The sequence below is a fragment of the Sus scrofa genome, chromosome 15, assembly GCF_054392235.1.
Source record: "Sus scrofa isolate SSC_HxYL_T2T_F1_AM1 chromosome 15, Sscrofa_HxYL_maternal_Yorkshire_Landrace_v2.0, whole genome shotgun sequence".
Classification (NCBI taxonomy): domain Eukaryota; kingdom Metazoa; phylum Chordata; class Mammalia; order Artiodactyla; family Suidae; genus Sus; species Sus scrofa.
In genome coordinates this window covers 145,633,562-145,777,740 of record NC_139397.1, presented here as the reverse complement: position 1 = coordinate 145,777,740, position 144,179 = coordinate 145,633,562, and the positions used below count along the sequence as shown (strand labels likewise).

At 41.7% G+C, this 144,179-nt stretch overlaps 1 protein-coding gene and 1 pseudogene across 21 annotated transcripts; one reads left to right on the top strand and one right to left on the bottom strand.

Annotated features, from left to right (window-relative positions):
* Window positions 1-45,757: 45,757 nt before the first annotated feature.
* LOC146396184 (uncharacterized) lies at window positions 45,758-70,743 on the top strand (annotated as a pseudogene). Its single transcript, XR_014830221.1, has 6 exons — window positions 45,758-45,897; window positions 50,445-50,516; window positions 51,641-51,736; window positions 54,777-54,917; window positions 55,664-55,739; window positions 68,388-70,743. The product of XR_014830221.1 is annotated as an uncharacterized LOC146396184 (transcript).
* Window positions 59,936-140,251, bottom strand: SP100 (SP100 nuclear body protein). Of its 20 annotated transcripts, none has more exons than XM_021075662.2 (22): window positions 140,150-140,251; window positions 119,886-120,048; window positions 118,204-118,372; window positions 115,008-115,091; window positions 113,628-113,690; window positions 109,778-109,927; window positions 109,292-109,375; window positions 106,621-106,746; window positions 105,876-105,959; window positions 102,786-102,839; window positions 102,095-102,178; window positions 99,061-99,114; window positions 85,167-85,232; window positions 80,524-80,571; window positions 79,085-79,189; window positions 77,236-77,378; window positions 74,957-74,996; window positions 66,802-66,913; window positions 65,181-65,301; window positions 64,831-64,902; window positions 64,151-64,309; window positions 59,936-60,237 (listed from the first exon to the last, which is right to left on the bottom strand). In XM_021075662.2, exons 1-22 carry the CDS (start codon window positions 140,179-140,181, stop codon window positions 60,115-60,117), a joined length of 2,136 nt encoding a protein of 711 aa, XP_020931321.1. In that variant the 5' UTR covers window positions 140,182-140,251; the 3' UTR covers window positions 59,936-60,114. The 20 variants fall into 20 exon arrangements, 17 of the variants coding, with proteins under 17 accessions (XP_020931321.1, XP_020931322.1, XP_020931324.1 ...); XM_021075663.2 differs by having other exon boundaries at window positions 102,140-102,178; XM_021075665.2 differs by lacking the exon at window positions 109,778-109,927.
* Between the last annotated feature and the right edge of the window lie 3,928 nt (window positions 140,252-144,179).

Below are 144,179 nucleotides of genomic sequence, written 5' to 3'. Positions count from 1 at the left end.
AATGTCCTTGGTAATATGTTAGGGATTGCACTGAATCTGTAGATTGCCTTCGGTAGTATATTCATTTTGATAATATTGACTCTTCCAAACCAAGAGCATGGTATGTCTTTCCATCTGTGTCATCTTTGATTTCTTTCATCAGCATCTTAGCGTTTTCAGAGTATAGGTCTTTTGTCTCTTTAGGTAGGTTTACTCCTAGGTATTTTATTCTTTTGGATGCGATGGTAAACGGAATTGCTTCCCAAATTTCTCTTTCTGATCTTTCACTGTTAGTATATAGAAATGCCATCGATTTCTGTGTGTAAGTTTTGTATCCTGTGACTTTGCCAAATTCACAGATGAGCTCTAAGAGTTTTCTGGTAGAGTCTTTAGGATTATCTAGGTATAGTATCATGGCATCTGCAAATAGTGATAGTTTTACTTCTTCCTTTCCAGTTTGGATTCCTTTTATCTCTTTTACTTCTCTGATTGTTGTGGCTAGGACTTCCAAAACTATGTTGAATAGTAGTGGGGAGAGTGGACATCATTGTCTTGTTCCTGATCTCAGCGGGAATTCTTTCAGCTTTTCACCATTGAGAATGATGTTAGCTGTGGGTTTGTCACATATGGCGTTTATTATGTTGAGGTAGGTTCCCTCTAGGCCCAGTTTCTGGAGGATTTTTATCAGAAATGGGTATTGGATTTTGTCAAAGGCTTTTTCCACTTCTATGGAGAGGGTCATATGGTTTTTATTCTTCAGTTCGTGAATGTGGTGTATCACACTGATTGATGTGCAGATATTGAGGAATCTTGCATCCCTGGGATAAATCCCACTTGATCATGATGTACAATCCTTTTAATGTATTGTTGGATGTGGTTTGCTAGTATTTTGTTGAGGATTTTTGCATCAATGTTCATCAGTGAAATTGGCCTGTAGTTTTCTTTTTTCGTTGTATCTTTGTCTGGTATTAGAGTGATGGTGGCCTCAAAGAATGAGTTTGGAAATGTCCCTTCCTCTGCACTCTTTTGGAATATTTTCAGGAAGATATGTGTTAGCTCTTCTCTAAATGTTTGGTAGAATTCACCTGTGAAGCCATCTGGTCCTGGGCTTTTGTTTGTTGGAAGTTTTTTAATCATAGTTTCAATTTCAGTACTCATGATTGGTCCATTCATCTTTTCTATTTCATTTGATTTAGTCTTGGAAGATTGTATTTTTCTAAGAATCTGTCCATTTCTTCAAGGTTTTCCGTTTTATTGGTGTATGGTTGCATATAGTAGTCTCTTATGATCCTTGTTACTTCTCCTTTTTCATTTCTAATTTTATTGATTTGAGTCCTCTCTCTTTTTTGCTTGATAAGTCTCGCTAGGAGTTTATCAATTTTGTTGATCTTTTCAAAGAACCAGCTTTTCGTTTCAGTGATCTTTTCTATGGTTTTCTTTGTTTCTATTTCATTGATTTCTGCTCTGATCTGTATGATTTCTTTCCTTCTACTAATTTTAGGTCTTGTCTGTTCTTCTCTCTCTAACTTCTTTAGATGTAAAGTTAGGTTGTTCATTTGAGCTTTTTCTTGCTTCCTGAGGTGGGCTTGTATTGCTATAAACTTTCCTCTTAGAACAGCTCTTGCTGCATCCCATAGGTTTTGGAGTGTTGTATCTTCGTTGTCATTTGCTTCTAGGTATTTTTAAATTTCCTCTTTGATTTCTTCAGTGATCCATTGGTTATTTAGTAGCATGTTGTTGAGTCTCCACGTGTTTGTGATTTTTGCAGTTTTTTTCTTGTTGTTGATTTCCATTTGTATAGCATTGTGGTCGGAAAAGATGCTTGATATGATTTTAGCTTTCTTAAAGTTACCAAGGTTTAATTTGTAGCCCAGGATGTGATCAAACTTAGAGAATGTTCCATGTGCACTTGAGGAGAAGGTGCATTCTATTGCTTTTGGATGGAATGTCCTATAAATATCTATTAAGTCCATCTGGTCTAATGCTTCATTTAGGGCCTGTGTTTCCTTATTGATTTTCTCTGTGGATGACCTGTCCATTGCTGTAAGTGGGGTGTTAAAGTCCCTCACTGTTATCATGTTATTGTCGATTTCTCCTTTTAAGGTTGTTAGCAGTTGCCTTATATATTGTGGTGAACCTATGTTAGGTGCATATATATTTCAAATTGTTACATCTTCTTCTTGGAGTGATCCTTTGATCATTTGGTAGTGACCTTCCTTGTCCCTTAAAATATTCTTCATTTTAAGATCTATTTTGTCTGATATGAGTATTGCTACTCCATCTTTCTTTTGATTCCCATTTGCATGGAATATTTTCTTCCATCCTCTCACTTCCAATTTGGATGTGTTCCTAAAAGTGAAGTGGGTCTCTTGAAGACAGCATATATATGGGTCTTGTTTTCATATCCATTCAGGCAATCTATGTCTTTTGGTTGTGGCATTTATTCCATTACCATTTAAGGTAATTATTGATATGTATGTTCTTATTGCCATTTTATTAATTGTTTTGGATTTGTTTTTGTTGCTCTTTTTTCTTCCCATCTTCTCTTGTTCTCTCCTCTTGTGGTTTGGTGACTATCTTTAGTGTTGTATTTGAGTTGATTTTTCTTATTTGTCTGTGTATCAATTTTAAATTTGGGATTTGCAGTTATTCTGAAGTTTTGACATAAGAATCTGTATATATACAAGATTGTTTTATGTTGTTTGTCTCCTAATTGCAAGTGCATCTCCAGTGTCCTGCATTTGTACCCTCCTCTTCTCATGATTTCTGATTTTGGTGGCATAATTGTGTGTGGATGATTTCGTATCTTTACTGTATATATACCTTTACTGGGGAGCCTTGTCATTTGTGGGATTGTTGTTTCCTGTTGTGGCCTTTTCTTTTCTGCCTAGAGGAGTTCCTTTAGTATTTGTTGTAAAGCTGGTTTAGCGTTGCTGAATTCTCCTAGCTTTTGCTTATCTGTGAAGCTTTTGAGTTCTCCTTCAAATCTGAATGAGAGCCTTGCTGGGTAAAGTCATCTTGGTTGGAGGCTTTTTCCTTTCATCACGTTAAGTATATCATGCCACTCCCTTCTGGCCTGCAGAGCTTCTGCTGAAAAATCTGCCAGTTACCTTATCGGGGTTCCCTTGTATGTTATTTGTTTCTTTTCCGAGCTGCTTTCAAGATTTTCTCTGTCTTCAATTTTGGTCAGTTTGATTAATATGTGTCTTGGGGTATTCCTCCTTGGGTTTATTTTGTATGGTACTCGTTGCCCTTCCTGGATTTGAGTGAGGGGTTCTTTCCCATGCTAGGGAAGTTTTCAGCTATTATCTCTTCAAATATGTTTTCTGTCCCCTTCTCTCTCTCTTCTCCTTCTGGCACCCCTGTGATATGGATGTTGGTGTGTTTAACATTGTCCCAGAGTTCTCTGAGACTCTCTTCATTGGTTTTCAATCTTTTTTCTCTTTTCTGTTCTGCATCCATGATTTCCACTAGTCTGTCCTCCACCTCGCTTATTCATTCTTCTGCCTCCTGTATTCTGCTGTTGGCTGCTTCTAATGAATTTTTTACTTCAGTCATTGTATTTTGCATCTCTTCCTGCTTACGTTTTATAGCTTGCATCTCTTTGCTCAGTGTTTGCTCTAAGTTATCCATCTTTGCCTCCAGTTTATTTCCAATGTCTTGCATCATCTTCAGCATCCACAGTCTAAAGACTTTTTCCTGGAGGCTGAGAATCTCCTGATCCCTTAGCTGTTTTTCTGGGGTTTTTTCTTTCTCCCTCATCTGAGTTATAGTTCTCCATCTTTTCATTTTTATAGGGTTTCGGCATGGTGACCTTTTTACAGGTACTAGAGTTGTAGCCTCTCTTACTTTGGGCATCTACCCCCCTTGTGGCTGAGGTTGGTATGGGGGCTTACTGAAGGCTTCCTGATGAGAGGGACTGCTGCCTCCCCACACATAGGTGGAGCTGATTCCTATCCCTCTGGTGGGTGGGGTTATGTCTCTGGGTGAGATTAGAGGTGGCTGTGTGCCTGGGGTGTCTTTAGGCAGCCTGCTTACTGATGGGTGGGGCTGTGATCCCACCTGGATTGTTGTTTGGCCTGGGGCTTCTCAGTGCTGATGGGTGGGGCCAGATTTTCTCCAAATGGTCACCTCTAGAGAAAGGCATGCTGCTGAATATTCCCAAGAGCTTTGCTTCCAATGTCCTCCCCCTGTAGGGGAAAATGTCTTGACATAAAGGTAGAAAGGGGACACCCCAGCCATGACAGCTAAGCAAAATCTGGCCAACTGCTCCTAAGACGGCGAATTACCCCTAACCACCCCCCCCCCCAGACACATCTGCTTCTGTAAACTTGCTCCCACATCTATTACTTTGCCAGTTATCACTCTGGTCTTCCAAGTACGGACCCAGAAGAGCTAGCCCATAAAAGCCTTGTGAAACCCCTCTTTGGAGCTCAGACTCCAGAGAGTGTTCTCCTCTGGGCCCACTGGCATAATAAACCCGAGTTCTCCAAACCTCTGAGTGCTCACTTGGTTTCTCGCTGGGTAAAAGAGCTGCTGGAGCTGGTACACTGTGGCCACAGAACTTCTGGAGCTGGTACACTGTGGTCACAGAACTGCTAGAGCTGGTACACTGTGGCCATAGGGCTGCCACCAGAGCTGATACACTCTGGCCTTGGGCTGCTGACAGCTGCTGCAACACCCCCACAACAAGCCACATTCACCCCTGTTTTCCCAGGAGGTCCTCCGAGAACTGCAGTCTGGTCTGACCCAGATTCCTATGGAGACTTTGCTTTGCCCTGGGACCCAGTGCAGGTTAAGGTCTATGTGCGCCTTTTAAGAATGGGGTCTCCATTTCCCTGAGTCCTGTGGAGCTCCTTCACACAAGCCCCACTCGCCTTCAATGCCAGATGCTCTGGGGGCTCTTTCTCCCAGTGCCAGATCCCCACACTTGGGAGTTTGATGTGGGGCTCAGAACTCTCACTCCTGTAGGTGAGTCTCTGTGAACCAGTTACTTTCCAGTCTGTGGGGCTTCCCACCAGGGAGGTATGGGGTTGCTTATATCATGTAATCACCCCTCCTACCTCTTGATGTGGCCTCCTCTTTGTCTTCTGGAGTAGGATATCTTTTTGAAAGTTTCTGGTCCATTTGGTGGAAGATTGCTCAGCATTTGGTTGTAAATTTTGTTGTTTTTTAGGAGAGAAGTTGAGCTCTGGTTCTTCTATTCCACCATCTTAATCCAATCTCTCTCTCTCTCTCTCTCTTTTTTTTTTTTTAGATTCCACATGTAAGTGTCATTTCCATCGACAGAGAAATGGATAAAGAAGATGTGGTACATACATACAATGGAATATTATTCAGCCATAAAAAGAATGAAACAATGCCATTTGCAGCAACATGGATGAACTTAGAGATTATCATACTGAGTGAAGTTATTCAGGCAAATATCACATGGGCACTCACTCATTTGGCTAAGTACCTTCAGGTGAGTTTGGGGAACAGTCACTGTCTTTATTCTTCCCTGAGAGAAAACTAGGAAAATGTTAGAATGTAGTTTCAGTGGAATGACCTCTTCAGATGCTCACATCCCAAGAGCTTCTTAACTGATGTATGTTCCAGTGGTTACTCTGGATGTCTTGGATATATCCCACTCTTTTTCTCTCATATTATCTACTATCTATCCACCTATCTATCTATCTATCTGTCTATCTATCTATCTATCTATCGTCTCTACCTATCATCTATGTTTATGTCCAGTCTATACATATTTAGCTTTTTTGTTTCTTTGTTTTTGCTTTGCCTGTGACATGCAGAAGTTCCTGAGCCAGGGATCACACACATGCCACAGCAGTGACAATGACCAGATCTTAACTCACTGAGGCACCAAGGAACTCCCATATTTAACTGATAAATTATACAAATAAATAAGTTTAGTGTAGAACATTGGGTGGGTGGGGCATATGATTTTGTTCCCCAGGGGACGTTTGGCCATGTCTGGAGTAATTTTGGTTGTCACATCTGGGAGATGGTACTGGCATCTAGTGGGTAGAGGCTGTGATGCTGCCAAACATCTACAAGACACAGGATGGCCCTCACAATAAAGAATTGTCTGGCCCTAAATGTCAATAGTGCTGCAGTTGAGATACCCTTTGTAGAATAACAGGAAATTTGAAGAAACAAATGTAGAAATAATTACTGCTGGGAATTTCTGCAATTAACATTTGGCCAAATTCTTCCAGATTTTTACATTTTGGAAATAATCACAGGCATATGAAGAAAGAAATGTGATTCCCACATACATACTGTTTTGTAACTTTTTTTCACTTAATAATACTACTCTGTGATTTTATATCTGTCACAGCATTTTTCTCAATAGGAGTTCCCATTGTGGCTCAGTGGGTTAGGAACCCAACTATTACCCATGAAGATGCACATTCGATCCCTGGCCTTGCTCAGTGAGTTGTGAATCTGGCATTGCCATCAGCTGTGCTGTAGATTGTAGATGTGGCTCGGATCCCGTGTGGCTGTGACTATGGTGTAGACCAGCAGCTGCAGCTCCAATTCAACCCTTATCTGGGGAACTTCCATATGCTGCAGGTGTAGCCCTAAAAAGACCAAAAAAAAAAAAAAAAAAAAGCTTTTTAAAAACAAAAGTATTACATTCATGTCCTTAAAAATAAGAATTGCAAAAATGAGTGTTATTAAAAAAGCTCTCCCATTGTGGTTCTGTACAATTTGAGTTCTTTGAACGCCACAAATTGGCTTGTGCAATAATACTGTTGTCTACTCTGCTTTCATCGCTTAAGGATATATCTGAGGACCATTTCCATCCCCACAATATGGATCCACCCCATTCTCTATGCAGCTGCACACCTATTACCCTATTGCTGGGCAAGATCTTTTCCATAGCCCCTCTCAGCAGACTCCTGGGGGCAAGCCTCAAATAATTGGAGTTGGCGAATCAAAGGCTATGCACTGACATATTTGGTAATTTTTGCAAAATTTCTCTCCAAAGAGTTTGCCTCACTTACAGCTCCCATTGTCTCTCTCCCAATAGCCTCACCAAAAAAATATTTAAATTCTGCTAATCTCACTTCTGAAACATGGTATCTACTTGTTTCATTTGAATTTCTTTAATTATCAGTAACGTCTATTTATAAAAATTGCTTTATAGTTGTTTCCCTTTTTTTCCTATTAACTGTTCATGTGCTTTACCCATTTTTTTTTCAGTTGGGTTCTTTTATGTCGTTGACTATGACGACATCTTTGCACTTAAGGAAAGTAGTCATACATCTATAAATGGTTTTTCTTGGTTTGTCTATTCCCTGGTAGAAGTTTATGTTTTTATTTTTTTAGACAAAAATGTAAAAAACTTTTCAATTTATGGTTTCTGGCTATATTATGCTACAAAGTCTTTCTCAATGCCAAGGACATAACTAAATTCACCAGTATTTTCTCTTTTTGTGGTATAATTTTTTACATTACATTAAAAAGTAATCTTAAATTTAGAGGTAAGGACCAAAGGTAGCTAGTCTCCTTGAGAACTTTATGGAATCATCTGTCTCACACACTACTCTGAAATGCAGCCTCATCGTATTTTCTAGTCTATATGCATTTGGGGACCATTTCGGGGCTTTCCGTTTTTTTTTTCCTTCTGTTTTTTTGCCACTCCCATGGCATGTGGAAGTTCCCAGTCCTGAGACTGAATCGGAGCTCCAGCTGTGAGCTCCGCCACAGCTGTGGAAATGCCGAATCCTTAACCCACCATGCCTGGCTGGGGAATCGAGCTCATGCCTCAGCAGTGACAACCCTGGACCCTTAACATGCTGCACCACAGTGGGAACTCCTAGATTTTCTGTTCTGTTTCATGGATCAGTCTATTTCCACACAGATACCAATTTTTAAATATTACTGATACTTTGAAGTTCCCATTGTGGCTCAGTGGTTAATGAATCTGACTAGCATCCATGAGGATGCATGTTTGATCCTGGCCACACTCAGTGGGTTAAGGATCTGGCATTGCTGTGAGCTGTGGTGTAGGTCGAAGACACAGCTCGGATCCTGCATTGCTGTGGCTGTGGTGTAGGCTAGCAGCTATAGCTCCGATTTAGACCCCTAGCCTGGGAACCTCCCTATGCCTCAGGTGCAGCCCTAAAAATGAAAAAAAATACTGATACCTTATGTTTTTACATAGAATGTCTTACACTCTCATTACTCTTTTCTGCATAATTTACATATTTATTTAAAACATTTATATAATAACTAAATATATTAACTAAAGCAAAGTGTAGTGAACACCCCGTTTAAAAAAATTAACCATTGCCAGTACAACTGAAGTTCCCTGGACCACATCTCCCTTCCTGTCTTCTAGTGGTAACAGCTATTCTGAATGCAGTGTTTAGCATTCCACAAGTTTTAAAATACTTTGAACTTCTCTTTATCCCTAAAATTACACAGAGTATTGTTTTTCATGTTATAAATGTGCTTATTTTTTAGAAAACATGCACATTCCTAAACAAACCAACCAATTATGGTGGTTAATTTTATGCATCAACTTGGCTGGGCCATGATGTCCAGATATTTGGTAAAACAAAATTCTGGATGTTTCTGTGAGGGTGTTTTGGGACAAGATTAAATTTTAAATCAGTGGATTTTGAGTGAAGCAGACTGACAACTATAGCATGGGTGGGCCGTATCCCATCAGTTGAAGGCCCGAATAACAGAAAAGAGACAGATGTTTAAGCACGAAGGAATTCTGCCATCAGGTGGCCTTTGAACTTGAACTACCACTTGGGCTCTTCCCTGGGTCTCCAGCCTGCTAGCCCACTCTGCAAATTTTGGACTTGCCAATTCCACAATGGCATGAGGAATTTCTTAAAGTAAATCTTTCTCTCTCTATGTATGTATATAAATATACACATTCTATTGGTTCTATTTCTCTGATGAACCCTGACTTAACACATCAGGCCTCTGGCCTCAGCAACACCTAGACCTGATGGAAAGTTTAAGTTATAGTGTCCTTGGGAATTCCCTGGTGGCCTAGAGGTTAAGGATTCAGTGTTGTCACTGCTGTGGCTCGGGTTCCATCCCTGGCCTGGGGACTTCTGCATGTCCTGAGTGCAGCCAAAAAAATTATATTGCCTTCCACATATACTATTTAAGGAAGGGAGAAGTAGAAGCATATCTTGGCTAAGCTTCCGAGAGTAACCACGGTGGGGGAGGATTTTCCTGTTGAGCTTTGGAGCTGAGCTGACTCAATCCATAGTGGCCTCTCTAGAAGGAACATTACTGCAGAGGCGAGGCAAAATATCTTCTCTCTGCAGCTGTCTAATCAGAGGGGCTGTGTTCGTCTCCTATTGCTGCTGTAACAAATCATCACACATTCGATGGCTTCAAACAACACCCATTTTCTCTCACATTTCTATTGGTCAGAAGTCTCAGCTGGGGCGGGGACTTAACCCCATTATGGCTCAGGGGTTAAGAACTTGACTAGTATCCATAAAGATTCTGGTTCCATCCCTGGCCTTGCTCAGTGGATGAAGGATCCTCTGTTGCCACAAGCTGCACTTTAGGTGGCAGCCGTAGCTCTGATTTGACCTCTAGCTTGGGAACTTCCATATACTGCAAGTGTGGCCCTAAAAAGTGAAAAAAAAAAGTCTCAATTGGCTCAACAGGGTCTTCCTCTTAGGGTCTCTTAAGACTGAAGTCAGGGTACTGGCCAGCTGCCTTCTCATTGGGAGGCTCTGGGAAGAATCCGCTCCCAAGTTTATTCAGGGCGTGGGCAGAACGCAGTTCTTTGTGGTTGGGAGACTAATGTCCCCATGTCCTCATCAGCCCTTAGCTGGAGGTGGTTCTCAGCTTCCTTGACTTGTGGGGCTGTTCCTCCATCTTCCAAGCCAAAAAGGGTGAGTTGAGTCTTTTTCACCTTCCAAATACCTCTGACTCCCGCTTCTGCTTTCACAGCCTCATGTGACTATATTGGGTCCATCTGGACAACCCAGGATAATCTCCCTACTTTAAAGTCAGTTGAAAGTTCCCATTGTGGTGAAATGTGGTCAGTGGCATCTCCAGAACACTGGAGTGCAGATTCAGTCCTGGCCGGGCACAGTGGGTTAAGGATCCGGTGTTGCTGCGGCTGCAGTGTAGGATTGCAGCTGTGACTTAGATCTGATCCTTGGCCTGGGGGACGACATATGCCTCGGGGTGGGCAAAAAAGAAAAAAAAATCAGTTGATTAATAGCCTTATGACATCTACAGATTCCTTTTGCATAGAAGGTAAAATAATTGTGGTTGTGACACCAGAGCATGAGGGTCACAAGGGCCAAAATTCTGCCCATGAGCGCGATCAGACCAGAGGACAGGCCTGGTCCCAAGCTATGTTTACCTCACTTCCTGGGAGATGGAAAACTGCTTTTGGCCTTCAGTGGGAAGTTTTCCCAACTCAGAGGGCTGGGGGCTGTAGCCTCTTGTCTTTCCTCTGCCTGTAGCAATTGCTGCAAGAAGCAGGGCCTGGGACTGGCTCCCTGTGGTGGCATCAGAGAACTCACTGCCCTCTGGACCCCCTACAGGTGCCATTATCCTTTCCCCTGTGTTGTGAGCCCCAGGATCAGGCTAACACCTGGCTCAAATTTGCAAAGTATGTGAGACACTTAATACATTTGGCATAAGGAGTTTCTATCTGGCATTCTTTTTTTTTTTTTTTTTTTTTACAGTAGGATAACTTTTTACCCAAAATGTCAGAGACAGAGTCGTATTTCAGAAAGTTCACTGCTGTGTAAGCTGGCGAAAGGCATGGTTCGAAGCTTCTAAAGGGTAAATGGTAGCGGAGGAGAACAGCAATGATGACGGGGAGAGATCCAGCCTGAGGGAGAGGCCGGAGAACTAAATAAGGGCAAGGTGGTGTTTAGGGGGGAGAAGCCTGCAGTTTAGCAGAAGAAAGTTCCAAGGCAGCGAGAAAGAAAGGCTGAGGTTGAAGGGAGGGAGGGAGGAGCTGGGACAGAGTGAAGCATCCTCGGAAAAGGAGAGCCAGAGAAAGAGAGAACTCCAAGAAAAAACTGGGGAGAAAGTGGAAACGAGAAATGTAAGAGGGGGAGATAGAAGAGGTTCTGGAGTGAAAAGAACGTTTACTTCACATGAAGATGACACAGAACTTGAAACTTTTCAAGTTAAAAACATCCAGCAAATTCCATCGCTTTCCTGTTAGAGCAAAGCCCTAAAGCGACCTCCCAGGCCCTCGCCATCTGTCTATCTGCTTCCTTTCTGAGGCTGTCTCACCGCATCAGTGTCCACCACTGGGCCTTTGCACAGAAACTCCGCATGATCACATGGCTTGTTTGCTCTCTCTCCTCTGGGCTCTGCTCAGGTGTTACCTTAATGGGGAGGCTGGCTAGGTCTGTTTTGTGAAACAGCCACAGCTCCTTGACCTCCTCTTCCTTCCTCGTTCCCTTACTTCCCTTTATTTCTCTCTACTTAGCTCCACTTGACTTGCTGATTGTTTTTATTTATTTTCTGCCTCTTCCCACTTGAATGTAAGTTTTGCGATTTTTTTTTTTCCTTTTGGAGCTGCACCTGCTGCATAAGGTAATTCTCAGGCTAGAAGCTGATTCGGAACTACAGCTCCCACCCTATGCCACAGCCACAGCCCCATCAGGTCCAAGCCACGTCTTCAAACTACACCACAGCTCACAGCAACTCTGGATCCTTAATCCACTGAGCGAGGCCAGGGATTGAACCTGTATCCTCATGGATACTAGGCAGGTCCATAACCCACTGAGCCACAGCAGTAACTCCTAATTTCTGTGATTTTTCAAGTGTTTTGTTTTTGTTTGCTGCTGCATTTCAGTGACTAGAAATGTGCTTGTGGAAAACTGCCTTATTCCATAAGGTGTTATTCACTTAATTTAAGACATTAGAGACTGAAGCTCAACTTCTCTCCTAAAAAACAACAAAATTTACAACCAAATGCTGAGCAATCTTCCACCAAATGGACCAGAAACTTTCAAAAAGATATCCTACTCCAGAAGACAAAGAGGAGGCCACATCAAGAGGTAGGAGGGGTGATTACATGATATAAGCAACCCCATACCTCCCTGGTGGGAAGCCCCACAGACTGGAAAGTAACTGGTTCACAGAGACTCACCTACAGGAGTGAGAGTTCTGAGCCCCACATCAAACTCCCAAGTGTGGGGATCTGGCACTGGGAGAAAGAGCCCCCAGAGCATCTGGCATTGAAGGCGAGTGGGGCTTGTGTGCAGGAGCTCCACAGGACTCAGGGAAATGGAGACCCCATTCTTGTCTTTTTTTTTTTTGTCTTTTTGTCTTTTTTTTTGTTGTTGTTGTTGCTATTTCTTGGGCCGCTCCCGCGGCATATGGAGGTTCCCAGGCTAGGGGTCGAATCGGAGCTGCAGCCACCGGCCTACGCCAGAGCCACAGCAACTCGGGATCCGAGCCGCGTCTGCAACCCACACCACAGCTCACGGCAACGCCGGATCGTTAACCCACTGAGCAAGGGCAGGGACCGAACCCACAACCTCATGGTTCCTAGTCGGATTCGTTAACCACTGCGCCACGACGGGAACTCCGAGACCCCATTCTTAAAAGGCTCACACAGACCTTAACGTGCACTGGGCCCCAGGGCAAAGTCTCCATAGGAATCTGGGTCAGACCAGACTGCAGTTCTTGGAGGACCTCCTGGGAAAACAGGGGTGAATGTGGCTTGTTGTTGGGGGAGGACATTGAAAGCAAAGCTCTTGGGAATATTCAGCAGCATGTCTTTCTCTAGAGGTGACCATTTTGGGAAAATCCGGCCCCACCCATCAGCACTGAGAAGCCCCAGGCCAGGCCAAACAACAATCCAGGTGGGATCACAGCCCCACCACTCAGTAAACAGGCTGCCTAAAGACACCCCAGGCACACAGCCACCTCTAATCTCACCCAGAGACACAGCCCCACCCACCAGAGGGATAGGAATCAGCTCCACCTATGTGTGGGGAGGCAGCAGTCCCTCCCATCAGGAAGCCTTCAGCAAGCCCCCATACCAACCTCAGCCACAAGGGGGGTAGATGCCCAAAGTAAGAGAGGCTACAACTCTAGTACCTGTAAAAAGGTCACCATGCCGAAACCCTATAAAAATGAAAAGATGGAGAACTATAACTCAGAGGAGGGAGAAAGAAAAACCCCCAGAAAAACAGCTAAGGGATCAGGAGATTCTCAGCCTCCAGGAAAAAGTCTTTAGACTGTGGATGCTGAAGATGATGCAAGACATTGGAAATAAACTGGAGGCAAAGATGGATAACTTAGAGCAAACACTGAGCAAAGAGATGCAAGCTATAAAACGTAAGCAGGAAGAGATGTAAAATACAATGACTGAAGTAAAAAATTCATTAGAAGCAGCCAACAGCAGAATACAGGAGGCAGAAGAACGAATAAGCGAGGTGGAGGACAGACTATTGGAAATCATGGATGCAGAACAGAAAAGAGAAAAAAGATTGAAAACCAATGAAGAGAGTCTCAGAGAACTCTGGGACAATGTTAAACACACCAACATCCATATCACAGGGGTGCCAGAAGGAGAAGAGAGAGAGAGAAGGGGACAGAAAACATACTCGAACAGATAATAGCTGAAAACTTCCCTAGCATGGGAAAGGAACCCCTCACTCAAATCCAGGAAGGGCAATGAGTACCATACAAAATAAACCCAAGGAGGAATACCCCAAGACACATATTAATCAAACTGACCAAAATTGAAGACAAAGAGAAAATCTTGAAAGCAGCTCGGGAAAAGAAACAAATAACATACAAGGGAACCCCGATAAGGTAACTGGCAGATTTTTCAGCAGAAACTCCGCAGGCCAGAAGGGAGTGGCATGATATACTTAGCGTGATGAAAGGAAAAAACCTCCAACCAAGATGACTTTACCCAGCAAGGCTCTCATTCAGATTTGAAGGAGAAATCAAAAGCTTTACAGATAAGCAAAAGCTAAGAGAATTCAGCAACACTAAACCAGCTTTACAACAAATACAAAAGGAACTCCTCTAGGCAGAAAAGAAAAGGCCACAACCGGAAACAACAATCCCACAAATGACAAGGCTCCCCAGTAAAGGTACATATACAGTAAAGATACGAAATCATCCACATACAATTATGCCACTGAAATCCTCTTTCCTTGTATTTAGATTAGCTTCTGTTTCAGCAGTGCTTTGTAGACTGTAGAGCTCGTGGGCAATTTGGGGGGGGGTGGTTAGAATCTTAGGCATGTAAAATTTTTGGGTTTTAAGATTTCAATTTCCAATAGCTTTTGCTATTAGATACAAATACAACTGATTTTTATATAACAACTTTGAGACCTACAATATTTTTTGTCTTTTTGCCTTTTCTAGGGCCACTCCTGTAGCATATGGAGGGTCCCAGGCTTGGGTTCTAATTGGAGCTGTAGCCGCTGGCCTAAGCCCGAGCCACAGTAATGCCAGATCCAAGCTGCATCTGTGACTTACACCACAGCTCATGGCAGTGCTGGATCCTTAACCCACTGAGCAAGGCCAGGGATTGAACCGGCAACCTCATGGTTCCTAGTCGGATTCATTAACCACTGAGCCACGACAGGAAGTCCGAGACTTACAATTTTGATAAATTGACTTATTAGTTCTATTGGGACTCTTTGTAGCTTCCATAAGGTTTTCTATGTACGCAACAGTGTCTGACAAATAACTCAGTTTTTTTTTCTTCCTTCTTAATCATGATTTTTTAAATTTATTTTTTATTTTTATTTTTTTGATTGAACTGACTAGAGTTTCTACCATGATTTTGAATAAAAATAGTGAGAGCAGACATTTCTGTTTTGTTCCTATCTTGGATGAAAAGAATTCAATGTTTCACCATTAAGTGTGACTATAGACCAAGATTTTTAAAAATATTGGCCTTTTATCACATTTCTATTCCGAGTTATTCTGAGAGTTTTTATGATAAAAGGATATTGGGTTTTGTTAAAGATATCCTCTGCATCTATTGAACAGATCATAAGATACTACTTCATTTTTACTTTGTTACTGCGGCGAGTTACAATGATTTCTGTTATTGATGGTCTCCTTTGCTATGCAAAAGATTGTAAATTTAATTAGGTCCATTTGTTTAATTTTGCTTTTGTTTCCTTTGCCTGAGGAGACAGATTAAAAAACAATGTTGCTACAATTTATGTCCAAGAGTGTTCTGTCTATATTTTCTTCTAGAAGTTTTATAGTTTCTGGTCTTTTATTTAGGTCTTTAATTCATTTTGAGGGTTTTTGTTTTGTTTTATTTTGTCTTTTTAGGGCTGCACCCACCGCCTATGGAGGTTCCCAGGCTAGGGGTCAAATCTGAGCTGTAGCTGCTGGCCGATGCCACAGCCACAGCAAGATGAAATCCGAGGTACATCTGCGAACTACACCACAACTCCCAGCAATGCCAGATCCTTAACCCGCTGAGCAAGGCCAGAGATTGAACCTGCATCCTCATGGATGCTAGTCAGATTCATTTCTGCTGAGCTGCGACAGGAACTCCTTGAGTTTTTTTTTTAACAGCATGTGAGAAAATGTTCTGATTTTATTCTTTTACATGCAGCTGTCCAGTTTTCCCAGCACCACTTATTGAAGGGCTTCTTTTCCTCATTGCATATTCTTGCCTCCTTTGTTGTGGACATAAGTGTGTGGGTTTATTTCTGGGTCAGTTATTATTTTTTTCAAGGGTATTCTCTTATTTTTCGTTTGAAATAAACTCTTCTCTCATCCCAAAAAAATAAAATAAAAAAATAAAATTTATCATCTTAATGATTAAAAAAAGGACATTAAAGTTTGATGCTCATGATTGTTACAATAATGACCAGCTAATACTTGCATGGCACCTAATGGTTAAGACAGGTGCTGCTAGAAGGCATTAACTTGGTATTTGCCCAGGGCACCTAGGAGCACCTAAATCCTGCTCCTGACCTTTGCACCCTCATCCTTCATGACAGCCCCTAGTGGGTCCATGCTCAGCGAACAATGGGAGGGGAAACCGAACCCCACTTCACAGTTGGCTGGACTCTAACCCCAGTCCCCTATGCAGAACCTGAGAGGCAGGGCTGGACCACACATAGAAATCCTTATTCACCACTTGTCAGGCTTCCAGATCAAGCATAAGATGACAAAGTACAGTTCCCTGCCTCTTCCCTTCTCTCCCACCCCACACCAAGGGCCCCGACCACCACCCAGTGTCCCGAATGGAGAACTGCGTGTAACCACTCTTTGGCTGCGTTGAAGGAAGAGGCAGTAGAGGGTTAGGTTGCTTGGTCTAGTCTGAGGGAGCAAGACACGAGGGTATTGATGAGGATTTTTTGAAAATTATAGAAATCCAATCCAAAACTTAGGTAAATTTTAAGTACCTTATGCCCACCGGAGGGGTCCCACAGTGGGAAGTCAGCTGTGGCTGACTCAGGAACTTGGATTATGTCATCGTGTTTTCTCTCTCAGGCTCTTTTTCTTTGTCTTGGCTTGGTCTCCAGTTCTCCTTGGGCACGAAATTCATTCTCTCCTGCTCTAGGATTTAAAAGTGACACTTGGTGATTCAAAAGGAGGAGAGAGGGCTTCTGCAGGAAAGTCTTGGATTGGCTGTCTCGCTCAGGTCAAGTACCCACTCCTGCGGGAAACCGTGTGACCCCATGATTGACAGCTCCACAGGGCTGTGAGAAAAGGAAGCAGACTGCCCCAAGAAACACCAGAGGGGGACGGAAAAGCCTAGAGGGCAGGCAAATCTGGGACTGTTATGTTGGCCATATTAGCTGCCTTATATCCTTTCTCTGTCTCTCCCTCCCTCTCCCCCTTTCTCTCTGCCTCTCTCTCTCTCTGCTTCTCTGTCTCTGTCTCTCTGTCTCTGTCTCTCTGTCTCTGTCTTTCTCTCACAAACATGCATAGCCCCTGAGTGCTCAACTGAAGCATGTCTCTGACAAAAAAGAGGAAAGAACCAGAGACATTATGGGTCAGTCTCAGTTTTACCTAACTCATTTGTTCACCAAATATTTATTGAGTATCACCGTTTCCCAGGCACTGCTCTGGGCTCTGGGGGTACAGCCAAGAATGCAGCAGGGAGCGCCCATCCTGGGCAGGAGGTGGGGCGGTAGCTGGGCAAACATGTAACAATTGCTCAGGGACTCAAGATGCCACTGGGAAGGGGTCGAGGCTGGTTTCAACCTACCAAGACATTACAATAGGAGTTCAAATAGGAAAAAAGGAAAAGCTCAGACACAGAACTAGAAATGGCCTGGGCTTCAGGAAGCTCAGCAGAGACCTTCAGTGAGGAGCTGCATGGAGGTCTGACTTGGAGGAGAACTGGAAGAAGGCAGAAGAAGAGGATTTTAACACATTCAAGAGTCTTCTGCTTAAGGAAAGGACAGCTCAGGTGGAAAAAAAGAAATAATGAGACACAGTATTGCGTACATGACACTGTGTTATATAGTAGGTTCTTGTTGGTTATCGATTATATATATATGTCAATCCCAACCCCTAATTTATCCCTCAGCCTCACATTTCCCCCTTTGATAACCATAAATTTGGTTTCAATATCTGGGAAAATAATCGGAAAGGGATGTATGTACATGTATAACTGATTTACTCTGCTGTACACCTGAAACTAACACAATTTCTAAGTCGAGCATACTCCAATAAAACTTATTCTAAGAAAATAAAAGGAAAAAAAGAGAGAAACAATGAGACAGCAGAGGGGGAAGGAGACGCACAGAGAAAGACAGATCAGAAGAAAGTGGTGGACTTGGGGTGAAGGCCAGAATAAAAGAACTAGGGGAGAGAAACAGAGATAGGAAAATATGGGGCAAGAGGAATATTTGAAACATTTGAAAGGAAATCGCTGTGAATAGTATTTAAGTCAAATTTTCAGATGTTTCATGTCCATTGACTCCAACCATCAGAGGCAGGTGGGGGCTCATAGCTGGCTTGCGATGTGCCCTTGCCCAAGGCTTTCCAGCATCCCACGGCTTCCTCCCCACCTGCCTGGCTGGTCCTTTCACTGCCTGAGGGATCTCTGGGGCACTATGGGAGCTGGCTGGGCTGCAAGCAGCAGGACTCGGAAATTTCCAGCAGTTATGCCCCTCCAGGGGCAACCCCAACCAGTAGGGGGAAGGAGTGAGCACATGGGTGCTGCCACCTCCTGGTTTCATGGGCTGATTCAGAAGCAAGTGCCATGGCTTCTCAGAGTTCCCAGGGGAACAGAGCCCCTGATGTCCACATTTTCAAGCCCTTCCTTCTGTCTCTCCCACTGCCGTCTCAGCACCTCCCTCACATGCGTGTCCTTGTCCATTTCTCAAATAAACGACCTGTGCACAGGTCCTCACCTTGGTCTTGTGTAGGGGACATAAAACCTTACCTTTACTCATCTTAAGTTTTCAGCAGGGGCTCTAATAAAAAAGATTAATAGGAGAAAAACAGCTTATTAACTCGCATAGCGCATATCATGTGAGAGAAAACTTGAAGAAGTAACTTAAAGTGGAGGCTTACAATCCTGGCTTATTAGCATCTTCTACAAAGAACAAAGACCTGCAGAGAAATGACAGGACAGGGGAGAGCAGTTTCCGGCCTCTAAGGGTGGCAAACTGTGAAAAGATAAATGCATGGGAGGCAGCTGATAGTGTAAGTTTTGTCTGCGGATTCCTCTGGTGCTGATAAGAGTCTGTCTCCAGCACAAGGAGAATTTATATCCTGTCTTTAGGCAGAAAGGGGGAGGGTAGAGAGAGCTTTTCCTGGGTTCGCTGCTCCTTGATTGCCTTCAGCTCAAACTAATTTTTTGTCAAAGGGGCCTATATGGGGGCACATAGTCTGATTTCCTTCATCTGCCTTCAGGGAAACCTGAACTAGAATGGGACCATGGACCCCTGTACTTCCCACAAAACCTGTTATGATAAGAGCAGGTCTTCGAATGAATCTGGGGTGGTCCCAGAAGTACAGGGAATGGGCTTTGTGGACTGGTTTGATGACTTTGGCTTTTGCTCTGAGCAAGGTAGCAGCCATTGGAGGATTTTAAGCAAAGATGTGACAGCATCTGCATCGCCCTTTAAAGGATCATTCTAGCTCTAGGAGATGTTAAGAAGGCAACGGATGTTCATTTAAGCTCAGGTGAGCGATCAGGCAGGTCAGATGGTCTCAGAAGCTATGAGGCTGGATGAGATCTCTGAGGAACAGTTAGAGAAGGAATAAGTCCAAAAATGGACCCCTGGGGGCATGTCCTAATTTCAAGGCCAGGGAGATGCAGAGGACCCAGCCAGGGAATGGGCAAAAGCAAGTCCTGGAGCAAGTCCAGGAGAGAGTCAAGTCCCAGAAGCCAATAGCAAGTATAAGAAGGAGGGAGTGGCTGGTTTTGTCAAGTGCTGCCAGCAGTTTCAGTTAGATTAAGGATGAAAGTTGACTGTTGGATTCAGCCGCATGAATCCAACTCATGACTTGAGAAGAGCACTGTTGGGTGGTGGGTGGTAAGAGCCTGGCTACATGGGTTCAAGAGAGAAGGGAGAAGAGGAGTTGGAGAAATTGAAGAGAGACCTCTCTCTGGAGCATTTTGCTGTAAAGGCAAAGAGAAAATTGGGGCAGTAGCTGGAGGGGATAACAGGACAGGAAGAGGTGTTTTGAGGATGGGGAGAAGGACTAGTGTGTTTCTATGCTGCTGGCAAAGACCCAGTAGTAGAGTGGAAAACCAATGACATTGTAGGTGGTGGGTAGAATTACGGAAGAGATGCCCTTGAGTAGGTAAGAAGGAATGGCATCCATTGTCCTGGTGGGAGGTGTGGCCTCAGCTGGGGCATGAGTGAAGCATCCACCGTAACTTTGTGGGCAAGATAATTACTGTTGTGGTTTCTCCACACTTGACTGGGTGGAAAAAGAATTTTCCAGATTTAAACCAAGGTGTAGAACAAACAAGTTTATTGAGGCAAGAGACACTGTTAACACAGTAGGCTGACTGCCCAATAATCAGGGAGAGCTGACTCTGGGCACGTGGTTGTGTCTGTTTTTATAGCCCAAAGACAAAGGAGTGCGAGGAGTGGTCTTGCCATACACCTGTTGACTTGCTGGTTGGTTGGGGAAGGATGGGGTCTTTGGATTCACTTGCTGGCTGGTTGGGGGCATATGCTGCCCCTAGGGGCGGGGTAAATAGTGGGTTATGTACCTTTTCTGGTGGGGGACAGGAAGTGGTAAGCCAAGTTGCTGAGGTGGGGAGGTCCTTAGGAACATTGTAACAATTAGAGTGAGACAGGTGGGGGATAAGGGTCTGGCAATTCTTATCTTGGCCAGAGGCTTGTTGGGTTTTGTTTCCTTGGAGAAGCCTTGAACTCCCACAATTACATATGACACTCCCATGGTAGACACCACTACAGCTTGCCAAGAAAGGGAACCAAAGTTGTATCAGAACCATTCATTCCACGGATGGCTCCACTGTTTGATTTTGCACAGGAAAATTTCTGTTGCAGGTCAAGTGTTCCCTCCTAACAGAAGCCTCCTCAACTCCCACCGTCTCTCACATCGCTCCACTTTATCTTCCTCACAGCCTTATTCACCATCTGAAAACAGCCTGTTCATCAATCAGTTCTTTGATTTCCGCCTCCTAGAACATATGCTCTGCAAGGGTTCTGACCTTGACTGTTTTGCTCATTGCTGTATTCTAAAAAATAGTGGCTGGCCACTGGTATCCTGGTAAACCAACTCTCTGAAGAAAAAAATACCCAGAAAACCCCAAAGACCAAAAGCCCGATTTTTAGCATGTGCCAATTAGTATGGCATAAATATTCCCACCATGGCTGATTTCAAGCTACCAACATGACATCCCTGAACATGGAGTTGGGAAGAGATGCACACATTGGCTTTCACAAGCTGGTACAAGCCAGCTGTGTTGTACTTGGCACAGAGGTGGTGCTCAATTAATACTAGCCGAGTGAAAGAATGAATAACTTACCATTAGCTTGAGCCATTATTCCATTAAAGGTAGGTCTCTGGATATTCTTGGAAGCTTTATATTTTTCCTGTTGCCTTTTAATCCTCCTTCTTTGCTCCTTTCTCTTTCTCCTGGACATTCTGTATGTCCCCTGCACTGCCTTGTTGAAAACCTTCCATGATGCTGCATGTACCAAACTTTTACTGAAGGTTTGAGCAGCAGAGAGGAGTTCTGTCAGGTCCTGATCCCGGGAGGTTCTTCCTGTTTGTCCCTCTGCGCAGGTCTCCAGCCTGCAGGGTTAAGCCAGCATTTCTTTCTTCTTCATCCCTAATCTCTTTAAACAGTAAATGTTTTCCTCCACTTCACCTCTCATCAGGCCCACCAAACTCAGCTTGGAGACCATGCTTCCATAGCCAACACCTCATTAATTAACCTCATTAAAGCTCAGGATGTATCTGGAAGGACATCTCTCTACTCAGCATCTTCCAACATGAGTATCACAATGCGCCAAGAAAAGCCCTGTGATTTTTTTTTTTTTTTTTAATGCCAGGCAAGGCTAAATTTGTCAGCAAGGTTGCCGCTCTGATTTCCACCTCCGCACTCCTCCCCAACAACCTAGCACATCTTAGAAGGCAAAAACGGCTTCAGTGAAGTTATTTTTTCTTCACTGTCAAAAAGTCTGTTCTTGAAAGAATGTGTGTGTATATATGACTGGGTCTCTTTGCTGTATAGCAGAAGTTGACAGAACATTGTAAATCAACTACAGTAAAAAAAAATCTTTAAAAAGTATGCTCTTACAAGAAGAAAGAGTGGAAATGGATAGGAAAAAGACAATTGCAAAAGCAGTCCCTGGGGATCACACTGAAGTGACTCTCCAGTTTTCACAGCAAGTGTCTGATGGTGTCCCTGGTCCCCATGGCTATCTCAGATTTTACCTGGAAGGTTCTCTTAGCTCAAGACTTCAGAAAGACAACCAAAGAATTGGTGGAAATGGACAGCCCTAGGGTGAACTCCTGATTCCTCTACTGAGCTCTGGAAATGTCCCTTATCTGATCCCACCTGGATTTTTCTTTGGTCCTGTTTCAGTTCGGTTCTCCCCCATGTGTCTTAGGCAGATATTGTCCTGCCCTGTTCTGCCCTATGGAGCTGCTTCCTTGTAGTGGAGACTCTGTTACTCAATGGCAGGGGCATTTCAGTCTCTGTACCTGCAGTGCACTAAATGAAGTTAAACTCTTTTACAGCTGATAGAGAGTGTTTGCTCCAGTGCTCTCTGAAAAAAGACCTGTTGCCATTTATTCACAGATTCAGAAATGATTTTTATTAACGTTTTCACTTTATTTTTTAATTTTTATTAAAGTATAGTTGACTTACAATGTGCCAATTTCTGCTTTCTTGTATTATCTTCCATCATGGTCTATCCCAGGAGACTATGTATCATTCCCATGCTATAGAGTAGGACCTGGTTGCTTGCCCATTCTAAATGTAATGGTTTGCATCTAATAACCCTGAACTCTCAGTCTATCCCACTCCCTTCCCCCTCCCAACCACAAGTCCATTGTCTACGTCTGTGAGTCCATTTCTGTTGTGTAGGTAGACTCATTTGTGTTACATTTTAGATTTCATAAGTGATATCATATCATATGGTATTTGTCTTTCTCTTTCTGACTTACTTCACTTGGGATGAGAATCTCTAGTTGCATCTATGTTGCTGCAAATGGCATTGTTTTGTTCTTTTTTATGGCTGAGTAGTACTCCATTGTATGTGTATGCCCAGAAATGATTTTTTTTCCCCGAATTTCCATGGTTCTCTGCCTGCCTTTAGTATTCTCTGCCAGTTGCCCTTGCATTTTCCTGTTTTTTTTTTTTTCATTGTTAGTCTGAGTGTCAGTGGGAAGGGGTTTATCAGTGTGTTCCTCTCTAGTGAGAGGTGTTCATTACACAATAATATAAAAGCTGTTAAACTTCCTATGTAACTCTCTTAAACTTCTTCCCCAATTTTAGGAGAATTTTTGTTTTATCATTTTTGCATGAGCTATTAAAACCACTTGACAACTTTATGAACTGATTAAACACTCTTCAACTTTTCTAAAAAAGTGAAAATGGAAATATGACAAAAATAATTATTACCTATTGAATACATACCACAGGCCAGGCATTCTGCTCTTTTCACGTTTGAAAATTTAATTCTCAGAACAACTCCAGAATTATTATTACAATGTAAAGGAACAAACATAGAAAGTAGTGGGCTCATGGAGTTCCTGTTGTGGCTCAGGGGTTAACGAATCTGACTAGGAACCATGAGGTTGCAGGTTCGATCCCTGGCTTCACTCAGTGGGTTAAGGATCCAGTGTTGCCATGAGTTGTGTCAGATCCTGCATTGCTGTGGCTGTGGTGTAGGCCAGCGGCTATAGCTCCGATTAGACCCCTAGTCTGGGAACCTCCATATGCCTTGGGCATGGCCTTAGAAAAGACAAAAAGACAAAAAAAAAAAAAAAAAAAAAGAGAGAGAGAGAGAGAGAGTAGTGGGCCCTATGTCACTGAAAGTAAATTACAGATCTAGAAGTCAAACCTAGGTCTGGCTGACTTCAAAGTTCTTGCTTTTAAACCTTTCCACTAAATTTTGATATCTATCTCAAGGGCCATTGAAGCCAGATTATTTTCTGAGCTGGAGCAACAATAACAACAGCCATGACCACCTTAGTGGTAGTAAAATTTAATCAAGGGCCAGCATTGGCCAGTGGAGATTGCTTCTTCTTCTTCTTTTTGCTTTTTAGGGTCACACCCATGAGGCATGTTGAGGTTCCCAGGCGAGGGGTTGAATCGGAGCTACAGCTGCTGGCCTACACCATAGTCACGCAGGACCTGAGCTGGGTCTGTGACTTACACCACAGCTCATGGCAATGCTGGATCCTTAACCCACTGAGCGAGGCCGGAGATAAAACCTGCAACCTCATGGTTATTAGTTGGATTCATTTCCACACTGTGCCACAACGGGAACGAGATTGCTTCTCTAAAAATTATTTACCTGGATGGCTAGCATCATGGAAGGTATTTATTTGTTTGCTTCTGTATTGTATCTATATATTTATACCCATTAAAAAACCCTGAAGTATAGTTAATGTACAATGTTGTGTTAGTTTCAGGTGTACAGCAAAGTGATTCAGTTACACACGTATATATAGTTCTTTTTCAGATTCTTTTTCATCACTGGTTATTAAAAGATATTGAATATAGGTCCTTGTGTTATACAGTAGGTCCTTATTGTTTGTCTGTTTTATATACAGTAGTGTGTATGTGTTAATTCCAACCTCCTGATGTATCTCTGCCCCCTGTCCCCGCTATCTCCTTTGGTAGCCGTAAATAAGTTTGCTTTCTATGTCTGCGAGATGGAAGGTAATTATCATCCTCCATTAAACTAACTAATAAATAACTAATGTCATGAAATGTACTTGGGATCGATGACGATGTGATTTTTTTTTAACTGGTAAAATGTCTCGATTTATTTATTTTTCTCAATGAATTTTATTATATTTATAGTTGTACCACCATCATCACGACCTAATTTGAGAACATTTCCATCCCACATTTTCTAGTCCAACCCCTCCCTCCCTCCTCCCATCTGCTTTGGTAACCATAAGGTTTTCAGAGTCTGTGAGTGTTTCTGTTCTGCAAATAAGGACATTTGTGTCTTTTATTTAGTCTGGCTTTATTTCTTGACTCCATAACCAAAGTGTCAGATCTTGGATTTTCTTAGATGTTTTCATTCCTCTGGAAGGTAAAAGGAGCTATCTTTCCTGGTTATACTCTGTAATGAAAGGCCGCTTTTCTAAAATGGGACTGTCTGCCAGAAGTACCTTCTTCTTTGGGAACTTGGTGGAAATGCAGATTCTTTGGTCCCGCTTCAGCCACCTGGGTCAGAACCACTGAGAGTGGGCCCAGCAATCTGTGTCTTTTTTGGCCGTGGCATATGGAGTTCCTGGGCCAGGGATCAGATCTGAGCTGCAGTTGTGATCTACGCTGTAGCTGCGACAATGCCGGATACTTTTTTTTTTTTTTTTTTGCTATTTCTTGGGCCCTTCCCGCGGCATATGGAGGTTCCCAGGCTAGGGGTCGAATTGGAGCCGTAGCCACCGGCCTACACCAGAGCTATAGCAACGCGGGATCCGAGCCGCGTCTGCGAACTACACCACAGCTCACTGCAACGCCGGATCGTTAACCCACTGAGCAAGGGCAGGGACCGAACCTGCAACCTCATGGTTCCTAGTTGGATTCGTTAACCACTGCGCCATGACGGGAACTCCAATGCTGGATACTTTAACCCACGATGCTGAGCCAAGGATTGAACCTCCATCCTGGTGCTGCAGAGACGCCGCTGATCTCCTTGTACCCCAGCGGGAACTACAAGCTGTGTTTTAAGAAGCCCTGCAGGTGACTCTGATGCTCCCTCAAGTTTGAGGACACTGTTCATCTTGCCCCACTTGCTATCCTGGGCGGCTTGGACCACTCCCAAAGCTTTGATGGCTTCAAATAGCTGCAGCCCAGATGTGCTTTCCGAGCTCTTGGCTCAATATCTACGTGTCCAAATGACGTCTCTACTCAGGATCTTAATGAACGTTTTGCTTCAACTTAAGTGGCAATTTCTCATTGGACTGTGTTGTTTGGCCTGTCATCTCTATCACTGCAGTTGATTAAAATTCCTTGTTCCGGGGAGTTCCCATCGTGGCTCAGTGGAAACAAATCTGGCTAGCATTTATGAGGTTGCGGGTTCGATCCCTGGTCTCACTCAGTGGGTTAAGGATCCATTGTTGCTGTGAGCTGTGGTGTAGGTTGCAGACACAGCTCAGATCTGGTGTTGCTGTGGCTGTGGTGTAGGTCAGAAGCTACAGCTCTGATTTGACCCCTAGCCTGGGAACCTCCACATGCCATGGGTACAGCCTTTAAAAATAAAAAAAGCAAAAAAAAAAAAAAAAAAATTCCATGTTCCAACTGTGCCTCCTCTGCCGTGTCAGAGCTTGGTGAGGGCAGGGATTGAGTCATATTTACATATTCTATTTCATACATTATCAAGAAAAGTGGAGCGATTACTTAGGTAATGATGGTTCACTTAGGATCATGACTAATATTTCTTGAGTGAAGGAATGTAAACTCTTCTACTCTCTATGCTGTGGTTATGGGCTGAACTGATATGTTGGGCTAGTGTCCTTATGAGAAGAGGAAGAAACACCAATAATCCCTCTTACTTTCCACATTTGTGCAGAGGGAGGACCAGGCGAAGACACAGTGAGAGGGTGGCCTTCTACAAGCCAGAAGGATGCTCTCACCATTTTGTTCTGGCAGCCCTACCAGAGGATGGGTTGATAAATTACAGCCCCTGTGCCAAATCCAGCCTACTGTCTGTTTTTAGAAATGAAGTTTTATTAGAACATAGTCATGCCACTGGTTTTGTGTTATCCATGGCTACTTTTGTGTTATAGCGGCAGAACTGAGTAGTTACTACACCGATTCGCATAGTTTGAAATCTTGACTCTCTGGCCCCTTGTAGATGACTTTTCCCCACCCTGATGTGTCTCCAGAAAGGCCAGCTCCAGGCGCTGTTCTGTGCTATGCTGAGCCCTCTAGGATGCCAGGCTGATGGTGGGGACTTCAGTGGCTCCACAGCTAGGCATAAACACACCCAAGCAGAAAACAGTGTTCTGGGGGAAAAACAACCCATGGGCTCAGAATTTATAAATAAGCCTTGGCATTTTTTTGAACAAAGGAGGAGGAAAATGCTTACAGCCAGAGGCCAGGAGTCATCATGCCCTAGTCCCCTAACACGTCATATTTGTATATTCTATTTCATACATTATCAAGAAAAGTGGAGCAATTACCTGGGTAATCTCTTAGTGCAGTGCTGGCGATGCAACTTCGATTAACTTTTTTTTTTTTTTTTGGCAAATAATTGTCTTTTTTTTTTTTCTTTTTTGGGCCGCACCTGCAGCATATGGAAGTTCCCAGGTTAGGGGTTGAATCAGAGCTGCAGCTGCCAGCCTATGCCACAGCCGTGGGAACAGGGGATCTGAGCTGCATCTGCAACCTATGTCACAGCTTGCAGCAAGGCCAGGTCCTTAACCTACGGAGCGAAGCCAGGGATTGAACCTGCATCCTCATGGATACTAGTTGGGTTCTTAACCTGCTGAGCTGCAATGAGAACTCCAGACTTTTTATGGCCAATAAAATGTATTTTATAACTCAAAGAGGTAGAAATTAACTTGCAGAAAACTGTCAATAACATAAATAATTCTTAACCAAGAGCTCTGTAAACAATTCTTACTCATAGTAAATACAAATGACTTTTGCCTGGGAGAGATGCAATTGATTACTATGTGCTAGAAAAGATGATGCCAGAGAGTTTATTTCCCAGAAGGGTATTAACTGGTTTTGCCTTCATTAGCAAATCCATTTCAGCATTTCTTTGGCTTCGACATAAATCTCAGTTCTTCGAAATCTCTTTTGAATTAATTTTAACATTTTCTGGTTCCCTTATTAATGAATGGATTGAATACAATTGTTGACACATGTTCATTTTATATTTGTATGAGAATTTTAAATTCTTTTGACAATTGTAACATGAATATCACCTATTGGCCCTTCCATGGGTTATTTTGGGGTCAGCTGGGAAGGAAGAGCCTCATGGCACACAGGTACAGAAGATGAGACCTCGGGACCTAGCAAAGGATGGGGCAGTGGGACGCTGTGGCCCACAACTAACACTCTTCAAAAAGGTCCTATGGAAAGAGTAACAATAATAAATATCTGAAAGAGGTCATAGTCTTTGTCCAGCAAAACACAGAGGATTTATAGAGTGTTCGTAATATTTGTCCTGGGGAGAAATATACCAAGGATTTTTTTGTTACTTGGGATTTTAACTTTCAGGATTTGTGACATGAAGTTCTTTTGCTTATGGAGGCTGATTTCCTGTTCACAAGGCCAGGAAACTCTTAACTGCAGGCATGATGCACCTGCTGCTGATGCTTGCTGGCTCCTGGCAGATGCTCTATGTAGATACGATTTTCTGGGACGGGAGCCGTGACATCATCTTAGTTATGGTTGCTGGTTTGAGAAGACCCACTCTGTTTTCTGGGTGGGGCTCCTCAGGAACGCACAGAGAGTTTGGTTGTGCCAACTGCACATTGCACAGAGCGTTCCCATTAGTTAAGGAGGCCCCTCCTTATGTCCCCTTTGGTGTGAGGCCTCTTCTCCACCACACATCTCCTCCAGAGCAATGGTCATATGCTGTGCATTAGCTCGTGCTAGATAACACAAGGCTGCAAGGATGAAGAACCCCCAACACTCCCCCCGCAAGGTGGTATCCAGTTACAATAATCCATTTCATGTCTCCTCTTAAAAGACAACCATCAGCTGTGGTTCGGTTTACCTTAATCCCCAGATTTTTCTTCTTTGTTCAAGCCACCACTGAGACTCCACTTGCAGGAAGCATTCACGGAGTAGAAAATCTGCAGGGTAAGCCAGTGGAAGTCAACAGGTTCTGAGGTGGCCTCAGATGCAGGTGGAGGTGGTCAAAGGAGTTCCATCTCATTCCTCTTCGTCTTCACACCCCCAGCCCCCCCAGTTCACCCCATGAGTCAACCAAGGGGAGCTTGGTTCAGAGCATTCCCAGCCTAAAGGGAAATCCAGAAGGCAGAGATGCCCGGTTCTTAAGGTCTCTTAGGCCCAAAGAAGGTCTCAGGGACCTAGGAAGATAGCTCAGAAAGCGAGTGGAAAAGAATCAAAGACACAGGGCATCCTCATAATTTGAACTAAAACTTCTTCGTCTAGGTCATAAATACACTTACAGGCACATCAACTGCTTCAAACAGGAAAACTATCTCATGCACTAATTCCTTACATTTATTTCACTCGCTCTTACCTAGAAGGGAAGAATGCCACCTCTAATCTTGATTTTGAGCTATGTGGTTAGATGGTTAAGAAATGAGTTCTTCGCTTCCAGAACAGACAGTAAGATGAATTAGGAGAGGAAAAGGTATTTCTGAAGAGGAATGTGCAATAGCAACATTCAGCCACCAGAGGGCACTGTAGACCCTCTGGAGGTTCTGGAAAGAGCGACACGGTGTATTGAGAAAAGACGGTAAAATGCAAATTTAAGTAAAGTTTCATTTGCTAAAATTAGAGTGAAAAATGGAAATGTCTCGGGTAGTAGAGGCTTTCCTTTCATTCTGTTCTGTGTGCTCCTGCTGAAAACTGACGTCGGCTAAGGCTGCAGCAGGTTTCTGGAGGACCCCCGGACCTCAGGTCGCTGATTGGGGGGGGGGGCTTGTGGGGGAGGGACTTAGGGAATAGACGGCTGGCGAGGGCAGCAGGGGTGGAGGGAGGCATTTGAAAGGGCTCCAGGCAGCGGTTGTTTACCAACTGAGCTGAAAGCCTATTTGATTCTGTGTATTGCTTTAGTGGAACGTGTTGGCTGACTTCTGCCCTAGAAGGGGGAAGGGTGCTCTGGGAAAGCGAGTGGGTGGCTCCCCGGGGGCTGAAATTGTGCCAGCAGCTGACTTCCAGTAATGGAGCTTGTGCAAGAAGTAGACAGAGCGAGTCCAGGGCTGGCGGCGGAGCGCCCGTTTCCCTGCCAGTGTTTGCTGGGAGATAACCTGCTCCTGCCTGACATTTGATTATCCAAGCCCTGCTTTGGTGGCTTATCCTGTGTATGACCCGGGAACTGACTAGATCAGATCAGGGTTTCTTTTTTGGGGGAAAAGAACGAGGTGCAAGGGACAGGACTTCCTCCTCGTCTTGAATTTCTTCACTTTTTGTTTTCTATTGAACCATTCAACTGGCCATACCTAGTTCACCCCTGGGTGCACTGGAATTTAGGGAGAAGAGCAGCGGACCCCTGGCAAGCTTGTTTTAAGCTGACACCCAGTGCATTCTGCCCCTGCTTGTTTGTAGGTAGTTGAAACCAGCAGAATAAAAGGCTCAGACGTGACTCTGAGAAGTTTCTGATATTTGCCATGACCATCTGTAAGATCTCACTCTTCACCAGGCTGAGAATTTAAACCCCTTCTTCCATTTATTTTTCTGTCCCCAAATATGCTCAGCTCTAGTGTCCTGGGTCTCCAGACAGCGCCATGTTACAACTTAGTTGGAATAATTAACACAAAGCTCCAGATTCAAATAATATGAGCCCCTTCCAATGAATATTTTTAAAATGGTGGTAAAATGTATACAACAATATTTATCATTTTAACCATTTGTAAGAGGATAATTTAGTGATAAGAAATACTTTCACAATGTTGCAAAACCATTGTTGTTGTCTATTTCCAAAACTTTTGGTCATCCCCAACCTCTGAAACAGTAACTCTCAGTTCCCTGCACCTCCACCACCAGCTCCCATAACTTATATGCTACTTTTTGTTTCTATGAATTTACCTATTCTCTGTTTCTCATATATTTAGAATTATATATTTGTCCTATGTTTGGATTGTTTCACTTAGCATAATGCTTTCACAGTCCATCAGTGTGGCAACATATATGAACATTTTTATACTTTTTAATGGCTGAATAATGTTCCATTGTATGTATTCACATTTTGTTTATCCATTCATATGTTGTTGGGCATTTGGGTTGTTTCCACTTTTTGGCTCTTGTGATAATGCTGCTTATAAATACTGGTATAGACAATAGCAATGTTTCCAATTCTTTGATTCCCTTCTTCTTCTTTCTTTTTGGATGCACCCACAGCATGCAGAGTCCCTGGGCCAAGGATCGAACCTGTGCCACAGCAGTGACAATGCCAGATCTTTAATCTGCTGAGCCACCAGGGAACTCTAGATTCCCTGCTTTCTTTTAGATATATACCTAAGAGTGGAATTGCTAGGTATGGTAGTTGTATGTAGTAATATTTGTAACATATGGTAGTTGAATATTGTAGTATTTGTAATGTATGGTAGTTGTATGTTGTAACATTTGTAACATATGGTAGTTGTATGTTGTAACATTTGTAACATATGGTAGTTGTATGTTGTAACATTTTGAGGAGCTGCCCAGCTGTTTTCCACCAGGCACTCTACCAGCAATGCATGAGGGTTCCAATTTCTCCACCTCTTCATGAATCCTTGTTATTTTCTGTGTGTGTTTAAATTATTATTTTTATTATAGTAATTCTAGTAAAAAATATAGTGATATCTCATTGTGGTTTTGATTTACATTTCCATAATAACTTACGATGTTGAGCATCTTTGCATGTGCTTATTGGTCATTTGTGTATCTTTGGAGAAATGTCTACTCATGCCTTTGCCTGTTTTTTAAAAAAACTGAACTATGGCTGATTTACAATATTGTGTTAGTATCAGGTGTACAGCAAAGTGATTCAGTTATACATATAGCATGTAACATATATAACATATGTATAGTTATACATAGCTCTGCATATCCCTTAGTTTTTGTGGGGATTTGAGGAGGCCCCACAGTAATGAAACTAACAGCACTAATGGCCTGAACCTAGCCAGAACCCAGATTGGGTCTTGAACCCACAGTTTTTAAATTATACTCACTCACCTGGTGTCTGGACTTACTGAGATTGTTTCTTTATGTCTCTGCGCAGAAAGAATTCAGCGAGAGACAAAGTGATAGGCAAGAAATTGATTTATTAAGATGGGACGCTTGTGAGAGATGCAAGCAGGCAAGCAAGGAGGCTCTGCCCCCAGTATTAGGTGGGCTACAGTTTTATCATCAAAGGGGAGTGGAGGTCAGAAAAAACCACTTCTTCTTCCTCTTTCTCAGAGTAGTAGCTCCTCCTTGGTATCTGGTAAGAGAGTATATGACCCTATAAGGTCAAACTAGGACTGGCATGGTGCTTATTCAAATCAGCAGAAGGGGAGTTCCCATTGCGGCAAAGTGGAACAAATCTGACTAGGAACCATGAGGCTGGCCTCCCTCAGTAAGTTAAGGATCTGGGGTTGCAGTGAGCTGTGGTGTAGTTTGCAGACACGGCTTGGATCCCACGTTGCTCTAGCTATGGTGAAGCCCAAAGCTATAGCTCCAGTTGGACGCCTAGCCTGGGAACCTCCATATGCTGGGGGTGCGGCCCTAAAAAACAGCAAAAAAAGAAAGAAAGAAAAAAAAAAAGCAGCAGAAGGGTGGTCCTTAAACTCCTGCCCTCAGTCTGAACCTGAATGCAGGCCTCATCCCATCCCCCACCCAATGACCTGAGGCATATTTCATGCCTCCACCAGTCCAGCAAGCCTGCCTGGTTCTGATGGCCCTCTTGAGCTGTTGTTAACTTACAGTGGTCTCCCAAAGTTCCCTAGGTGTCCCTCTCTATGGTCCTTTCTTGGGACTTCTACAACCAACCGCCTGTGAAACAGTCCTACTCCATCCCTATCAGTAACACACCCTTTACATGCTTGATTTCAGATCTGCTTAAGGGAGAAATGTGAAGTCAAGTACTTAGAGATCATAACATCAGCTTTATTACTAATCAAAGCTGGATTGGTTCACTCGTGATGGAACATGATGGAATATGAGAAAAAGGATGTGTATGTGTGTATATATAAAAAAAACTGGGTCAGGTTGCTGTACATCAGAAATTGACAGTACACTGTAAATTAACTATATTCCAAAAATTAAAAACAAATAAATAATTTTAAGTTAAACACAATGAATTGGATTTGGCTTAGCTATATGATGACAGCAGGTATCCTAATCCTGGGTACCATGATTAAGGAACCAGGGAGCCAGGCAGGACCTGCTCTTGCAATGCCTATACCTGGACCATCAGTCCAGAGCCCTCCTCTCTGCTCTCAGGCTGGCTCCAGAAAGATAGGCAGGAAGAAACCATGCCTCAGAGCCTGGGCTCCTTCTCCAGAAACATCTAAGAATCTACCTGTCATGGAGAGGAGGAGAGTGCATAGTGGAATTAGGAGTGCCACACCGATGGATGTCCCCTCTCCTGGGAAGGAGACATCTGGAGCTGGGAATGAATGTTCCCACCCAAGGTTACCTGGTTTCTGCTCTTTGCTTCTAATCCCCATCCACAGGAAGAAGACCAGTCTATTTTTTCAACTGCAGTGATCAGTGCTGCTGCTGCTACCTCTTGCCCTTGAATTCCTCAGGTCCAGGGCGCCTACACCTCTGGGTGACAAATCCCTGGTCTTAGCTTAAACTCGCTCCTCAATACAAAAGCCTGAACCCAAGCTGTTCTTAGTGAAACTTACAACTTGGTGAAACTTACAACTTGGTGAAATTTACCTCAGTGGTTCAGAAAGGACCCACATGTCTGCTCACCATGCTTTTCCCCAGCCTCAGAATTTCCCCTTCTTCTGAGTGTTCCAGGGCTTGAATAATCTAAGCTGTCTGGGGGAGAAGAAATGTCACATGTCAGTCTTTTCCCTACAGCCTCAAAAAGGCCCCTATTACTGTGTACTTCTCTCAAGCTGTTCCAGAAGTATCTCCAAAGTTCAACCTACTTCTTAGGTTAGATCTCCTCTTGTCTTTTATAAGTGGGTCAAGTGCTATTTCTGGGATCAGAGCATCTTTTTTCCCCTCCGCTCTTCAAGTCTCGACCACCACACAAAAACCTAGTTTTTAAACTGATCTTTTAAAATTTCTTCCAATGCCTTTTTTCTTCATGCATTGAATTCTAAGGATTTTTAAAGTTAGGATACTTTATGCTATAAGTTAGCAAATGCCTTGACTCAAATTGGCCTAAAAAATGAGAATATATATGTGTGTGTGTGTGTGTGTGTGTGTGTGTGTGTGTGTGTATATTTGAATATACATGTTTATTTATTTATTTTTTATACCCACACCTGAGGCATAAGGAAGTTCCTGGGCTAGAGGGTTGAATCAGAGCTGCAGCTGAGGCTTATGCCACAGCCATAGCAACATAGGAGCTGAAATGCATCTGTTACCTACTCTGCAGCTTGTAACAATGCTGGATCCTTAACGCACTGAGTGAGGTCAGGGATCAAATCCATATCCTCAGAGAGACTGCGTCAGGTTCCCAACCCACTGAGCCACAAGGACAACTCTAAATTTGAATATACATTTAATATGTCAACATTTTTATTGAAGTATAGTTTGTTTACAATACTATATTAATTTCAGGTATACAACATAAAGATTCAATATTTTTATAAATAAGTTATTGCAAAATATTGGCTATATTGCAAGTGGTATACAGTATATTCTTGTTTATTTTGTACCACTCAATCCCCTCCTCTTACCCCTCCCCCTTTCTTATCAACACTGGTAACCACTAGTTTGTCCTCTGTATCTGTGAGTCTATTTCTATTTTGTTCTATTCATTAATTTGTTTTACTTTTTAGATTCCACAAGTAAGTGATAACATATGGTATTTATCTTTCTCTGATTGACTTATTTCACTTAGCATGATACGCTTCAGGTCAATCCATATTGTTGCAAATGTCAGAATTCCATTCTTTTTTATGGCTGAGTAGTATTCCATATAATGCTCATAAGAACATGGGGGTGCATATATCTTTTCGATTTAGTGTTTTTGTTTGCTTTGTATGTATACCCAGGAGTGGAATTCCTGGGTCATGTGGTAGTTCTATTTTCAGTTTTTTGAGGAATCTCCATACTGTTTTCCATGTGACTGTACCAATTTACATTTCCACCAACAGTGCACAAGGGTTTCCTTTTCTCCATATCCTTGCCAACATTTGCTATTTGTGGTCTTTTTGATGATGGCCATTCTGACATTTATGAGGTGTTGTCTCATCTTAGCTTTGATTTACATTTCTCTGGTAATTAGTGATAGTGAGCATCTTTTCATGTGCCTGTTGGCCATTTATATATTTTCTGTGGAAAATATTTACTTGGGTCTTCTGGCCATTTTTATGTCAATCAGGTTGTATGCTTTTATTGTATTGAGTTTTATGAGTTGTTTATATATATATATATATTGGATATCAATTCCTTATCAATCATATCAATTTTCAAATATTTTCCCCTATTCAGTAGGTTATCTTTTCACTTTGTTAATGGTTTCCTTTGTTATGCAAAATCTTATAAGTTTGATTATGTCCCATTTGTTTATTTTCCTTTGTTTCCTTTGCCTTAGGAGCAGATTAAAAAAAAAAATTGCTGTGACTTATGTCAACTAGTGTTCTGCCAATGTTTTTTTCTAAGAGTTTTATGGTTTACGATTTCACATAACATCTTTAATCCATTTTTAGGCTTTTTTGTATATGGTGTTAGAAAATGCTCTAATTTCATTCTGTCACATGTAGCTGTCTGGTTTTCACAGCACCAGTTATTGAAGAGACTGTCTTTTTTTAAAAAAAATTTCTTTTATTTATTTATTTTTTTTTGTGCCACACCTGAGGCATGCAGAACTTCCTGAGCCAGAGATCAAATCTGTGCCATTTTAGTAACCAGAGCCACAGCAATTACAACACTGAATCCTTAACCTACTAGGCCACAGGAGAACTCAAAGAGACTGTCTTTTCTCCATTGTATATTCTTGCCTCCTTTGTCATAAGTTAATTGACCATATGTGCACGAGTTTATTTCTGGGCTCTCTATTTTATTTCAGTGATCTATGGGCATGTTTTTGTGCCAGTACCAATGTTGTTCTGATTACTGTAGCTTTGTGGAATAGTCTGAAATCAGGGAGTGTGATATCTCATCTTTCTCAAGATTGCTTTTGCTATTCATCAGGATCTTTTGTGGCTACATATACATTTTAGAATAACTTGTTCAAGTTCTGTGAAAATTGTCATTGATATTTTGATGGGGATTACATTAAATCCATAGATCGCTTTGGGTAATATGGACATTTTAACAATATTCATTCCTCCAATCCATGAACACAGGCCATCTTTTCATTTCTTTAAATCACTTTCAGTTTCCATTATCAGTGTTTTACAGTTTTCAGGGCATGGGTCTACCTCTTTTGTTAAGTTTATTACTAGGTATAAAATTTTTAAAAATTTTATTAATTTTTGATTGGATTTTACATGGGATTGTTTTCTTGCTTTCTCTTTCTGATCATTAATTATTAGTCTATAGAAAAGTAATAGATTTCTAAATAGTGATCTTTTTTTCTGAAGGTTTACTGAATTCATTTATCAGTTTTAATAGTTTTTTGGTGGAGACTTCAGGTTTTCTATATAAAGTATCATGTATCTACAAATGGTGACTGTTTAACTTCTTCCCTTCCAATTTAGATGCATTTTATTTCTTTATGTTGCTTAATTAATGTGGCTAGGTATTTTAATACTGTGTTAAGTAGAAATTGTGAAAGTGGGCATCCTTGTCCTGTTTCTTTCCACTGTTGAGTATCATGTTAGCTGTGGATTTGTCATAAATGTCCTTTATTATTATGTTGAGATATGTTCCCTCTATAGAAACTTTGATGAGAGTTTTTTTTTTTTTTTATCATGAATGGATGTTGAATTTCATTAAGTGCTTTTCCTGTGTTTATTGAGATAATCATGTGATCTCTTCCCCTTTGTTAATATGGTTTATCACATTTATTGCTTTATAAATTTCAAACCATCCTTACACTTGATGATGGTATATGACCATTTTTATATATGGTTGAATTTGGCTTGTTAATTTTTTCTTGAGGATTTTTGCATCTATATTCAAAAATATTGGCCTGTAATTTTCTGTTTTGTAATGTCTTCGTCTGGTTTTGGTATCAGGGTAATGATGGCCTTGTGTAATGAACTCAGGAATGTTCCCTCCTTTTTGGTTTTTGGAATAGTTTGAGAAGGATAGTTATTAGCTCTTCTTTATGTTTGGTAGAATTCTCTTGTGAAACTGTGTGGTTGTGGACTTTTGTTTGCTGGGAGTTTTTTGTTTGTTTTTTTACTTACAAATTCAGTTTCACTACTAGCAATTAGTCTGTTCTAATTGTCTGTTTCTTCCTGATTCAGTCTTGGCAAGCTGGGGGTTTCTAGAAACTTGTCCCTTTCTTCTTAGTCATCAGTTTGTTGGCATGCAACTGTTCATAGTAACGTCTTATGATTTTTTTGTATCTCTGTGACATCAGTTATTATTTCTCCTCTTTCATATCTTATTTTGTTTATTTGGGTCTTCTCTCTTTTTTTCTTGATATGCCTGGCCAAAGTCTTATCAGTTTTGTTTATCTTTTCAGAAAACAAGCTGTGGTTTCATCAATTTTTTCTATTTTTTTTGGCCATGCTTGCAGTAGGAAGAAATTCCTTGGGCCAGGGATTGAAACTGCGTCACAACAGGGACAATGCTGAATCCTTAACCTGCTGTGCCACCAAGGAGCTCCTCTATTTTCTGTTCTCTATTTTATTTTTTTCCTCTCTGATCTTTATTATTTCCTTCCTTCTGTTGACTTTGCGCTTTGTTCTTTTTAAAATCCCTTTAGATGGTAGGTTAGTTTGTTTATTTGATATTTTTCTTATTTCTTGAGGTAAGCCTGTGTTGCTATAAACTTCCCTTTTAGAACTACTTTTGCTGCATCTTATAGTTTTGGGAAGTTGCTTTTTTATTTTCATTTATCTCAAAATATTTTCTGATCTCTTTGATTTTTCATTGATTCATTGGTTTTTTGGTTGTTTAATCTCCACATGTTTGTATTTTTCCAGTTTTCTTTTTGTAATTGACTTCTATTTTCATACTGTTGTGGTCAGAAAAAATGCTTGATATAATTTCATTCCTCTTGAAATTGTTGATTTTTTTTTTTTTTTTTGGCTTAGCATGTGATCTATCCTGGAAAATTTTCCATATGCACTTGAAAAGTATGTGTATTTGCAGTTTTCAGCTGGAATGTCCAAAAGCATCCAAACATTGTTTAAGTCCAACTGGTCTAATGTGTAATTTAAGACTACTGTTTCCTTATTGATTTTCTGTCTGTATGATCTGCCCATTGATGTAAGTGGGGTGTTGAAGTCCCCTACTATTGTATTATTGTCAATTTCTCCCTTTATGTCTGTTAATATTTTCTTTATGTATTTAGGTGCTCCTATATTAGGTTCATATATGTTGACAAGTGTCATATCCTCTTCTTATATTGATACTTTTATCATTATGTAATGCCCTTCTTTGTATTTTGTTATAGCCTTGGTTTTAATGTCTATTTTGTCTAATATGAGTATTGCTACTCCAGTTTTATTGTGATTTCTATTTGCAAGAAATGTCTTTTTCCATCCTCTCACTTTGTCTGCGTTTATCTTTAGTTCTGAAAGGAGTATCATGTAAGCAGTATATAGAGGGGTCTTGATTTTTTAATCCATTCAGTCTTCTGATAGGAGCATTTAGTTCATTGACATTTAAAGATTGATAGGTATGTACTTATGGCCATTTTTTTTTGACCTGTTTTCTGGTTGTTTTTGTAGCCGTTCTTCCTCTTTTAGTGTCTTCTCTTGTGGTTTGATGTTTTCCGTAGTGAGATGTTTCTTTCTCTTTAGTTTTTGTACAGTTTAAAATGTTTGATTACTGTGGGTTTCATCTATGTTGATGTGTAACTATATCTACTTGTCTCAAATTGGTCATCATTTAAGTTTAAACACGTTCTAAAAGATCTAATTTCTTTACTCCCCTCCCCCACATTTTGTGTTTATTTTGTCATATTTTGCATTTTCATGTTTAGCCATTCACTGTTTATTATAGTTATAGTTCATTTGACAATTTTTTGATTTTTTATCTTCGTATTAGTTTAAGTGGTTGATCCACAACCTTTACTAGTGGGATTTTTTCTTTCATGTTTGTAGTTTTGTTTTGTTTTTTTTCCCACTAAGAGCAAACTGTTTAATGTTTTTGTTAGAGGAGGGTTAGTATTAATGCACTCTTTAGTTTTTGCTTGTCTAAGTTCTTTATCTCTCTTTCAATTCTGAATGATTACCCTGCTGGGTAGAGTTTCCTAGGTTGTGGGTTTTTCAGACCTTTTAGCACCTTAAATATATCATGTAATTCCCTTCTGACCTGCAAAGTTTCTGCAGAGAAATTAGCTGATAGCTTTATCAAACTTCCCTTGTATATGATTCTTTGTTTTTCTCTTGCTGCAATTAGGCTTATTTCTTTATCTTTTGCTGTTTTAATTATGATATGTCTTTTTATGGGTCTTTTTGGGTTCATCTTATTTTGGACCCTCTGTGTTTCCTGTACCTGGATAACTATTCCCTTTTTCAGGTTTGGGGAATTTTCAGCCATAATTTCAACAAATACTTTTCAACTGCCTTTTCTCTCTCTTCCTGTTTTGAGACACCTATAATAAGAATGTTGGTATGTGTGATGTTGTCGGGGGGGGGGGGTCCCTTAAACTTTTCTCATTAAAAAAAATTTTTTTCTCTTTTCTGTTCTGATTGAATGATTTCCATCATTCTATGTTCCAGATCACATATGCATTCTTTTTTTTTTATTTTTTAGTCTGCTATTAATTCCCTCTAGTGTGTTTTTCATTTGTTTCTGTATTCTTCAGTTCTGACCATTTTTTAAAAATTTTCTAGTACCCCATTGAAATTCATACTGTGTTCCTCTATTCTTTTCCCTAGTTCACTTAGCACTTTTATTACTAATGCTTTGAATTCATTATCTGGTAAATTATTCATTTCTGTTTCACTAATTTTTTTCAGGGGTTTTGTCTTGTTCTTTCACTTGAAATTTTTTTGTGTGTTTTCTCATTTTTGCTTAACTTTCTCTGTTTCTATTAAATTAGGCAAAACAATTGGGTATCCAAGTCTTGAATGGGTGTCCTTTTTGGGAACATCCCTATACAGTCTGTGTGTTCCCAGAGGGAAAATGGATCTGACATGAGCACAGGTCACATCTTCTCCCAGGATGTGCTGGCAGCTATCACCTTGGTGGGAGGTGGGGCTGGAGAGGGAAATATTAGAGCCAGAGCCAGGTGTGATCCAGGGCTTCCTCTCTTCTCAGGGGCCAACACCATCCTATTGGTGGCAGGGGAAGGTCCCACATTGCTGGTACAGAAAGTCCTAAGTGTTGGGTCTGATATGGCTCCATTCATTCTAAGTGTGTTCTCTCCTCCTCCAAGCACTGGCATCCTCACCCCAGAGAGGAGCAGTGCTAGAGCAAAAGAAGCTGGACTGGGCACTTGGAATGAGTCAGAGAGTGGGTTGTGGTAGTCCTGGCACCAGTCAGAGTTATCTGCTGCCTTTGTAGGCACCAGCAATACCTCCTGCATCTGGATCAGAGTTACTGCAGGGTCCAAGCAAGCTTTGTCCCTCACAACTGTTTACTGCTCTTTGCTGTGGCAGCCGTTGTCCCAGTGTGGAGCTGTACCACAGAGCAACTGAGGCCAGAGAAAGCACTTTGTTTAGACTGGGGCCTCTGCTGGAGTGGTCATGGTAAACCAGCCAGAGTCCTGGGCAGCTTCAGTCTGCTTCCTTTGCATTGTTTCAGGAGTATGCAAACCTGTGCACTCTTCATGAGCAGAGTCCAGGTTTCTTACAGACCCAGTGTCTGTCTTGCTGGTTTTCAAACCAGCTAACTCATCCTCCTGGTGTTGGACCCCAGGCCTGGACACCCTATTGCGGATTGAATTACTTCCTCCCCAGCAAGCATCTCTGGGCCTAGGAATTCTCCTCTTCTTCTGTGTCCTCTCCCAAGGGTGCAGGTCCCAACCTGGTCACTTCTTTTCCCTTCCTACCCATTTCTCTGTGCATCTTTCACACAACCTTGGTTGTGTAAGAGTCTTTCTGTCCATCTCCAGTTTGTTTTCAGTGAGAATAGATCCACATATAGATACATTTTTGATGTGTTCATGGGGGAGATAAGGTCTGCATCCTCTTACTCTGCCATCTTAATCTCCCTCAAAAATGAGAGGTATATTTTCTTTCATAATGAAAACTTTAGCAGTAGTAGGAGTTCCCTGGTGCTGCAGTGGGTTAAGGATCTGGTGCTGGCATTGCTGTGGCTCTGGTTATGGCTGTAGTACAGGTTTGATCCCTGACCCCGGAACTTCTGCACACCATGGGCATGGCCAAATATATATATTTAAATGAAGTCTAGCACTAAGACACATATTTCAAGGTTGGTTGATTTGTGGCCCAACGAAGTTATCAGGCACCTTAATAGTTTGCATTTTTCTGCTCTGCTGCTTCAGCACTAACATCAGCCTAAGTGTGGTGATTCATCTTGACCTAAGTTTGTTGGTAACCTCATCAGACCAGTAGCAACTGTGTGACATGCTGCGTTGTTTAGAGCTATAAGGTGAAAAAGACTGTCTGGTTTTATACAAAAGTACCAGGTAAACTTCTGGCAGCTTGCTGTTTAAATCTGGCCTAGTCCTGACCATTCTTGAGCCAATAGCTGAAGATGTATAGGGATGGATTACCAAAACTGTCTTGGATGGATCATCTGGGGCAGAGGAGTTTGGGAGAGCCAACCAGAATGCCCTTTTCTCTGAGCTGAGTACTCCCAATGTAGGTCTTTTGGTCACCTTGGCACTTAGGTTTGTATTAATTCTACTGAGATTTCCTCTACCTTGACAAAGAATCTGTTTTATTCCCCAATAGCTTAGGAATCTTAATTCCTTTTATCTTTCTACTAATAAACCCATTGCCAGGTCTGAAACAACAGTCAGTTTTATGCAACTCACCATCATACTCAGACCCCTTCCATTGGGGGAATGTGGTTCCATCATAAGAGGAGGGGCCATGGGGGTTGAGACAAGTTCATCTTCATCGTCTGAACTTTTATAGAGTGCCAAAGGTACAGATGAATAGAAGTTGAGACAGTTAACATTGAGTGTCTACCAATTACAAGCTTAAAGAGCCAGAAGACCAAAGGAAAGCTGTGTTTCTCCATGTGAGGTCTACAGACGGCTGCATCAGAGCCACCGTCCCACTTAGACCTCTAATATCCTGGTTTTATTTCATATCCTCACTCTCATTTTCTTTTTGTTCCAATTTATACTTGACTTTTACTGATGCATTTTAAGTATTTAATAAAGTCACTTTAAGTCTTTTGTTGAATGCTGATGGAGTATGAATATAGAAAATAATTGTCTAGGAAATTAATGTAGTTGGATGTTAGCTGTGTTCATCTTGTCCCTTAAGATCTAGATGAACTTGGAGTTCCCTAGTGGCCTAGCAGTTAAACATCTGATGTTGTCACTGCTGTGGCTTGGGTTACTGCTGTGGCATGAATTTGATCCCTGACCTGGGAATTTCCATATGTGATAGTTGTGACCAAAAAAAGAAATCTAAATCATCTTGATTCCTATCCTCTTGACCCATCCCATGCGAAGCCTTCTTGATTTCTTCTTAAGTACTTTGCCTAGAAATCTGCTTAACCAGATCATTGAGTTGCTTAGGTGTATTTTCAATTTTTCCATGTTACTGCATGTGAGAGTTTTATGAAAAGTTTCCACTACTGCATAACAAGGGTCTCCTGTCCTCCAGCTTTGACTCATGGTTTTCTCACTTTCTTGTAAGCCCCACTGATAGTTCCTTGGGACCTTTAGCCTTTTGTCCACTGCTTGTTCCCAAGCCAGTGCCATATGAGTTATGTTTTTATTACAAAAGCATCTCCCTGTAAAATCTATTCTGGTTGAACTCTTGTGAAACAAACTACCCCAAAATGCAGTGATTTAAAACAGGCAAAAAATCATTTCCCTTACTCTTTCATCTGCAGGTTCAGCAGCGCTCAGTAGGCTGTCCTTTGCTCTATGTGGCATCACTGGCGTGGCTGGTCTGGGGCTGGAGGATCATCATCCAATATGGCTCCAAATCTACCTCCAATATGGTACATGCCATGCCTGGCTGGCTGGGGCTGGCCGGCATCTCAAGGCCGGTGCTTGGAAATCAGCACAGCATCAATACTGCTATATTCCATTTAGTCAAGCAGTTACAGACCGCAGATTCAAGGAAAGGGGGGATAGATCTCCCCCGTCTCTGTGGGAGGAACATCAAAGAATTTTGGGGCATGTTTGAAGTGCCACACTACCTTGAAAAGACTGCCTTTTTTAAACTTTATTTATTAATTTAGCTCCTGTCTCTGACCCCAGTGTCTTGGAGGTTTCTTTATGTCCTCCACTTTATAATTCAGAACATTGTACTTTATAAATCTGCATTTACAATTCAGAGTTCCCTTCAGTCTTGTATCCAAATGCTTAGGGTCTAACTTACCCAGTCAAGGTCACTAACATGCCTGACTAACCTTGGGCCTGAGATGCAGGGGGTTCCTGTTTTTCTCTTTCCCTTCCCACATCAATCTCTGCAAGAAGAAGAGGCAGATATGGAGGGTTACTTCCTTCCAATGTAAATTATATCATTGTACCAAGAAGCAACTTTGGTTGATTTTGGTCAGTGGACTTTTCTGCCCTCTTTCCTTTGCATAAATACAGACCCTTGTCTTCCATGGCCCCTTGGAGCTGGCCCCATTCCTCCTCCCTGGGCTGCTCCATCCCTGGTCCTCCAGGCATAAGTGCTTCTCCTTAATCTGCTGCCACCATAATCCCTTGCAAGTGGAGAAGCTTCTTGGAGATTGAGAAAGGAGACCCAAAATATTTGTGGTTTCATTTTCAATGGTCTCAAATATGGGCACTTCTCTTTGTCCCTCTCTAGGTGGTGAGTCAGTTCACTTTCCGTTCTGAGTTCTGGAAGCCCCATGGGAATCCCCAGTCATGGTCTAGTGGAGCTCAGATGTTCTACCCAGGGGGGGTCCCACCTGCTAAGGGGTAACGAACCCAGCTAGTATCCATGAAGATGTGGGTTCAATCCCTGGCCTCGCTCAGTGGCTTAAGGATCCAGCATTGCTGTGAACTATGGTGTAGTTTGCAGATGCAGCTTGGATCTGGTGTTGCTGTGGCTGTGGTGTAGGATAGGAGCTGAGGCTCTGATTCAAACCCTAGTCTAGGAACTTTCATATGCTGTGGGTACAGCCCTGAAAAGACAAAGAAAAGGAAAGGAAAGGAAAGAAAAGAAAAATTAGTGGAGATCCTGTTGTGGCTCAGTGGTTAAAGAATCTGACTAGCATCCATGAGGATGAAGGTTTGATCCTTGGCCTTGCTCAGCGAGTTAAGGATCCGGCATTGCCGTGAGCTGTGGTGTAGGTCATAGATGTGGCTTGGATCCTGCATTGCTGTGGCTATGGTGTAGGCCGGCAGCTACAACTCTGATTCGACCCCTAGCCTAGGAACCTACACATGCCTCAGGTGCAGCCCTAAAAAGAAAAAAAAAGAAAAAAAAAAAAGAAAAGAAAGAAAAGAAGACATCAGAACAGTGGTTGCTTCAGGGAAAGGAATGATGACTAATTGCAGGGGGCAAGAGGGAGCTTTTCTCGGTTGATGATGGCAATATTCTGTATCTTGATAAAATTTGGGTTATATGAGTATGTGCATTTGTCAAAACATGAGGAATGACACACCCGTGATTTATGCATTTAATAGTATTCATATGTATCTTAAAAATGACCGCACATATATACTGAACTCTAGTTAATGATATGCACGCTAAAGTGCTTAGTAAAGCGTACTGACTGTGACTTACCTTGGAATGCATAAAAAAGATCCTGAGATGAATGGACAGATGGCCAGAGGGATGGATTGATGGATAGATATGTGATAAAGCAATTATAGTTGAATATTAATTGTAAAACCTGAATCATATTCACCGTATAGTATTTTAAATCTATTTTTTTCTGACTATTTTAACACTTTCAAAATAAAATATTGGAAAACATAATAGGAAGTGTAGATCCAATTTGCAGAGACATTCATGATTGTCTGGGTCACCCCCTCAAGGAAAAGTCAGAAGAATGGGATTTCCTGTGCTCCCCACTAAATCTCAGCAGAGGCAGGAAGAAATTCTAGGGTTGGTCATTTTCAGATGCTCTCAGGTAAAGTTGGGAGTCGGGGAGGCACAGAGGTGGGACATGTGCCTGGCTGGGAACACCAATCCCTTAGCCCAGGACACTCATTCAGGTCTCAGAAACCAGAGCAGCACCCAAGTTTTGTTGACAGTTTTTATTATTGAGCTATCTCATACATATAGTTCCATTCACCAATGTAGTGTTGAATTCACTACATACGTACATATGAATATATTTGGTAAACCACCGTTCAGATGGAGAATACTTCCACACCCTAGAAGGCTCCCTTTTGCCCTGTTGGAGTCAAAACCATCCCCTACCTTAGATGAAGGAAGTTACTTTGTATTCTTAGTTTTCTGAGAGTTAAAAAAAAAAAGAACACATGTTGAATTTTATCAAGTATCTTTTTCAGGACCTATTGACATTATTATATGGTTTTCTCCTTTATTTTGTTAATGTGGTGACATATAGTCCTTGATTTTTAAGTGTTAAAGAATTTTTGCATTCCTAGGATAAGCCCTACTCCCTCATTGTGTCTTATTCTTATTTATTACTGAATTTGATTTAGTAACTTTGTAGGAGTTTTTCTATCTGTGCCCATTGAGAGAGACACTGACCTGTACTTTATCATTTTGATAATGTCTTTGTCAAGTTTCTATATCAGGACTCTGCTATCCTCCTATAGGAAGTTGGGGTGTATTTCTTTTTTATTTGTTCACTGAGTTTGTGTAAGATTGGTAATATCCTTCCTTAAATGTATGTTTTGAAGTATTCACAAGCAAAGTTATCTGAGCCTAGATTTTTGTTTGCTTGGTTTTCTTTTCTTTTTCTTTTCTTCCTTCCTTCCTTCCTTCCTTCCTTCCTTCCTTCCTTCCTTCCTTCCTTCCTTCCTTCCTTCCTTTCTTTCTCTCTCTCTCTCTCTCTCTCTCTCTCTCTTTCTTTCTTTATCTTTCTTTCTTTCTTTCTTTATCTTTCTTCCTTTACTTCTTCCTTCCTTCCCTCCCTCCTGCCTGGGGGTAGGAAGACATCTTGAAAGCTTGATATTTATTTTTTCATTGTATTTTTTGTCCCCCTTAGGATGTTTTCAGTCCAGGACAAGGAGGAGTTTTTGCATGAGATCATTTCGAATCACCAAACAAAGTAAGCTGGAGATGGCAAATGCAATAACAAAGCCATTTCCTTTCCTTGAGAGCCTCAAAGACAGGTCCTTCATTGCCGAAAAACTCCATAATGTAAGTGAAGTTAATTAAATCTCCCCATGGTAATCCAGCCCCGCATTAACTTATGCTTGACCGCCTGAATTCAAAATTTAGTGTATTACTAACTGGCTGAGAGTTCTTTTATGCTTTTTATGCAAAGACCCTTTTAAGTTAATCATCCTATAAGGTCAAAGGTGACAGGGAAAGCATGCATCATTTCTCTCCTAATTGAAGCCCTTCTCTTCTGTGGTGCTTTTTTGGAGTCGGGGTGGAGGGTAATGGCGACATGGCTGGGTTGAAAGTGATGTGCTTTATAAAATGTTCAGAAATTTATATAGTATAACAAAATAAAACAAAATTAAAGTAATTAAGAGAATTGGGGCCGTATTCCATTATAGTATTCACTTATGTCAAATGAAATCCCCAGGGAATCTGTGCTCTTATAAATCAAATTTCTGCCTTGTTATTGTCTCCTCCAAAGTGTTTAACATTTGTTAGATGGTTCTGGGGCCTTGGAACTCAAGTATGTTTGATCTGCGGACCCTCTTGAAGAAATAGAGGGAGAAGCCCTCGCCCCACTGTGTGACCGTGCAGTTCCCTTTGTGTTCTTTACAGCAAGGCGGGACCATCTCCCTGCTTCCTGCAGCACCTTAAGACCTCTGACACCTGGGGGTGGGCAGTGGTTGCTGTACAGTCCACAGAATTTCTATAATATCCTTTTTCTTTGTATGTGTCTTTTTAGGGCTGTACCCACAGCATATGGAAGTCCCCAGGCTAGGGGTTGAATTGGAGCTACAGCTGCCGGCCTACACCACAGCCACAGCAACACCAGATCCGAGCCATGTCTGCTACCTATACCACAGTTCACGGGAATGCCAGACACTTAACCCAATGAGCAAGGCCAGAGATTGAACCCCCATCATGGGTACTAGTCAGGTTTGTAACCTGCTGAGCCACAACAGGAACTGCTATAAGAACTGCTCTTGAAACAGCCTAGGCAGGATGAAAATTCAAAAAGTCAAGAGGAAGGGTTCACTGGTTATTTTAAGCTGTTGATCAAGTATTTAAGAAGTTCTAAAATATTACAGGAAAAACAGTAGTCTATCTACATTGAGCAAGCAGAATGAGTATTCTATGCAGCTTCTTCCTAGATGGCTAACTTTGAAACGGTCATGTTCCATGGCATTTTTTAAAAAGGATTCTAAAGAAGCCTGAGGAAATTGCGTTCCTGTAAAGAGAGTGAGATATCATATTCTCTGCAGCCTTGAGAAGACATTTGATAACTCACTTCTACAAGCCCTGTTCAGCATGGTCCATCTTAAGGCTTGTCCAGACTTAATTCAGGTTCATAGAAGCTTTGAAAATAGTAACAAATCCTCTCTCTTCCCTTTGGGGTTCAGGTATTTCAGTTCATTCATTCACTACTCACTCACTTGACAACTATTTACGAGATGCTTGTATGTCCCAAGCCCCATGCTAGACAGTGCAAGTTATGGGAACCTGTGACATTGCCAAATGTGACCAGCCTGTTTTTGATTGTCACAGAAAACTTTATCAAAGGCAAAAAGCTAGCTGTTCAAATAAAGGATGGAGAGTCACAAGAGCCCACGCAGCCCAGGAGGAGGGCCAGCATATAGAAAGGCATGGGCATGAGGAAGGGGTTCAAGGAGAGCTGAGCTGGTTCTGCGCCTGACAAAGTTCTCCAGTGGCGCAATCAGTTAGTGTGTGGTACTTATGTGATTCTGCACCTGACAGAGGCAGAGGTGCCGTCTCTGACATCCCAACTGAGGAACTGGAATTTAATTTTTGTAGTGACATGGACGTAACACCAATTCTTCCCCCCTTCCCCCTTTTTAACTGAATGAATTTTATTACATTTATATTGTACATGATCATCACAACCCAGTTTTACAGCTTTTCCATTCCAAACCCCTAGCCCTTCCCCCCTCCCCAACCTGTCTCCTTTGGAAACCATAAATTTTTCAGTCTGTGAGTCAGTATCTGCTCTGCTAAGAAGTTCATTTCATCCCTTTTTAAGTTTCCGCATATATATATATATATATATATATATATATATATATATATATATATAAAGATTCCACATGTAAGTGATAGCTTATGATGTTGGTGTCTCATTAGCATGATATTCATATTGATACAAATGCCATTCATTATTTCATTCCTTTTTGTGACTGCATAATATTCCACTGTGTGTATGTACCACATCTTCTTTATACACTCCTCTATCGATGGACATTTAGGTTGTTTCCATATCTTGGCTATCATGTATAGTGCTGCAATGAACATTGGAGTACATATATCTTTTCAAGTCATGGTTTTCTTTAGATAGATATCCAAGAGTGGGACTGCTAGATCAAATGATGATTCTATTTTTAGTTTTTTGAGGGATCTCCATACTGTTTTCCATAGTGCACCAATTTACTTTCCCACCAATAGTGTAATAGGGTTCCCTTTTCTCCACACCCTCTCTAGCATTTATTGTTTGCAGACTTTTCAATCATGGCCATTCTGGCTGGTAACACCAATTCTTAAGCAAGGGAAAAAAATCAGAAGAAACTAATATAAAGTATAGAGTATAATAATTTGTGAAAATAGTACATCGATTAACATAAGAGCAATCTAATGTCTATACTGATACCTAAGTTAGGGAAAGGAACACCTGGGCACAAATCTCAAATCACTAATTTTTTTTGTCCATGCCCATGATATGTGGAAGTTTCTGGGCCACAGACTGAACCCACACCACAGCAATGACTTGAGCCACTGCAGTGACAATGCTAAATCCTTACCCCACTGCACCGCAAGGGAACTCCTAATTTCTAAAAGCTTTATTGATACTCAGCCATTAAAAGGAATGAAATACCAGCATTTTTAGCAACAGGGATGGACCTAGAAATTATCATGCTAGGTGAAGTCAGCCATAAAATGAGACACCAACAGCAAATGCTTTCACTGACATGTGGAATCTGAAAAAAGGACAGACTGAACTTCTTTGTGGAACAGATGCTGACTCACAGACATGGAAAACCTTATGGTCTCCGGAGGAGACAATTTGGGAGGTGGGGGGATGTGCTTGGGTTGTGGGATGGAAATCCTGTGAAATTGGACTGTGATGATCATTATACAACTACAGATGTGATAAATTCATTTGAGTGAAAAAAAAGCTTTATTGATACATAATTCATGTACTTTGTTAATCTATTTGTAACTAAGATGTCCCCAGGTCATGGGGACAAAAGCAATAGCAGATACCTTTACTGTACACATCTCAGAGGCTCTTGTCCTCTCTGTGGGCTGCAGGGACCCCCTCTCTGGGCCCCGTGTCCACATCATACACGTAAGTTTCCAGGCCTCCCCCTGCCAGGGTGACCCACAGCTGTACTTGCTCCACCTGCCCCTGGGGGAGGTCACACTGCCATCTTCTGGACCCTGCTATCCACAGCTGTGGGTCAGTGATGAAAGCCAAGAGGCTGGGCTTTGTGGTCCAGAGCGAGACATCTCTCCTGCTGCCTAGTCCTCACCTCTATCGCATCTGCAGAAACCCCTGACCCCTCGTTGGAACACCTGCATACAGGCCTCCTTCACCTTTTATAAGCTTTATTCTTCTGGCCTCTTCCATCTGATTTTGCTGGGATTTGAAGCTGTGTCCTGAGGAAGGCAAAGCACCTGTGTGTCTCATAGTCCTGTCCATCTTGTCTCCTGTCCCAGAAGATGCTCCTGCCATCAGCCCTGCAGCAGCCAGGCTCCCCTGCCTCCCACAGTGTCTCCTCCCCAGACTCCTGGTGGGGACCCAGCCCACAGGCTCCCTGGTTCATTTCCTTCCTCCTGTGTTTGCTGAATTGCCTCCATGCAGGGGTCCTGGGCTGGTGTCCTGGATTCTCCTCCTTGACCGTCTCCTGGGTCCCTGGTCCAGGAATCATGGGGATTCCTGCAGTGCTGCAACATGCAGTCCCTGTGTGTGGCTTCAGGGTGTCCTTCCTGCATTCCTGGGATCCGGCCCCCTAGGAGGTGTCTAGTTCTTCCCGTGTCTTCTAGTTTGCCTCTTTGGGAACTGCTCATCCTCCCCAACACAATTGAGCCTAATCCTCTCTTGTCTAGCCCCATCTTTAAACTCTTGGATTTTCTCTGACACACATAGAAGTCTGCAGGATCTTAGCCCTTCTCCTGAGAAAATCCCTGTTTCTTCCCTAAGGTTTGTCCAGTTCAGACATTCCGCTTATAGAATTTATATTGAGATAAGCGTTCCCTCTTCTCTGATCATCTTGTTGGGTGATTAATGACTGTTTATAACCTTCTCCCTGCTCCACCATTCTTAAAACCTGAGAGGCTCATCACTTATTTCAGTGGATTTTGTTTTTTTGTTTGTTTGTTTGTTTGTTTTCTCTCTCTCTTTGCTGTCCTAGGGAAAGGGACAAGCAATGCCAAGTCAGGAGCCCCTGAGATTCAGAGTGACACAAGGGCCAGAGTCCCCACTGAAGCACAAGCGTTCATGGGTGGTCCCGATATATAATTACGCAGTGGTGTTCTTCAGACTCTAATAAATTTTTTTCTCTGTTCAGTGATCCAAGACAACTGTTTTCCTCATGAAATTGATAGAGAAGGGACACAAGAAATGCTTAGCCGTGAACAAGGTAATTATGATGAGATACACACTTTGTTTTATGGTTCCTAAGAAGAAAAGGAGGCAAAGGAAGGGAGCTCTGGAAGGGAGACTGTGATGCCAGAGCTGGAAAACCAGAGGATTATGGGCCAGTAAGAGAGTGTTACTTTGTATCAGTTCCAAAATGACCTGATTCCCTGTAGAATCCAAGATATTATCAAGGGGTGGATTCCAAAGTGGTTCAGCTGGTTAGGTGAGTCACTGCTGTGGCATGGGTTTGATCACTGGCCTGGGAACTTCTGAATGCCCTGGGTACAGCCGAAAAGAAAAAAAAAAAAAGCTAACTAAAGGTCACCTGAGAAGGAAACTTTTTCCCAATAAGCTGTTACTTCCTGTTCCCCTCTTCCCATTACCAGGTCACCCTGTTACAATTATTTTTGGTGAATCTTTTAGCTTCTGTAGGTTGAGTGGGGGAAAATCACAGAGACAGCTAGAATGGGAATGGATTCTGATGTGTAGGATAGGGGACATGCAGAGGACGAGATCTGGGAAGGAAAAAGACACAAGGATGGAGCTGGAGAACATTGCCAGAGGAAGGGAGAGGCAGAGCATTAGGTGAAGCCAGTGGAGATCAAAATGCAGAAATGGAAGTTTCCATTGTGGCTCAGTGGGTTAACAACCTGACTAGTATCCATGAGGTTGTAGGTTTGATCCCTGGCCTCGATCAGTGGGTTAAGGATCTGGCATTGCCACAAGCTTCGGCATAGGTCGCAGACATGGCTCAGATCCTATGTTGCTGTGGCTGTGGTGTAGGCTGGCTGCTGCAGCTCTGATTCAACACCTAGCCAGGGAACTTTGATGTGCTGCAGGTGCAGCCCTGAAAAAAGAAAAAAAAAAAAGATGCAAAAATGTCTTTCTAGGACAGAGGCAGCAATGCCTGGAAATGAAACCCTGGTGGAAAATTGAGATGCAGACAGAAAGGGAATGGGGTCTAACAAGATGGAACAAGGCAGAGAGACCTTGGTTGGATTTCAGTGGGGTTCTTGGAGTGGAGTGTTCCTTCACAAGGAGCACTTTTAGATTCCAACCTTGGAGCTCGGTATGACCACACCTTAGTCTATTTCCAGGGCTCTGGCTCAGGTCTCTCCTTTCTAGTTCTCTCTTCAGTGCCCAGTGAATTTAAAGCTCTTGGAATAAAAAAGGAGGGAAGGTCAGAAGAATTTCACAGCCCCTTGGTGAATAGTAGACGAGGTAATTATAATGGTATTCTATATTTTATTTTATTTTATTTATTTATTTATTTATTTTGTCTTTTTGCCTTTTCTAGGGCCGCTCCTACGGCATATGGAGGTTCCCAGGCTAGGGGTCGAATCGGAGCTGTAGCCCCCCGCCTACACCAGAGCCACAGCAACGTATGATCCGAGCCACGTCTGCAACCTACACCACAGCTCACGGCAACGCCGGATCATTAACCCACTGAGCAAGGGCAGGGACCGAACCCGCAACCTCATGGTTCCTAGTCAGATTCGTTAACCACTGCGCCATGACGGGAACTCTGTATTCTACATTTTAAATCATTACCTAATTAGGTTTAGGTTACTACAGGGAGAAAGAAGAGGCCACACCCATAAGTCCAGCCTCTGGCTCCTTTCTAATGTTTGGGGGGAGGCAAGTAGGGTGAGGCAGTGACAGCCTCAGGTACAGACATTAAAGAGACATTCGCATGCATGAACTTGAGAAGAAAAGCCTCTTTAAATTTGGTGACTTAGGGAGTTCCTGTCCTGGCTCAGCGGAAATGAATCCGACTAGGAACCATGAGGTTTCGGGTTCGATCTCTGGCCTTGCTCAGTGGGTTAAAGATCCGGCGTTGCTGTGAGCTGTGGTGTAGGTCACAGACGTGGCTCAGATCTGGTGTTGCTGTGGCTCTGGTGTAGGCTGGCGGCTACAGCTCTGATTCGATCCCTAGCCTGGGAACCTCCATATGCTGAGAGTGTGGCCCTAAAAAAAGCAAAAGAAAAAGAAATAAATTTGGTGACTTAGGCCTCTTGCTTGCCTTATCCTACTCCTGCCTGGAGACAAAGAGGAAAAGGAAGGCTGAACTCCTGGGTAGAGGAAGATGCCCTGAGTGAAGAACAAAGGAGAATGAGTGTAGATAAAGCAGACAGACCATGCCATGGGGTCATGAATTGTAAGAGTGAGCTTGGTTTTACATACTTGAATGAGAGCCAGGTTGGTGGTGAGGGGTTTGAAGGGAGATAATTTTTATCCTACTTGCCAGAGGTTGTCACAGAAACATGCAAATAATGTGTGTGATGGTCAGATTGGCAAGAGATTGAGGTCATTGGAGAAGACCTTGAGAAGGGGGGAGATAGGGGAAGGGGCCCTGGAGGTAGGGTCAAAGCCACGAGAAGAGACCTTTAGTGATGGAGGGATGCGACCTTCAAGACAAGGGCAATGCATAGGAAGACAGGGATTAGAAGAGGAGAGGCAGCCAGAAGGTCAAGGTTAAAGCTCTAGAGAAACAGAGACAGAAGGAGAGAAGTGAGAGACATGGCAGAGAGGGAGATAAACTGGCAACTCAAACAAGGGACATTGATAAAAATTATTTGGAGAGAGACTCCTCAGAGGCAAAGTAAATTCCAAGAAAGGAGAAAGTAGGGGAGAGGCACAAAGAACCATGAAGTCAGAGTGTTAAGTGAGAGTCAACGAAAAGTGGTGGAGGTCAGAGTGACAGGGAGAAAGGAGACACACTGGGAGGTTTAGGATTTGAAAAGAGAGTCACTGGACTGAAGGTTCTGGAATAAGGAGTTTTCCCCATCTTCTGGATAGAGTGTCCCCATTTTTCAAAGTGATATCTGGAATCTGTTCAAATTAAAATATGTCTCCATCCAGACTGTGTCACCCCTCTGTGACTTCCATCAACACTGCAGCTGACTGATCCCAGAGACAGATGGCCTCATCAGATTTGTCTTCTCAGCATATTCATCTAAGACCCTGAAAGACATCTTCCTTCGATGTTTCTTAGGAACCTCAAATCTGGTGCTTCCCAAGCTGAGCTTATAATTTTTTTTTTTTCCCTATGAAACCAGATCCTCCTCTTCTTTCTATTTGGTCAGAATTTCCTCTTTAGCCATAGCGTCATTACTGTCCAGTTTTCCCAAGCAAGAAACTCAGGAGTCCTCCAAGTCCTTCTCCCCTTCAACCCCACACATCTTCAGTCACCTGGCCATGCTGGCTTGACCTTGGCAGTATTTCCTGCCTGACAATGTGTCCATGGCTAATGCTGTGATGCTCATCAGAGCTTTGACAACTCTTCCTTGAATTTCAGCTGACTAATGTTACAAGAGTGGTGATATATTCATGCTGTCTTCCTATCTAAACCCAGTGACCTTCACAACACTTGGAATTGTTGTGGATTGACTCAGTCTCCTTCATGAGGCTTCCAAGACCTTGAGCCACAGGATCTCTCCCATTTCTTCAGCCTCTATTCTCTCATCTCAAGTTCTGGTCACGCTGGTTTCTTTTACTTCCTTGAATTGCCTTTGCTCTTTCTTTATTTAGGTCTCTTCCTTTCTTTATCTGGGCCTCTTCCTTTCACACCCCTCCCTGATCTGGCTGCCTCCTGTTTACATGAGTCTTCCTCCTGAAAGCCATTTCCTTCTTCTTGGGTGGGACAAGTTCCTCTAACTTTATGCTCCCCAGAGCATGTCATCTTGGCAATAAGGTGCTTGGTATGTGCTGTCTTGGTAGACTCTGTCATTTCAAGGCAGGACTATGGTCGTCTTGTTCTTACTGTGCCCTCTGAACTAAGAACAGTGTCTGGCACATAATAAGAGCTCAATCAATATTTGTCAAGGAACGAGGGGACTCATGTTCTGTACCCTCAAAGCTGGATATATGTTTCAGCAAACATTACATTACTGATATATTTATATGGAAAGTTTTCAAAACTATTCTGAGGACTATATTTATGCATATATGTAATTCATTAACTATGTGGCAAAAACCATAACTTAAGAATAAACACAAATTCAGCCAAGATATTTATGAGTTAGTGAATGAGAATAGCAGATAAAGAAAAAAGAGAAAAAGAAGTAGAATTCAAGGTAAAAAGAGAAGCACTTGAAAAATGAAGAGAGAAAGATACAAAGGCGCACACACAGAGCAAGGCTGGGGGCAAGAGGGTGAGATTTAGCACTGGAGTGATCCTCTCAAGTGAAGTGGGGAGCAGAGTGGAAAGGGTGTAACGGGGGGCAGAGGAAGTTTCTTCATGAGTCATTATTTATTCTAGGTGCAGAGAAATCTGGATACAAAAATCTAGTACAGTCTTATCTTGGGGGTCTGGTGGATATGCAGAAGACAATTTCACCTTGTCACCCAAAAATTAACCAGTGAGCAAAGAGGGCTCCTGACCAAGCATCTGAAATAATCGGTAAGGCTGGCTGAGGAGTGTGTGATGTGGTGACACTGTGTATGTAGAGTAGAGGTGATAGGAAGTGGCCGGGGGCACAGGATGCATGCAGAAGAGGGAGCTCAGTGTGGGGAGCTTCTACCCGACGGAGGTGAGTTGGAGGAAATGAAAAAGTACTGTGAAACCTAGGAGGAGATAAATACTTAAGCGCTGTGCAGAGCAAGATGGCAAGAGAGGGTAGTGAGACAGAAGACACATCAAGTCAGAAGAGGTAGAGACACACATGCAGAGATTGAGAGAACAAAGAAATATGAGCCACAAGAGAACCAAGTCAGAGAAATGGGGAGAGATGGCTGGAAGGTGAAAAAAAGAATGAGCAGTTAGTAAGTAGAGAGCAGGATGAGCAAAGCTGTCCACTCTGCCTGTCTGTCCTCACTCCATGTCCAGTGATGTCACAGAACTCAGGTCTGGCTGCTCACTGCTCAAAAGCCAATACTCCAGAGACAAGTGTTGGTAGGAAAGGAAAAGCTGCTTTATTCTGGAGGCCAGCAACCACGGAAGAAGGCAGACTCATGTCCAAAAGTTACAGTGAGAGTGACAGGGCACAAGATTGAATGTTATCCTCTAGACCGTCTGGAAAAGGGACATTCCTGCCTAGAAGTTATAAAAGCTGCCAGCTCTTTCCTGGTGTCCCCTAACTGGAGGGTTTCCTACTGGCACCTTGGCTTCACACTGAGACCCCTAAAGGGTTTTGTTCCTTTGTGCAGTGATCAGCAGTGAATCCAGTGATGAAGATGGGCCCCCCAAGCCTGGAGCTCAGCATCAAGTTGTGGACCACATGAGGTGGGTGAGGATGGCCAGCTTTGGAGCTATGGAATCTCAGGCATCTGAATTCAGAGCTCTTGTTTCCTGAATGCATTTTACTTTGAGTGCACTTCACAGCCAATGGTTCAGCTCCTCCTGGGAACCTGTTCTCTGCATTTACCTCATGTGGCACTTTGGGAAATGTGGCGGGCAAGCCCTTATTCATTGAATATGTGTGTTCATGCGTAGACATTAGAGTAGAAATGAGCTAGCATATTTATTTGTTTTTTTCCCTTTTACATGATCATGCCTATTGTGGTATAATAAAAATTTGCATTTGATCCTTTCTCTAGTTCTTGGAACAGAGATCCCCAAATCCTTAGAATTTCCTGAGTGATGAGTGTCTTTTAAAAATCAACCACATGATTAGAGGGTTAGAACTTTTAGCTCCACTCTTTGACCTCTGGGGAAAAAAGAAAGGTTGGAGATTGAGTTCATTCACCAATGGCCAGTTATTTAATTGATCATGCCTACATAATTAAACCTCAATAAGAACCCCTAAATGTAGTTTGAGAAACCTCTGAGTTGATGAATATATTGATGTGCTGGGAGGGTGGCACACTGGCGAGGGCACAGAAGGTCTGTCTTCCCCCCACACCTTACCCTGTGCACCTGTTCCATGTAGTTCTTTTTTTTTTTTTTTTTGCTTTTTAGGGCTGCACTGGGGGCATATGGAGGTTCCCAGGATAGGGGTCGAATTGGAGCTACAGCTGCCAGTCTACACCACAGTCACAGAAACACGGGATCCAAGCTGTGTCTGCAACCTAAACCACAGCTCACGGCAATGCTGGATCCTTAACCCACTGAGCAAGGCCAGGGATTGAATTTGCAACCTCATGGTTCCTAGTTGGATTCATTTCCGCTGTGCCACCATGGGAACTCCCATTTAGCTCTTTCTGAGTTGTATTCTTCATAATCTATAAAGAATTATATAATTCTTTATATGTTATATTATATTATAGAAGATATAAAATATATTATAAATAAATATATATTTAAGTTATATTATAAATATAACATTTATATTATAAATATATGATTATATATTATCATGATAATTCTGTAATCATAAGCAGAGCAATTTCCTGAGTTCTATGAGTCATTCCAATAAGTTATTGAATCTATGGGGGATTGTTGGAGCCTTCAAATTTGTAGAACCTGGGTAGCTTGGGAACCCCATTCGTAGTTGGCATCTGAAGTTGGGGGAAGTCCTGTGGGACTGAGCCTTTGATCTGTGGCAAGTTAGTGTTAGAACTGAACTGAATTGTTGAGCACCCAGTTGGTGTTGGCGAGTTGGAGAATTGATTGGTATTGGAATGAGGTATTTATTTTTGCAAAAGACATTACACAGCTGGTGTCAGAACCTCCCCCTCCCACTTATCTATTCATACTGATGTTCTCAATTTATGTATTGATTTCTGCCTCAACCAACCCCCATCATCTGTAGATCACAAAAAGTTAAGTAATCCTGGATTGCTTTGATATTCATATTGTTATTGGAAACTTGGAAAGACCTAAAAAACTCACATAAGTCTTAACAGATTCTTTTGCATGACATTAGCTTATATACAAATCTTTTAAAAAATAATTTTGGGAATAACGTCTTTGTGTATCTTTAAAACATTGGTAAAAAAGGAGGCAGAATGACTGTCACTGTTTTATAGATGAGGAAACTTAAGTACATGACTGTATAAGAATTTTTTTAAAGTCACATGGAGAATTAAAGGCAGAGCCAGGACCAGTATTCTAGATCTCAGTTCAGCAGACACCTGTTTCCTTTAGAAGGAAGAAAAGGAAATAACATATATGCATGTGTTAGTTGTTACAGGATTTATAACTTTTATCAAGCAGTTACTATTTCTCTTCTATGGATTTTATGAATAAAACTAATTTGGAAATACACATTAGGTGTAATAGCAAATAAGATAACCCAATGTCAAAAAGTACTTTTTTTCTACAAAAGATTCATTTTAATTGTTTGCTATATTTTTCATAATTGAAAAACTAAATTTATTTTTTAGGGGGTTCCCACTATCTGTTTTGAACAAATGTATAATAGCTTAAACTCTAGAAATCTCTCTGTTACTCATGGAACAATCCAAATAGATGCTGGGTTGGTAAGGGAGTTTGAGGGGGCAAGTAGGAAGGATGGGGAGAAGGCTCTAATCCACACACTCATTCAGGGATCCATCTTCCGTTGTTACCCTGGATGAGAAATATAGAGAAAGTGTAGGGGTTGGTGGGAAGGATAAGAGGCAGACAAGTGAGGTGTGAGAAAAGGCAGAGCAAGACAGAACAACACCGCCCCATCTTGGGTGAATTTTCTCTGTTTCTGGTGATTGTGACTAAAGCAGCTTTAACCAAGGTGGTCAGGTGAATTTGAAGAGCAGACCAGAGTGCAGGGAGTTACTTGATCTTCCCTGGTCTTTCATAGTTTTCTTTTCTTTCTTTCTTTTTTTTTTGTCTTTTGTCTTTTGTTGTTGTTGTTGTTGTTGTTGTTATTGTTGCTATTTCTTGGGCCGCTCCCGCGGCACATGGAGGTTCCCAGGCTAGGGGTCGAATCGGAGCTGTAGCCACCGGCCTACACCAGAGCCACAGCAACGCGGGATCCAAGCCACGTCTGCAATCTACACCACAGCTCACGGCAATGCCGGATCGTTAACCCACTGAGCAAGGGCAGGGATGGAACCCGCAACCTCATGGTTCCTAGTCGGATTCGTTAACCACTGCGCCACGACGGGAACTCCCATAGTTTTCTTATTAAGCAATTTTCTTCTACGTTGGCTTTTTGGCCACACACTTGAGACTTCCCAGGGATCTGATTGCTTTGTACAGAGAGCAGCAATGGCTGGAAAGGAGGGCTGAAGAGAAGACCAGAAGAGTCACCACCTAGAATCAGCATCCGGAAGATCAAGAACTGACTTCATGGCATTAGGATCAGGGAAATATACAGTTAGTAAAAAGGAATGTCCAACGAAGACTGATAAATTAGGTAACTAGCTGGTTAACTTTCCACAGAGGAACCAAGGAATGCCACCTTGTGGGTTAACTTCTCTACCAGTCTACGAAGCCCTATCAAAGCATCAGTTTCTGTAAGTTTACCTCTAACCTTACCAGGCTATTAACTGTTTAAGCCTTTATAAAAGGCAAATTATTGATCAACTATATTATAATTTTCTCCAAGAGTGGCACAGTTAGGGGGATCAGGCTATTCAGAAAAATTATCCACACTTGACAATGAGGGAAAAAGATGTCTTGATTTGTATTTACTATTAACTATTTATATTATTTAAAATCTGCTAATTAATAAATATATGAATTATGTTATTTAATATTAATTAGGGTCTGACTTTGTGAAGTTACATGTTAACTTACACATTTTTGTCTGATAGACATAAATCTTTGGTAGAAAAGTTGACATCAAAGATTTTTCAGCTGTACCAATTATGTCTGCATGAATCAAAAAATCAGTCTGAAGCTGTGCCCTAAAAAAAGAGGCAGATGGCCTCATTCCTTGCCATAACTTGGAACAAGGAAAGAATGTATTGTGATAGCCTCAGGAAGGTAAAGTGGTGAGTAGGAAACGGACTCGTAGCAACTCCTTACAAGCCTCCCTGGTTCTGGAAGGATCATAGGGCACTCTCAAGACTTAGGTCAGATCGGCTACAGGGAGGTCTTGCCTATATGGTCTATATGGAGATACACAAGGTCACCGGGATGCTATGGCAGAGCCATTCCTAAAACGAACCAAGAGTTGTCAGAGGTGAAGAATTCTATCAGCTGTACCAATTATGATTTTAGGAATTGAAAATTGTAAATTTTGTGCATCCACTACAGACTTCCTGATGCTACTGGGTATAAGGCCAAAAAGGATGCTATCTGTTATCAAATAAGGTAATCAATGACAGACACATGCACATCACAGTAGCTTTCTATAACAGGCAATAATCAGGAATAAAATACATTGGGAAGAAGGTCACAATAACAAAGAAGTATTAAATACGGGAGAGTAAAATAAGAAATGAGTAAGTTCTGAGTGGGGAGAAGAAAAGAAAATTTTGCTTAAGAACCTAATAAAAGAGTCAAGTAAATGGAAGCATATAATATGATCCTTTATAGCAAGACTCCATATTTTCTTTTGTGAATTTCACCCCAGATTACTCAATAAGAGGATCTGAAATTTAAAATTTTTATTTAGAAAAATAAATGATCAGAAATGTCAACCAAAAAAATAAAAAAGAAGTGAGGTATGTTATTTGCACAGTGACAAGCAGTATGGCCAGTGGGGCCATAGGTCTGGATGGTATCATGTAGCTGCTGGAGTTTCTGGAAGGAGAACTAGAAATGGGATACATTATGAAAGCTTGGGCTCACATTGAGAACTCTTGGTGCTTATTTCCTGGATGCCAAAAATGTCTTTGAAATAATTCTCAAACTTGTCTTCTAGTTGAAGTCCAAGATTGATGAAATTTTTGTTCTAAAAAAGCAAAGACAAAATCAGTGGTAGTCATTGCCAATGAGTTTAGACTCCCAGTGGTATGGATAATCCAGAGCTTCATTTATTTTTCTTAATTCTTATTTCTTTTAAGATAGTAGCATATTTCAATGTGTATTGTCTTATAATAATTCTTAAAAGTGAGATAACATCAGTCTTATTTGTATTTTCATGATCTCACAAAGCATATGAAACATTAATATTTGAAAGTAGCTTCAAGAACAAGAATACATTTTTGTTACACCCATTACAGCTAGGGCATAGGATATGCTGGAATACCGAGTTATGTTTTTATGTCTTTGTGGCAAATTTCGATGCACTTATGAGTTAACCCAACTTTGCATAGTGCATAGCTTTGGCCAAGGGCTTCACGTTTGTATTGAGATAATGTAGCCTAAATTCCTTCTTAATGAATTTCTTGTGTATGATATACCATCACTTACTATGCATCGTTTTCATTGATTTTTATGATAAATTTTCTGGTTTAAGCATTTTAAAAAATCCCTAGACGCTACTAAAAAGCCTTTCTTTCTTCCTTTCTCTTGCCTGCCTGCCTGCTTTCTTTCTTTCTCTTTCTTTCCCTCTTCTCTCTCTCTCTCTCTTTCTTTCTTCCTTCCTTCCTTCCTTCCTTTCTTTCTTACTCTCTCTCTCTTTCTTTCTTCCTTCCTTCCTTCCTTTCTTTCTTACTCTCTCTCTCTCTCTCTCTCTTTCTTTTATTCTTAGGGCTGCACCCACGGCATATGGAAGTTCTCAGGCTAGGGGTTGAATTGGAGCTACAGCTGCCGGCCTATACCACAGCCACATCCACAGCAACACAGGATCCCTGATCCACTGAGTGAGTCCAGGGATCGAACCCAGATCCTCATGGATACTAGTCAGATTCATTTCCACTGAGCCACAGCAGAAACTTCTAAAAGCCATTATTTCTTTTAATTAATTTATTTTTTTGGTCTTTTTGTCCTTTTAGGGCCACACCTGCGGCATCTGGAGGTTCCCAGGCTAGGGGTCCACTCAGAGCTACAGCCACCAGCCTACACCAGAGCCACAGCAATGCAGGATCTGAGCCAGGTCTGTGACCTACACCACAGCTCACGGCAATGCCAGATCCTTAACCCACTGAGCGAGGTCAGGGATTGAACACGCATCTGCATGGATGCTAGTCGGGTTGGTTGACTGCTGAGCCATGACAGGAACTCCCAAAAGCCATTATTTCTTAAAAAGAAATATATGAATCCAATCATTCAGTATACTTGTACCATTTAAGACTATTCTGAATATTAAGTGAGAATTAATCCAGTTGAGAGTAGCTTATGTTCCCTGATAGCCGGATCATTTCTCTTTATCGGGAAAACAGAGGGGGAAATATAGTACTATAGCGAAGTCTAATTCTTCATCAGAAATTTATTGATTAATTTTTAAAAATTCTAGTTATGGAGTTCCCTGGTGGCTCAGTGGGTTAAGGATCTGGCATTATCATTGCTGTGGTGCAGATTTGATCCCTGGCTCGGAAACTTCTGCATGCCAGAAGTTATTATTTATTTTCTGTGGCCAAAAAATAAATAATAAAGTAATAAAAATAAAGATAGAAAAATAAAAATAATAAAAGTATGAATGAAGTATCATTGATTAAAAATTCTAGTTATTTGGTTTTTTTTTTTCTTTTTAGGGTTGTACCTACAGCATATGGAATTTCCCCAGGCTAGTGGTTGAATTGGAGCTGCAGCTGCTGGCCTACACCACAGCCACAGCAACCCCAGATAAGCGCTGAATCCGTGACCTACACCAAAACCTGTGGCAATGCTGGATCCTCAACCCATTGATTGAGGCCAGGGATCAAACCCACATCCTCACAGACTTGTGGGGTTCTTAACCTATTGAGCCACAAACAGGAGCTCCAGTTGTTTGATTTTTTTGAACATAGCACATAGTCTCTGTAACACTGTTGCAGCACAGAAATGTCTAAGGCAAATTCATGATTTTTTTTTTTTGTCTTTTTGTCTTTGTTGTTGTTGTTGTTGTTGCTATTTCTTGGGCCGCTCCCGCGGCATATGGAGGTTCCCAGGCTAGGGGTTGAATCAGAGCTGTAGCCACCGGCCTACGCCAGAGCCACAGCAACGCAGGATCCGAGCCGTGTCTGCAACCTACACCACAGCTCACGGCAACGCCGGATCGTTAACCCACTGAGCAAGGGCAGGGACCGAACCTGCAACCTCATGGTTCCTAGTCAGATTCGTTAACCACTGCGCCACGACGGGAACTCCAAATTCATGATTTTTAAAAATATCCTTCACTCCTATCCCTTGAGGTAATTCTTGTTAATTTTTTGATACAACATTAGGAAATTCAAATGTAAAGAAATCCATGACTTTGAAATTTGAGAAATGTGATTTCACAGAACTACCACGTGATCCAGCAATCCCACTCCTGGGCATATGTCTGGACAAACCTTCATTAAAAAAGATACATGCCCCCCTATGTTCATTGCAGCACTGTCCACAATAGCCAAGACATGGAAACAACCTAAATGTCTATTGACGGATGACTGGATTAAGAAGATGTGGTATAGATATACAATGGACTACTACTCAGCCATAAAAAGGAAAAAATAATGTCATTTGCAGCAACATGGATGGAACTAGATAGTCTCATATTAAGTGAAATAAGTCAGAAAGAGAAAGACAAATACCATATGATACCACTTACTTGTGTGATTTAAAGTATGGCACAAAAAATCATATCTACAAAACAGAAACAGAAATACGCAAGGCCAAGGAGAGCAGGCTTGTGGTTGCCAGGGGGGAGGGGGCAGGAGTGGGATGGATGAGGAATTTGAGGTTGGTGGAGGCAAACAGTTACACCTGGAAGGGGTGAGCAATGGGGTCCTATTGTAAGTAACTGTGTGTGATTGGGTCACTTTGCTATAACAGAAATTGAAGAAATATTGTAAATCAACTATAATACTTTAAAAAAATAGAGAAATAGTTGCCTTTAAAATGGGCTTCTAGCACATGAGAGACCTGGCCTCACTTCTCTACAAGCACTGGGACCATGAGGGTTCTGCTTATGGGAAAATTGTCACTCTGCATCTAGAGTACAATAGGAGAACCGCTGGAAATAGGAAGATGCTTGGTGTGGGGGAGGCCCCATCCACATGTTCTTGAGTGCCTGGATGCCGGAGGGCAGGTGCACAGCAGCAAACTGTGCATGAATATTCTTCATGCCTGGTATCCAGTCTCTCCAGGATGGTCCCCAAATCTGGGCTGAGTAAGGATGGGAGCCCTGGCCAAGGGCGGGGACTTCCGAGGCTCACAGTGTTCTGACCAGGTCCAGTAAAAGTAAAAGCATTTCCCTTTCCTGTGAAGGCACTAGGTCTGCAGTCCATTGTTCTCTAGGGGCAAACTGACCGTCTAGAAGGAGTAACCTCTGAAGTTTTCAATGTTACCTTCCGGTCTGTTATTATTTCCCCCACCATAGTCCATGGAGATTTTAGAATACGGCTAGGATTTTTATTGTGTGGGCTAGCCACATGATGAGGAAAATTATAATAGTTACCTGATACAAGAAGTTGAAAGGTGGAGTTCCTATTGTAGCTCAGTGGTAATGAACCTGATTAGTATCCATGAGGGTGTGGGTTCAATCCCTGGCACTGCTCAGTGGGTTAAGGATTCAGTGTTTCCCTGAGCTATGGTGTAGGTTGAAGATGCAGCTTGGATCCCACATTGCTGTGGTTGTAGTATAGGCCGGCAGATGCAGCTCTAATTTGACCCCTAGCCTGGGAATTTCCATATGCTTTGGAAGTGGCCCTAAAATGAAAAAAAAAAAAAAAAAAAAAGAAGAAGTTGAAAGGCAAAATGACTTAATCAAACGAAAAGCAGAAGCAGAGAGAACCGCTTACCTTGTAAAACACCCTGTGGTTCTGGAAGATGAGACGCATGTCCTGTATAAACCACTCCACTTGGCAGTATATGTTCCTCGTCAGCTTTTTCTTGATTTTGTCTAACCACATGGGCTTTGCCAGGACCCGAGATCGAGTTCTACTCTGTTGGCAAAAGCGCTAAAAGACAGGCTCTTAGTATGTTTCCAAGTCTACTTTTAGATTCCCAGTTATGGACTGAGTGCTGTGTCCCCCAGATTCATGTGCTGAAATCCTCTACCCCCCTGTGATGGTATCAGGAAGTGGGGTTTTGGGGAGATAATTAGGTCATGAGGGTGGGGCCCTCATGAATGGAATTAGTGCCCTTATAAAAGAGACCCCAAAGACCCCTCTCCTTCCCTTTCTGCCATGTCTGGATAAAATGAGAAGCTGGCTGTCTGCAACCTGCAAAAGGGCCCTCACTAGGACCTGACCAGCAACAGCACCCTGATCTTGCACTTCCATCCTTCAGAACTATGAGAAATAAATTCCTGTGGTTGTGACCACTATGGTAGTTTGCCATAGCAGCCTAAGCTTCTAGGGGCTGACTAAGCTGACTAAGTCATCTATCAACAAGACAAAAATAATGGCAACTTGTACCCATTGGACTCATATCACAAATTTGACAAATGCCAGTTTGGGGCTTTATTGCTGTTACTTACAAAATATGGTTCTGAGGCAAAAAAGGGGCTTTTTGGACAGCAATAGACCTTCAAGAGGAGGAACTCACATTTCTGCAAAAGATAGAGGAGATTTTAAGTGAAAAGCAGCCTGGAGAGAATAAGGTCTGATGCATGCTGAGCTAATTGCACAATTCTCAAAACTGCAGGTTGAAGCAAACACGGAACAGGAATTTTGTGTGGCACAGAATTTTGGTGTCAGGTGATATGATCAAAGCACAGCAAGGGATAGCGGTTTGCCTTGGGCGCCATTCCTTCTGTCCCTGCAAGATGGTGCTGCTTCTCTTGTGTGAACATAAAGGAGGAAGTTTCAGGATTACATTTCAACTCACCAGTTGCTCATCAGGGAGCATCTGCCTTTTCAGCACCTCAGATTCTTGATGACGTGGTTGGCTTTCTGGGCACTTTTCCTGAAGAGCCTTTATCTTGCAGAAAATGCAACTCCATGGGTAACTGAGAGGTCGGGGAGAAGATCAGCAAAGGTAGGTTCTCTGTGGATCAGCCATCATTTCTGTGGCTGCTGAAGTCCTCTGTTCAGGAATGACTGGTGGTTTCTGCCTGAGCCCAACTGCTCTCTGGCAGCACCTCTGCAGTAGAGCCCCATTTGGGTTCAGTTGCCAAAAACAGCCCTCCCCTCAGTAGTGATAGGAGACTGACAGTCTAAGTGAGGTGCCACCATAGGTAAGGACTCCTGTTCCCCTCAGAACTTAGGGTTCCCATCTGAGCCACTGGGAGTTTGGTAATGTGCCCTGCCTCCCAAAATTGAGGATTGGAAGCTAGTATATAAACACCGGAGTCTTGGGGCTCAAAGAGGCATCAGATCGCAGTAAAAATCAGGAAGCCAGCCCTTCCTCTCAATTTTGCTGAATAAGCATAGAGCATAAGCCATAGGCATCCCTCCTCTGGCATTGCCATCTGTCTAGACGCTGTGCTGCCGAAACTTCTTGGGCAGGAGCTCTACCAACAGAGTGCCATCGATCTTCCATTTGCCCCTGGATTTGTTCTTTACTCTCCTCTGCCAGGCTCTCTGTGCTTGGGAGCGCTCGATAATCTGGTGGATACAAGGATCCATCCTAGAGATGTCATTTAGCCTCTCTTCTTGGCCACCCCTGGGCTTGCTCAAGGGACCCATTAAAAAGTGCCCATGGTGCAGGGAGGGGGATGATAGGTGAGCTCAACAAAAAAAGTGAATCTGTTTTCTCTCTCTGCAGATTGCCCCACTGCAGAGGTTTATGATGAATCCTCGAGGGGGCACATCTTCTGGGGGCTACAAGGGAGCAGGTGAATTACGTTAGGTGCCTCCCTTTATGGAGGAGCAATACTCTATCCTCATAGGGACAGATGTAATCCTGGTAGAGAGCCTCCTCTTTGGCTATAGCAATTCTGCCCACACCACCACTTATAGAATGCCTTGTCTACATGTTATTTCACATAGCATCACCTTTGACCAAAGATACACTTGCTAACAAAGGAAATGCTGCGTGGATTCATCCCCACAGGATTCAGGGCTTTTATTATGTACCCTATGATTCAGGGTCATCTGAGTTGATAGACTGCTGTTATCACCTTCTGAAGGCTCATCACAGTCCCAGCTTTGTCAGCTTTGTCAGCTTTTTGGTGTTCCCATTGCAGGTGGTATATGTTTTAAATCAGTAGCTAATGTCTGGCATCATCATTCCATCAAAATGCATGAGTCTGGGAACCAAATGAGGAGGGTAGGGGTTACTCATCTGTCTATTACATCTAATAACCACTTGAGTTTTCTTCTCATTAATCTACTGCTGCCAGCACTGTTGGACAGCTCTGTATCTTATTTCTGGATCTTGATGCTTAGGGTCTTTGCTTCTGAATCAAGGCACATGCAACCAGAGACAGATTTGCAGGCTGAGTGTGCGTGGTAGGAGGAGCTGTAGCACAGGAAGGAAGGGCGGGAGGGGGCCAGGTCTCACTAACCTGTTAGCATCTTTGGGCTGGACGTGGCAATTCTCATGAAAGAACCTTGAACAAGTATCACAGGAGAACAGTTCTTCCTCTCCTTCGCACACTGCACATTTACCTGAGGTTTCTGGATGGAAGAGAGATAATGTAGACATCGCTGGGATCAGTGAGACCCCAGAATTTTGACACATTGACTCTAGAACATCCAGCCTTTGCTTATTCCAAGGTGATACTTGTAAATCTCTAAAAATAAAAAAGGAACAGTATCAAGTGGAGATTTCAGAAGAAGATGTTCTGAACTGCAGTGAAATTCCAGAGGGAATAGTTGTGTGGTAGATCTTCATGTTTTCTTTATAAAGACAGAGATTTTGACACAGGAAGGCTTGCAACAACAACAAAAATGGATGAATTAAAGATAATCTGACAAATCTATTATTCTATGGGCAAAACCTGGCTCATGAATTAACTAGTTGTATACATTGCAACATCTAAATTTACTCATTAAAGAGTGATTTAATGATAATTTAATAGGATAGAATAAGCTTCTGAGATATCACTTCCTCTCATTTTCTTGGCCACAAGTTCTCTGTGAGTTGTTAGACCTGGGGAGGAGTTCCTGGACTTTGAATCTTGTGACTGGTGAGCCCCAGGGCCTGTGACAGTGCTTCTGTGTTGGAAAGACCATGGACACAGATAACCAGGTGGATGCCAGGGAGGGCAGAGCCCTTTGGCTCTGGGAGACTAAGGAAAGCTGCCCCTTGACTTTAGCTTGGCATGTAAGATGTGGAGGTGCCATCTCTCAATGGCCAGGGAGCATGGCGATGGCAACCACTGGAGTCAAATGCCAAGGCCCTACCCTCATTTTCTGAGCCCAAGGAAGAGTTGGTGCTTTGTTCTATACAAGGAAGATGGAGGGGCCCACAAAACTGATTGGTGCTGGATTTTTTCCTAATCTCAATGTGTGGGACTTTAAGCCAGGTTGCATTTTACTTAGTGAAGTTGAAAATTTGACAGTGTTTCTATCTAAGCATTGTGGAGTAACCAACACACTGTTGAAACAATAGAATCTATACACCAAAATAAGAATTGGTCAAGGAAAGAGCCCATTGATCGGCAAAGGAAATAACATCCCCCCCCCCTTTTTTTGGTACGTGATAATCTGTGTGTCAATACCATGTTGGATCCCTATATACTACAATTTCTGTGTATGAAGGTCATGTATCTGTGCTGGAGACATCTCTGGGCATTTTCCCAGAGGATGGACACCTGGCCCCTCTCCTGGGTCACCTGAGTGGAAAGAGAACCACATGGTGGGGAAACATTTCATCCAATGAGTAGCTGCTCTTCATCTAGATAAAAATACCCTTTCAACACCATATAAAAATACTCTTTTCATATCCTTGTGTGAAAATGTAGGTACAAAATAATGTGCAAACTTGGATACTGTCCCACCCAGTGATGGGTATCTGGTACTCTGGTGGGTGGGGAGGTGGTGGGGGTGCCATTCCACTTCTTCCTTCTAGAAACACTATTTTTGCTTGGTTTCATGACACTCTGCTCTCTTGAATTTTTTTTCTAACACTCTGCTTCTTTCTTTTCAGGTTCCTCACTTGGAATGTTGGTATTCTTGGGGGGCTTTGTCCCATGTCCCCAGCTCATTTTACTCTCTTAGGTGAAAACAACTACTCCCTTAACCACATCGACTACATTTGTCCCTAGACCTGTGTCTCTGGTCTGTTTTCAAGTCCCCAAGCATCCAAACCCTACTTTCCATCATCCATTAGATGTCTTTCATCACGTCTAAAACCCACCTTGCCCCAAACCACGGTCCTCGTCTTCCTGTCTTAAATCCGATCCTCTTCTAGTGTCCCCCATCTCATAAGTACACCATCATCCACCCAGAAGCCTGGAGTGACCACAGATACCTCTCTTTCCCCATCCCAAATATCCCATCCATCACCAGTCCTGCTGATCCAAATTTTAAAATATCTCATCTCATTCCCAGTGCTTCTGTGAGTCTTCTGCTACAAGAAGGCAGAGACTCTACTTATAATACAATATTATGAGCCTAAGTAAAATGGCCTGCTATTTGGATTCCAAATCATATCATGATATCATCCCTGAGCCCCGCGAGGTGAAGTAAGTAGGAACACACTTCAGTTTGTAAATTCTTTTCATCTATAAATTCAGTATAAGAAGAGACCCAAAATCCCACATGGGAGGAAATTCAGTTACAAGATGAAGCTTGTCCAAGTGCTCCCTTTCAATAGGAAAACTTGAGGAATGGCCTGTTAGAGACACCGCTGGGGACATCCCTACATGGGCTTGAGCTGCCCTGACCTGGGGCCATGTAACCGCTTTTACTTTTTGTCATCCTCATGGGTGCTCAGTGTTTCTTATGCCATTTGATGCTGAGAAGACCCAAGTGACAGAAACCAAGGAGCTGAAGAAGGAAGGTGTGCTCTGGAAAGACCTTCTAAGAACTGAGGTGGTCACACCTTAAAAGCCATAAGGTGGTCACACCTTAAGAGCCAGAGGGAACCGAGAGAGGGCTCCTGTGGTGAGGGGTGGAAGACAGCCGACTCAACTGATTAACCCAGACTGAGTTGCCCTTGACCCCTAAGACTGGGTAGAAACATTTGGTCTTAATGAAGAAAGCAAATAGTGTCTCTTTTGCATAAAACCCGGTGGATGCAGAACCTAGTTACCGAGTCTTATACAGAATCTAGTACAAAGCTAGTGTGAAGACTGTGATTTCCTGGTTTGGCAGAGATAGCTGAAGTCACCTCTGTCAGAGGTTAGGAAAATGGACATTTTTCTCCTTCTTTCTTTCCTTCTTCCTTCCTTCCTTCCTTCCTTCCTTCCTTCCTTCCTTCCTTCCTTCCTTCCTTCCTTCCTTCCTTTCTTTCTTTCTTTCTGCCTCACAAGTTCTCTCTCTAACCTTCTTGGAGAGGCTGTGGAAGATGCTGACTATCTGACTGCCTTCACTGGAATCCACACTGCATAAAAAACACTGGTCCATGAACTTCACATGCTACTTTGAAGGAGTGAAAACTTGCCTTTGTAGAGGGAACTGGGTCTGCAAAGCCCCTCTGATGAAGCCAAAGGGCGTCTCTACAAAGGAAAGGGTTTTCCAGGTCAGCAGCCTCTTCCACAGGGCACATCTGGTTCCTAGTCACTCTATTCTCTATTTCAAGGGAAAACTTGCCTTGAAGAAGGACTTAGTGTTAAGTGAGTGTGTGCTTGTGAAGAAGAGGTTTTGGGTTTTGCTTCACCAGGTGACATATGGCTATATATCCAGTCCAAAGGGTGATTCTCGTCTACATTAGGTTAGCTAGAGATGTTTCAGTTTTGCTCCACTCTTATTAACACTAGAACCCAGAAAAAACAATGAAAAAATAATCAGTGTTGCAAAAGCAATTGTCATTAAATGTACTTTTTTGGTGTCTTTCGAAATCATGCTTTTCCAATTGTAGCCCCAACTTTTTTTATACTTATTTATTAAAAAATTTTTATTGGAGCATAGTTGATTTACAATGTTATATTAGTTTCAGGTACACAGCAAAGTGAATCAGTTATACATACATACATACACACAACACACACGCATATATATGCTTTTTTCCACATAGGTTATTACAAATTATTGAGTAGATTTTCCTGTGCTATATAGCATGTTCTTGTTAATTATTTTCTACAGTAATATGTGTATGTTACTACCATCCTCCCAATTCCTCCCTTCTCCCCTCACTTTCCCCTGTGGTAAACCCTAAGGTTGGTTTTGAAATCTGTGAGTTTGTTTCTGTCTTATAAATTCTTTTTTTAAAACTCAATGAATTTTATTGTATTTATAGTTGTACAATGATCATCACAACCCAGTTTTATAGAATTTCCATCCCAAAACCCCTGAAATAAGTTCTTTTGTATCATTTCTTATTAAAATACACATACAAGTGATATATGATATTTCTCTGTCTTACTGACTTCACTCAGCATGATAATGTCTAGGTCCATCCATGTTGTTGCAAATGGCATGTTTCATTCTTTTTTATGAGTAATATTCTATTGTGTGTATTCTTTTATTACATTTATAGCTGTACAATGATCATCACAATCTGATTTTATAGAATTTCCATTCCACAACCCCAGCGCATCCCCTACCCCCGAACAGTCTCCTTTGGAAACCAAAAGTTTTTCAAAGTCTGGGAGTCAGTATCTGTTCTGCAAAGAAGTTCATTCTTTGCACACATGTGTGTGTGTGTATATATCTATCTAACATCATATATATATATATATATATATATATATATATATATATATATATAACATCTTCTTTATCCATTTCTCTGTGAATGGACATTTAGGTTGTTTCCATGTCTTGGCTATTGTAAACAGTGCTGCAATGAACATTGAAGTGCGTGTATCTTTTTGAATTAAGGTTTTATCCAGATATATGCCCAGTAATGGGATTGCTGGATCCATATGGTTTTTCTATATTTAGTTTTTAAAGGAACTTCCATATTGTTCTCCACAGTGGTTGCACCAATTTGTATTCCTACCAACAGTGTAGGAGGGTTTCATTTTCTCCACACCCTCTCCATCATTTATTGTTTGTAGATTTTTTCTCCATGGCCATTCTGAGTGATATGAGGTGATACCTCATTGTAGTTTAATTTGCATTTCTCTAATAACTAGCAATGTTGAGGGTCTTTTCATGTGTCTTTTGGCCATCTGTATATCTTCTTTGGAGAAATTTATATTTAGATCTTCTACCCATTTTTGATTGGATTGTATGTTTTTTTATTTTTATTTTTTCATTTCTCAATGAATTTATTACATTTATAGCTGTACAATGATCATCACAATCTGATTTTATAGGATTTCCATTCCACAACCCCAGCGCATCCCCTACCCCCGAACAGTCTCCTTTGGAAACCAAAAGTTTTTCAAAGTCTGGGAGTCAGTATCTGTTCTGCAAAGAAGTTCATTCTATCCTTTTTTCAGATTTCACATGTCAGTGAAAGCATTTGATGTTGGTGTCTCATTGTATGGCTGACTTCACTTAGCATGATAATTTCTAGGTCCATCCATGTTGCTAAAAATGCTGGTATTTCGTTCCTTTTAATGGATGAGTAATATTCCATTGTGCATATGTAACATGTCTTGATCCACTCCTCTGTAGATGGGCATTTAGGTTGTTTCCATGTCTTGGCTATTGTAAATAGTGCTGCAATGAACATTGGAGTACATGTATCTTTTCGAGTCATGGTTTTCTCTGGGTAGATACCCAGGAGTGGGATTGCTAGATCAAATGGTAGTTCTATTTTTAGTTTTCTGAGGAATCTCCTTACTGTTTTCCACAGTGGTTGCACCAGTTTACAATCCCACAAACAGTGTATGAGGGTTCCTTTTTCTCCACACCCTCTCTAGCACTTATTGTTTGTAGACTTTTTGATGATGGCCATTCTGGCTGGTGTAAGATGGTACCTCAGAGTGGTTTTGATTTGCATTTCTCTAATAATGAGTGATGTTGAACATCTTTTCATTGTGTTTTTTGGCCATCCATATGTCTTCTTTGGAGAATTGTCTGTTTAGATATCCTGCCAATTTTTTGATGGGGTTGTTTGTTTTTTTTGGTATTGAGCTGCAGAAGGTGTATATAAACTCTGGAGATTATGAATTGTATGGTTTTTTTGATGTAAAGCTGAACGAGATATCTGTATATTTTGGAGATTAATCCCTTGTTGGTTGCTTCATTTGCAAAGATTTTCTCCCACTCTGTGGATTGTCTTTTTTTATGATTTCATTTACTGCACAAAAGCTTTAAAGTTTAATTATGTCCCATTTATTTATTTTTATACTATTCTAGGAGGTGGATCAAAAAAGATATTGTTGTGATTTATGTCAGAGAGTGTTCTGCCTATATTTTCCTCTAGGAGTTTCATAGTTTCTGGCCTTATGTTTAGGTCCTTAATCCATTTTTTGTATATGGTATTAGAGAATGTTCTAATTTCATTCTTTTACATGCAGCTGTCCAGTTTTCCTAGCACCATTTATTGAAGAGACCATCTTTCCTCCATTTTATGTTTTCGCCTTTGTCATAGGTTAGTTGAGCAGAGGTGCTTGGCTTTATTTCTGAGCTTTCTGTCCTATTCCATTGATCTATATTTCGTGTGTGTGTGTGTGTGTGTGTGTGTGTGTGTGTGTGCGCTGGTACCATACTGTTTTGATGAATGTAGCTCTGTAATATAACCTGAAATCAGGGAGCTTGATTCCTCCAGTTTCATTTTTCTTTTTCAAGATTGCTTTGGCTATTTGGGGTCTTTTGTGTTTCCATAAAAAATTTAAAATATTTTGTTTTAGTTCTGTAAAGAATGTTATGTTAATTTAATAGGGATTGTATTGAATCTGTAGGTTGCTTTGTATAGTGTAGTCATTTTGGTAATATTGATTCTTCTAACCCAAGAGAATGGCATATTTTCTATCTGTTTGTGTCATCTTTAATTTCTTTCATCAGTATCTTATGGTTTTCAGAGTACAGATCTTTTGTCTCTTTAGGTAGGTTTATTCCTAAGTATTTTACTCTCTTTAATGCAATGGTAAATGGGATTGTTTTCTTAATTGATTTTTTCTGATCTTTCATTGTTAGCATTTAGAAATGCAAGAGATTTCTGTGTATTTTGCTTCCTGCAACTTTACAGAATTAATTGATAAGCTCTAACAGTTTTCTGGTAGCATCATCATACTTTTCTATGTGTAGTATCAAGTCATCTACAAATGGTGACAGTTTACTTCTTTTCCAATTTGGATTACTTTTATTTTTTTTTTCTTCTCTGATTGCTAGGCTAGAATTTCCAAAACTATGTTGAATAAAAGTGGTTGGGAGTTCCCTTCATGGCTCAGTGGTTTACAAACCTGACTGGGATCCATTAGGGTTGTGGGTCCAATTGCTGGCCTTGTTCAGTGGATTGGGGGCTGGTATTGCCATGAGCTGCGGTGTGGTTTGTAGACTCAGCTCAAATCCCTTGTTGCTGTGGCTGTGGCATAGGCCAGCAGCTGTGGCTCCAATTTGACCCCTAGCCTGGGAACTTCCATGTGCCGAGGGTGCGGCCCTAAAAAGAAAAAAAAAAAAAAAAGCGGCAAGAGTGGGCATCCTTGTCTTGTTCCTGATCTTAGAGGAAATGCTTTCAGACTTCCACCCTTGAGAATGATGTTAGCTATGGGTTTGTCATAGAAGGATTTTATTATGTTGAGGTAGGTTCCCTCTAGGCCCACTTTCTGGAGAATTTTTATCAAAAATGGGGGTTGAGTTTTTTCAAAAGGTTTTTTTCTGCATCTATTTAGATGATCATATGGTTTCATTCTTCAGTTTGCTGATATGGTGTATTGCACAGATTTATTTGTGGATATTGAAGAATCCTTGCATTCTTAGGATAAATCTCACTTAATCCTGTTGTATGATCCTTTTAATATGTTGTTGGATTCAGTTTGCTAATATTTTGTTGAGAATTTCTGCATCTATGTTCATCAGTGATATTGGCCTATAATTTTCCTTTTTTTAATGGTGTCTTTATCTTTCATCCCTGGTTTTGATATCAGGGATGGTGGCATCATAGAATAAGCTTGGGGGTGTTCCTTCCTCTGCAATTTTTTTGGAAGAGTTTCAGAAGAATAGGTGTTAATTCTTTGAATGTTTGATGAAATTCACCTGTGAAGACATCTGGTCCTGGACTTCTGTTTTTTGGAAGTTTTTAAATCACAGTTTTAATTTCAGTACATGTGATTTGTCATTTTATATTGTCTATTTCTTCCTGGTTTAGTCTTGGAAGATTGTATCTCTGTAAAAATTGTTTATTTCTTCTAGGTTGTTCACTTTATTGGCATATAGTTGCTTGTAGTAGCCTCTTATGATCCTTTGTATTTCTGCAGTGTCAATTGTATTTCTGTGGTGTCAATTGTAACTTCTCCTTTTCCATTTCTACTTTTATTAATTTGAGCCCTCTCCCTTTTTTTTTGCTTAATGAGTATGGCTAACAGTGAGCCCAAACATTTATGTCTAATTTTAAGATAGTGTTTCATCATAATTGATTAATTTAGAAACTATAAAATAAGGCCAAAGAGATGGAAATTCAACAATATTGTAGATGAGACATTGGTGGGAGTGAATTACCTTTTTTTCTTTTTCTTGGAGGGACTGGTAGATGTCTATTCTGAAAGAGAAATGAGATTCATGCTATGATGTGTCCCGTCTTTACTTTGTGAGCTCAGTAATTTTAACTGCCTTCCACTCCTGTCCCATTGTCAACATAAATTCAAGCTATCTTCGTGCAAAATAATCGCCACTCTAAACCTGTAACATGCTGCTCTTTGTTATCCAGACTCAGCTTTAAATTCACCTTTAACAACTGCACCCTCTCTCTTGCTCTCCTTATGAAGTCTTGCCAGGTTTTCCCACACAACCTCTTCTACACTCACCACTTCCTCTCCATTCCCCTAGGATCCCTCTAGCTTGCGTCTTTATACCTTGCATACTCCATTGGCACACACTTGGTGAGTGACTGACAGGTGTCAGGCCCCATCAGTGGCCTTGGGCACACCAAGGTATCCAAGCCTTTGGGTAGACAAATGGGAAAAGCCAGGATGATAAAGTGTAAACTGTACTCTTACAGAGTATTTTGGGATCCAGAGACGGGAGAGTGTGGTAAGCTAAATAATGTCCATCCCCCCCCCCCCACAAATGTTATCCTAATCCCCAGACCCATGAATATGTTAATTTACATGGCAAAAGGGACTTTAAGGCTGCAATGAAATGAAGGAGCTTGAAAATGGGGAGAAGATTCTGATTATCCAGGTGGGGCCAATGTAATCACAAGTATAAGAGGGGAGGGATACAAAGATCAGAGTGAGTAGTAGGAGATGTGGTGACAGAGCAAGCGTTTGGAAGGATGTGAGGGAGGAGCCATGAGCCAAGGAATGCAGGCTGCTCTAGAAGTTGAAAAAGGCAAGGAACAGAGTCTCCCTGGAAGGAGCCAGCCCGGCTAACACCTTGAATCCAGTGAAACTAGTTTGAGACTTCTCGTCTCCAGAACTGTAAGACAATAGATTTGTACTGTTTTAAGGCACTAAGTGTGTGGGAAACTGTTATAGCAGTTTCCCACACACAATAGGACACAAATTCAGTGAATTTTAAAGGACTTCAGCAGAGACCATGCTATTTGAGCTGAGCTTTGCAGGCTGAGTTGGGTGGCTCTGGCAGAAAGGTGGAGAAGGTGTTTTGAAGTCTCCATGGGGTAAAGCACCTCACGCTCTAATCCATCTTGCACTCTCTGCTCAGATTCATGCCTCTAAAGCACTATCTCAGCTTTGTTAGTCAGTCCCTAACTCAAACCTCCCATGATTCCCCCATGATTAAATGGAGGGTTCAGTTTCCTTCCTTGGGCCTCAAGATCTCTATAACCAGCCCAGCTCATGTATTGAGGCTTATTACCCACAACTTCTTGACAAGTCATGGGGAGGATTTTCCTGCTATCCTGTCTATGTAGAATTCCACATTCCTACATTTTTGCCTGTTAGGACTATTCTTAAGACCCAGCTCGGCGCGACCTGCTCCATGGAACTGTCCTTAACCTCAAAGCCAGAAATGACCTTCACTCTCCCAAGCGGCTGCATTTCTTCCTGCAGCAGCTCTCATTATGGTACCCACGAGCCGTGTAGTCCTGTGGTTATAATGTGCAGCCTTCCCCCTGGTTAGGGACTGGGATCACATCTTATAGTTCCCGTGGCTTTAGATGTATCTCAAAAAATATTTGCTGAACAAAGAGCTTTTCTTCCTCACTAGAGTGGCGAAAGGAAGGACAACCTGGAGCATGTGATAGAAAAGGTCAGAAGGCACAGGGTCACCTGTGACAGAGACCTGGCCCACTTTGTCCACATCAGCAGGCTGATGTGAGGACCAAGGAGATATTTTGATATGCATTTTAAAAGAGATTTTGAGAGTGAATTTCAGATGGCTTTCAAAAAAATAATGTTGCAATATTCTGTAATCCAGAAAACACCCATTCTGATGTACTGTTTTCAGATACATAGTTCTACGATTGTTACCTTAAACATGGGCCCCCTCAAAAGTCTAAGACCCTCCTCTGCCAAATTTAAATTACTTTCCAGTGGCCAAATGACACACTGGCAATTATTAGTGGCAGAGTCAAGACCACACTTTACTCTCCTACCTTTAAAAGTGTAAGAGTTTATGCACTTAGAAAATTAAGCTGTAATGTAATACAGCAAGGATAGCATCCACATGGAATGTTAGTAATAATATATGCATTGTGATTTGGGCAAGGGGTGAGGGTATCATGATAGTTTTCTGGACACTGAGAAATTTTGCTAAAGCTGGAAGTTGGTGACTTGTGACATTGAATCCTTGATTTCAACCCTTTGTCACTGGAATACCTCAATCAGGATTTTTAGGGGCCATCCACCGCAGCGCACACTCATCTTCCAGTTCTTGGATGCGTCATGCTTTCCTTCAGCTTCAAATTCCTTGAGGGTGAACCATTTTCCATTCTTGCTCTTTATACACTTCTGCCAGATGCCTGTTAGACCAAGACAAGCTGAGTCTTGCTCCGGACTATGAAAACCCCAGAACTTAACTCCCCACTATGTGGGTCTGGGCCACTCATTTTGGGTTCAGAATGGGCAGCAGGAGGGCTGAGCTCCCTCCCTAGGGCCCCACAGCGGCCTCAAAGGTGGGGGAAGAAGTTGACTTCTTGCTGTGTGTGCGCACTTTGACCTTCATGCAATGACAATAATTACTACCAATACTTAAAAAAAATTTCACTATATTTAAAAGAGAAAAACATGGATAAGTCTAAAGAAGAATGGGCAAGATTCTTTCCTTTCCCTTCTCTAGGACCTGGGATAGAGCTGGGCTGAGTTTCTGAGGGGGCAAATGAGGTCACAGGAGAGGCTGTGTGGCAACTGTCACTACAGCTACATCTGCTTTGTCTTGTACAAAAGCTGGTCATCCAGCCAAAGGCAATCAATTATTTCTCATATTTTGAACTCATGGCTATTTTACATTAAGAGCAATTATGGAAATGTTATCCAGTGGGAAAAGTTAAAGTACGCATGTGCTATATAGTCATTGGGTAAACATTTATACTTGGTGCCTAAAGAACAATATTTTAGGGGGGGATCAATTAGGATAGGTAAACATTTGTACTGTACTTTACAATTCTGATTTTCAAAGTATTTTATACCTATTAATCTCATATTTTTCTCCTTATAACATGGTGAGGAAAGTCTTATTTATTATTCCCATTTTGTAGAGGACTAGGAGACTTAGTAACTTGGCCCATATGAAATAGACTCTCTTGGTACAGCTGCAACTTGGATCCCGGTCTTGTGAGTCAAAATCCTCTGCGCCTCTCAATTAGCACAAGGCCACACAGACGCTATAGGGAAGGGGGCTATGAAGGTTGCCGTTGGATTTCTCAAATGTGCACATTTTCCGCCCTGTTATTGAAGCCTTAGTTCTGGTATTGGGTCCTGGATGGGCACATGCGGACCTTTTCCATGGGGGAAAGGGGAGATGGACTGGTAGGCTCGTGTTTCTTAATTTTAAAAGTGTAGACGTGCCACCTTTCCTCCAGCGTCTCTGGGATTCTGTGTGGAAAAATCTAACAGAGCAGAACAGAGGTTGCTTTCTTTTGAAAGGCCTGCTTCAAGGCTGGCTCTTGCCTGGCCTCTGGGAACTTGGATCTGGGGAGGGATCTCACCACTCCTGGAACTTAAAAGAGTGGCTCCTTGTGCCTAAAATACAAAAATATGGTTTATGCGGAACACCTGCTTTTTTTTCTGGGAGTGTGGTGTCTAGGCTTGTGCTAGGCAGAGGGCACCTATGTAACTAACCCCTGATAAAAACCCAGGACTCTTAGACTTGGAGCAGCTTCCCTTTCTGACAATATTTCACATGTGTTGTTACAGTTCATGGCTGAAGAATTAAGGGCTTCCTGGTGACCCAACTGGGAGAGGACTCTTGGAAACTGGTACATGGTTTCCTCTGGACTTTGTCCCAGGTGGCTTTTCCTTTTGCTGATTTTGCTGCTTTGCATCCTTTCACTTGAAGAAAATTACAGCCATGAGTTCAACTCTATGCTGCTTCCTCTGAGTTTCCTAGTGACTCTCCAAACCTGGGGATGGTCTTAGAGAGCCCCGACACAGGCGTCTACTCCCCAAATGGTGTATTAGTCACATGGGCATTTTCCAGCTGAAAAGAGCAGAAGGCCATGAAACCCACCTTGTTCCATTTTCTTCTTATATAAAACCCCCTCTGCTGGACCGCATGTCACGGGAAGTTGAGGACTTTGAAAATCCATATTTTCTACTCTGGGAATTCTTGGACCTGCAAGGAAGCATTATTTATTATTATTATTACTATTATTTGATTCCATCTTCCTCTCTGACTGTGCACTGTCTCTCCTTGCCCATCTTGAGGTCTTTCTTTATAATTTAAAATGTATTGGAATGACTTCCCTCATGAATTAGTTCTATTTCTAAGCCTTTCTTTTATGGCAGATTAGACACATAAAGATAATATCATCCTCCACTCCCATGGACATCCTGTGTGGCTCACAACATAACTACTCATCTAAAATCCTACTTGCACACCTCGTGAGAAGGATCTGAATTCCCACACTTGCTGGTCCCAGCTACCTCTCACCTGATACTTTTTTTTCCTGCTCTTGGAAGGAAGATTTCTAGTCATACTATTGCTTTGAAGTTATGCAGATGGAGAAAAAACTCTCAACTTTTAATTTTTTCTCCCCAAATGAGGCCTTAACTGGGGAAAAAAGCAGGATGGTGGTGGAGCCCCCAGCAAGGATAGTGTCTGTCTTCCCCTCCTTGCTCTCTGCTTTATTTCACTTCTCCTTCATGTGTGACTCCTCCATGGATTAAAGGAAAGGTCAGGGCAGGGTGCTTTAGGAGAAACTACAAATGGCTTGGGGAGAGGGCCTCTGGGCATCTTTGGGGTAGGATGCTGGGATCCGATTACTCTGAAGCAGATGTTGAAAGTCTTGGAATTTAGTAGCAGAAGCACCGACTCTTGCTCTTCTGACCAACATGGAAGCGATCCATTAAAGACTCTTGTTGGGGCTCCTCTCTGGAGGGGAAGGATGGGTTGGCCACATTCTTTCCAGAGTTGGTTCTATTAGAGCTGGGATTAGCGTAGAAGGCCTCTCAGTCTAATTCACCTGCCACCCACCGTTTAAAGAAGAGGAAATTGAAGCAAAAAAGAACAAGTGACAAGCTGAAGTTACAGAGTCAAAGGAAGTTTTGGAATTAGGACACAGGTCTAGTCTTCCTATTCAGGGTCTTCCTTGGTGGAGAGCTTCTGGCTCTGTGTGTGCAAGAAAAGGATCAGCTAAATATCATGTGAGCCATTCCCTTTATGTTTGTTCTTTATATTTCACTCCTCAAAAGTTATAGTAAGTGAGAGGAGGCCTGCACAGGCCCAAGGAGGCCTGGGATCTCTCACAGATCAGCTGGCTAATCAATGGAGTGGCTGTTACCTCCATCCTGTCATGTTGTTGAAATTGAGCAAGAACAATGAATATCCTAACATTTGTTATTGGCATTGTAAGCCAATTAAGAAACCTGACTAATCACTCAGAACATAGAGTATAAAATAAAAATTCAGATGTTTAATTATTAAGTGTATTAATCACTTCTTTTTACCTCTTTTTCTGCCTTTTTTCCGAGGCCCAGTGTTGGCTGTTTTTTTCCCTGAGGAAGTAGAAAAATAACATGAATGTCTCATTTATACCATTGCAAATAACAACAGTGTTTTCCAAAAACAGTTAAAAGTGACTTTTCAGGAACATATCTAATACGTCAAGAAAAGTATCAACTGTGAGATCAGGAGTTAGCAACATTTTTTGTAAAAAGCTAGACAATAAATGTTTGAGGTGCAGTGCTCCATCACCTCTCTTGTGAATCCTCAATTCTGCTGCTGTATTTTGAAAGAATGTATAGGTAATATATAAATAAAAAGATGTGACTATGGATAAGTTCCAATAAAACTTTCTTTACAAAATAGCTCATGGGCTGAATTTGCCCTGTGGGCCATAGTTTGTGGAACTGGCCTAGATATAGCTAGTTACAAACATGATATTTAACTGAGATTTATTCTAAATTTCTTCTACTCATATTCATGACGGACTCTGTAGGTCAGATAGCTACTACAACCTAAACTTGAAAAAAGATTTCTGTACTAAATATGGTGGCAAAAATGACTAAGGTCTTCCAAACTAGCTTAATGAAGGGGAGCTTATAAAATTGGTGCCCAAGTTCTAAAAGTGTAGGGTTAGAGATAGCACAAAGTGTGGACTTGAAGGATACCTCAGAAGAATATAGTATGTAATTTAAGTGTTGATTGTGTCTAAAAAAAAGAGGGAGTCATGTCTCGGTACATGTTGAGGTCTTCCACTATGCCAACGTGCTTGGTTGTTGAAGTCAAGCATACGGTGTGGATGATTTCTTGCTGAAGGTATATGCCCATCAGTCTGTGCCTATCACTGGCATGCTGAGGCGCTAATTTGGGTTATGCAGGATCCAGGAGAAAAATCCTCCCCAGATACTCAATCATGACTAGTCTTTCCTTTACATAGCTTATGGCCAGATGATCCTGGAAAGGAATCTTTCAACCAAACACAAAAACCTTCAGATTGATAATACTATCTTATATTCTGGGGCTTTGCCCTAACAATTACTCAAGTGTGTGTGTGTGTGTGTGTGTGTGTGTGTGTGTGTGTGTGTTTAAATCTCTTCAAAATAAAAATGGCCCCATGAAAAATGTATTGATGATTCCCATCCCTTAAGAAATCACACCCCATGCAAATCAAAACCACGATGAGGTACCACCTTACACCAGCCAGAATGGCCATCATCCAAAAGTCTACAAACAATAAGTGCTGGAGAAGGTGTGGAGAAAAAGGAACCTTAGTACACTGTTGGTGGGATTGTAAATTGGTGCAACCACTGTAGAAAGCAGTATGGAGATTCCTCAGAAAACTAAACATAGAACTACCATTTGATCCAGCAACCCCACTCCTGGGCATCTATCCAGAGAAAACCGCGACTCACAAAGACACATGTAGTCCGATGTTCATTGCAGCACTATTTGCAATAGCCAAGACATGGAAACAACCTAAAAGTCCATCGACAGAGGAGTGGATCCAGAAGATGTGGTACATATACACAATGGAATATTACTCAGCCATCAAAAAGAATGAAATACCAGCATTTTTAGCAACATGGATGGACCTAGAAACTATCATGCTAAGTGAAGTCAGCCATACAATGAGACACCAACGTCAAATGCTTTCACTGACATGTGAAATCTGAAAAAAGGACAGACGGAACTTCTTTGTGGAACAGATGCTGACTCCCAGACTTTGAAAAACTTATGGTCTCCAGAGGAGACAGTTTGGGGGGTGGGGTGATGTGCTTGGGCTGTGGGATGGAAATCCTGTGAAATCAGATTGTTATGATCATTATACAACTACAGATGTGATAAATTCATTTGAGTAATAAAAATAAATAAATTAATTTAAAAAAAAGAGATCACACCCCAAGATTAAGCATGTTCAACCTGATAAGATGTTGCCCTTAGGAAGTTTATCAAGACATTGTGGAGGGACACTGAGAGGAAAGATAAATAAATCTGCATGAAAGAATCATAAGCATTGCTATGATCCTGATGACTTAAGAGACACAAGTGAAATGGGGGAAAGGTAGACTTCAAAGTAGATGAAATTTTCTTTACAAATTGCTCTAGATTGATTGCTTTCAAAGAACATGATTGTGTCAAGTATGGTGGTTAATAGTTGCCAGCTATAAAAGGTTATCTGCACAGGTGTGGCTCTCTGTGGAAGTCCTCTCTTGTCACTAAATGATGCTGAAGTCGTACGTGTACCTGGAAAAATGGCCAGTTCTGACTGCATGTGTCTCTCTCTCTCTTTTCCTGCAAGAATCAAAGCCCAGTGTTGTATGAGCAGACACTTGGGCTCTCTCTTTACTTTCTCCTTGCTCTCCTTTTCCATTCAGCGATGAAATTGAAACCCCTGCCCTGGTGATAACCTGAGTCTGTACAAAAGTAGCTGTTATCAGCAAACACACATTCTCTTGCTCTGTTTCTCTTCTGCTTAAATCTTCTGGGTGAGCTAGACTTTCCTTTCATTGAAGCCTGTTGAGCACAAACAAGTTGAGGGCAAACAAACAGAAACTTGTACTACAGCTCAGTTTTCAGATATATGGTCTGAAGAACAGATCCATATGTAATAAAGTGCTGCTGAATTTTACAGTGGTTATTTGCATGTTAGCCGGCACCATGTTGTTTTCTTATATCTAGGAAGTAAAACACCTGGATACAGTGGGATTAAACTATTTTGGGTCTACCATCTTAATTACCACCTACTAACACTAAAATCCTACATTAACTCTTAAAAATAATAATGTGGTCAGGAAAATGAAAAAAGTAATTTAAAAATACATATTTTTTTTTGCTTTGTAGGGCCAAACCCATGACATATGGAAGTTCCCAGGCTAGCAGTTGAATTGGAGCCATAGCCACTGGCCTATACCACAGCCACAGTAACACGAGATCCAAGCCACATCTGCAACCTACACCACAGCTCACAACAATGCTGGATCCCTAACCCACTGAGGAAGGCCAGGGATCAAACCCACATCCTCATGGATACTAGTTGTATTTGTTTCTACTATGCCACAACGGGAACTCCTAAAAATAATTTTTTTAACAGTTGGGAATAATAATTATGGGCAAAAAAGTATATCAGGATGTTTGGGTGAACTTTTGTTTGCCTCAGAGTTTCAGAGAGTCCTCAACATACAAGAACAGTGCAATGGGAGACTAGTACGCATATATCCTAAAGCATGGTGCTAGTCTAGCCCTGTTGCACAGAGAGAGGCTACATTTCTTTCAAGAGAAATGTCAGGTGAAGATGCCCCTCAAACCAAGAGAAAATGTGCTAAAAGATCCACACAGGAAGTGGATCTCAGTCCTTCAGGACATCAGACTACCAGACTCATCTTTAGCAGCATAAAGATGAAAGTCATGGCTAGAGTATTCTGGGTGAGAGAAGGGCTGAGCGAAGCCAGCAAGGGAATCCACGAAGAAGTGTGATTCCTATGGCCTGGTGAGGGGCCCTGTTGCAGGAATTGAACTGGGTATTCTTGAGAGATGCTCTTCCTAAAAGAACCACATAGAGCAACAAAGTAACTGCAGCAGGAGTGAAGCTTTCAGAAGGACCATGCAATGTCTTCATTCCCAAGGATGTTGGCCATCACTCACTACTGAGAGGTGATAAAATATATAGTTTCTGCTATGTTAGTGGGAAATTTCTAGTCACAATCTTTTTTCTAGAGAGAGTTTTAGATTGTAATTTGTCTAAGATTTGGCAAATTTGTAGATGTGAGTCAGGGACTGGCTGAATTGTGAGCAGGATCACGATGGGGTAGCCGAGCAGGAGATGGTGTCTGTCTGATTTGCTTGCCTCACTTCTCCTTCGCAGCAGTTTTCTCCTGGCTGGAAGGGAAGCTCAGTGGAGATCTGAAGTCATTTGAAAAGAAGAAAGGAAGCTTTGCCTCTTAGAACTTCTACATGACAGGGTATTGGAGGGATGGTCGGAACTGAAAATCTGACTCTGTAGAAACAGATGTAAAGGTCTCAAGATGAACTTCAGAATGATTAGCTACTGGTTTTGCTCCTGCAGTCACTCCTTGGGCTCTGCGTTCATGAAGTGGACAAGAGTGCTGTCCATGGTCATTTCTGAGTCCAGTGGTAGATACAGAGAATGTGAAGCTGTGTGTGAAGCTGGACGGGGTTTTGGTGGGCAGTTAGTGTCTTTATTATTATTTATTATCTCAGTTTATTTTCCTTTTCGTAAGAGTAACTGAGGCAGAAGAGGAGAAGCAACAGACCCAAGTCCACACGCGTACCTTACGGTGGATGGGGCGTGAGGAAGAACAGCTATGTCACTTGGGAGTCACACAGTGGTTTATGGTTACAACTATTTCCAGCCTCAAAAGTTATTAGTTCATCAGAGGCAGCACTGCAGGGGCCCTGGGTCCTGGGTTCTGGTTGCGGGTTCATTACCATGTTACTTTTTTGCAATATCATCTTTTTCTCCCTGTCATATCTAGAAGTTGACTAAATCTGATATATTTCTCAACAGTTAGTAGCTACAGAAAGCAATTAGAGAAATGGCTTTGTTACTAAAAGCACAGAATAAAGCTGAGAATTTAGATGTTTAGCTATCGAAAATCTATTTATTTATATGTATATATTTATTTATTACCTCTTGGTCTGCCTCTTTTCTTTGGGGCTCTTTTACTCTGAGTTTTAGGTCTGCCTCTCTTTCTCTCTGAGAAAATAAAAAACATAATAAAACAGATGCTGCTGAAAAGTTGTATTGCATATAATAGTGCTTTTCAAAACTTCCATTTTACTATCAATTTTCAAGAGCCTACTACATAAAGAAAAATATATAACCCATAAACTTGCATTTACCAAGCCTTTGATAGTTAACCTGGGTTTATCCTAGATTTTGCAACTTACCTCATATTAATCCAAGTGCATTTGCATCTACATTAGTTAAAGAAATTTGACAGTTTTATTCCTCGTATCTCAAGGAACATTGTGAGAATAATAACGATGAGCGCTAACAGTTGTTAAGTGTTCATGATATAGTAGACATGACCGTAAGACCCATATATCTGCTAGTTTATTTTAGGGACTTTTACTACCCCCACAACCAGGGAAGAAACCGAAGCATCCATAAATTTAAAAATTAAGTGAAACAATGCAGATTTCTTTTGGTTAAGAGACAGAATCAATGGCAGCAACGCAAGAATTTTCATTGTCTAGGGAGATATGATGGTGAACTACACAGATAAAACACTAGCCATCATCTTGGCCCCAAATGAAGGCTTTGGGGCTGAAAATATGAAAAGGATCTAAAGAACTAACCAAGAAAATATTGCCCAAGGGAAATTTGTAGAAATAGAAATTCAAGTCCCACAAAACTTCAGCGTTATGGATATCAAGGAAGGGTTAATTGAAACCCTATCTCAGGGTAACATGCTCGCAGATTCAGCAGGTGATTGGATTTGGGTGGAAAGATGGTGAGGCTTGTGCAAGTAAATCTCCCGAGTGCCGTGTTCAAATGTGTTGATCTCCAAAGCAGGGACATGAAATACACACCCTTCCTTCTTTCCTCTCCTCTTCTCTCCTCTCTCTGCTCCCCTCCCCCCCCACCCTCCTTCTCTTCTTTCCCCCCTTGGCTCTCTCTGCTTCTTTCCTCTGTTCAATGACGAGACTACAATTTGAGCTTGTTCAGCTATAGACATCTTAAGCAAACAAAAAATTCTTCTGACTCTTTATATCTTTCTCTGGTACTGTTTGATTCACCTTTCATCAAACCTGTTGAGGCCAAAAAATTTAAAAGTTTAAAAGTAGTCTCATTCAGCTTACCAGAGTTCTCCTTAACTAGGAGATTTGGGGTTTAAGACTTGCTAATAATTATTCTTTATGAATTTTTTCCCTCAAATACCCCCAGCCCACAGGAAGTAGCATGACTATTCTTGGGTTTCTGTCCAAATATTATCTATTGACACCGGAGACTTGCCCTAGACTTCGAGTTAAGGGCTCACCTCTCCTCAAGGCAAGTGAGAAGGCTTCAGTGTCAAGGTATTGATCTGTTTCTCTGAGAGTTTGAGGGAGGCAGAGATGTTTAAAGACTCAAGCCAGGAAAAGTCTAGGGAGGGTGACCGTCTTGTGAGCCACCTCCACACCCACTGATAGGGGCGTGGTTCTCACAAGCCATGAAGAGGTGCAGTTTTCACGAGTCTCCCCGGGGAAAGGAGACGCACCATTAGTTCTTGAGAGATAGTCTGTCCAGGAGGATCATTTGGATGAAAGACGTGACCCCAAGAAGGGTGTGGACCTCCTGGAAGTGGTAAGCAGTCAGCTGGATGTCCTGCATCCAGGGAACTTCAGATGGGATTCTCCCTAAAAAGGGGGGTCTCTGAAGAACCCACAAATGTGGCTCATGCATCTACAATTTCTGGGAGACATGTAGGATCGACTGTAAGAGAGCCATTCTTGCTCCTTATCATATCTTCTCACCCTCTTCCCCAAACTTGAATTAGCTGAAAACAGCAGATACTGAATGGCGTTAGAGAGGACGTGTGGGTGAGGGACATGGCTGGCCTTACCCGACTCCCTCACAGCGTATATTATATCCATTCAGTCTTTTTAATATCAAATGAGATTATCACTGCTGCTGAAAAGGACTAGGACAATGTTGGAGCTTATCTAAGACTTTATCTTGGGGTATGGAAAGAACTATTTGAGAGAACAGATTTGACAAGGAAGTAAGCAGGAGAAGGAGCAAATATAATTTATGCTTAGAGTACCTTTTCCAACTATTTACAACAAATTGAGTATGGCAGAGAGATTTCACAAAAGCTCAGAGGATTAAAGTCTTGGGGCTGGGTAAGTATAACCAGGGAAATAACCAAGATGACAAAGATAACCATGGAGAAAAAATGATAGAGATGCTAGAAATATATGTATATGTTTATTTATATTGAATGTATAGTGATATGTTTAATTATGTTTGTTGGAAATGGAAAAAATACATCCAAAAATATTTTAACTCCAGATGAAAAAGCTTTCCACTTCTGCAGGACCATATAAATGCAACAGCCGTATTTTATATGTTATGATGTTAAAGAATGAACAAAAGAAATAAAGTGTACAGGAAAAACACAAGTAGAATGGGAGAGGGAAGAGAAAAAGAGAGACAAAGAAGAGAAAGAAAAGGAAGAGTGAGATAAAAATGAAAATTCCAGAGAATAGAGCATCATTTATCTTTTTCATCCCCTACGGCACCAACACAGCATTGTGTGTGTTTGGTTTAAATAACTTTCTTTTTCAGGCTTAGGTCTGATGTAATATACCATAAGTCTGGCTTCTGTTTAATTGATTCGAGTTCTCTCTTGTCTGTTTCTTCTCATTCTGTGCTCATTAGTTGCAGCAAACTTTCCTAACATTTTCTCCCTCATTTCCCATTCAAGGCTAGCTGGTCTGGCCACAAAGCTCTGTGCTAAATCCAAGTTCCAGCTCCTTTTTATTACCAAAGGCCTCAGGTGACAAGAAGGCTAGGTTTGAACCCATGGAGAGTCTGACATTTCCTCTTTATTTGAGGAAGTCAGTGAGTTAGTCTGAAAACATAGTGGACAAGTGGGCAGATTGCTGTTTGTTACCCATAATGATTCTTTCTTCCATAGGAATAGAGTTACAGCCAGACCCATGGCTGCCTGCCTAGAGATTGTATTTCTCAGCCTCACTTGTAGGTAGCTCTGGCCATGTGACTAAGCGTTGGCCAGTGGGATGTGAGCAGAAGATTCTGGGTTTTCCTGTTTAAAGAAATAGGTGAGTGATTTCCCTATCAATGAAAGACAGTAAATAAATCAAAATAACAGAAGAAATACTTGAGGGAAAATTCAAGAAAAAGGTTCCTGAAGTTATACTAAAAAATTGAATATACATATCATAAGGACATGCATTTTCACATTGGAACAGAGAAAACTGATGCCAGTCAACCCTGAAATATATTCCGGAAAACTCACTGGGCTTGAAAGATAAGCAAAGTATTAAGTAGGCAGCCTAAGCAAAAAGACAAGGTCATTTTCAAGGGAGAGGGATATCGTTGACTGTAGAATTTCCCACAGCATCATTCAATGCCACAGCAAAGTGAGAAAAAATACCTACAAAATGCTTCTAGAAGTAAAGAGCAAGAAAATTACTTTTTAGGTATAAATGATAAAAACAAATACTTCTAAATAGGAAAATTGTGGAAAAAACTGTTTCTATGAGTCCTTATTGAGAAAACTATTAGGACATCCACTTTAGCAAATTAAGACAGGACTGGAAAAATTTTGATAAAAAGATGAAAATGAAAGTGGGAATGAGGTGATAGACCAGAATGATAAATGTGTATGTCCTGACAATATAGAAATGAGGTAATAATTAAAAAAAATTGGGGATTCCCTTTGTGGTGCAGTGGTTAACGAATTTGACTAGGAACCATGAGGTTGTGGGTTTTATCCCTGGCCTCGCTCAGTAGGTTAAGGATCCAGCATTGCCATGAGCTGTGGTGTAGTTCGCAGACGCAGCTCAGATCCTGTGTTTCGGCGGCTGTGGCGTAGGTCGGCAGCTGCAGCTCCGATTGGACCCCTAGCCTGGGAACCTCCATGTGCCACGGGTGCGGCCCTAAAAAGACCAAAAAAAAAAAAAAAAAAAAAAAAAGAAAAAGAAAAGAAGGGAGAAATATGGGTGATAGAGCAAAGTCTGCTTTATGGTTAAGAGTTAAAGGGTATTATCTGGATAAATCAAGGGTAAATATAAAGCTCATTTAATAGAGGTAGGTAAACATAATGGGAACATCATGGTCTCAACTGGGTGGAAGAGGAGAAGGCACAAAGAAATAGGACACATGCCAACTTTATAAATATCCTGAGTGGGAAATTAATAGGTTCTGTCTAAAGAGAGTTCCAAAGGTATGACATAAAGGTAATTCTCAGAGGAGTTCCCACTGTGGCTCAGCAGGTTAAGGACCCAACACAGTCTCCGTGAAGATTCGGGTTTGACACCTGGCCTCGCTCAGTGGGTTTAAGGATAAGGTAATTCTGAGAGTAATCACTGTAACAAAAGAATACACCTTTGTAGATATAAGAAGGTGTATATACTCCTAACCAATGGGTATATGGGAAATAAACAGGGGCTCAATCATTTATTTCTTTTAAGGGAAATACTGAAAAGTGGCTCATATTTTTTTCTGCTCGGAAGCCATTGGCTAGGACTTAGTCTCATGGCTCGGGAATGTTGAGAAGTTCAGTCTCAGCTAAGCAGTCATATGCCTGGCTGTAACCATTACAACAAAAATGCACATCTTCCTAGGTATCACAAGTACACACATACACATAAATGTATTGAAAACAGAAGGCAAAGTATTGACATGTTTAATATCCAAGACACTAGGGCATGTGATATAAATTAATATGACAGGAATAAGATCAAACACCTTGGTCCTAACGATAAAAGTAAATGGGCTTAACTCATTTAGGTATATATTTTGAGATTGGTTTACAAAGCTTACCCCCAACTTTTAATCACATACACCAGACTCAAGTAAAGACATAAAAATGTTGAAAATGAATGCCCAAGTAATACATTTAACAAGGTTGGTATGATTGATACATATTCAACTCCATACCTAGAAAATAGAAATAGAGAATATACATTTTCTCTTACCCTTTCTTAAACAACTCGTGGGTGAAAGAGTACATGTAAATCCAAACGTAAGGCTATTTAGCAAAAAACAGTAATAAAACATTGCATTTGGGAATCTGTGTAGTATTTAATTAAAAAAAACACTAATTCTAGAAAGAATGAAAATATATAGATATACAGCCAATTTTCATCGTTCACAGAGTCCATGTTTGTGAACTCACCCACTCACTAAAATTTACTTGTAATCCTCAAACCAATATTTATGGCACTTTCACGGTCATTCATGGCGATACGCAGAGCAGTGAAAAATGTAAGTGGCTGGATGCACCTGTTCCCATTTGCAGTCAACCTGTACAGTCCTCTTGGGAACATGCAGTGTAGAGGCAGCCTCACCCGCATGGTGAGGTCTGCAGAGAATCCTCCTTAGGCAACATCACTGATTATTACATCACCACCTATGACAAAGAACTAACAACAGAAAATTACCAGCCTTCTAATTTGTAGTTTCCTGACCTTTCTTTATCCCTCCCTTTATTTTAATACTTGTTTTTTGCTTTAAATACATATTTTATACAATCATATGTTTGGATTAAGCTTTTCATGAACTGATAGAATTAATTTATTCGTTTATTTTATTTTTTAATTTTTAATTTTTTTTTGGTCTTTTTTGTCTTTTTTTTTTTTTTAGGGCTGCACCCGAGGCATATGGAGGTTCCCAGACGAGGGGACTAATCAGAGCTATAGCTGCTGGCCTACACCACAGCCACAGCAACGTCAGATCTGAGCCGCTTCTGCAACCTACACCACAGCTCATGGCAATGCCGGATTCTTAACCCATTGAGTGAGGCCAGGGATCGAACCCGCAACCTTATGCTTCCTAATTGGATTCGTTTCCGCTGAGCTCCCTAATTTACTCATTTAAATTACTCATCTAATCCATTCTTGAATGCATCAATATGCAGAAGCTTAACTATTTCTAATGTAGAGTTTCTTCTTACTTGCCACACAGCAGGAGGAAGGAATTCCTGTGATGCTAGCACTTATAACCTGGGGCAAGGGCAGCTGGCGTTGGAAATCACTCTAAGCATTTGGGGTATAAATACTGGCCTAGCACTGAGGAATTAGTCCTTCTCTGTTTCATCATGGTGGAAAAACATGAAGGGTCCCACCTTGCATTTAGCACCTGAGGTTACTAAGACTGTGAGGCTGTGACAACAAGCACAGGTATCACTGGGAACTAGGGCTGTGACCAAACCCTGGGCTACTTTGCAGATGAAACCCTGAACTCTCTCACTGAATGAAACTTACAGCTTAAAAAAAAAAAAGGGAAGCTCTGGGTTCACTGCCTTCTGTGGGAGTAGGGGTCACTGTGAATTATCCTGCCATGGTTTATAGGATGAGCTATGGGAATTTCATCTGCAGCCAATGGAATTCTACCCAGTTTTTAGCATGAGCCTAAGCTTGGCCAAAGTCTCTCAAAATCTTGGCTTCTCTGCTGAGCCTTCCACAATTCTATTTTGGAGTAATATCTATCCCTCTCAAATCTGTTTTTCGCTCTTATTATGCTGAATTCCCAAGCTACACCAGTAATAATGGGCAGTTTTGAAGTCTGTTTGTATATCTTCAGCCCAAATGGGTACCATGTGGGAGGGAAGACTACATTCCAGTAGCCATTATTATAGGTGTGGTCTGATTTTTCCAGAAAAGAGAAGTTGTGGAAGGGTTGAGTATGAAATTGGTGGGTTGAGCAGAGAAAATGGAAGTGGATGAGGTCCATAGGGGTGGGGTCTGGTAAATAGAAGGTGTATAAAGAAGGGTCCTCAGTATTTGGATATCAAGGAAAAAAGAAAGTATTTTAATGATACTGGAAATAATAATTAACATATAGGTAGTAAAGCTTATAAAATATCATATGATAGAGTCTTAAAGAAGGTATCTTAAACATCCTCACATAAATACTGAACAAATCATTCACATTATGTATTTAGGAGAAGATGGGAAAGGAAGTCTGAAAATAAAAAGATAAAGGATCTCAAGCTGATTCAGATTTAGCAACAAGATGGGAAGCTATAGTAGAAAAATCTACATACATCTTATTTTACTGTTTTTTGGTAAAATCCTTTTTAAGCCCTTTCCCTATTATGCCAACAAAATTAAGTGCTGTGGGCCTGTGTTTCTTATAAGGTTAAGGAATCAGATTCCAGAGACTGGATTTTTAAAATGTTAAGTTTTCATAGCTAATAAAGAATTACCAAAAGAAATGGATGGAACGTCCCCTCAACCCACAGCTGTAGAATGAGAGAGAGCATTCTGCTCCATAAAATTAACAAAGAATCTGATTTGGGGAGTTTCCTTGTGGAGCAGCGGGTTAAGTACCTGGCACTGTCACTGCTGGGTTGCTGCTGTGGTTCAGGTTTGATCCCTGGCCCGGGGAACTTCCACATGCCACAGGTGCAGTCAAAAATTATTTTATTTATTTATTTAAAACAATTTTTTTAGGGCTGCACCTGTGGCATATGGAAGTTCACAGTCTAGGGGTTTAATCAGAGCTATAGCTGCGGGCCTATGCCACAGCCACAGCAACACTAGATCCAAGACCCACCTATGACCTACACCGCAGCTTATGTCAATGCCAGATCCTTAACCCACTGAGCAAGGTGAAACCTCATCCTCATGGATACTAGTTGGGGTTCGTTGCCACTGAGCCACAATGGGAACTCTCCAAAAAATTAAAAATGAAAAAAATAATCTGATTTGACAGTGTTAAATTGAGAAATTTCTTAAGAAGATGTCTTATAAAATATAGAGACATATCTGTTTGTAACCATTATCAATTTGTTCTGTTCTCTGTAATACAAACTTGTCTTTGAAAAAGTTACCTAAAATGGTCTTGAAATACCCCACCACTGGAAATTGTTATCACTTCTTATGAAATCAGTTTCCTAAGAAACTTAATCCTCATTGGCTGTCTCAATAATTTGGGGCTTCACTATAATATTTTAAAGTGATATCTGTATCTCTAAAATATAAATGCTTATAAGAGATCTTAGAACATTCTTGGAGGTCCCATCATGGCTCAGTGGAAATGAATCTAACTAGTATTCATGAGGCTGCAGGTTCCAACCTTGGCCTCGCTCAGGGGGTTAGGGATCTGGCGTTGCCAGTGAACTGTGTGTAGGTCTCAGACATGGCTTGGATCTGGCATTGCTGTGGCTATGGTGTAGGCTGGTAGCTATAACTCCGTTTCGACCTCTAGCCTGGGAACCTCCATATGCGATAGGTGTGGCCCTAAAAGACAAAAAAAAAAAAAAAAAAAAGTTCTTACTAAAAGTGTAAGAAAATTCTTGGTGGAAAAACATGAAATGAAACGAATAAATGAGTAGAAATCTCTGTCTCCCCAAATCAATCTGCAAATTGAATGCTTTTCTTTCTTTCTATTTTCTTTCTTTTTTTTTTTTTTCCCGTTTTGGCTGCCCCCACAGCATGCAGAAGTTCCCAGGGCAGGGATCAAGTCTGTACCATAGCAGCGAACTGAGCCACAGCTGCGACAATGCTAGATCTGTCAGAGAGCAACTGTTAGTGAGAAACTTTTAGTGGCCCTGCTCAGCCACTGGTCAGCACTGTATTGAGCCGTCCCCCAAGCAAATGACAGTTAGTGAGTGACCATTGGCCCCTCCCCCCATCTCCTTTCTCTATATAAGAGAAGCTTGAATTGAGACTGAAGGAAGATGGTTTTTTGAGATACTAGTCGGCTATCTTTTTGTTTGCTTATTTCCAATTAAAGTCGTTATTCCTTGCCCCAACAAATCATCTCCAAATTTATTGGCCTGTCACGTGGTGAGCAGAGTGAACATGGGTTTGGTATCAATTTTTGGTGAGTCAGCCAGGAGCCTTGCTGCATGTGGCCAGGTGGCCATGGTTGGGGAATTGTCAGGTAAAGTCCTAGAAGCTGCTGGGACCATTTGTCCTGAGGATCTTCCCTTCAACACTTCCTGAAGTGGCACTGGCTGCCCCAGTACTTGGCAGTTGGAGAGGCGAATTGACATTTCAGTTCCATACAGTTGGGTAAGTCGCTCTGGTGTGTATAGCTGGGAACATTCTCCCCTCGTGATTTGGGCTTTTCCTTTAAGGGAAGGCCAAGCCGTTTTGCATTTGATAGGGACACCCTATTGGAAAGGGGAACTGTTGGACTCTACTTTTTTTGCTTTTTGAACTGGTTCATTGGGTCTTGTTTTGCATTCATCCATGAGGGAATCTACTTGTGCTTCTGGTGTTGGAATTTGCTTGTGCTTTTTGTGTTTTGTTGTTCTGGACTTTAAAAATATGGGAAGTACTCCATCTGTCCCTAAGGAAATCCCTTTGGGGTGTATCTTAAATAATTGGGCAAAATACAGCTGTGGGCATATGACTAAGAAAAAGATGATACCCTATTGCAATAGTGTGTGGTCTCAATATATGTTAGGATCAGAAGAGAAATGGCCCTTGAATGGCTCACTTAATTATTATATGACATTGCAGTTAGAATTGTTTTGTGAAAGAACAGGTAAAAAAGATGATTTTCTGTATGTGGAAGCATTTATGCTATTGCATCAGGAAGAAAAGAAGTTGGAAGGCTGCTGCCTTACAGGATAGCAGTCTGGAAGGAAAACCAAGGGAAAAGCTGTTCTGCAAGAGGGAGAGGGAGAAAATGAGAACTTTTCGAAAGAGCAAATTTTCAAATTTTAAACCCCCCTCTGGCCAACTCATCTCCCCTATTACCTGAGCAAGCTGCACTAGTGGTTGTTCCAACCACCCCCATGCCACTGACGTATTTATCATCTTGTTTCCCCTCCTTGTGGGGGTCAATTAGAAGGTTCTATGCTAACCCAGAGCACAGGTTTGGTATCACCTGGTTTGGTATCACCATCTAAGACCCAAGAGGGCAACCAGTTTGGACTGGGAGCCACTTCCAGAGCAGGGCAGTTCCCTTGCGCCAGTATCCTGCAGGAAGCCTTAATGAAGATGGTCAACCAGCTGGATTTCTATGGATGCACAAGCCATTCTCAGCTTCAGATTTGTTTAACTGGAAAAACCATAACCCTGCTTACTGAGAGGACCACTTCCGTATGACTGAAATTTTCACCCCTGTCTTTGCCATTCACTATCCCTCTTGAGTGGACATTCACACTCTCATGGATATGATGCTTACTTGGGATGAAAAGGAGGATGATCATTGATAATGCTAGGGAGGAAGCACACCAGCTTCTTCTAGCAGATCCAGATGGAACCCCAGAAGCAAATCTGGCAGTTCCCAATGCCGAGCCTGATAGGGATCCTAATAATGGAGCTATGCCCCATTTAGAGCATTATAGGAAGTTTTATCTTAGTGGGTCTTTGACGGGGGGTGCATAGGCAAAGGCGCTTGAACAAAATTCAGGAGCTACACCCAAAACTTAAAGAGGATCCATTAGAGTTTCTAGAAAGATTTTATTTGGTTATAGATGCTGCACTGAGGCCCTGAAAATATGAGAATGGTAAATATGGGTTTCAGTGGGCAACATGCCCCAGATATAAGAAGGAAATTAGAAGTGTTAGATGGTGCATTTGAAATGAACCCCTCTCAGTTGGTAGATGTGGCTTTTAAAGTGTGCAACAACAGGGAAAAATGACAGAAGCAAGAGGATGCACGATGGATGCTACTTTTCTGGCAGCAGCATTGGCTTCCTGGAAGGTGATTAACCTGAAGAGAGATGAGCCGCCATTGGGGAGGGAACAATGTGCTTATTGTAGGGAGGAGGGGCACTGGAAAAAGGGGTGCCCTGGGCTGAAAAATAAGGCAAAAATCAACCAAAGAAAGATGGGAGCCTCTCATATGGTAGACAGAGAGGAACATTTTGATGAGGAATGAAAAGGTCTGGGGACTCCCTTGGACTTGAGGGTCCCAATCCCAATTTCCCCACAGGGGCCCTGGGTAACTCTGACAGTGGGGGACAAGTTGATTGACTTTCTGATAGATACAGGGGCAGCATACTCTGCGGTAAACACCAAGGTGGCACAGAAAACACCCCAGTCCATCCCCGTTATGGGAGTTTCTGCAGTAGTACAAGGTCATTTTTTCTTACAACCTCCAGAATACCATTAGGGGACCTCACCCTGAAACACAGTTTCTTATATACGCCAGAAGGTCAATTCCCTCTTCTGGGCTGAGATCACTTTCATAAATTAGATGCTTAAGTAACTTTTTTGCCAGAAGAGCTTGACATCAGAGTCCCACCAGAGCATGCTTTGAGCCTACAGATGGCACACATGGACACCCCAGAAAGGGAGGCAGAGCTCTTTCTCCCCAGTCTATGAAGAACCTACATCCTTCCTGGAGACCACAATCAACAGGAAAGACTGAGAAAATGAATCACACATTAAAGAGGAACATTGCTAAAATATGTCAAGAGACCAACTTGGAATAAGGCCTTGCCTATTGCCCTGCTATGGGTCAGAGTGCTATGGGTCTGCTTTCCTAGAAGCAGGCTCAAATGAAGCCCCTTTGAAATATTGTATGGTAGGCTACTCCAGGTGTCTGCTCCAGTGGGGGAATCTATAATGCTCTGAAAGATCTAGCAGTTGACAGTTATGTTAAAACTGGTCACTATACTAATCTCTGTTTATGAGTTTTCTTCCAATAGGTCTGCATATCCAACTGAGTTAGGCTTATATCATTTCTAACCTGGAGACTGATTCCTCCTTAAAACCTGGAAAGAACAAGGGCCTGAGCACCAGCTGATTGCAAGGTGGATGGGACCCCACGTGGTATTACTTACCACACACTCCTCTGTCAGGTTAGCTGGAGTAAAGCCATGGATGCATCATGCCTTCAAAGTAGCCCCACTGACATCAGAAAATGACCCAACTCCTGAGAGGCTTAGAGAGCAATGGGTGTGTGAACCCTTAGAAGACATATGGTTGCTCTTTGAAAAGTACAAAGATTAGAATTTCATTGTAGCAGGCATTTTACCAAGTTTAAATAGTTGTGGATAAAGAAAGAGGAAAGTTGTGTTACTTAATATTCCCAGCACGAGGCTGATCAATTCCATTCCATGATCACCTCCTCATCACCCATGTTGGGCAGGAAGTAGCCAGAAAAATCATTGCCCCTTTGCCCACGAGATTGTGGAATGGACATTGACAGTGGGGAGTTGTACAAGAGCAACCGTTAGTGAGCAACTTTTAGTGGCCCTGCTCAGCCACTGGTCAGCATGGTAGTGAACCCTTCCCCCAAGCAAATGACAGTGAGTGACCGTTGACCCCCCTCCCATTTCTCTGTATAAAAAGAGCCTCAATTTGGACTGAGGGAAGATGGTTTTTTGAGACACTAGTCTGCCATCTTCTCCATCTGCCAGCTTTCTGATTACAGTTGTTATTCCTTGTCCCAACAGCTTGCCTCTGAATTTATTGGCCTATCATGTGGTGAGCAGAGCAAACTTGAGTTTGCTATCAGATCCTTAACCTGCTGAGCCACCAGGAAACTCCTTGAATGCAGTTCTTTTTTGTTTTTGTTTTTGTCTTTTTAGGGCCGCATGTGAGCATGGCATATGGAAGTTCCCAGGCTAGGGCATGAATTGGAGCTATAGCTGTGGGCCTACGCCACAGCCATAGCAACTTGGGATCTGATCTGAGCCGCATCTGTGACTTACCCCACAGCTCCTGGCAACCCCGGATCCTTAACACACTGAGCGAGGCCAGGGATCAAACTGGCCTCAGGAATACCGGTTGGATTCATTTTCCGCTGAGCCATGACGGGAACTCCTTAAATGCATTTCTAATCAGAAGTTTGAATGAACTTGGGAAGGAAGTTGGGGGGGGTCTTCTCGTGTTGATTGTAAAATTCACCCCCAGTGAGTCATCAGACTGGTGCTACTTCTGAGCTTTCCTTTCTCTTCTGCAGCCCCTCTGATTGTAAAAGAAAAGCTAATACAGAGACAGATAAAGGCACTCTTTGATGAAAACGGTGATTGAAATCATGATGTAATAGATGATTTCAATCACCATTTTCAGGGAACATTTTTAAAATTCTCACCTCACATATACACACAGAGGGAAAACTCATGGGGTTATAAGCATTAGAAATCATCAGATACTTCAAACACTCTAGAATAAAATATAGAACAATATTCTTTAAAATCATCAGCTGGGGGGGGCTACTATAAACATGATAGGAAACCAAAGAATTAGAGAAAAAAAAGCTAACAAATTTGACTGCCTAAAATTTTACAAATTCTTTAGGACAAAATAGTCCATTAACAAATCTCAAAGAAGAGCAGATAATGGGGCAAAATATTAGGAACATATAGGAATAGAATTTAATGTATACATATCATATAAAAATTTCTATATTATTTCAGCATAATAAAAAAGATAAACATCACTATAGGAAACACTGACCCAGCATTTTATGAAAAAGAGTTCTATGAAGATGAAAAACAAATGACCAAAGAACAAATGAAAAATACTCAGCCACACTAAAAATGAAAATAGCACATGTTAAAACATCCCTTAAATAAGACTTTTTATAGTTCAATTTCAAATGCCAAATAGTTTTATTTTCTAGGTATGATATAGTTTCAAAAGCAAGAAAATGAAGTATTCATAGAAATGCCCTATTTAGATAAATAAAATGACATTCCAAATGTGTTAATACATGCAAAGAAAACTTCTGGAAAGACATATACAAATGTTTATAAGACATATATTTTTAAATCAGAATAAAAGGCAATGTGAAAATATCTGCATTTTGAAAAAAAAATGGTTATTTTAAAAGGTATTATTTTTTGTCCTATTAAATTATAGACAATAATAAATTTTTGCATTAAAATACAGTTTGTCTGTAAATAAAATTCAAGTAAATTCTTATGCATTCTTACTTCTTTTCCCACTGTGTTTTCCCAAAGTAGAATTGCTTTCCGAATCCGAGGTATCTGGAAAGTAACAGGTGGTGATCAGAAACCATAAAGTTTTTGGAACAATAAAACTGTAAAAAAATGGTAAAAACTTTGACAAACCCCTATGTTACTCATGTGCATCAGTTTCCTCCTTCATGAAACAGGGATAGCAACAAAAATCCTCTTCAGGCTTTACATTTTTTTAACGAAGATTAAATAAGATCTTACTTGCAAAAGCTAATGAGAAATCACCATATAAATCAATAATATGCTAATGGGCATCCTTCAAAACCATATGCTATATGCTGAGTTTGAGAATAGTTATCTGAGGGCTACTTTTTTTTTTTTCCTGAGAGGCAGCAGGGCCATTTATTTGTCTTTTGAAGCTTGTCCTAGGTTGTGACAAAGAGGTACTGTTATCTTCCAGCAGACGAATACTTGGATACCTTTGCTCTATGGACAAAGGTGAAGTCACTACATAAGTCCAACCTCTTAGTATTGATATGCCAATACAGTAAACAAGCAGTGCCATTTTTACCAGTGTATTTAACTATGTTGTCCATGTATAATCAGTAAGACCCATTCTGTTAAACATGACTTTAGGAAGGAATGATCGCTTGGCTTCCTGCAGTTAGGGAAGGGTTAGGTCAAACAAACGCAGAGAACGGGATTCTGACCTGGACTGGATGTATTCCTTGTCAAAGTATGGTCAGGTCAAGTGCAAAGGAATGGGAGCTCTGATTTCAGACTCCTGACACCCCGAGGCCCAAACTCTGGGATCTTTCCCTCCATAACATGCCCACCCTTGGTGTGAGCTTCTGGGTGTTCTCCTTGAACCTTGACCACCTCCCACAGCTCCCCGAGGGCTATGGTGTCTGTTGCACCACCTCTACCCTAAGACCTTGGGTGGCCTTGCCCATTATGCCAACACTTGGCTACTTTCAGTCCCTGCTTCTTGGCCCCTTGACATACTTTTTTGAAAAGCACATGACACAGGGACCCTTCTCAAATCCTTGGATCGCTGCTCCTACTTTGTGATTTGTAAAGAATTTTCTTCTGTACCCTCTCTGTTCTGCTCCAGTTTCCCTGACACTTACATCACGGGGTGTCTCTACCTCTGAAATCTCTTTTTCCTCTTTTTCTCCTCACTGTCTTTGTCCCTTTCTTTTAATCTGATTTTTCTGTTTTCTCTTTTCCTCTTTGCCCCAAATCTGTATCTTCGTTTATTTATTTTTTTCTTTATATTTCTCTCCTACCCATTCACTGATGACATTTTTATGTATGTTTGTATTTACTTTTCTGTGATGCTATTCTTTTCCAGAAACTTGTTTATTATATTTACATTTGCATACACATATAATTTACTTGTTAAAACAATTTAAGGAGCTTCCATTGCGGCTCAGTGGTAAAGAATCTGACAAGTATCCATGAAGATGGGGGTTCAATCCTCGGCCCTGTTCTGTGGGTCAAGGATCTGGTGTTGCCCTGAACTGTGACATAGTTTGCAGACTTGACTCGGATCCCGCATTGCTGTGGCTGTGGCATAGGCCAGTAGCTGCAGCTCTGATTAGACCCCTAGACTGGGAACTTCCATATGCTAAAGGTGTGGCCCTAAAAAATAATAATATAATAAATATTCTCAAACAAATACTATAATTAACTAATTTTTGTCAGATAAATTTCCAAATGTTGGAATACTGAAAGTGGACATTCTTTTCTATTCATTCAACAAGTGCACCAAGTTTCTCTCATGGCCAGACGCTAGTGAATGCTGATGGTAACACAGGGCACAGGGTTCATGAAGCATTCGTGTTTGTCAGTCTAGTGAGCAACCAGGGAACTGACACGCTGGGAGTGAATATTTGGAAACATGGAGAGTGTCAGGACACAGACTGTTCAGGATCCTCTGGGCGTGCTGAAGACAGGAAGAACTAGCCTAGTTTGAGATGGGGAACCTGTTCCCAAGGAGTTATCATAGAAGCGGGAGTTAACCAAGGCAGGGAGAAAAGTGGGCAAGAGAATAGCCCCAAATGGATGGAGAAGCATGTGTGAAGGTCTGGATTCGGCAAATGCAAGGCACCAAAAGGAGCTGAGGATGTCTGAGCACGGAGTGAAAGAATGAGAGGCAATGAGGAGGGTGGAGAGCGAAGCAGGAGCCTCAGGCAGGTGGCTTTGGAGGTCACATGAAGCAGAATTTAACTCATCCTCAAGAAAATCAAAGGACATCTGGCTGTGAAGAAATATTGAGGAAGTGGGGTGGACGGGACTTTGGGTTGCTAGATACAAACTATTACGTTTAGAGTGGATAAGCAACGAAGTGCTACCGTAAAAGCACAGGGAACCAGATCCAATCTCTTGGGATAGACCATGATGAAGAGAATATGAAAAAAAGAATGGGTGTATATATATATATATATATATATATATATATATATATATATGTATACATATATTTGGATGACTGGGTCACTATGCTATAATCAGAAATTGACACAACACTGCAGTGCAATAGTACTCTAATGAATAAAATAACATGATCAAAGGGGAAAAAATACTGTATAACTACAGGGTTGCTAAGATACTCTCTTAACCTTTCTTTTGGAAGCTTTATAATGTTGGTTTTCCTCCATCCCAGATTTATTGAGGTATAGCTGACAAATAAAAATTATATATATATTTGAGGTGTACAACCTGGTGTTTTGATACGCATTTACATTGTGAAATAGTTGCCACAATTACACTTAATAACATACTCATCACCTCTCACATTTACCATTTTCTCCCTTCCTTTCCCTCCCTCCTGCCCTTTCTTTTCTTTTCTTTTCTTTTGTGATTAAGGCCCTCAAGATCAGCCCATCCTAGCAAATTTCACATGTGTAATACAGTAGTTTTAACCATCATCACACCGCTGTATGTTACATCCCCAAAGCTTTTTAATCTTGGGTAACTGAAACTTAGCATCCTTCAGATTCCTGACATTCTGCAGGCCAAGGCTTGGCATCCTACTCTTCTTTACCTGACCCATTTTCTAGGAATGAAGTGTATGGTTTCCGAGATGCACCTTCATCACTCAATTCTGAAGAGTCACTAGAGGCCATCCCTGCAGAAAGAAAGAAACTTCCTTTACAGTCTCAGTCTGTGAACTAGGGCCAATACAGCATGGAATTCTTTAAAAGGAAACCTGGAAAAGGGAAGCTCATGTAGGGAGGGTAGGAATCCTTCTGCCACCAGGCAACCCTAATGGCTCTATCTAACCTGTTGGTCAACGTTGCTCTGGGAACCACACCCAGGGTTGGGACTGGACACCACTTTGCCATGGAAGGCACTCCCTTTGGTCACCATTTCTTACCCCTTCCTCTAATCTGCACATACTTCTGCCTCCACTCTGTTTCTTATCCAGGGGGACCATGGAAGCAACTTTTTCAAGATGTCAGAGCCTCCCTCAGCTGGGCCCCCGATAAGCACCCCTCCACCCTGGGAGCTACTTTATCCTCTTATGTGACAGAATATTACACTGTGACATTGAACTTTTGAGGACAATGTATTGCAACAATTAGGCCAGCCCCCTAATTCAAAATGAATCATGCAAATCTTCTGAAACACCAAGAAATTATTCTTTTGTTTTAAAGGCTATAACCAAAAAAGACCAATGAAGGTTTCGTAGCAAAGAAAGATATATGAAACATCAAGAGTTTCATTGTTCTTACGTCTTTTCCTGTTGCTTGGTCCATAAAAAGCTTTGTTTTCAGTATTTGGAAGATCTAGGAAGTAAAGGAAAATACAACCGTTAATCCATGACTAAAAGAGCTGTAGATCTTCTGACTGCTCATATTGCAGACAGGATTTAGACTATAAAGATGCAATGACGATCATTTGCTAAGAGCCCAGACTGTTAGTTCTTCCTCTTCCAGTAACTTTCCACATGTGATATATAAAATGGCCTTAAATATTTATGTGGTAGTGCTCTCATCTATGAGATGGGTTAAGTCTGAGCTGTGGTGTAGGTGACATATATGGCTCAGATCCCACATTGCTGTGGCTGTGGTGTAGGCCAGCAGCTGCAGCTTCAATTCCACCCCTAGCCTGGAAACCTCCATATGCTGTAGGTATGGCCCTAAAAAGAAAAAAAAAAGTGTCATTTTACTAGCACATTTTTGCTACATTTTAAGTACATCAATTGATGGGGTTCATCTAATTAAACAACAGTTTATATATAATGTCTTCTTGCCCCTTTTGTTTCCTAACAGGGCCAGAGAGAGAAGTTACATGTGGAAAATGACATCCTAGAAGTAACAGAACCAAGGCATCCGAGGGATGCTCAGAATAAGATTCATCAGGCAAACAAAGCTCTGAATTTATACTGTGGATATCTGTCACGCTGGGCTGCAATCCTTATCTGCTCACATAAGCCATCTGGGCCCATGAGCAGATAGCTCCTTGGACCTCCCCTCTCTCACTTGAATCTAAAGAGTCAGGGTTATTAGTAACTGCATTAAAGAAGAGGATTCTTGAGGGACCTGTGTATGTGACCAAGGAACCCATTCATCAGGAAATTTTATAAGAAAATCTGGAAAACTGAATCCAGCCCACCCTGGCTGCCTTTCTAAGTCACCTGCTTTGTAGGTTGGTGATACTCCATTCCCTGTTCCCAGAGCAGAGACAAATGTAAGGGGCAACTTGCTCTGATTGAACCTTACCCATCCCTTCTATTTCTTCCACTTCCTACTCCTTCTACTGTCTTTTCATACTTCCTTCATCTGCTGTACCTCCTGGGGGGAGACTTTGGAAACCTAGAGTTGAAGACTAGGAGCCTTTTCTCCCCCCACCAGCTTGGTACCTTGAACTGTTTGCAAGCCCGGAAAACGATCTTCTCAGGTGACTAATCCATATGTTTTGGGACTATCTTCCAGAGCAGTTTGCCTACTAGTACTAAGACAAAAATAGAAGGTGTGCTCTCTAAAAACTGAAGCAAATTTACATTTTACTTTGATAAACATAGTGAGCAATGACACTGAATGCATTACATAAAATATTGCTCTTTTGTAGTGTTATGCGCAGGTAAGCTTTTCATTTATTCTTAGGAACAATCATTTTCATTTGCGCCTAGTGTGTTTCCTTAAATGGACATGTTTCTAATATCCTCTGGGTCTAGTAAGTAGAAAGGGAAAAAAATCATCTATTTGTGCACTAAAGAACTACAGAATTTATGACAACTCATGATACCCACAGGATTGAGGAAACACAATGTTTTGATAATCATTTTGAGCTCCAATTTTACCAAGGAAATCATGCAGAATCCAGGATGCTAATTTTGTCTTTCTTTTTGTCTCTAGAGACTTTATAGAAGACTTTAAACATTTATGAGTTTATGTTTTCTCATCTAGAAACCAAAGTTACAATGTCCGTCCTGCCTGCCTCTTATGGTTTCTATAGAAGACACAATAATATGTTCAAAAAGGTCCTGTGAAAAATTGTGTAAATGCCATGGTTTGCTGAAAAATTCTATCTACAACAATATTTAGATTTCAGAATACCTATCTGAAGTCTCTATTTCTGCTTATACTAGCCAGCTGGATAAGTTATCTAATGGACATGACTCAAGTTTGTGATCAGATGATGATATGACATTTCAACATAGGAATACAGCTGACCCTTGAACAATATGAGTGTGAACTGCTCAGATTCACCTTAAACTCAGATTTTTTTTTTTCAATAGTGACTACTTCAGCACTAAATGACCCATGGTTGATTGAATCCATGGATGCAGAACTGCAGATATGGAAGGGTGACTTGTAAGTAATAAGAGGATTTTCAACTGCACTGGACCTTGGTGATTTTAACCCCTGCATTGTTCAAGGGTCAACTGTATTTAGTTTTTTGTTCTCTATAGAAATCGTCATACAAATTCGACACTTTATAGGCATAACAACTAGTGGTTTTATTATTATTATTATTATTATTTTTCTTTGTTTGTTTGTTTGTTTGTCTTTTTGCTGTTTCTTTGGGCCACTCCTGCGGCATATGGAGGTTCCCAGGCTAGGGGTTGAATCGGAGCTGTAGCCACCGGCCTACGCCAGAGCCACAGCAACTCGGGATCCGAGCCGCGTCTGCGACCTACACCGCAGCTCACAGCAATGCCAGATCGTTAACCCACTGAGCAAGGGCAGGGACCGAACCCGCAACCTCATGGTTCCTAGTCGGATTCGTTAACCACTGCGCCATGACGGGAACTCCTGGTTTTATTATTTTATTATTATTTTCTTTTTTATAGCCATACCTGCTGCATATGGAAGTCCCCAGGCTAGGAGTTGAATCGGAGCTACAGCTGCAGGCCTACACCACAGTCAGAGTAACACCAGATCTAAGCCACATCTGCGGCCTATGCTGCAGCTTACAGCAACACTGGATCTTTAACCCACTGGGCGAGGCCAGGGATTGAACCTGAATCTTCAGGTAGACTATGTCAAGATCTTAACCCACTGAGCCACAATGGGAACTCCAACAACTAGTAGTTTTAAACACACTCATTATGATGCTGCCCTATTTCTACTATATAGTCAATATAAGGTATATATATCAATTAACGGGACCCACCACTTTTTAAGTATCATCCTCAGATGTAGATATTAATTTCTTATCTCCCTGCATTTCCCACAGAAATCTAGTAAAATAAATGCAGAGAATGGGATCCCAGCATAATTTGGATCCATGATACAGAAGGGGCTCACAATAAGATGCTCAGAAAACAGTAGCTCTAAATCAGATTCCTGCAGCCCAGACCGCTCCCAATTCCTTACCGGGCAATGTTCTCTGTGCTGACCTGGAAGCTCCTGAGGACATTTCTCCATCCCCGGACTCTGCAGAGTCCTCACTGCTGATCACTGCAGAAAGGAGAAAAACCCCTTAAGGTGTCAGGGCAGAGCCCATGCAGTAGGACACCCCAGAATGAGAGCATTAGGGAGACCTAGAAGTTAAGTTAACTCAAGGCACCATGGTCTGTGCTTGAATGAGTGTGACCTGCAGGTTGCCCCAGGTCCTGCCCAAAAGGTGTGGGTATTCCTGCACAGAGGGCAGCGTTGCCCATCCTGCTTATACCTTCTTCTCCCACCCTCACTCTACTTCCTACCTCCACCCTCAGTTGACCTCTGACCCTCTACTTCATTCTACTTCTTTCTTTCATTCTCATTTTACCTCTCCACTTTCCTCTTGGCTTCCCCTACTTATGCCTCTCTTTCTGGCAATGGCATCTCTTTACACCTTGCTTTGTCTTCAGGTGTTTCCTTTCCACCTCTTCTCATGAATATCTTAGTTCCCTCATACTTTGCTCTCTTGCATTAGAAAGAGTCTCTTGGACAGCAATACTTATTACCTACCATTTCTTTTGATATTTTTCCAGTTCCTTGGAAATCTCTTCAGCTAAAGTCACTGCATAAGGCTCTGTTCCCTCCCCTTCCTGCCTCTGTCCAAGGCCACCTGGACTGGCTCACTGGACCCTGATAATATGTGCCCAGTTCCTGTTATACATTCTTCTGCTGGTCTTACCTATTACGTCAGATGCCTGGGATTGAAATTCAAATTCTGAGGTCAAAAAAGGCTTTTCCTTCTTTATATCCACCAGATAGACAGAACAGGAATTGATTTGGTATCCATGGTTGGATAGTTTGGCACCTAGATCAAATAGTAAAGAATGAAGAATTTTTATTTGTCTCCCCCAAAAGGAGTGAGCACACTTCATTAGCATAAACAAGGCTTCTGCCTGTAATTCTGCTGCAGGAGGAGGCTTTACCCCGACCCTTCTCCTTCCTGCTGCTCAACTCTGTCCTTCCTTTGTGCCTCTTTCACCTCTGAGGTCTTTATTTTATTTTTGTTTTTACTTTCTTTTTACCTACTTTGCTCATCCTTTGATGATTTTTTTTTTTAATGGCCACACCTGTAGCATGTGGAAGTTCCTGGGCTAGGTATCAAATTGGAGCCGCAGCTGCCTGCGTACGCCACAGCAACACCAAATCTGAGCTGCATCTGCAATCTACGTGGCAGCTCGTGGCAGTGCCAGATCCTTAACCCTCAAGCAAGGCCAGGGATTGAACCCACATCCTCATAGAGACAGCATCAGGTCCTTAACCTATCAAGCCACAAGAGGAACTCTCTAATTGCTTTACTTTTCAAAAATAAAAATCCAGAGTTCCCATCATGGCTCAGCTCTAACAAACCTGGCTAGAATTCATGAGGACACAGGTTCTATCCCCGGTCTCCATCAGTGGGTTAAGGATCCAGCATTGCCATTACAGTGCAGGTTGCAAACTCAGCTTGGATCTGGTGTAGGCCGGTGGCTAGAGCTCTGTTATGACCCCTAGCCTGGAAACTTCCATATGCCATGGGTGCAGCCCTGAAAAAACCAATAAATAAATAAATATCATAATTGCAGTATAACCTATAGATAAAAATGCATAAATCATAAATTTTGAATTATCACAGAACAAGCACACCTTGGTCACCATCAACAGATGGTCATCTGCATTCTATTCTGAGTAATTATTCTCACTGCTCTATAATATTCCACTACAGAAATTCTCCACTGGCAAAAACCCATAAAATATCCATTTGTGCTGGCTCCAGCTTTAGACTACTATGAATAATGCTATGATGAACATTCTCTTGCAGGTGTTTTGATGAACATAATATTCATTTCTGTTAATCTGTTGAGGAATGTAATTACTGAGTCATAGGCTAGGTGTCTTTTCAACTTTGGAAGATTATACCAAACTGTTTTCCAAAAGCATATGAAGAGGTAAAGACATAGTTGAGGAAGCTTGGCAAATTCAAGTAACTAAAAGGAGTTTGGTGTGGTGGGAATGCAGTGTGAGGAGGTGAGAAGACAGTGATGGGAAAATACACAGCCCATGGTAAATGTCTGTCACTACACACACCTGCAGCATTGGCCTAAGGCTGATGACCACAGGAAGGTACTGGATTTTTATTCTATTCTATTCTGTTCTGTTCTATTCTATTCTATTCTATTCTATTCTATTCTATTCTATTCTATTCTATTCTACTCTACTATATTCTATTCTATATTTTATTTTATTTTATTTTATTTTATTTTATTTTATTTTTTAGGGCCGCAGGTGTGGCATATGGAAGGAAGTTCTCAGGCTAGGGGTTGAATCAGAGCTACAGCTGACGGCCAATACCACAGCCACAGCAACACCAGATCCTTAACCCACTATGAGAGGCCAGGGATCGAAACCACATCCTCAAGGATACTAGTTGGGCTTGTTACCACTGAGCCACAATGGGGACTTCCAGAAGGTATTGTGTTTTAAATAGGGAAACCATATGAACTGGTCTGAATTATTTTGGCTATACCCACAGCATGTGGAAGTTCTCTGGCCAGGGCTCAGACCTTGTCCCAAAAGCAACCTGAGTCATGGCAGTGGCAACACTAGATCCTTAAGTCACTAGGGAACTCCTGGTTTGACTTTTTGGAAGATCCATGGAGATGAAGTACGGAGAGTGAATCTGAGGGGAGAAAGGTGGGAGGAAAGAGGCCAGCAGCAGAGTGTTCCTCTACTTGAAGTGAGACAAGATAGGGATCTGGATTACAGTGAGTGTGCAGAGGATGGAGAAAAATGGACAGGCTGGAGATATATTTTATAGTTAGAATTGACAGAAGTGACAAAGAAAGCCATGGTTGGTTTAATCCACTAAATTTGGGGACTTTTTGTTACACAGCAATAGATAACTGATACAGCCTCCAAATAGAGACAACCATAAGGTCTTTGAATAAAGATCTTCAGGCACTTAGAAGAATGAGTCCAGAGGTCAGGTCTCAGCTGAAGATGTGTGTCTAAGAATCAATAGATCATGGATGGTACTGAAACAATGGGGGAGAATGAGATAGGCTCGAGAAAAGGCCTGTTTTTATCTGAAGGGGTTCCAGCGCTATTTTGAGCATCACAGATACCTTACCCTTCTCAATGGTATTAGCAACAGACTCTTGTGCCTTCTTTCTGGTGATTATCTCCTCAAATGGGACAATTTGCTCCTGCTAAAATCAGCCAGAGGTTTTGTACTAGGCTGTGTGTCTCAGATGGTGTTAGGATTTGGGGGACAGTGGGGAAGAGGGTTAGTATGAGAGAACAAAGGCAAGCTTTTGCCTTCCTAGAAAAGCAAAGATGTAATTTCAAAAAATGGTATGGTAAATAATAATTACTTTTTTCATCAGTAGGCTCTGGGTTGGGCATCTCCTTTCTTGCATCTCCATTATCTGATTCATCATGTACTTGTTCGTAGTACTCTGAAGATAAAAAAGACCACAGCTGACACCAACAGATCCTTGCTTTGCCCTATTTCCATTTTCTTGCATCTCACCCAACTTTTCTTTCCTTCGCTTCATGAAGGCATTGTGTTTCACTGACTCTGGAGCCAATCTCTCCCTGACTTCTTTTGACTTTTGTTTCCATCTTTCCTCCCCAGTTGGGCTCTGTACCTCTTCATCTTCTTCGTTTTTCTTTTCCCACTTTCTTCCCCCAGGTCTCTCCCATCACCAGATCAGGCTCCATCTCTGACCTCTGTGTATCTGTGTGATATCCCCCTTCTTTGTTAACAGATGTTTCCTTGAGTCATGTATACTTCATTCTCTGCCACCACTCAAGACTTCTTGGCTCCTCCACACTCATGCAATCCTGTCCTGTCTTACCTGCTGGTTCAGACTCTTGGGCATCGTGTTCATTTGCTTGTTGCCTTTCTAGTGCATCATTTTCATCACTGATTGTATCTGTCCTCTCTGCATTTGTCTGTTCCATTTCACAGAGGTGCTCCGAGAGCCCATTTTCACGTGGGCTTGTACCTAAACCATGTTTTGATTCATAAATATTTTATTTTCCTCCCACATCATTCTGAGTCCAACAGGAAAATACAAGCCCCTCTGAGCTGTTAAAGCAGAGGGAATTTAATCCAGGGAATTGGTTACACTTGATGGAAGAGCACAGAAGGCTGAATGGAAAAATGAAGCCAACTAGAGAATAGTCAACAGGAATCTATGAGAGGGATGGGGGGGTGAGCTCATGGGCTGAGGTCACTGGGTAGATAGAAACTGGACCATGGCTGGTCAGTTTGGTGAAAGGTAGAGTCATGGCTGAGGCACATCCATTGCTAGAATTGCTGCCAGAGGCAGTGATGGGGAAATACCTGTCTTCTCCATTGCTCTCCCTTTCTTGCTAGTGTCTCCCATGTTAGGAACCTAGCAAGGAGTCAGTAGCAGAGGGAGCTGGCAAACAATTCTCCTGGGGCCAGTGGCCAGAGATAGAGGGCAGAACAGAGGAGGAGAAGGTGTAGAACAAATCCCTGGGATTCATCCCACCCAGGACCAACGCACGCTCTTCTCCATGGCAAACTTCATCTGCTCATTATCCACCGACCCATCCCACTCTGTTCCTGCCAGCCTCAATAACATATGCATGCATAAATACATCTTTCAGTGCAGTTTGGACTTTTCTTATCTAGCGTTATTTTTCTAAGCAAAGTAACTTATGTAAAGCATGATTTAAATTCTTTCCCCAAAGCTTTAATACAGAATGTGGGCCCAGAGGCACACTTTGTGCCACATCCTGGAGGGCATGAGACACAGCCCTTCTCTCCACTATGCTTGTCACAGCCAGCTGTCCTTGTTGGGTCAGGCTCTTGGACACACTTATTGGTGGCTTGTTGGGTATCATTTGGGTTGTCGGTGGAAGTTTCTCCCTTTATATTCACTGCTCCCCATCATTGAGATGCTGTGGTATTCCATTTCCTGGCAGGGTTGTCCCCAGACCACACTGTGAACTTTAAAGAATTTCATCACCTCTTCGCTACACCTTACACAACACATACACACACACACACACACGTGTGTGAAGACACACATGAACACAGAAATAGAATCCTGTCTCCTCTATTCATCACTAGCCACAATTCCATCCATTCACCCCTTCCTGTTTCCATCAGCTGTACCAGTAGATGAATGGCTAATATGTATTCATGCATTGGGAGGGTGTTTTTAACTGTTAACTTGTTGAATAAAAGTGATTCATTAAAATTATGTCAGTGCTTTCAAAAATCTCTCTCAAATTTTTTTCTTTTATAAAAATGTATTATTAAGTTCAGATATTCTTTCTTTGTTTTTTAGGGCTGCACCTGGGGCGTATGGTGTCAAATCAGAGCTGCAGCCACGACAACGCAGGATCCAAGCCACTTCTGCGATTTACACCACAGCTCAGGGCAACGCCAGGTCCTCAACCCACTGAGTGAGGCCAGGAATCAAACCTGCATCCTCGTGGATACTAGTCGGATTCGTTACCACTGAGCCACAGTGGGAACTCCCTGAATATTCTTTCTTAAATAACACTTCCCAACCGGAAGTTACATAATAAGAGCCTTTCCTGTTGTGGCAGTTTCCCTGAGACTCTTCTATGTTACTTACTTCCTAAAGACAGTCATGGAATAAAGACTTAAAAGCTACTATAGACTAGTGTGCTCTCAGTGTGGGGAAATGGTTATCCTCCATTATCTTCCTGGGCCAGAATTTGGTGTCGATTTTATCACTGCTTTTCCAGCCTGAGGAATCAGTAAATCTGGTGGACCACCGTGAGAGAAGAAAATCCCAAAGGTTACCATAATGCTTCACATTGCTTAGACTCTGGCACCAAATACAAACACTGGTGATAGTTAAGTGTAGTAATAATACCAAATGCATGGAACTCCGATGGAGCCCCAGGTCTGATTATGAGTGCGTGACATGCTATGACTTCTTTAAAATCCATCACCCTCTGAAGTAGGCACGATTATCACATCCATTTTACGGATGCTGAAACAGGGACCAAGAGGGGAAGTCAACTCCCTAAGATCACAAGAAAAAATCTGAAGTCAGACCGTGGGCACCAGAATTCCTGCTCTGACACTACCCACTGCAGAGTTCAATCCCAATTCTCGATTGGGTCAAGTTGTGCAAATAACCGAACTAAGCTTGATTCCCTTTCCTCTGAAAAACAGGGATAACATATGCCTCATTCTCAGGTTCGGGGTGAACCTACTGAACTATTGGCTGCATCACTATATGGGATACTGTGATCAGAAAAATAAAGTCATTATACTTAATGTTTTAAGTGAATGGTTTTAAAAATAATAATATTACTAAGAGTGTTATGGATTAAGGGGGATCAAGAGTTGTAAACAAGGGTTATTGGGAACTATAGAATGAAAAGTATTTTTTTAACCAATTTTATTTATCTGTATTTATAAAAATCTGCCTTCTACAGATCCCAATACATGTCTTTTATTGTCATGCTCACTTGACAGTTTTTAAAAATGGGCTAGGGAGTTCCCATCGTGGTGCAGCGGAAACAAATCCGACTAGGAACCATGAGGTTGTGGGTTCGATCCCCAGCCTCGCTCAGTGGGTTGAGGATCTGGCGTTGCCATGAGCTATGGTGTAGGTCTCAGACATGGCTTGGATCTGGCATTGCTGTGGCTGTGGTGTAAGCTGGCAGCTATGGCTCTGATTCTATCCCTAGCCTGGGAACTTCCATATGCCGTGGATGCGGCCCTAAAAAGACAAAAGACAAAAAGGGGGGGGGCTAAATTCCAACTACCAAAAAACCCCTGATACTTTTGTAATATGTTAATTGAGGCTACAATGGCAATCATGTTGCAATCTATAAACACAATAACATGGTATACACCTTACATTTACACCATCCTATGGTCAAATACAGTTCAGTAAAAACCAGCTGTCTATGGAGTTCCCATTGTGGCGCAGTGGAAACAAATCCGTCTAGCCATGAGCTGTGGTGTAGGTTGCAGATGCAGCTAGGATCCTGCATTACTGTGGCTGTAGTGTAGGCCGGCAGCTGCAGCTCCGATTCAACCCCTAGCCTGGGAACCGCCATATGTCGTGGATATGGCCCTAAAAAGACCAAAAAAAAAAAAAAAGTCAGCTGACCAAAGGGTTTCTTTGGGGGGGTGGGAAGCCTCTCTGGTGTTGGGAGGGCAGCTCCTGGCCTCTGTCTCAGGGTTGACAGAGGGAGTTTGCACAGGAGGCACGTGGTATCTGTGGTCCTGCCTGAGGGTCTTAGTTGGGGAGGTACCCTACCCCCTGAGGAACACTCATCACCTGCTTCCCCTGCACTCTTCTAGCACTGGCCACTGCTGGACAGGACACCAAAGCTCTGAGGTCACTGTGAGATCAGGCAGGACAGAGCAGAAAACTGAAGCCAGGCACACGGGCAAAACATCCAGGCCCAGAGCCTTCAGAGGCTGGCAGCAAGTATGGAAGCAGCGGCCCTCCCAAGCAACGTGGGGCACCGAGACTGTTATCTCCATCCTTGGAGAAACTGCAGATGCAAAGACCGACAATTTTTTTGATAAAAAAGCAGCAGCCCCCTCCCCAACCCTCAGCACATTTTCTGATGGGACACAAAGAGCAAAGGAGCAGCCCCTCCCCACTGCTCAGCACAATCCAGAATGGAACACAGACAGCAAAGGATCACAGAGCAGAAGGAACAGGAACAGACCATCATAAGAGGAGAATCTTCTGCTCAACCAAGTCAGGCTTCGAAATGAGTTTTTATTGGATCCTGGGGAAAGAAATCAGAAGTTGACTTCAGAAATTGAAGTGTGGCCTGGGCCTTCCTGCCCTAATGCCCTTTTTATAACTCAGTTGAAGACACCCTGCATATATCAATAAAGAGACCATCAGGACCTCATCAAGTCTTGCAGTCAGACCCCAGCGGATCCACCCAGCATGGACCACCGGGGTCAGCTGTGCCCCTGGCTGAGAGCACCTCGGCCAGGCCATCTCACTGTGTGTCTCCTTCATGTGACATCTGGGTAACTGGTGGCAACTTATTTTGACTTGCACGGCCAATGTGAACCTGTCTTTGTCCCAGAGCTGCCTGACTGATGGCCTCACCTTACTTCTTGTAAAGTCCTGGTGCCTCACTCCCTCCCTGTACATGTCTGTTTAATCTGCCTTGGCCTTTCCATGAAGATTCAGTATCTGGTTCTCCCCCACTTCCTCCAGCTCTTGGTAGTCTTTCTTCTGTATCTTTCCCTCTGCATGTATTTCCCTATTTTTGTTTCACATTTCTGACTTTTCCATTAGGTTACCAGGCAGCATCAGGGTGAAAAACACAGGCTCTGGGTGCAGAATGCCTGGTTCATCCTTGCTCATTTGGCCCCAGGCCAACTACATACCTGGTTTCTATAGATTCCACTTCCTTCTCTGCAAAATGGTACATAAGTGATAATACCACCAATGGCACTAAACCCACAGCTGCCAGAATAAACATTCACTCGCGTGAGCTTGTTAATAACTTGGTTACTTCATTGCATCCTTCATCTTTTCTATTCTGTCTTTTGTCGTTTCTTTTCCTTCCTCCCTCTCAAAGTGCCCACATCCTCTTCTCCCAGTTTCTATCACTTCCTTGCCTCTGTCTCTATATAACTGCCTTTCTCCTTGAATATTTCTGGTCTTAAAGAATACCCCCCTACGTTTAAATCGGTCCCTTCTTCAGCCATCAAGTGTTTCCTCTTTGATGTTGACCTTGAGCCCAGAGTCCTTGGCCCTTGACATCTTCACACTGATCTCCTGCAGGAGTCTTTCTAAATTACAGTTACTTCCAGGGAGTTGTTCTCTTTAAATCTGATTACAGACCCCCTAGGTTCCTCTTCCTTTGTCTTGGTGTATGGGCCAACTCTCTCTTGTCATAGCTACTGCTCCAGGAGTCTAGCCTCTGGTTAGATGCTCATACCAACACCCTCCCTGCCTTCTCCACGGTCCTTCAGCACTTCTTCCCTGATTCTCACTCTTTGCTCAGGACTTGGAGCCCCACCTCCTTCCCCTTCTTTCCCTCTCAGCAGATGAGAATCAGTTCGCACTCTGTCGTAATCACCTTGCTGAAGCCTCAGTTGGACATTAGGCCTCTCCTCCCTCTCTTCTCTGTCACCTTCTTCATGATTAAGTTTCTCTTGGATCACTGAAGAGGGGAGAGAGAAGAAGACCATCAGAGATCTCCACCAGAGACCAGGGGCATCATTTCAAGATTACACGTTTAGGAATTCCCAGCCTTTGGGTCACTCAGGGCTCAGTGGGTCCCAATCTTCATGGTAAAATTCCCCCCATCATCCTGGGATAGAAAAGAGAAACTACAATGAGGGAGCAGTTATGGTCCCCGCATAGAATGAGCCACTCAAATGTAAGGTTAAAGGAATTATGGAAACATCCTGAGCCTGTGGGTAATGTAAGAAAATTTCACATGGTGGGGAAAGCACATATCAAACTATATAATGAAAGTGAAATGGGTCCACAGAACTGTTCAAACCGTGGGCAAGAAACAGAGTTCCTCTGGAGTATTCCATGTATACACAAGACACAGCACAAGAGCTTTAAAGATGGGACTAGACAAGAGGAGAACTGGGCTTAACTGTGTTGGGGAGGATGAATGGCTCTCAAAGACACAAATCAGAGGTGGGGGGTGGGTACCAGACAGAGCTCCCACAGGGGCCCAGAACCACAAAGAAGGACACTTGGAAGCCACTAGCAGGGACTGCATGTTACAGCACTGCAGGAATCCTCATGACTTCTGGACCAGAGACCTGGGAGATGGCCCAGGAGGGGAGGCCAGGACACCAGCCCAAGGCCCCTGCATGTAGGCAGCTCAGCAAATGTAGGAGAAAGGAAATGAACCAAGGAGCCTAGGGGCTGGGTCCCTGCTGAAAGTCCAGGAAGAAGACACCTTGGGAGGCAGTGGAGCCCACACTGTTCCAGGAGCATCACCTGGGACCATGCCTGCCCAGAGATGAGATGGATAGGGCTGTGGGATTCATGGGTGCTTTGTCTTCCCCAGGACATGGCTCCCAATCCTGGAAAGATCAGGTGGAAGGTACAAGGAGAACAAAGGCCCAAAGCCCCAAAAGATTCAGGAGGCCTGTGGACAGGTGCTCCAGCAAGGGGTGGGCGGCTTCTGTATGTGAGATGGAGGTGGAAACCTGGCAATAGGAGAGATGTTGCACCCTGGCCACAGTCCCCAGCCTCTCAAGTTTGGTCACTGACCCTCAGCTCCCAGAGACAGCAGTGTCCAGCAGGCAACAGCAGCAACCTCCCCCAGGAGCCTGTGGAGCAAGCATAGCTGTGGGTCACCCCTGCACAGGGAGGCCTGGAAACTGAATGTGATGTGGACACTGGGCCCAGAGAGGGGGTCTCTGCAGTCCGTGGAGAGGACCAGAGCCTTTGAGATGTGCACAGTAAAGATACCTGCCATTCCCTTTGTCCCCATGACCTGGGGACTTCCTGGTTACAAATATAATATTGACTTGAAATTTGTGACTGGGTGTTGGACTCCCTTTATATCTTTTTTGACTTGGGAGACTTGCTACAGAAATGATTGTGTTTTAATTAGATAAGGTTACTATTGATACAAATCAACAAGCCACATGTTTTATACCTCCTTTATAATGTTTTTCTTTGATTACAAACTTAATATCTCACTGTGTAGTAATTCAAATTGCTTAGCTTTATAGGCTAGAGTTTCCAGAATTTTCCTCAAACTCATTTCTCCTGAATCAGCTCCTGCGGTTTGCTTCTCACACCTCGATTGAGGGAAATGAAAGGTGTCTTTGTTCTTTCACACCCCATGCCTGATCCCATAGCATCTGCCCCCTTGGGACATATGACCATTTCTCTTGTGATGTCTCCGTCCCTTATTTGGAAAACTCCATTGACAGCAAACTGTATTGGAATAAAAGGTTTTCAAAGCAAGTTTAAGTATATACATTTATATATATGCATTAATATATATATATGCATTCTCTTAACTGTGTACCATTTAAAAAGTATAAATTATGCCATCAGGAGAAAGAATCAAAAATTTAGTTTTGGAGTTCTCCTCTAGGCTCAGTGGAAACAAATCTGACTAGCATCCATGAGGATGAAGTTTCGATACCTGGCCTTGCTCAATGGATTAAGGATCCGGTGTTGCCGTGAGCTGTGGTGTAGGTCACAGACCTGGCTTGGATCCTGTGTTGCTGTGGCTATGGTGTAGGCCAGTGGCTAGAGCTCCGATCTGACCCCTATCCTGGGAACCTCCATATGTCATGGGTGCGGCCCTAAAAAGACAAAAAGACAAAAAAAATTAGTTTTAAATGGCACCAAAACTAATCCATTGAAGAGAATAGCTTTTCTGATTATTTCAGTAACGTTTGTTTCATCCCTTGTGGAGAAAAAGTTCATAAAACCATTTTTCCTTTAAGGGCAAATTTGATATTGGGTTAACTTTCTTGCTCATTACTCTGGAAATCTGATGAAAGTGGCCTTTCTGTTCTGTTGTGGCTCAGTGGTAATGAACCCGACTAGTTTCCTGACGATGCGGGTTCGTCCTTGGCCTTGCTCAGTGTGTGTTGCCATGAGCTGTGGTGTAGGCTGTAGACACGGCTCAGATCTCATGTTGCTGTGGCTATGGCTTAGGCTGGCAGCTACAGCTCCGATTTGACCCCTAGTCTGGGAACTTCCATATGCCGTGGGTGTGGCCCTAAAAAAAGACAAAAAAAAAAAGGCCCATGACTCATAAATCGCCTGTGGACTGGGAGGGAATATCTATGGCTCTTCCCTCAGTGTGGTGATTTTTATAACTCAGCTTGTCCCTGAAAGTTGTGACTATGGTGTGTGGTTGGGATACTGACTCCCACCGACATGGTGCTGCTAAGTAAGCCAGGGTGGATCTGGAACACACAGCTAAGCTTGAGATAAATAGGAGTCAACTACCGAGTATGGGGGCTGCTGTGTAGACCACTCAGAGGGATCCCACAAAAGAGGACAGATGTTGCCCCATCGGGATACTGGATTTTTTGGTCTTTTGTTCCTATATCTAAATCAAATGCCACTGTGGTTTTCCTGTGAGTCTAAAGGCCTAGTTAAGCAGACCTCCAGGGGGTGTTTTACTATAGCCCTTATACCAAAAGCTTTGGGAAGGTTCATGATATATGCGTTTTTGTTAACTGTTATAACCCCATTGCATGTAGTAGGAGCTCAGTATATACTTGTTGCAAAAAAACTGGCCCTGAATATCAAAAGGCAGGTAGTAAGTTAATTACCATTTTCAAAGCTTTTATAAATTTGATTTAAATCAGGATACTCCTGCATGTTGACCTCACTGAACAATGCTTCCAGAAGCGGCAGGTCAAATATCTTCTCCAGCTCACTGAGAACTTTGTACACCACTCTTGGCACAGGGACCAGGTTTCTACAGGAATCTTGAAAGTCCTTAAAAAAATTGCATGGAGAAAAACATTAATTTCCAAGTTACAGAACTTCGAAGTGACAGAAGAGTCCTAGAAAGAGATTTTGTGGCGAATGTTTTCCAAATTCTCTCTATAGATATCTTCTCACGTAAACGTTTAGACTTTCCGTGTATTTGTATGGCTGCTAAGTGAAACAACTAAATCTACCCTCCTTAAAAATACCCATTTGTGAAATCTGATCTCCTTACCCTCCTTTATATTAGATGTGAGAAGGAGCAATTCTAAATAGGTAAAGTGGATTCAGAGTTAATTAAGGTGTAGCTCTGTAAGAGCCTAGTCAAATGTTTTAGGAACAGACATGGAAGGTGATGAGTGGTTCATCTATTGACTGGAAAACTCCTGCCCCTACACCAAGACTGACTTGACCTGGAAGGGCTCAAGGAAGGTAGGCGACACTTCTTTTTTGTGAACTTGGCCACAGGGAAAGCATAATTCATAGAGCAAGGAGAAGACTTGCATTTCTGTATCTCCAACAACACATTTCTAAAATTCACCCAAATTTCAAGACTCCAGAAATTAAGTAAATAAATGGAAAAAAAAGAGAAAACACCTGAAAACTGCTGGACAAAGAATAGCAAGCATCAACTTCCAAATTTGTCCTACCAAGACATCAGTTCCCTGTGGATTTTAATGTTTTCAGAGCTATTTAAATTGATGTTCATTAAAAAGAAATGTTGGAGTATCCATCATGGCGCAGCGGAATTGAATCCAACTGGGAACCATGAGGCTGTGGGTTCGATCCCTGGCCTTGCTCTGTGGGTTAAGGATCTGGCATTGCCATGAACTGTGGTGTAGTTTGCAGACGTGGCTCGGATCTGGCGTTGCTGTGGCTGTGGGGTAGGCTGGCAGCTGTAGCCCTGATTTGACCCCTAGCCTGGAATCTCCACGTGCCATGGGTGCAGCCAGGCCCTAAAAAAAAAAAAAAAAAAATTAAAATAAAATAAAAAGAAATAAAAAAAAGAGGGGGAAAAATGTAATTGTAATGTATACATGTAAGGATAACCTGACCCCCTTGCTGTACAGTGGGAAAATAAAAAAAAAAAATTAAAAAAAAATAAAAAAAAGAAATGGGTCAATTATTATTTAATTAAATTTTCTCATTTTAATTATTCATTCATTCATTCAAATTACTTTTAAGTCTTAGGTTATGGCACATTGTTTGCATTCCTGCAAGGAATTATACACACACCTGCCTCAGATCCAGCCTGTCTCCAGGGCTCTTCATCCTGACTCCAGTGGTACCATGAGCACCATTCCCTCAGTTAGAAGCAGAGCTCTCTCCATTCCCCCCTCTCCATTCCTCCTCTTACCTTGCAACAATACTTGCACATTTGCAACAATACTGGAAAAGGTCTTTGACTCATAGAAGACTCCTCAGTTAGCTAGTTGGGCCCTAGCTTGTGTGTTCAGGATCTCAAAGCTTAACTTAGTTGGGAGCTGGTTTACCAGATTATAACATAATAAACTTCACTTACTTCATACATTTTATTGGTGATGAGTTCACGGTCACGAAGGCCCTCCAGGAAGGGAAACGGCTTTTTTATTGCATTTGAAATCTCCACCTTATGTCTTTTGAAGTGGTTGAATACAATCTCATAGATCAGCTCATCGTCTGTGTTCCTTGTTTCTACTGACATCCTAGGGAGGAAGAATGTCATGTGAAAAAAGTCATCAAGATTCTGAGATGCTTATGGAGCCTGTAACATTTTTTTTTTTTTTTAATGGCTGCACCCGTGGCATATGGAAGTTCCTGGGACAGGGATGGAATCCGTGCTGCATCTACAACCTTCACCACAGCTGGGGCAGCACTAGATACTTAACCCACTGCGCCAGGCTGGGGATCGAACTGGCAACGCCACAGAGACAAGCCAGATTATTAACCCCCTGCACCACAGCAGGAACTCCTATATAGTAACTCTTTCTAGACACCTGACTTTCAGAAATTGTTGCTGTTCTGTGTGATAGTAATTTTAAACCAGGACCTATAATTCTAGCTCTTAGTTGATTGTTTTATTGCTTTGCTAATGATGTTTTAATCAACACTTTGTATTCATAAAAGCTATGAAGACATTAGCTTTCTTTATCAAACCAGAATAGAATCAGCATCACTTCTCAGTACCCAAAACACAGTGGGAAATAATTATGTCACATTACTGTGTCAAATTTCTATTAAAAAAAAAGTTTCCGGTTAAATATTGAAGACCGAAGGGAAGCATATGTCTTCACATTTATTAAATCCCTTACTAAAATGCGAATAAAGGGATTAGATTCACAATGACAAGGAGAATTGTAGGAGGCCATGAACACATGAGAGATTTCTAGCAAGATCTTTAAGACAAAACGTGGTCCAGGGAGTGCTCTTTACTGCTGTAGGTGGAGGCTGCTCCCAGAGGTCCGGAAAGCAACCTGTGCCCTGCCGAACCTTGGCGAGGCAGTGGAGATAGCGTGGGAGACATGGTTCTGAAAGCTGACGTGTTATTTGAAAATGAAGTATAGGACAGCACACCCTCCACCTCTCACCTGACCACTCATACACAGGTAGCCTCTCAGAGGGAACCACTGCTGTCATTTCTGTCACCAGATGTTAATTTTGCCGCCTCCTGGATTTCATACATGAAGACAATGTAATAGGGAGAAACAAATCTGACTCTTTAGTAGATCTCTTCCTTTAAGCTTGGATAACTCTCCATTTATTTAATTTTCCTTAATCTTGCCTAGAAGTATTTACAGCTTTCAGTAAGGAAGTCGTATACTTCTTTCATTAAATTTATTCTTAGTTATTTTATTCTCTGGTGGGGGGGGGGCTACTGTAAATGATATCGCTTTTTAAAATTATTTCTAACAACTGTATGGACATAGAATTTATTTTCGGAAACATTAACCATACGTTCATGACCTTCCTAAATCCATGTACTCTAGTAATATATTTGTAGATTTCCTTTGGATTTTGTAGAAAATCAAGTCATCTGCAAAGAAAACTCTTTTACGTCTTCCTTTCCAAAACTTGTTTCTTTTTCGTTCCTCATGCACTAGTTAGGAGTTTAAATACACTGTTGAGGAGAAATGATGAGAGTGGAATCCCTTGCCTTGTTTCCAATCTTAGAGAAAAGATTCCGTTATCACCATCAACTATGATATTACACATGTGCGCACACACACACACACACACACACACACACGACCAAGGAAGTTTCTATTTATTACTAGTTTACTGAGAGTTTTATCATGGACAGATGTTGACCATCGTCACATGCACCTGTTGAGCTATTCATTTGATTTCCTTCTTTATTCTTAATTTGGTGAGCCACGTTATTGATTTCCAGAGACTGCTCTTAAATAGAAGCAGATAACCACAGGTCAGCATACTTTAGAGGAAATTCTCCAATATCAGAAAGAATAACATAAAAAGGAGGGAAGAATTACCCCAGGAAAAATGAGATATTGTAGGAGACAAGAGGAACATTCAAATAACTCTTATATTTTTAGAGATGTTTCTTTGTAACTTCTTTGTAACAGAAAGAGATAGTCATTTTAGAGATTTTTAAAAATTTATTTTTGGAGATTTACTAAAATGGTTGTAAATAAAGTTGGGGAAATTTCCCAGAAAATTATTAGATTAAAAGAACAACCCAAAATGGGTAAATTTAAAAGAAAATATAGGAGGGTAAGATTAGTTTCGGAGTCTAACAGCAATCTAATTAGAGTCAAGAAAGACGTGCCAAGAAATGCAGCGGGGGACCACGTCCAGAGAATTACTTAAAGAAATATGTACCATGGAGTAGAAGGACATGAATTTTCTTTTAAAGGATTTAGAAAAATGAATTTTAAAAGAACCAAACCAAGACACATAATTGTGAAATGCCAACACCTGAAAAACAAAGAGAAGAACTTAAAAGTTTCCAAAAAGAATTAAGAAACAGTTCGCTTATGGAGGAATGATGGCCGAAATAGTTTGAGACATCTCTTCAGTAACAAATCTATAGCCTTTCAAAACCTAGTGTGAATTAGAACAACTTCAGACATGTAGGGCTGGGGAATTTTACTTTACAAACATCCATTTTGAGCATTTTTCCTAAAAATTTCTTTATTTCCTTTATATATATATGTCAATGCATATGTTTGAGGTTTAAAAATGCGATTCATACACTCTCTAAAATTTTTATGCAACCACAATTTTACTTTCTATTTTTTTTTTGCAATCACATCTCTTCTTCCTTTAGCTCCAAACTACTGTCCCCACCCCTCCTGCATAATCTATTTTAATCACCTTGCATATATTCTTTCATAAATTCTCCATAAGCGTATAAATCCATGGACCTACTTCTACGTCCTACCCATATCTTGCAGGGTTTTTTTTTTTTCTTTTTTTTTTTTTTTTATCTTTTTGCCATTTCTTGGGCCACTCCCACAGCATATGGAGGTTCCCAGGCTAGGGGTCTATTTGGAGCTGTAGCTGCCAGCCTATGCCAGAGCCACAGCAATGCGGGGTCTGAGCCGCATCTGTAACCTACACCACAGCTCATGGCAACACCGGATCCTTAACCCACTGAGCAAGGCCAGGGATCGAAGCCGCAACCTCATGGTTCCTAGTTGGATTTGTTAGCCACTGAGCTACGACAGGAACTCCTCTTGCAGAGTTTTTATTCATCGTATTATATAGCATGATATCATTTTCTTTCTCTGGATTACAAATTGTCTTTACATTAATACCTTGCCCAATATTCTCTAAGTCATCCAGTGTGGTTCCCACTTGTTTATTTCTTTATTTTGTAAATGTATAGTATTGAACAACACAACCTATTCTTAAGAAAGTACAATAAGACGGATTACAGAAAAACAGGGCAGAAATCCAGTAATGAGGAAGATGTGAAGGGCAGAAACCAGTGGATCCAGTTCTGGAAATGCGAAAGGGAAACCCAGGGTGGCAGTCCGGCGAGAGACGGAGATATGAACATCTCGGATTGGAACAGATGACGATTACAGCATACAGACAAGCGCAGTGCATGACAATAGTGCCATAAAGGATGGGAGAAAGGAACTGGAAATAGTCTGCTATAAGGTACCTGTGCTACAGGGGAAGTAGTGTAAAATCTGTATTGCAAATCTCGACGACCACCAAAAACATTTGCATAATTGAAAAGAAGCATAATTGATATGTTAATAGAGGACTAAGATGGAATTATTTAAACTGATGAATTAAACCTAGAGAAAGCAGCAAAAGAGGGGGAAGAAAGAAACAGAAAAATACAATGAATAAAGGAGAGTTAACAAACATAGTAAGAAAGCAATAATTAATTTCAGTGCGAATGGCCTAAATACTCCAATTAATTGCAGATATTGTCAAAGTGACTGAGAAAGCAAGACCCAACCATATATTGTCAATAAGAAAAAAAAACCATAGGGGGTTCCCCTGTGACTCAGCAGGTTAAGGATCTGGAGTTGTCACTGCAGAGGCTCTGGTTACTGCTGTGGTGTGGGTTCAACCTTTGGCCTGGGAAATTACACATGCCATGGGTACTGACCCCCCCCAAAAAAAGTACAGAAAACAAAAAAACCATAAGCATAAAGACCCAGGTTAAGAATGGAGGAGATAGCATGTCAATGCTAATACAAAAAAAAAAAAAAAAAAAAAAGAGAGAGAGAGCGAGATAGAGTAGCTATATTATTTCAAAAAAAAAAATAACAATAAAAAAAGACTTCAGGAAAAGAAAAACTATTAATTAAGAGAAAGAGAGCATTACATAAGATAAAGGGGTCAATTTTCCAAGAACGCAGTGCAAACTTCAATGTATATTTACACATGATAAATACACAGAATCAAACTGTGTAAGTTAACAATGCATAGAACTGTAATAGAAATAGATAAATCTACTATTCCAATTGGATACATGAACAACTCTCTTTTAGCAATTTATAGATCAAGTGGGTAGAGAAGCAATAAAAATATAGTTGACCTGAACATCGCTACCAATCAACTCAATCTATTTGATATTTTTAGAATACACATCCTCCTTAAGGTCATGTGGAATAATCACCTTTACCAAGACAGAATACATGCTGGACCATAAAACACATCTTCAGTTTAACAGAATAGAAATCATTAAAATATGTTCTCAGTCAAAAAGGAATTAAACTGCAAATCAATAACAGAAAGGGATGGAAAATTCCCCCAATGCTTGGAGATTTAAAAATACACTCCTAAATAACATGTCATTCAAAGAAGTCTCAAGAAAAAAATTTAAATATTTTGAACTGGGAGTTCCCTTCATGGCGCAGTGGTTAATGAATCCAACCAGGAACCATGAGGTTGTGGGTTCAATCCCTAGCCTTGCTCAGTGGGTTAAGGCTCCGGCGTTGCCGTGAGCTGTGGTGTAGGTTGCAGATGCGGCTCGGATCCTGTGTTGCTGTGGCTCTGGTGTAGGCCAGGGGCTACAGCTCCGATTAGACCCCTAGCCTGGGAACCTCCATATGCCACGGGAGCGGCCCAAAGAAATAGCAAAAAGACAAAAAAAAAAAAATTACAGAAATACAGATTAAAAGCAATTCTGAAAAGTTGAAGATAATCACTGGTTGAGTGAAAACAGACTCTATAACACCTTCAAAAACACAAAAAATAAAACAAAAAAGAAATACAGCTTGCATTTTAAAGAGCAAAAATAAGAAAAACAGTAGGCATTCTAAAAGCTAACCCTGAAAAAAGCATAAAAAACACGTTATTAAAACCACTATATATAAATGAAAAAAATGATGATATTGAAAAGCATAGGATCAAAAACAGACTCCAACATGAGACTCGAAAAAGACATAATAACACAAAATTTGTTAAAATCAAAGGTAGGCAAGTTATGGTATTCAAATATAAACAGAGCAAAAAAAATAAAATAAAAAAAGGGTATTCATATTCATCTCCAAGCAAAACTCAAGAAACAAATAATAGAACAAACCTTTATAGACACTGAGAAATAATTCAACTCTAGTTTTTTACTTTTTACATATTCAAAAAATGATCAAAATATATAGGCTTTGGATGGGTTTGCACGGGTGATTTATTATTTAATCTCATGACCTAAAAACACAGAACACACCATTTCCCCCAATGTTTTTTAAATGCACATTAATACAGATCATAATCTGGACCACAAAAGAAACCTCAGGAAGTTATAATCGGTAAAAGCTAAACAAGCTGTATGTTAAAGAAAATAAACCACCCAGAGATTTATAACAGAACAACAAAAAAAAGATTGCATTGGGTTAAAATGATATTTGTGGTTAGAGGATTTTTTTTTTCTTTTGTCTTTTTTTTGTCTTTTGTCTTTTTAGAGACCACACCTGTGGCATATGGAGGTTCCCAGGCTAGGGGTCGAATTGGAGCTACAGCTGCCAGCCTACACCACAGCCACAGCAACGCCAGATCTGAGCCATGTCTGCGACCCACACCACAGCTCACAGCAACGCCAGATCCTTAACCCACTGATGGAGGCCAGGGATCAAACCCAAAACTTCGTCGTTCCTAGTAAGATTTATTTTCACAGTGCCACGACGGGAACTCCTAGAGGATTTTTTTTTTTTAATGGAAAATAGTAAAATGAGAATAAGTAAAAATGGTTTAGCATTAGGAAATCTCTGTAAAATTTATTACATCAACAAAAAAGAGGAGTTCCCACCATGGCTCAGTGGAAATGAATCTCACTAGCATCCATGAGGACTCAGGTTCAATCCTTGGCCTCACTCTCAGTGGGTTAAGGATCCGGCGTGGCTGTGAGCTGTGCTGTAGGCTGGCACCTCCAGCTCCAATTCGACACCTAGCCTGAGAACTTCCATATGCCACAGGTGTGGCCCTAAAAAAGGCAAAAACAAACAAACAAGCAAAAAAAAAAAAAAGAAACAAAATATATAAACATATCTATAACTAATTTTAAAAGGGAATTTCTTAAGACTAACAGCTATTTTTACAAAAACTATATGAAATATACTGATGGTTAACACAATATAAATCTCCAAAAATAGCAAATATTACAGTAAACATTGAAATGATGAAATAATTTAAGTAGAAAAAAAGTCAGGCATGCCTACCATTACCATCACTGCTTTTTATATATATAATAGAAGTTTTGGTTAGTGCTACAGGCTAGGAAAATGAAGTCATTCATATAAATACTAACAAGATAGAACATTATATGTCCCACATTTGTATACATAGAAACAATAAAGTCCTACCTAAAATCCCTAAGAACTAGAAAAAGAATTGCCAATGTGAAGGAATAAAAAGTAGACATATAAAATTTAAAGATTTTATTTGGAATACCACAACTTGAAAAGAAATAAAATAGTACTTCAAACACAATAGTAAATATTTATATACATCTGAAAATTATAGAATTATATGAAGAAAAAACTATAAAATCTTATTGAAGGAAATTAAACAAGATCTAAATATATAGAGATACCTAAGGTGCATTAAATAAATTACTCCAATAATTTAAAAAACTCCCATCATGAGACTACCACAAAACCCAAGTAAACAGAAGATAAATGAAAGTTGTAGGTTACTGTTGCTTATAAGCACATAAGACTAAATCCCCTAGTAAGATAGGAGCGAGTCTAGTCCAAGAGTGGATGCAAAAGTTGTGTGATATGACCACGTAAATATTATCTCAGGAATTCTAGGTCAGGTCGCCCTAGAAAATCTTTCTATGTTTTTGGTTAAACCTGGCAGACTGAACATACTCTTTGCACAGCAAAGGAAACCAGAAGCAAAATGAAAATACCACCTATGGACTGAAAGGAAATATTTGCAAATGATGAGACTGACAAAGGCTTAATTTCTAAAATATTACAAAACAACTCATACAATTCAATAACAATAAAACAAAAACTGACACAACACTGTAAATCAACTATACGCTAATAAAAATAAAATAAAATAACTACAATGAGGTATCACCTCATACTGATCAGAATGGCCGTCCTCAAAAGGTCTACAAATAACAAATGCTGGAGAGGGTGTGGAGAAAAGGGAACCCTCTTACATAGCTTGCAGGAATGTAAATCGGTGCAATCACTGTGGAGAACTGTATGAATGGTCCTTAAAACACTAAAGATAGAGTTACTGTATGATCTATTATAGAAGTAAATACCACAGAGAAGAGCTAAAAAACGAAAAAAAGTCCATCTGAGAAACTGGACACAGGATAGGGAGGGTGGATAAAAAGACTGCTGTTTTTTTTTTAAAGGCTTTGCTGACTATTTGTATTTTAAATATATCAAATATCAAACAGTCAATCTAATATGCATATTTCCTATATGTGTTACTTTGCTTAAACTAACAATCAAATTAATAAAAATATTTCAATATAAATTACTCTGAATTAAGCAGATTAAAAAGTTGCATGATCATCTCAAAAGATTCATTTTTTTGGCGCTCTCTCTCTCTCTCTCTTTTTTTTTTTAGTGCCACACCCACAGCATTGGGAATTGATTCGAGATTGAATTGGTGCTGCAGCTGCCTGCCTATACCACAGCCACAGCAACGAGGGATCTGAGCCGTGTCTGCAACCTATACCACAACTCATGGCAACGCTAGATCCTTAACCCACTAAGTGAGGCCAGGGATCGAACCCAAATCATCATGGATGCTAGTTGGGTGCATTACCACTGAGCCACAATGGGAACTCCTCAAAAGATTCTTTAAAAAGTATTTCAATAAACATCTAACACATGGTCTTAATAGAAACAACTTTTAGTAAACCAGGACTAGCAGTAAATATCCTTAACTTGACAAAGGATATCTATCAGAAAGCCCCAAAGTAAACATTATAAATATCCTGCTAAAAACCAGGAACAAATTAGTATAATTTTGGCAGTACAGTAGTTCCATGGACTAAGAAGAAAGGCAAAGCGGGGAAGAGAGGAAGGAAGGAAGGAAGGGAGGGAGAGGGGGAGAGAGATGGAGGAAGGGAGAAGGAAAAAAGGAAGAAAGACAAAGAGAAAGGAAGAAAGACAAAGAGAAAGGAAGAAAGCAGGAGGGGAGGAGGACAATGAGTTGTAAATTCCTGAAAAAAGGAGACAAAACCACTCTTTGTAGAAGATGTAATTATTTCTCCAGAAAAATGCAAAACAACATTTGAAGAAAAAAGTCCACTTAGGAAGAGTTCTATCCATAAGATCAGCAAATTCAAACCAATAGACTTCTCCTTATGCCAGCAAAAAAAATTTAGAAAATGTAAAAGAAAAAATGAGTTCCCATTTATAAATGCGATTGTAAAATGTCTAGCACTAAAATGACCCAATGAGAGGGGTCATTCAAAAATAATAACTTAACTATAGAACTCGACCATATGTTGAATAAATAAAGAGATATGCCATTTTTCTAGTTGGGACCATTCAGAATTTTTCGTAATCTAAATTCTTCCTATCAACTATAATAATGAATTTTAAAAAATTCTTCCTAAATTTATCTATGCATTCAGTATCTGTTACTTGAATCCCAGAAACATTAACATTTGGTTATAATATTTATTTAGAAGAGAAAAACTCCAGAATAGCTAAGAATATTTTGAAAACAAAAATGATAAAACCATAGTAACTCACACATTTCAGTATTGAAAGAGGAATAAAAAATAGAATCATGGATCAGAACAGGGGTCGTGTATGTATCTTTTATACAGAAAATATAATCTAGGAGTTCCCCTTGTGGCTTAGCAGGTTAAGAACTGGACCAGCATCCATGAGGATGTTGATTTGATCCTTGGTCTTGCTCAGTGGGTCGGGGATCCGGCGTTGCCATGAGCTGTGGTGTAGACTGGCAGCTGCAGCTCCGAATCAACCCCTATCCTGGGAACTTCCATATGCCACAGGTACAGCCCTAAAAAGAAAAAAGATAATCTACTTTATGTTAAAGATGTTATTTCAAATCAGTAGTAAAAGGTTAAATTACTAAGTTAATGTTATTGCATAAATGGTCTTTTTTTTTTTCCTTTGGAAGAAAAAAACCTAGTTCTGTGTCTTATTCCCAGTGCAAAAATAAATTTTCTGTGGAACTAAGAAAAAAATACAAATCAAGGAGTTCCTGTTGTGGCTCAACGGGTTAAGAACCCGACTGGTACCCATGAGGATATGGGTTCAATCCCTGGCCTTGCTCAGAGGGTTAAGGATCCAGCATTTCTGCAAGCTGTGGCGCAGTTTGCAGATGAGGCTTAAATCCCGCATTACTGTGGCTGTGGCATAGGCTGGCTGATTTGATAGGCTGGCTGATTTGATCCATAGCCCCGGAACTTCCATATGCTACAAGTGTGGCACTAAAAAGAAAAGAAAAAAAGGAAAAAAAAAAAGAAAGAAAAAAATTATAAATCAACCAACAAATCAACTAACAAACTATAAAACGTTTTATCTTTCTTCTTTTCTTTCCATCTGCCATTCTACAGGCCACTCCCCTTTGTTCAATGAAGATTTTTTGCAAATGCCTTAGCATGACTCCTCACAAAAATTTTGATTACTTCAATATCAACAGAGATTCCATTAAATACCCTAATCTTTCAATTTTTTTTTTTCCTTTTAGCACCGCTCTTGCAGCATATGGAGGTCCCCAGGCTAGGGGTTGAATCGGAGCTACATCTCCAGCCTACACCACCGCCACAGCACCGCGGGATCTGAGCCGAGTCTACTACCTACACCACAGCTCATGGCAATGCCGGATCCTTACCCCACTGAGCAAGGCCAGGGGTTGAACCTGCATCTTCATGGATGCTAGTCAGGTTCTTAACCCACAGAACCACAGCGGGAACTCTTAATCTTTCAACTTATTGACCTCTATTATCTCTAATAATCTTGTCTTCCTCTCCATTTCTGCAAGTTTCTTCTGTGACCATACTTCAGACTTCGTCATTCCTCCAATTTGTGCATGCTACAAAATCCGATTCAGATATGACCAGTGCCTGATCTATTGCAGGTTATGTCATTTTATACCTGCACTCCAATGAATCTTTGATCCCTTACCCCTGGGCTCCCAACTCTATTATTTTATTGCTCATAATCATGTTGATAGCTTCACTTACCCACCTAAATTCATGGTCTATTGTTGTATTCCACTGTTCTTAACCTTGGATATACACTAAAACCATCTAAGGAGTTTTAAAACATCCTAATACCCAGGTACAGCTGGGAGGGGAACCAATAAACTCCCCATCATTTAATAGCAGTTCTAGAACGGCTTTTAAAATCCACTCGTTAAGTTCACCCTTAACTTCCTCACTCATATCTCCCTCCACTGGATTCATCTAATAAATCGCTATCCCTGAATAAAACCAGACTAGCCCCTCTTCCACTCTTCTGCACCCAACCTGTCTGGAGAAAAACACAGCCATGCTATGTGCTCTTTTTAAGTTTATAGTCATTAAGCTGAAACGAAGTCTCAGTGTCATTTTGTAATCCTACATCTTGCTATTTATTTCACCTTTTCCTTCACTGAATGACTGTTTTACAACTTTTCTATCCTCAACTCCTAATTACCCCTCTCTCCCTCTCTCCCTTTTGCTCTTAACTGAGAATGTAAAAGCAACCCGTAACTGCATCCTCACCATGGACTACATCAGCCGATCTACATTGGTACCCAGTGGCCTTCCTCCTGATTCAGAGCATGGAATGCCTCCCTTCAGCCTAGGGGCAATCCACTCACTTGGACACTCTCTTCCATCACTTCTCCTTGACTCGGACACAATCAATGCAGAATCCTTCCCTCTCACGTCCACCCTCAACTTTCCCCTCCGTTGGATACTATAAATATACAGCATGCTTCAATATTACCCATTTAAAATCTCTGTACATCCCACTCCCCACTCAAATTACTTCTCCTATGCTGTTTCCCTTTGGGAACTATTGTCGACATTGACATTGCTGTCTATGTTTGTTTTCTGGAAACGCTTTCTTCCTTCAGCTCCTGAGATGCCACACCTTTGTGGCTTTCCAGCGACCCCCTTGGCCCTTCCTGCTCCTCCTGCACATATCAACTACCTCAGGGCCAGTCCTCTTACCTCTTCTCTATCTGCACCCCTTCCTTACGTAATCTGATCTATTCCCATGGCTTTGAATCCCAGCCACATGTGGATAATTCCCAAATTGTGCATCTCTGCCTTATTTCTCTCTCCTGGGCTCCAGATTTACATTCAACCATCTCCACTTCAAGGACCCTCGTAGGCTTTTTACTCTTATCCAGGCAGGAACTGATTGCTGATCTTGAGTCACCTCTTGAAACCTGCTTATTTTCTAATTTTTCCATATGTAGGACCTAGTAAATATATATAACAGCCTCTATGAGATATATGCTCTTACTATCCCATTTTACAGGTGAGGAAACAGAGTTACAGAGATGTTAAGTGATATCCCCAAGGCCATATAAACCATGAAAGAATGGAATGAGGCTTTGGATCAGAGTCCAGGCCCTTTAATCACTACACAGTATTGCCATATTACAGCTATTTTCCAAACATCACACATAAGCAAAAGAGATCTTTTTAAAACTGAAATCAGATGATTTCCCTCTATTGCAAACGCTCCGTGGCTCCTCAATCCATTCTGAATAAAATCTGAAGTCTTGATCATGACCTCTGAGAAACAACATGACCTTTCTTTGAGAACTTCCCCGACCTCATTTCCTACCCCTCTTCTAGGTCACTGCCCTTGGGCACCCTAACCTCCAAGCTTTCTTCAGCCATTCCAGGCATGATTCTATACCTGACTTTTCATTGGCTGTTTCCTCTACTTAGACCATTTCTTCAGAAATTTACATGGGACTTTTCCTCAATACATTCATGACTCTCATTAAATATTTACTTCTTAGAAAGCCCTCCTAGTGTTTAAAATTGCACTCCCATTACATTCTCTCCATGTATCCAATAGGTTTTTTCCTTTATACTCTTACTAATTTCTGTCATTCAATTATAAATATTTGTTCACCTGTTTATTGCTTGTCTGTCCCCGGAACGACATCTCCATTAGGACAGGGACTTGGTCTGCTTTGCTCACTATTATACTCTAGCATCGATTAAGTGCCGGGAATGTGGTGTCAAGAAATATTTGTGAATGAATGAATGAAGTATTCGTATACTATATAGTAGTGTATGGTTAGAATTCTGAGTATACGAGAGGCATTTTTGTTTATTCATTTTTTGTCTTTTTTTTTTTTTTGCTATTTCTTGGGCCGCTCCCGCAGCATATGGAAATTCCCAGGAGAGGGGTCGAATCGGAGCTGTAGCCACCGGCCTACGCTAGAGCCACAGCAACGCGGGATCCGAGCCGTGTCTGCAACCTACACCACAGCTCATGGCAACGCCGGATCGTTAACCCACTGAGCAAGCACAGGGACCGAACCCACAACCTCATGGTTCCTAGTAGGATTTGTCAACCACTGCGCCATGACGGGAACTCCACGAGAGGCATTTGTAAACAAAAGGATAACACTGGTAAAGTTGAGTTTATAAAAATGGATATAGATACATGCATCCCAAAGTTCATAGCAGCATTACTTATAATCGCCAAGATATGGAAGCAACTTAAATGCCTATCAACAGATGAATGGACAAATAAGGTGTGGTATGTGTGTGTGCACACACGCATATATACACACACATATACCACACATACACATGTACATACATACACACATACGCACATATATATATATACACACACAATAGAACACTACTCAGGCATAAAAAAGAATGAGAGTGCTTGTAAATTCTGGACACACCTAGAAACTGAGCATCTGGACTCGGCACAGGCAGAGGGCTGTGGCTGGAGGGCAAAGAATCTAGCAGAACTTCCGATGGTCATTTGGAGTTGGAGTGCCAGGTTAGAGACTTCAAGGAAATTAATGATTTGATTTTCTCAAAATCTTGTTTTCAGTTCTAAAACTGCATAAAGCAGGAGGGTTGAAAATATAACAAAAACTTTGAAAAGCATAGAAAACTTGATTGCCATCTGTTAATTGAAAGTCTGGATGTCCTATCTGGGATCAGGGCTAACCTGAGGTGTACTAAATGTTATCAAAAATGCAGACTAGAAAAAAAAATGCCGACTAGGAGTTCCTGTTGTGGCTTAGCAGAAATAAATCTGACTAGTTCGATCCCTGGCCTCACTCAGTGGATTAAGGATCCAGTGTTGATGTGAGCTGTGGTGTAGACTGCAGATGTGGCTTGGATCTGGAGTTGCTGTGGCTGTGGCGTAGGTCAGCAGCTGTAGCACTGATTCAACTCCAAGCCTGGGAACCTCCATATGCTGTGAGTGCAGTCCTGAAAAGCCAAAAAAAAAAAAAAAAAGTACAAACTAATTTTGGGTTACTTCATGCCCTGATTGTGTGATGTAGTCTGCATCATTATTTTACTTGTCTAGCAGAGGAAAGGGGAATTACTCTTATGTACAAGAGAACAACATTTGGCAGAACACAATGTCTGGCATTCAATGAAAAATTAATATGTGCATCAAAAGATAGGACTGCAGGACCAAACAAAGAGAAAAAGATGATGGAAGCAGATGCACAGATGATCCAGAGACTGGACTTACCACACTAAATCTGTGATTAAAATGGTCAAGAAACTGGATAAAATGATGGAGAAAATAGAAAGTCAGATAATTACACAGAAGAACTGGAAAGTATAAAAAATAATCAAATGGAACTTTTAGGTCTGAAAATATAATTTTAAAGCTAGAAGACATCAGATGGCGTTCCTATCATGGCTCAGCAGAAACAAATCTGACTAGCATCCACGAGGACTCAGGTTCTATCCTTTGCCTTGCTCAGTGGGTTAAGGTTCTGGTGTTGCCGTTCTGTGGTGTAAGCCAACAGCTACAGCTCTGATTAGACCCCTAGCCTGGGAACCTCCAAATGCCACAGGTGCAGCCCTAAAAAAGACCAAAACCAAACCAAACCAAAACAAAACAAAACAAAAAAACAAAACTAGAAGACATCAATAGAAGATATCCAACTAAAAAACAGAAATATGAAAAATGTAAAAATGCAGAAAGCATGAAAGGAATATGTGAAAAATAGTCAAAAGGGCTAGTATTAGCTGCTTTTGAGTCCTAGAAAGAGAGAGGAGGAGGCTGGGGGGAGGGCATAAGAAGTATTTGAAGAGATAATGGCTAAGGATTTTCCAAAACAGATAAAAGGCATCAACTCACGAATTCAAGCAATTGTGAAAACACCAACAGGATAAATGCAAAATCGAAAACAAAACCAAACAAATCTAAACTCATTACAGTACAAATGCTAAGAGAAAAATCTTAGAAGCAAAGAAAAACTTCATGAGCCACTATCAAACCTCAAGCCATAAACTTTGAAAAATGGCTGTTAATCAATCAGTGATTGTAAACTTCTAGTGTGATGGGGCAGGATTCAAAACACCTCAGTTTTCCCCCAAGTCCCACAACCAATACAGCATTCTGTTAAAAAAAAAAAAAAACACACAACAAAACCTTAAAAGTTGCAAAAAGCGGAGTTCCCGTTGTGGCTCAGTGGTTAATGAATCCGACTAGGAACCATGAGGTTGCGGCTTTGATCCTTGGCCTCTGTTCAGGGTTAAGGATCTGGCATTGCCATGAGCTGTGGTGTAGGTCACAGACGCGGCTCAGATCTCATGTTGCTGTGGTTCTGGCGTAGGCCAGAGGCTACAGCTTCGATTGGACCCCTAGCCTGGGAACCTCCATATGCCGCAGGTGAGGCCCTAGAAAGGACAAAAAGACAAAAAAAAAAAAAAAAAAAAGTTGCAAAAAGCTTGTAAAAATGTTATTAATTATTGACAATATGAAATCACAGTAAGGGTTTGCCAAGCAAAAGTAACGGGAAAGAGAAACCAGAGAGTTAAGCAAAGCTCAGAAATGTTTTTGCCTTGAAGGCATTTGCTGATCCCAGAGAATCAGGACCTCAGGTTTGACAGCCTTATGGGGTGAGAGAGACAGAAATAAAGTCTAAAATCCACATAGAGTATAGAGTCTCACAGGAATCCAGACCCGGACCATCACATCTTCATAGTGAGATGAAGAGACGTCTCCGGACTTACTGAATTGCATTCCCAGTTAAATTACCTGGGCTCCTCCAAGTTCTCACAGACCCTGAACTTGTGTTAGAGAGTCCCTGGATTGGTGCCTCAAGGCCCCTGAAAGTACCAAACAGAAATCCTTCCCAAAGCCTAATACCTTCAATGAGGTCCCAAATTTTACCTATAAGTAATTTCCTCAAATGTGATGCTAGTACACAAAGATAACCAGCTATTTAAAATAATCTTTGTGAATAGAGTGTGGAAACAAAAAAAACAAAAAAACTTTACAATGGAGAAACCTGGCAAACACCACCTGAGCCAGACGCCCAAAGTCAACATCCCTGAGATAAGTCAGGTTGACATATCTCCTAATATGATGTGATGAGAAGGGCATTTTACCTCTTGATATTCTTTCATAAAACCACACCCCCTGTCTAATTATGAGAAAGACATTAAGGTGAACTCAAGTTGAAAGACATTCTACAAAATGCCTGATTAGTACTCTTTAAACTGTCAAGGTTGTTGAAGGGAAGACTGACAAATTGTCACAGATCAGGGGAGAAGAGGTGACAGGATGGCTTAATGCAATGAGGTTTCCCAGATTTAACCTTGGGGCAGAAAATGGACATTGATGGAAAAACTAGTGAAACTGAAAAAGTCTGGGCTTGAGTTATAACAAAGTACCAGCATTGGTTTTTTTTAGTTTTGATAAATGCATCACAGTCATGTAAGAGCATAGCATCACAGGAAATGAAACTGGGTGTGCAGTATTTAGAAACTTCTGTACCATCTTTATAACTTTTCTGTAAGTATAAAATTATTCCAAAAATTTTATTTTAAAAACGAAAACTTTTTTAAAGTTTATTTTAAAAAAGAAATTTGTGAATGAGAAGTGGAAGAAAAAACAGAAAAAAAAGCCACACACACCTCATATATTGAAATCATCAGATGCCAAGTATAAAATTTCTTTAATCTGTGTCGGTCTTTTTATTAAGAAAGAAGACTACAGCAAAATCATTCATACTTGTGCCAAGATAAAGGCCTTCCCTTTGAGACTGGAATCAAGATAGAGATGATTACTATCACTACTTGTATTCATCTTATACAAAGTCCTAGCCCACACACTAAGGCAAGAAAAAGAAATAGGAAATATAAGGGTTAGACCTGAAGTAACAAGACTGTCATTATGTATACACTATGTAAATTTATATATATATGCAAAATATATCTCCGTACAAGTTATTATAATTGTGAAAAATTTGGCAACATTTCAATTTATTTTTATATCTTAGCAACAAGCAGCTGGAAAGTTGATTTTTAAATTATATATCTATAATAGCATAAAGATCTCGAGTATCTACAAATAAATATAGCAGAAGAAGCATAAAACCTCTAGGTAGAAAAGTTTAAGTTTTATTAGAAACTATTTTAAAATAATAATATACTTATATCATATTTTTATTAAAGTATAATTAATTTACAGTATTGAGTCAATTTCTACTGTGCAGCATAGTGACCTAGTCATAAATATAAATACATTATTTTTATCATACTGTCTTCCATCAGGTTCTAATCCAAGAGACTGGATATAGTTCCCTGTGCTGTACAGTAGGACCTCATTGCCTATTCATTCTAGATTAATGGAATAGAAGACACAATACTGTAAAGATGTCAGTTCTTTTCAAATTGACCTATAGATTCACTGTAATCAACAAAAATCTTGACAAGATTTTGACAAGCTGATTTGGAGATACAAAGGGCCAAAACACCTTGTAAGAAGAAAAGAAGCTGGCAAGATTTATTCCACAAGTTATCAAGAGTTTACCTGAGGCTGTTGTCCCTATTACAGTGTGGAGACATGTAAGGCAAGGCTGTCATAGGTCAATGGCAGAAAAGAGAGAGAACATGGAAACAGACCCTGCATGTATAGCCACTTGGTTAATGGAGAGGGTAGCTAGCATTGCAGAGCAGTGGGGAAAGGGATGGTTTAACAGGTTAAAGGATGCTCAGAAAAAAATTAACATGAATGAAAGCAGAGGCTTCACACTGCAGATCAGATGAGAAGTAATTTGGTCTCAGTTAAGACAGGAAATCTGGAGGTGGGGGAAGAGAAAAAAAAAAACAAACATTCACTCAGCTTAAGACTGGAGGTGACAGGAAAGCTACCAGCTCAAGCCTGAGTAAAAGGGCTATAAAAACATGACAGGCACATGAACAAGAAAGAAAAGCAACACCCAAACCAAACTGCAAACAGAATCAATCTGGAAGGATAACCCAGAAAAGGAAGAAAACATTCCCAAAGCACTGAACATCACGCAAAAACCTAAATAAATAAAGCAAGAGCATGAAAGCGGGGTGATAAAATAACAAAATGTGGTTTCAAGTGGAGATGAAAGGGCTTTAGAAAAATTAAGATTCCCCTCCCCCAAATAAACACAATCAGCTTTTTTTTTAAAAAAACCATGAAACCCCACACTACTAAAAATTATATAATGTCATGAAGAAAAGTTTGAGATAACCATTAAGATCAGAAAGTAAAAAGCTAAAGAGATGGAAGTTTAGGGACAGATAGAAGTTGTGAAGGCTAAAGTTGCTCCAATTGAAGAATAATTTTGCCTAAAACTTGAAAAAGAAAAACATTTTGGAGATGCTAGAGGAGAAATTCACCATGAAGTAAAGGTAGAATTGAATCAATCACCTTGAGAACACAAGGACTATAGCTAAAGACTGTGTATGTGGAATTCATTAGCAGTTTTCTATATCACTTTATTTATTCATAAAAACAAGGGTGCATCTATTTTATAAAGTCAATACTCTAATAAGTCTATACTTTAAAGTTTCAGCTTCAGTAAGCTAAAGCCAACATAAGCAAAATTAAAAAGCAAGGAAAGTGTATTTAGAAATTTCAGAATGAAGTTCCCGTCGTGGCGCAGTGGTTGACAAATCCTACTAGGAACCATGAGGTTGCAAGTTCGATCCCTGGCCTTGCTCAGTGGGATAACAATCCGGCGTTGCCGTGAGCTGTGGTGTAGGTTGCAGATACAGCTCGGATCCCGCGTTGCTGTGGCTCTGGCGTAGGCCGGCGGCTACATCTCCGATTTGACCCTTCGCCTGGGAACCTCCATATGCTGCGAGAGCGGCTCAAGAAATGGCAAAAAGACAAAAAAAAAAAAAAAAAGAAAGAAATTTCAAAATGTTTACCAAATTCTCCCTTATCAGTAAAGACAGTCACCTCAACTCACTAACGTTGATAATAAACAAACCAGCAATTCATAGAAGAGGCCAATAAACCCGAAAAACTGTTCAACCTCCCATGTCACCTGGAGAGTCAAATTAACAAGATAGAACTCTTTGTCCAGCACTTTTGCAAAGGTTGGATGTGGGGAGATGGCTCATCTAACTCTTGGTAGGAGAATATGCTGGCTCAGATACTTAGAAAGGCAGTTTGGCATCAGCTGTAAACAATGAAATATTAGTACCCTTTCCCTCAACAATTCCACTTTTTTGGTTATTGACACAAGACCAACACTTGTACACGTGCAAAAACATAAGAAAATATAAAACCGTTGGTATCACAGCTTGTTGGTAAAGGCAAACAATTGAAAAAGCTCTAAATGTCTATCAATAGAGTGGGGAGGGAGGAGAGTTTAAAAACTATGGTGTACCCATTCTGTGGAATAGTATACAGCTGTTAAAAAGAACCAGGGGATCCTATGTTTATTAAGGTGCTATGATTTTCACTATTAAAGTACATGAAAATGAAAAAAATGGCATTTAAAACATAATTCCATTTTTAAAAAAGGACTAAAATTTATGTAATTATAAAAATAAGTTACATATGTAAATGTGTAGAAAAAAGATCTGGAAGATAACACCCAAGAATTGAAAAGGATCAGGACTGGAAGTTTCAAGGGGGTGAGGGGTGAACAAGAATTTTCTCCTCTATATACTTAGGAACTTTATGAACAAGAATGCATAATGTATTTCTGTTGTATTAACAAAATCCAGACCTTTAAAATATTAAATAATGTTACTTCCGACCCACTACTAGAGAAAGAGATGGGATTTCTACTCTTTACCTTGTGGAGGTATAACCTACTCCAGAACTGAAATAGTTTCTGTGAAAATTAAAATACTCATCCTGGGCTAGCCCTTGGCAGTTTGGGGCATTTCTCTTCCTTTCACTTTCTTTGCCAGGGATTGTTGGAAGAAGAATCCAGCCCCCCCCCCTTCCCCAGCCAGAGGTGGGAACAGTGCCGGGGACTGTCTGAGTCCCCGTCCACAGGACAGGTGGGAAAAAGCACCACTCAAAGGTTTGAAAATAAATCAGGGGTTTCCTTTAAATTTCTACTTCCTCAGCTATGTGAAGGTAGGACTGATCTAAGAGAAACGAGAGAGTGATCTAGGTTTACAAGGAAATAATCCCTTGCCACAAGGCCTCATAAAGATCAGCACCTTTGGACAGGCCTCCTGGCTGAAATTGCAAAACAATGTCATGTGCCTTGTAGCAACAAGACTCAACCAGCAGGCTCCCTGCTGCCGTTTAAAATCTGATTTCCTCGTTACACATTCCTGTTTCTTATTATACGGCAGAGTGATCCCGTGTGTATATCCTGTGCAAAGCAAAGGTTTAGTGCAGAGTCCAAAGAACAGCCCTGAAGCAGCCGCACGGCCAGAGGGACAGGTGGAAGGACAGGGGAAAGACTGACCTTGTCCTGAGCTCACGGCCTCCACTAGCCATCTTTCCACCTCAGCCCGGCCTGGGCCTGAGCTTGGCCTGCAACCACTCCAGTGTCCAGGGAGGCAGCCCTAGGCCTGAACCCTGAACAGGAAGTCTCTCTAGGGCTCCGCCCAAGTGGGGAAAAGGGAAGTGAAAGTAGCTCAGTGAGCTGTGGACGTCCTCCCTCCCTCCTCCCGCAGCTACACAATCCTTCTAGCCGTTATGACATGTGACCCCCAGGGATGGAAGACAAGGAGTGACACTCAGGGACTGGAGGGCCCCGGAGGACCCCGGAGGAGGACTCGGGGAGGGGCAGACCCGGGCCCCGGGAGTCCACCTGTTTGTGCAAAGACAGCAACAACCAACGTCTGTGTGATCCCAGCCGTCCTCAGGCTCCTGCCTTCTCAGGGGGTTTCAGAGCATGGGGGTCAAGGGCAAAGTCCCTCTTTGCCCCTTCCCTTGCCAAGATGGCCGGGGCAGGGGGAAAATGGACACTTCGGATCTTCTCTCCAGCCCATGGGAGAGCTTGGACCCAACTGAGGTAGGTCCCAGTGTCCAGATGTCTGATGAAGCAGCGATGGTTTCCATGTGATGCTCCCCTGAATTTGACTTCCTCCAGCTTTGAGGAGGGGTCTGAGCCAGTTACACTTGAAAATGTGGGGCAGGCTTTCTATCCTCTCTCCACTCCTGTTCTTTCCCCGCAAAGAGCGAGCATCAGCCTGGTTGGTACAGATTCCAGAAGACGGATGAGGCCATCCTACCCAGTGCACAAGGTCTCTGTGGAGCCCTCTCTCCCTCCCTCCCCTCAGGGGGTAGAAGGATTAGCAAGCTGAGGTTCTGGTGGGCACGGCTGCCCTCTGCTCCTGACTCCATGGGGCACAGGATCCAGACAAGCCTGGCACAGAGCACACCTGCCTTTTCTAGTGTCCACTCTCTCTCTTCTCTCGGTCCCTGTACAGCAGGTGGATCAGGCCACCACCATACTGGGTGTTGACATAAATGTGCCTGCTTTTCTTTTCCTTCTTTTTTTCTGCTTTTTAGGGCCGCACCCGTGGCATATGGAGGTTCCCAGGCTAGGAGTCGAATTGGAGCTCCAGCTGCTGACCTACACCACAGCCACAGCAACGCAGGATCCGAGCCGAGTCTGCACACTCACTGCAGCTCATGGCAATGCCAGATCCTTAACCCACGGAGCGAGGCCAGGGATTGAACGCACGTCCTCATGGATACTAGTCGGGTTCATTACTGCTGAGCCACAATGGGAACTCCAGTGTGCCAGCTTTTCTGTTGTCTGCTTGGGGCTCCAAGGAATCAGAGGCCAGCTAGCAGCGGCTGGGTGGGAAACCCACAGGGCAGATATTCCCACACAGGGCTGCTCCTGGCCATAGGGAGGAAAGTTTCCAGCGAGTCAGAGAAAGCAGGGCACACACCACACTCTGTGAGAGCAGTGGTGGTTTCTGAAGTAGCCCCCAGCCCTCTGTGGAGAAAGCAGTTTCTCTGGATGTTCCCGTCGTGGCTCAGCAGAAGCGAATCTGATTAGGATCCACGAGGATGCAGGTTTGATCCTTGGCCTTGCTCAGTGGGTTAAGGATCCCGTGTTGCCTTGAGCTGTGGTGTAGGTCACAGACGCGGCTCGGATCTAACATTGCTGTGGCTGTGGTGTAGACCTGGAGCTACAAATCTGATTCAACCCCTAGCCTGGGAACCTCCATATGCCGCAGGTGCGGCCCTAAAAAGACCAAAAAAAAAGCAGTTTCTTTGGTCCAGGAAACATTGTCAGTCCCACTCAGATTTGGAAAAGAACAGGACCAACCAAAGAAGCAGGATGAACTTCGAAAACCCCTGCTGGAGTGACTGAAGGAAATCAGGGGGTGCCTGGGGTATTTTCTGGGGCGGCAAGAAGCTCTGACAACAGGGAGCATTTCTGCTGTGGCTGAAGGTGCCAGATGCTGGGCTGGAAACCTGCAGGGCAGGAGGGGCGGTGATGGAGGAGGGAGCTGGGGCAGGGGACCCATCAAGGCAATGGGCTTGGCAAGCTTCCTCAGGAGCTGCTTCTGTCCAGTCTTCACCAGTGGGGCTGAGTCTCCAAGCTGAGAGACGCCTGTGGGGCCATAGGTTTGTCCCTGAGTCAGAAGGGTCTGGGATCCAAGACTGAAGGACAGGAGGGAGCAGCAGTAGCTGCAATGGTGGCCACTGGGGCCAGAGGATCAAGATCCTCAGCACCTCCGCAGGTGTACAAATGGAGAGGGAGCAGGTGCCCAGAACCTGACACTCAGGCCCTGCTCCAACGATACCTTCCAGGGGGCACCACATCGCTAGACCTGGACCCCTGCCCCCACCCTCCCTGGGGAGACTCTCCCATCAAGGGTTGGGTGGAGGAGGTGAGTCTGCTCCTGGTTGGGTCTCCCTGGGCTCCTCCTGCCTGCAGAGGCCAGGGCTCTCTCCTCCAAGGTTAAGTGCAGAGGGACAGGGGCCTGGGGGCCTGTGATGGATGGGAGCTGTGTGAGACTATGGATAAGCCCAGTTCTGAGGTTCAGCTTTAGGGATCTTTTTTTGGCACACACTAGGCCACAAAACAAAGCCCAATCCTGCTTATAGTGTTTTGATTTCCATCTGTCTCACCTTTTTGCCTGTCGGTTGGTTTGGAACTCAAGATGTGGAGAGCCGAGGAGGGTTTCTACACAGAATTTAAGGATTCTCTCTGTGTCTTTCTCCCTCTTAGGATCTTTTCCTCTCTCCCCAGAAAGTCTGGTTGTCCTGGGCTTCTTCCCTGGCTCTCCTATCAACATTGAGCTCTCCCATGCCCAGCACCACTGGGGATGCTCTTGGAGCTAGGTAATAATAAACAGGAAACATTTTGTTCTAGCTGCTTCCTCCGAACTTTGACTTCCTGCTACTGTCAGTCTCCTTTTGTTCACTTTCTGGAAGACTTAGGCCACTGTTTTTTGAATATTGCCCTTCAGGATGTCTTCCCACTTGGGTTAAACAGAGACAGCTGGAGATCCCAGTTCTTTCCACCCAGATAGCAGGTGTATGCTGGGATCTGCATGGGAGGTGCTGGCTGAGGCCATTACTAAGTGGCCCACGACCCCAGGAACACCCAGTCCTCCTGCAGCTCCCGGAGACATAGTCATGTTTTCCCCAGGTAAGACCACAGACAGGCTCCTTTGCAGCCCACAGCCCACATCTGCATCCAGGTCAGTGGAACTGACAAGGGTGAAAGTCTTAGTGGCCATGCTTGCCCTTGGCTGTCCAGGGCGGTGGACACTCTCCCTTCTAACATGATGACCAACTCGGCCTTCATCTCCACAGCACAGGCAATGGAACCACAGTCGACCTGTTCCATGTGATGCCAGGAAATTGCCCTCCTCCCCCCAGGCTCTGCAACCCCTTTGACTGGCATGAGACTGCCCCATCTTCCCCTTGGACATCTGGGTGCACCTCAGGGGGTCTCCGGGGTGGATTCCGCCAGCCAGCTATGTTTTCCTTGGCTGTCCAGCCTCTTCCACCCTTTTTCCAACAGACCTGAATTCCTTTGAGTGGGGACTTCTCCCCTTTGTGTGGGCAGTAGAAGGACTGTTAATCAAGACCCTGGCCCTTGAGCAAGCCAGGCCTGGGGGATTCTCTTTGAGGAGTTGGACTCTTGAGCGAAGCTTGTTAAGGAGTTAAAATACAGATGGACGGGGAGTCTGGGGTTAGCAGATGCAAACTATTACATTTAGCATGGCTAAGAAATGAGCTCCTGGAGTTCCCGTCATGGCTCAGTGATTAATGAATCCAACTAGGAACCATGAGGTTGTGGGTTCGATCCTTGGCCCTGCTCAGTGGGTTAAGGATCTGGTGTTGCTGTGGCTGTGGTGTAGGCCGGCAGCTGTAGCTCTGACTGGATTCCTAGCCTGGGAACCTCCATATGCCAAAGGTGTGGCCCTAAAAAGACAAAAAAAAAAAAAAAAAGAAAAAAAGAAAAAGAAAAAGAAAAAAAGAAATGAGCTCCTGCTGCATAGCACAGGGAAACTATA

Coding starts and splice junctions, on each gene's coding strand:
- SP100 (XM_021075662.2), bottom strand. CDS start 140,181: ATGGCTAGTGGAGGCCGTGAGCTCAGGACAAG. Junction 102,840..105,875: donor AGCACAGAGAACATTGCCCG/GTAAGGAATTGG, acceptor TTTACTTCCTAG/ATCTTCCAAATACTGAAAAC. Junction 79,190..80,523: donor GAAAAAAGGCAGAAAAAGAG/GTAAAAAGAAGT, acceptor GCTTCCTTGCAG/GTCCAAGAATTCCCAGAGTA.